The sequence below is a fragment of the Onychomys torridus genome, chromosome 16 (assembly GCF_903995425.1).
Source record: "Onychomys torridus chromosome 16, mOncTor1.1, whole genome shotgun sequence".
NCBI classification, from domain to species: Eukaryota; Metazoa; Chordata; class Mammalia; order Rodentia; family Cricetidae; genus Onychomys; species Onychomys torridus.
This window is the reverse complement of record NC_050458.1, coordinates 65,972,311-66,082,981: the sequence shown is the minus strand read 5'-3', so window position 1 is coordinate 66,082,981 and position 110,671 is coordinate 65,972,311. Positions and strand designations below refer to the sequence as shown.

The window sequence follows — 110,671 nt, the reverse complement described above, 5'->3', positions numbered from 1 at the left end:
AAAATGAGAAGTCCACCCTGTCCTGGGCAAGCCCCTCTCCCCAACAGATGCCCATTCTAACAAGCTACACAGGAAGCCTGTTGTGTGGCAAAACTTTTCCTGGGGACACACAACACACACATCTACTCACCACAGACAGGGAGCCCACCACAGACCAAAGTACAGATACAGCCACAGTCCAACCTGAACTATGTATGGGTTTCATTGGGGTTACTTGCAGGAATGTGAGTGAGGGGTTAGTCACAAGAGCAGAAATGACCCAAAGACAGCTGCATCACCAAAGCCTTCCCCCCCCCCACACACACAGCTGGGAACCTGGAGCACACTGCACAGTTAGAGAGCATCCTTTCCAGGTGCCCCAGTTGGTCTAAATCTTTTCCACAGCTGATCTGATATTAGCCTTCTTTGCTGTTCACCATCTGGTCTCAGCCTTCTTTGCCATTCACCTCGTGTGAGAGTTTTCTTGGGAGCTCAGGTTCACTTCCTCTGAGCTTTTATTGTTTCCTCGGGCAGGGAGAGGCCTAGTGAATCTGGTCTGTTTCAGGTACTTCCTGAAGCTATCTTGAGCTTCTCTGCAGGGTGGAATGTTTCTGTCTCAGAGGAAGCTGCTACACAACGCTCCCTCCCTTCCTACAGTTCCTACATTCTCTCTACCACCTCTTCTGCAATGGTCCCTGAGCCTTGGAGGGGGTGACTACAGATGTCCACCTACAGCTAAGAAATAGGCCACCATGCCTCAGTAGCAGTCCCTTGTTCTCAGGAGCTTCACCAGTGGTGAGACCGAGAACAAGGGATCTATGGGCATAACAGATACAGGCAGTTTGACAGGCACATCCCATCCATCTAGTGAAACCTTAGAAGCTGCTTCCCATTGGGACTGATGACCTCCCCACCCCCACCCAAGCCACAGCTTTTTGCCTAGATTTTGTACCAGATGTGAACTCTCTTGCAGAGAGGGCCCTAAATCCAATTGGAAGGCTGTTGGTCTTATTCATGACAACTGAGCCTCTATTGCATAAGCAGGCACGTCCCGCCTGGCATGTCAGTACTTCAGCATGCAGGGTTGATAGCTAAGCAGCAACGTTGGTGACAGTTCCCCACCAGCAGCCTGCATGGCCAGCTCTGGCCTTATGAAAGCCAGCCAACATGCTAGGGGTTGCCTGTTCAGTCCCAGCTTGATTTCTCCTTGTCCTGCAGTCAGAGCATGCACATGTGGTGTCTTCAGCAATGGGGTCTTACCATCTAGTTCTGGCATACAACCAAGAGCAGTAACAATAGTCTTTATAGTTTGTGGGGCCTTGGGGGCTTCCCTGGCCAACAACTCATAGGAAGGTAGCCTGCCCCTGGCACTGGGGTTTTCATTCAATAGCCAATGGCCTCTGGGATTTTTTTTTTCTTTCAAGTAACCCAGCCCCAGTAGGGGTGTAAGGTGAGCAGAAGTACCATCGTACCCAATTGCCTCTCTAGTGGCTTTCCAAATATGCAAAACACTCAGAGGTTAGCATTACGTCATCTATATAACAAAACATTTGCTAGAGGGTGGGCAGCCCAAGGCAACATCCCGAACCCCCATCCCATAACAGCGGGGTTACAAAGATCACCTTGGCGAAGCACTCTGGAAGTCTGTTGTCTCTTGTTCTCACTGTCAAGTGACCCCAGAGGTTCACAACTATATACTAAAGCAAACAGAAGCAAGTGTCTAACACGGCCTGGGGAGGTTCCATCCGTCTGTATCAGCTGCTTCCTCCACTGATCAAGGTTGCGTAGGAAGCATGGATAGGAGGCACTAACTTAGTTAGCTCCCTGTAATCCTTAATCATCCCCTCTGAGCCATTGCATTTCCATATCCTGGACCTCTTCCCCTGAGCCCCCTTCATTTCTCCACACCTGATCCACTTGGTGGGCCTGACTTGATTTTCTCATACCTACTCAGGCTCAAGCGGGGAGCAAGGCCATGCTCTCACAGCTGCACCTGCTGGCTCCCGAGGACACAGTCGCCCTGGGTTGGCACTATGGATGTAGCTGTAACTGTTGCCTCTCCAACCACCACACCTGGCTGTTGGTGGAATTCCTGACTGAGCAAACCATCTCTACCCCTAGTATAATCTTTGCTGGAGGAAATGCACACTCCTTGGTGTGTGGGGGATAATGACTCGGCCCTGGGTGGGACTCGATCATCTTCACCTGTATTGTTCCGTCTGTGAACTGCTCCTCAGGCTTCACAGCCACCCAGAAGCTCCTCAGCACACAACTTGGCTTCTGTCAATTTTTTCCCTTAGGAACCTCAGCTTGACACAAATCTTGCCACATTTACTGAGTAATGCAGCCAGACGTTTTCTTCCGTGTTACCTTTTTACTGCCTCCTCTAGGTTGCTCTCACTTTACAAACTCTCTTTACACGACAGTCTAAGCCACTGAGATCTGCCAAAGCCTTTCCTACTTTATAAAGATCTTGCCCCACCAAAGGGCTCAGCAAAATCACTAAGGCTTCACACCAGCCTCGAGGTCCCTGCTGGGTCAGCCTTTTCTTTACCTCCTCTGTGAACACAGCTCTACCTGGCCCAGGGAATGGGTTCCAACATGACTTCTGTACTTCCTAGTTCCCTCGGTAACCTCTGCCCCTCCGCTGTGGTCTTCCAGCTCCTGATATTCCAGAGACTTCAGACCAAGATAACCAAATGTCCCTAATGGCTCTGATCAGCCAGTCCATCGGGGGCTGATTTCCCTCACACGGAGGCAGGTCACGCAGCTTTGGCTTTAAGGAGGGATGGGAAGTTACATCACTCAGTTTTCCTGCAGCCACAGTCAGGCTGATCCCATCCACTCCCATGTCCCACAGCCTCACAAGCCAGCCTGAGACAGGATCCTCCATGGCTTGTTTAAAAGTCTTCCCTAATTCCAGCAGCTCACGGGCTGAGTATTTCTTGATCACACTAGGTTTTTGCATTGGATCATTAATGCCCTGCATGCTGGATTACACACAGATTTCCCCTCATTTTACAAAAGGCTGGGCTTGAGGGGCATCTTTTATTGTCTTTATCACCTCTATCTCATCCCTTTGTCTATCTAATTTAGTTGCCAAATCTGTGGCTGACTTGGAGGATGCTAGCCACACACCCCTTTCTTGTTGCTACTGCCCCTTTACACAAACAAGCTCCCGCTTGACCACCATCTCCGCCTCAGGTGCATTTCTAACACTGCTGCTGCACGGCCTCTGTCCCAACTCTTGTCCACTAATCTCAAAGACTACCTCATTTCCTCCTGCCCTGTAACTTTCTCAGAGCATCTCCATATCCATATGGTGGACCCCAATCTTCAAACAGGCATGCCACCCATACCACACAGACAAAGACTGCCATGCTGCAATTCTTCCCACGGACACTCGTGATTCTGAGGGCTCAGCCTCAGTTGCACTATCCAGAGCAGGAACCACGCAACCGTTGTCCTAGCACAAAGGCACACTAACACGTGCAGAGGAAAGGATGGCTCTATCAGAGTTCCCCCGGGGGGTGGGGGAGATGCTTCCCTCAGGCTTCTCAGCCTCAGGCCTTGCCAACCATAGCCAGAACCATGTGCCACCCCTCCCCAACTCATCTCTGGTTCTGTCGTGTCCCTGTTCAGGTGCCAATTATGTTGTGAGACAAAACGTTTCCTGGGGAGACACAACACACACATCTACTCACCCCAGACAGGGATCCCAAGACAGACCAAAGCGCAGAGACCACCAAAGCCCAACTTGGCAAACCAATGAGTTTTATTGGGGTTACTTACAGGAATGTGGGTGTGGGGTCACTTACAGGAGTAGAAATAATTCAAAGACAGCTCTGTCACTAAGGCCTACCCTAGCATGGATGCCAGCTCCCAAAGCTGGGAACCTGGAGCACACTGCACAGCCTGAAAATAGCTCCACAGGTGGACAGCGTCCTTTCCAAGGCCTCAGCTGCTCTAAACCTCTTCCAGGCAGCCTTGACTGGTCTCTGCTTCTTCCAGACACCTCCACTTGTGGGAGACTCATCTTGGGCGCTCAGCTTCACGTCCTCTGAGAGGGACTCTCAGCTTTTATTCTTTACTCTAGAAGGGAGGGGGCCTAGTGAATCTGGTCAGTTTCAGGGATTTCCTGAAGCTGTTTTGAGTTGGTTTCCTTCCTACTTAATGATCCGACTCTACAAGATGAACCGTTTCAATCCAAGGATAGCTGAGGGGTGGTTTTGTGTCTCTGCCCTACCCTGCTTGACGGGAAGGAGACAGGGAGTGAGAATCCATCCACAGGGACCCTGTTCTGTACCTGTTCCCCCAGCAGCTAGCTGGGACCCATGTGGCCAAGAAGCCCTTCTGCATTCAGGTTTCCTTGGGAGGCCTCAAACTCCAGAGGACTCACTCCGGGGTCACATTCTTCTCCCACCCCCCAGAAGTCCTTCTTTGGACCTGCCCTGCCTTCTGGTAACCCCAGAGCCCCTTCCTCTCCTGCCTCACAGCCAACCATGGAACCTCTGGTTTATCTCAAAATTCCAGAGTCAGCTCTGCTTTTCCCGTAGTCAACAGCAGATCCATTTGCAAAGGAACAAGAGACAACAGTGGCTGGAAGTGAGGGAGCCTCAGGCTGCCCCCCCTTACCCCCTGGCTGGAAGTGAGGGAGCCTCATGCTGCCCCCTTTGCCCCCCCTGGCTGGAAGTGAGGGAGCCTCAGGCTGTCCCCCTCCCCAACCCTCCCCCCCGCTGGAAGTGAGGGAGCCTCAGGCTGCCCCCTTGCCTTAGCTCCTTTCCAATGGACTTTGGAAAGAGAGCACTGCCCTGCTCCCTCTTTTTATTTTTCCACAAGTCTTTTTGAAAATACATTCTAAAATATTTGCCAGTGTAGGAGAAATACATTTATTTAGAGAGGAATGGAAAAAAAAAATGCTGTTAGCAGTTTTTCCATGGAGGCTTCCAGCCCACAGAGGTCTCTCTATAAATACTCTTACCCCAACCTGCCTCAATTATCTATTAAAATAAAGCAGACAGCAAAATGTGAGGTGCTAACACTCTTGGATGGCTTGAAGAGACTGGCTGAGACGGTAGAGGGGGGTTCAGGTCCAAGTGGTATGTGGTGAACATGGGTCACTGAGAGATCTGAGTAGCTGTGGAAGAACGGAGGACACCCCCTAGACCCAGAAAGCACCCCCTGGACACAGAGAGCACCTCTGGACACAGAGGGCACCCCATGGACACGGAGGGCACCCCCTAGACCCAGAGAACACACCCTCGACATGGAGATCACCTCTGGACACGGAGGGCACCCCTGGACATGGAGGACACCCCCTGGACATGGAGGGCACCCCCTGGGCACAGAGGGCACCCCCTAGACCCAGAGAGCACCCCCTGGACACGGAGAGCACCTCTGGACACGGAGGGCACCCCCTGGACACGGAGGACACCCCCTGGACACAGAGAGCACCTCTGGACACGGAGAGCACCCCTGGACATGGAAGACACTCCCTGGACATGGAGGGCACCCCAGGACACGGAGGGCACCCCCTGGACATGGAGGACACCACCTGGACATGGAGGGCACTCCCTGGACACGGAGGGCACCCCTGGACACGGAGAGCACCCCCTGGACACAGAGAACACCCCCTAGACACAGAGGGCAACCCCTGGACACGGAGGGCACCCCCTGGACACAGAGAGCACCCCCTGGACACGGAGAGCACCTCTGGACACGGAGAGCACCCCTGGACATGGAGGACACCCCCTGGACATGGAGGGCACCCCAGGACAGGGGTACCCCTGGACATGGAGGGCACCCCCTGGACACAGAGGACACCCCCTGGACATGGAGGGCACCCCCTGGACATGGAGGGCACCCCCTAGACCCAGAGAGCACCCCCTGGACACAGAGAGCACCTCTGGACACGGAGGGTACCCCCTGGACACGGAGGACACCCCTGGACACAGAGAACACCCCCTGGACACGGAGAACACCTCTGGACACGGAGAGCACCCCTGGACATGGAGGACACCCCCTGGACATGGAGGGCACCCCAGGACATGGAGGGTACCTCTGGACATGGAGGGCACCCCCTGGACATGGAGGGCACCCCCTGGACACAGAGAGCACCCCCTGGACACGGAGAACACCCCCTAGACACAGAGGGCAACCCCTGGACACAGAGGGCACCCCCTGGACACAGAGAGGCACCCCCTGGACACGGAAGGCACCCCTGGACACGGAGGGCACCCCCTGGACACAGAGGACACCCCCTGGACATGGAGGACACCCCCTGGACACGGAGGGCACACCCTGGGCACGGAGGGCACCTCTGGACACGGAGGGTACCCCCTGGACACGGAGGACACCCCCTGGACACAGAGAACACCCCCTGGACACGGAGAGCACCTCTGGACACGGAGAGCATCCCTGGACATGGAGGACACCCCCTGGACATGGAGGACATCCCCTGGACACGGAGGGCACCCCTGGACATGGAGGACACCCCCTGGACACAGAGAACACCCCCTGGACACGGAGGGCACCTCTGGACACGGAGGGCACCCCCTGGACACGGAGGGCACCCCCTGGACACGGAGGGCACCTCTGGACACGGAGGGCACCCCCTGGACATGGAGGGGAGCCCCTGGACATGGAGGGCAGCCCCTAGACACAAAGAGCACCCAGACTTAGCTCTCCTTGTTCTTCCCCAGGAGTCAGCCTCTCTGGCCTACCAGCTTCTAGCTTTCTCCAGATGTGGGACTTCAAAGGAGTGACTGGCCTGCTCTGAGCTCCTGTTTCCTCCCTGGAGACACAGCATGCTAACATACCTGTGTCATAGCACCATCATGAAGACAGTGCCTTTGATAGCAGACATAAAGCACACAGCAGGGGGGAGCAGGCAATGGCGGATCTGATCTGCCATTCCATTCAGGGAGACTTGAAGGAGTGCCAGGGCTAGGATTCTTGTCTTGGAGCTGTCCCTGCAAAGTGCTCGGCCTAGCTTTGCCCAGCTGGTGTTTATTTGGAGGTTTGGGGGAGAGGGGTACACAGATAGGGCAATGTGACCTCTTAGTGTGCTAACAAATACCTCACAAATAGCCCCACTGTAGTTCCCTTAACTGGCTTCCCCAGTTAGTCAGTGGCCAAGCAACCCCACAGCCTGGTTTTCTAACTCCCAGAAAGCACTGTCTACCCGCTATGGTGTCCCCTCACCCTCCTGCCCAAACCCAGAACCACTTCCCAGCTGCTCCTGTAGGCAGGAGAGCCAAGGGGGCAGGTGGACCACTCGCTCATTTGTAAGACTTCACCTCTAGGAGCAGGTAAGGACAAGTATAGTCCTCACCAGTACTGGCCCACATTCTGGAGAGTTCCTCAGACAGGAAGGCAAAGCCCTGAGGCAAAGAGCTTCTTCTGCCGTGATGGGTGTATCTGTATAGTACAGGCAGAGCTGCCAGAAGATGAAGAGGCCTCCAGCTGACATGCACTAAGGAGGGGTGTGTAGAGGGTCAATCCCAGGGCCACCCTGGAGGAAGAGAATGTGGGGTACATCATGAAAAAGACAGACCTAGAAATGGAGAAAGAACATCCCATGGAGGTTAGGCTGTCCCAGATTTCAAGGTATGAAGGTCACAATAAGCCATGGTGAGCCACAAGGCCCAAGGCCATTGACCACATTTGGTGTCCTGGATTCAGGCTCCCATAGCTGGGGAGTCATTGCCTCACTTCCTCCCTGCCTGGGTGAGAGAGGATGGGGAGGGTTTAACTAACCTGCTGGGCCCAGAAGGGACTCCCCTGCCCAGGTCTCACCCAGAATTCGCCCGGGACTGGAAAGGGGAATCCCCTTCATAGGTCCCTTCCTGGCTCTTAGGATCAAGAACCTTGGCTGGGGTGTCCCCACCTCTCCCTAGCTTTAAACATACAATCAAGGACAAAAAATAAAAAAATGGGGACACCTAGACAGGGTTTCCCCGGGGCTATCCCAGGGTTCAAGAAGGCCACTGGCAGAAGGATCTCTGTGAGTAAAAGGCCAGATTGGTCTACAGAGTAAGTTCCAGGGCACCCAGGGCCTCAGAGAGAAACCCTGTCTTGGAAAATAAAAAAATCCCAAACAAACAAAAAGCCACTGGAATAGGGTGGGAGCAAAGAGCATCTTCCTTTCCAGGCGCTTCACCAAGTGTTTCCACATTTGTTGTCCTTTTTTTTTTTTTTTTTTTTGGCCACTGAGGATCATCCGGGCTTCCGGGCCAACATGAGAAAGTGGCCCAGGTCACCAGGCCGGAAACGGAGGAAATTCATGCAAGATTTCCCACAAATCAAAGCCAGGAGGGCTCTTGATTAAAAACACATCAAAATTCTCTGCAACTTTAAGAGTTACAAAATCGAACTCCCTCCTGTCAACAAAAGCAAAGGTTGCCGGGCTGCGTCGTCGACAACGTGAGAAGTCCGTAATTGCACTACCAGAGGAGCCGGGGCTCCATCATCCTCCGGTGTCAGATTCCAGATTTCTGTCACCTCGCCCGAGACCGGATCTGGCCCGAGCCCTCCTCCCCGGGACCCGTCACCGGAACGTCGGGCCGGAAGGGACACGGCAGTCCCCGTTGCAGCGCCGAGCCCGGGGAGGGCCATGCCCCAGCTGCCCGCGCCAGGCCACGCTCGCCGGGTGCGGCCGGGGAAGCCGCTACGTCACCGCGCAGTCCGCTGGGAGCGCGCGGGGCCAGCCAGGATTCCATTACATCACCCGGGCCTCGCTGTAAACACCGCTGCAGGTCATTGGCTGCCGCGCCGCCCTCCCAGCCAATAGCACGAGATTATGCAAATCGTCGTTGAGCCAACGCTTCCTTTGGCTCCGGTGTATGCAAATAGACGTCATTGCCTGGGTGGGGGTGGCCTGGGCCTGGGACGGGGGCGTAGGGGGAAATGAGGGTGTGTGGAAATTTGCAGCAGGGCTGGTTTGGAGACTTGGCATCCCAGATCTGTTCCAGCCAGTCCCGAGGGGGCACGGAGTGCGATTAAAGGTGAATGCCCTCAATTCTTAGGCCCTTTTCCGTTAGGCCCATACAAGCAACGGTGCAAAAATGAAGTTAATTGCTGGGCGTGGTAGCACACGTCTGTAATAATCAGCATTTGAGAGCTGGCCTGCTTGAGTTACAAGAAACCCTGTCTCGAAGAAAGCAAAACAGCAGGGCTGGAGAAATGGCTCAGCTGTGGAGAGCGCTGGCTGCTCTGGAAGAGGACCCGGGTTTGGGTCCTCACAATCGTCCTGGACTCCAGGAGATCCAACGCCCTCTTGGACCTCAGTGGCCACCAGGCATGCACGTGGTGCACATACATACATGCAGGCAAAACTCTCACACATATCAAATAAGTAGATGTTTAAGGTTTGTTTGTTTTTTAAGGAAACAGCAAAATCAAAGACAGCTTGGAGGCAGGGAGGAGAAAGAAGGAGAGATGACGAGGTACAGAAAGTTGGAACATGCTTCCAAGAATGCTCTGGTCAAAGCTCTGTGAGAAGACACCGCAGAGAACAAAAGAGACCCCTCTCTGCCCAGGAGGTAGTCAGAGCTCAGCTAGGGAGCCTGGTGTCAGGAGTACCGTCTTATTGATTAGGCTTCTCCAGAAAACCAGCCACCATAGCACACAGTCAGATGTCCGGAGGAGCCTCACTTTCACAGCGGTAGGTTCCAATGTCTCGGGAAAACAAGACAAAACTACTAGACCTGTTATACAGAGGAATTTTTTTCTTGTCACTATTCCCTAAATAATTTAGCATTACAATAATTCACATAACATTTACCGCCCTAGACATTATTATCAGTAGGCAAAACTTTAAAGTCTAAAGAAGAACCAGGTGTGGTGCCTTGTGCTTGTAACCCCAGCACTCAGGAGGCTAGGGTAAGAGGATCTTGAATTTGAGGCCAACCTGGGCTATACAGTAAGACTATCCCCAAACCTAAATAATTATAGGGAAGAATGTGTATATGATGTACATGAATATTACACTGTTTTGCATAAGGAACTTGAACACCTCAGATTCTGGCCTCCTGGGGAGTCCTAGGATATCCCCAATGGATAGCAAGGATCTCTGGCTATAGAGACGTTGAGAGATATCTCTGGAAATGGGGGAACCAAGAATGCCCAAATCTACTGTATGCAAACGGGAGGCCCAGAGAAGCCAGGGGAACAGAAAACATCCCAATGTGATTCTGGAGAACCAGGAGTGCCGTGTGGAATGTGACTGCTTCGCTCACGATGAAGGTGAGCGCCTGTTCCCCCCCACACTTCTGCTCTGTTCAGGCCCTCTGTGGGTCAAGTAATTCATATCTGATTGCTGAATGCTATCTTTTAAAAATATTTTATTTATTGTTTACTCATTTTTATTTCATGTGCATTGGCGTTTTGCTTGCATGTATGTCTATGTGCAGGTCTCAGATTCCCTGGAACTGAAGTTACAGACAGCAGTGAGCTGCCATGTGGGTGCTGGGAATTGAACCCAGGTCCTCTGGTAGAGCAGTCAGTGCTCTTTACTTCTGAGCCATCTCTCCAGCCCCTTATTTAATGTTTTAAGTACATGTATATGATGTATGCAAAATAATTACGGGAGGGAGAGGAAAAGATAGAGAGGAAAAGAGGGAGGGAGGGGGAGGGAGAGCTAGGGTGTGTGCATGTCACAGAACCAGTGTGGAGGTAGGAAGACAATTCTTTTTTTTTTATTTTAATTTTAATTTTAATTTTTCAGAGCTGAGGACCGAACCCAGGGCCTAGCAAACGCTCTACCACTGAACTAAATCCCCAACCTTAGAAGACAACTCTTAAGAGTCAGTTCTCTCTCCATCCACCTGTGGAGACAGGCTCTCTCTCTCCCTTCTACCACTGTGCAGGGTCTTCCAGGCTCGCGGGCTGGAAGGCTTCTTCTGGATGCTGCTCCTGTTTCTGCCTCCCGCCTTGCTGTAGGAATGCTGGGCTTACAGATGTGTGTTCCCTCATCCATCTTTGTACATTGATTCCAGGGACTGAACTCAGGTTCCAGGCTTGTGTGGTGGGCGCTTTCACTGGCTGGGCCATCTCACCAGCCCACTGAAGGCCATTTTGACTCAGTCTAGCCATCAAATGTGGCTGCCTTTCAGAGTCACCCTCTTGTGCGCCCAGAAACAATGTTTCACTAGCTCTCCAGCTATGCCTTAGCCTCTGGTCAGGTTGGCACATTAAAACTAACTGTGGCAACAATAAGAAGAAAAGAGAATAGGGAAGGTCAATGAGACATTTCACTGGAAGTTGTTATTTAGAGAGGGATACAAAAGTGTTCCTCTGCTAAAGCTGTCTGTTGCTTGCTTCTACAGGATCTCTCTATGTAGCCCAGGCTGGCCTCGAACTTGAGGAGATACACCTGCTTCTGCCTCCCAAGTGCTGCTGGGATTAAAGGTATATGCCACCATGTCCAGCCTGAAGCAGTTTTTAAACAGAGGGGAATTTTTCCAATTCCAACCAGTGGAAACAGTACATGGGAAAGCCAGAGGTGGGACAGAGCCTAGTTCCTTGAAGCAGCTGAATAAGGCAAGTGGCTAGGGCATGGTGACAAGAGAGAGTGACGAGAGACCTACCCCAGGAGGGAACCCTGCTGGACGGTGCAGGGCCTTGTGCCCGTGCTGGGCTGGCACTTCCTTGCGTTGTTCTTCTTCCACTGGCCCTGTGAGGTGAGCACTGCTTTGGTGTTTAAGAAACTGTGGCCCCAAGAAGCTGTCACATCCTGAGAAGTAACGGGGCAGGGTTCACATACCGGCCCCTGTGGTCTCATGGGCACACTGTGGCTGCTGTTGCCTCCTGGAGAGGAAGCTGAATTGGTTACTTCTGACTTCCATGTCTCACTACAGAGCTGGGGCAAAAAAAAAAAAAAAAAAAAAAAAAAAAAAAAAAAAAAAAAAAAAAAAAAAAAAAATGTAATCTTTGCTCTCACCTGTTATTTATAAGACCTCTGGCTGACTGGAGAGGTGGCTCAGTCGTTAAGAGCACTGGCTGCTCTTCCGGAGGACCCGGGTTCAATTCCCAGCACCTGCATGGCAGCTCATAACTGTGAGTACATTCAATCCCAACGGATTCAATGGCCTCTGCATAAGTTGCGTGCACACACATTCAGGCTGTCTTAGTCAGGGTTTCTATTGCAGTGATAAAACACTGATCAAAAGCAACTTGGGGAGGAACTGGAGGCAGGAGCTGACGGAGAGGCCGTGGAGAAGTGCTGCTCACTGACTTGCTCCTCATGACTTGCTCAGCCTGCTTTTTTATGGCACCCAGAACTACCAGCCCAGGGGTGGCATCTCTCACAAAACAGTGTTCTCCCCCATCAGTCACTAATTAAGAAAATGTGCCACAGGGTCGCCTATAGACCAATCTGGTGGGAGTACTTTCTCAGTTGAGGATTCTTCTTCCCAAATGACTCGCCTGTGTCAAGTTGACATAAAAGCTAGCCACCACCTCAGGCAAAACACCCACACATAAAAAAAGTTAAAATTTGAAAGAAAAGAGAAATAAGAGGGTAGGTATGCAAAGTTCAGCACACACACACACACACACACACACACACACACACACACACACACACACACACACACACACACATTTCTTTTTTTATTTTAAGGAAACAGGAAAAAGAGAGAGGGAAGGGTAGACAAGTCTCTAGCTCAGACCAGGTATGCTGGGGTGGAAATGAGTCATGCCTCTGTCTCTGGCCAGCAGGGGGCACTCTGGAGGCTGTGGAGGACTGACGGGCTGGCAAAGGTGAGCTTGTGTGCTGTCCGGGGTTGCCAAGTGATGATGTTCTACTGCTCTCAGCCTCCCAGCCATGGAGCCAGCTCTGGTTACTGCTGACAGGCCCCACTGGAGACTGGCAGGGAGGAGAGTGCCAGAAGAGACAAGTCAAGTCCTTCCCGGTGCAACGCAGTGTGGTGTTCCTCTCAGGGAACCTGGGTTACCGTCGGGGCGTGTATCAGGACTCGGAAAATCCAGGATCCACAAACCCCCAGAGAAGGCACAGAGTACTGGGCAGTACCTGGGCAGGGACGGGTCTGGGAGTGAATGGGTACAGGAGTTGGGAGAGAGTCCTGCACTCAATCAACTGAGCTACTTCCCCAGTCTGGTTTGTTCATTTTCCATCATTCTGGGGATTACATCCAGGGCCACTCACGTTCTAGGCAAGTGCTCTACCTCTAAGCTATATCTCCAGTCTTTTTATTTTCCACTTTGAAACAGAGTCTATACAAGACTGGCATAGGAACTCACTCTGCAGCCCAGGCAAGCCTTAGATTTCCAATCCCCCTGCCTTAGCTTCATGAGTAACTAGGATAACAGGTGTATGTCACCGGGCCTGGCAGATATTAAAAGATATAGAAATAGGTGATCATAATCATGGTTTTTTTTTTGGTACTGGGAATGAAATCCAACTCACCTTGAACGTAAGACTGGATGATCTTTGAAAAGTTCAGCCATGGGTCTCTAAGGAATAAAGGTTAGCACCTGATCCCCAGAGGGTGTGTCTGGCTCCACGCTCTCCAGTGGGCATTCGAGTGTGCAGGTACTTCCTTGTGTCTGGTGGTGGTGGGGACTATATCAGCCAGGATCCCTTTGCCCGGTTTCTTAGGCTCCCCTTCCAAGAGGCCTGGCAGAGGACCCAGAAGAGCAGAGTGCCCAGATGTGCTAATGGCATCAAAGTGCTTGCTCTGGGGAAGACCTGGCTGTCAGCCTTCCAGGAAGCTGCCGGTGGGCTGAGCAAGGTGATCCACCAGGCACTCACACCATAAATGTCCAAACACAGAGACACTTTAGGACTGTTTCCCGTAGGCCAGGCAAGGCCACCCTCCCAGGAAGGGCTGGGGAACCTGAGCTATGGCAGGCCCTCAGGTCACTTCGGGGAGCGTCTGGTGGTCAGCTGATGGTCCTAGGGACCATTCATCATGCTCCCAGCCCATTCTGCTGAGCCATGGCTATTTCCAACTGTGGACAGAGAGCTGATTATATAACAGGCTAGAAGCTAGAAGATGAGTTGAGGGGTGTCGTGGCAGGGAGGGACTTTCCCCAGGCAGGGCGGCACCTCAAAGGTGTGGGAGGAGCTGAGGATCTAGAGGAACCACTGAGGACAGCCACACAGCCAATCAGCCCGCTTAGATGGCCCATCCTCCCCTTCATGAATTGGAGCCCTCAACTCCCTAAGCTCTGCCTTGCTCAAATCTGCCCTGGCTCTCTGGAAGAACCCGGTGCCAGCTCCCATAGCCTTCCTCCTCCTGTGGGTATGGGAGGTAGAGCTTCAGGGGCAGGGTGTGGGCAGTGGGTAGTCTGGACTCAGATATGCTGGTTCACAGTGTGTTTCCGATGAGCTTTACTATTTGAAGTGGAAGGATATCTCCTCTGAGGCATGGCTGTGAGTTAAGAGCATATTCCGGCCAGTCGCTCTGCTTGCCCGAGTGGTCTGCAGCCAGTTGCTTAAGCATTGCAAGCCTTACGAGCCCATGTAGAGACAGATCAGGGCTACTGCCTTTCTCCCTGAGTCATGAGGATCTGAGCAGTTTGTACGAATGAGGCAGTGAACCAGCTCCTGGCCCGAGGTCAGCCCCGTGTAAGTGTTGGCTATAATTAGACAATATTTGCGGATCACTTTCCTCAGCCTTGGCTCCTAATAAGCTCTTGGTGAAAGGCACTGGTTATTTTTAACTTCTTACTCCCGCACTCCCTTAATCCTTTCCATAAACCCACCTTCATTTAGCCTTGCCACGGTGAACGTGTGTGTATCTTACAGTTCTCTAATGTTTATACTTACAGAGCGTTTCTGTTCCGACCTCACAGCCAGCTCGTGAGCTAGCAGCTCACACTAAAGCCATTGCTGTCGTTCTGCAGAGCCAGGGACAGGGTGTGATCTGTCTAGAGGCATCAGCTGCTGAGGGGTGTGTCCAAGCCACCAGGCCTGGTACTCTGACCTGAGGCACCAGAGCTTGCTTCTGAGTGATATGGCCAGGGCATGCCAGCTCCAGGCTGCCAGGACAGATTAGTTGGGGGAGAGAGGGTTCCAGTGCTGGGAGCACTCAGAGTGGGGAGAAAGAAGTCTATATAATTTTATAATTATTATTCTTTCTAGTGCCCCGAGGCTTCCCAGGAGCTGTGTTATAGTGCCCTCTACTGGCCATGAGTGACAGTGTTAACTTTTAGATGAGAGAAAGTTTATGTGACTGTCTATTCATAGTCATATAAACTATCCAAGGCCTATGGGGTGCCAGATCGTCTCCTAGGGACCAGAGAGATTAAAAAAAAAAAAAAAAGCTCCCAAAAAGCCCTGCACATGGGGGAAATAATTGAGAAAGAGACTCAACATTGACCTCTGGTCTCCACATACACCCACAGGCATGTACACAATGAACACGCACACATACAAAGCACTGAGCATGGTGATATGTGTCTATAACCCTAGCACTCGAGAGGCATAAGAATCTCTGTGAGTTTAAGGCCAACGTGGTCTACATATCACATATTGATTTCTGGGCCAGCCAGAGTTACATAGTAAGACAGTCTCAAAAAAAGAAAGAAGGAAGGGCTGGAGAGATGACTCAGAGGTTAAGAGCACTGCCTGCTCTTCCAGAGATCCTGAGTTCGATTCCCAGCAACCACATGGTGGCTCACAACCATCTAAAATGAGATCTGGTGTCCTCTTCTGACATGCAGGTAGAACACTGTATTCATAATAAAAAATAAATCTTTAAAAATGAAAGAAAGAAAGAGAGAAAGGCCCTGGTCTTTTCATGGAGATACATTCACGTTCTGGGAAAGGAATCCAGACATAAATATCTATGCCAGAATGCCATTTAATTAAAAACAAAACAAACAAACAAACAAAAACGCAACAACCACAACAGGGGAATGGCAGAGAGTTGCAGAGACTTAATGACCTGACCGAGGACAACATGGCTTGCAGGAGGCAGCCGAGGATCAGGGTCTGGGTGATGTGCCACTCTCTGGACAAAGGCCATGGGGACAGAGTCAGAAGATACTGCTGGAAACCTGCGGCCAGGTGCGCTGGAGAAACAGTGCGTGTGCCGGGCTGGGAAGAGAGCCAGGTCAAAGAGGTGTGGCCTCCCGCCACTTCCTTCCCTGGACCACACAAGCGGAAGCGTACCACGTGGGCTCCGAGGGTCAGGTGGCTGCATGGAGACCAATCCAGCTCGGGACAATGACCGGGAACGGCACAGATGGCACCGTGTGCAGGGTTTCACCTCGGCCTGTGCTGTGTGCAATCCTTCACGGCCGTGCTGAGGAAGGTGCTCGGGGCAGACATACTGCTTTCAGGAGGACTCGAGCCCAAGTTGGCCTGGCTTCGGAGTACAGGCTTTAGGGGAATGAAAGAGAGGACACGAAATAGCATTTACTACAAATGGCCCCACTTAACCTTATCTATAGGCTTAGAAAACGGCTGCCAGGGCTGGTGAGATGACCCGGTGGGGAGGGGAGGGCACTTGCCACCATCATGGCAACCTGAAGTTGATCCCCAGGACCCACGTGGTGCAAGGAGAGAACTGACTCCCCACAGGTTGTCTTCTGACCTCGACACACATGGTAAATAAGTAAAACAATAAAAATTTTAAAAGGAAACAGATTGAAGTCGATATATTCTGTGGTGGTGTGGTGAGGCCCAGTCTCCAAAAAAAAAAAAAAAAGAAAAGAAAAAGAGAGAGAGGGAGGGAGGAGGGAGGGAGGGAGCCAGGGGCCCGGTGACAAAGGGAACATTGCCCGAGTGTGCCAGCAGAGGGCGACACGGCCCTGCCGCTCTGCTAGGCTTTCACCCATCATGGCCAGGGAGAGATGGGTGCCTCCAGGCTGGGGCTTGGAAGTGGGAGGGAGGTTATCCCCTCAGGGGAACGCGATGTTATGTGCGGCAGGAGGCCAAGCCGGAGGCATGGAGTGGGGTGGACGTGGCCAAGGAGGGCCCGAGTGTGCAAGAAGGGCCTGGGTGTGAAAGAAAAACCTGGGTGTGCAAGAAGGACCCGGGTGTGCAAGAAGGGCCTGCGTGTGCAAGAAAGACCCGGTGTACAAGAAAGACCTGGGTGTGCAAGAAGGACCCGCGTGTGCGAGGGCAAGAAGGGCGCAGCAGAGGCGGAGAGGGCCCTGTCGCATCTCTGGCCTGCCTGAGACGTGGAGATCGGCTGCTGCAGGGCGGTGGTTACTCACTTAGGCTCCGCCGCCACCTGCTTCCCTCCCAGCTCCCAGGGAAACACAAGGCAGAGTCCCCATGTCCACCCACACCCTGCTCGTGGCGGCTCCGCCTCCAGGAGAGAGCCTGCCTCTGCAATTCAGCCGTCAGCCTCTCAGCCCTAGGGTGGGCGAGGGTAGTGAGGGCGATGCCCAGCTGACTCTACTGGGGTGTCGCCTCTTTATTCCATCCCACTTTAACCAAGTCCAGAACTTGCATGTCAGCCCTGCAGTCTCTCCTGCAGCTGCTGGGGCGCAAACCTCGGGCGGCAGCCCGAGTCTGATTTCTTTCTCCCAACGTGCGTAATTGTTGATCTACAGATGAGCCCCGACTGGCTGCATCCAGTTCCCCTGGAGGTCCCGCAGATAGGTTGTGACCACCAAGCATCCAACTGGATGGAGATGCCAGTGTCTCCAAAGGCATTCTAGCCTCCCGAGAGCTTCATCCAATCTGTGAGAGAGGAAGGTTCTGGGCCAGTGGGAGGCATCGGTCCCCTGGTGCCCCACTTCCCAGGGCAGATGTACTACTAGTTCAGTATTTACAGTTCACAGTGTTGGTGGGAATGGGATCAGAGACCTAGTGTAATCTACATTTAACACCTATCAATACATTCTTACATAATAGCTGATGTTTTTCTTTCTTTCTTTCTTGTTTGATTTCTTTTTCCCTTGCTTTCTGAGACAGGGTCTCAACATGCAGCCCAGGCTGATCTCAAACTGAGATCCTCCAGCCCCAGCCTCTGGAGTGATGGATTACTGTAAGTGGCCCTGCTCTTTCTCCTTCTCCTCCAACCCCCATCATCAGGGATCTTAATACCTCGCCCAAGCTGACTGTAAACTCCCTGCTCCTGTGCCAGCCTCCCAAGTAGCTGGAATGGCAGGTGCCCACTGCTCTGCTCAGCTCTGGAGTACTTTGAAAAACACTAATGCCCTGGTTCTACCCAGAGCGCCTGAACCAGAATGGTAAAGCAGGGGAGGGGGAGGGGCCACAAGTGCTGTTAAAAGTCACCCGATGCGCTTTAACCACCAAGCTGGTGTTTGTTTGACCAGAGAAAGCAGGGTTGGAGTTGACCTTCCATAAAAGAGGAATCTGGAGAATTCCAGCCGGTACTGGGTTTGCTGTATAGGTAGGAGCTGTCCCCCTAAGAGCTTGCTGAGTGGACCTGAGAACTCTGTGAGACTCTGGGGAAGAGACTCAAAGGCAACATCTGGATCGCTTTTACTTTTTGTACAAATATGCATGTTCTGCCGGGGGTGGGGGGTGGCCCACGCCTTTAATCCCAGCACTACGGAGGCAGAGGCAGGCGGATCTCTGTGAGTTTAAGGCCAGCCTGGGCTACAGAGTGAGTTCCAGGACAGGCTCCAAAGCTACACAGAGAAAACCTGTCTCGAAAAAACAAAAACAAACAAACAAACAAAAACCAAAAACAAGACAAACAAACAAACAAATATGCATGTGTTCTCTCTTGAAGGGCCAACTTCCAGGAGGGGAAACTTTCTATAGAGGTGAGGTCTCCCTACGGTACGGTAGAAATCCAGTGTCTAGCTGCTCTTGCCTGGTGAAGTTTGGAAACTCTCAGCCCCCAATTCTGTTGGTGGAAATCAAGTATGTTCAGTGTCCTGGATTTATTATTATCAGTTCCTCCACAGGAACAGAGCTCCCTCCCACTCAGTGCCAGGTCCTGAGCGAGCAGGAAGCAGAGGTGGAGGGAGCAGGGGTCTCTCCTTTGATAGCCTGTGGGCTATGAGACACAAGGAGGGGCAATGGGAACCAGACAGGAGGTCATCAGAGTGACTCCCATCAAAGACCAGAGGACAAGGAAGGCTCCAGATTCTTGGAGTGTGGAGCAGGACAGTGTGGAGGGGCCCCAGGAGGGGACGCTGGGTGGGCAGGGCCCAGAGGTGCAGTACTCAGAGATCACCACCAGAGATCAGCACCCTGCCATGCCTGCAAGTGTCTCACCTCAGTCTCCTTGTTCAAGAACTCTGTCGCCTCTCCGAGGGCATCATTTCCTCTTTAAGGTCATTTCATCCACTCCTTCCTCTACGCAGGACCAGGCAGCCTCCAGCCAGACAAAACTTGACGTCTCTCTTGACCCTGGGGAATCCCGTACGTCTCTTATTTCTCTAGCTCCTCCCCCGTCGTCTGGTGAGCAGAAAGTACCTCCTAGGTCTCTGCCTCTGCCCTGACTGCCACCCTTCTTAAGTTCTCTGGTGCGGTTTTCTGGGGGAACCTGAAGCATTGAAAAATTCTTCTTCAGCAGAATTTTTCACAAGTGCCGACAAAGACCTTTTCCATACCCAAGGCGCTTTTATGTGTCCCAGAACCACGTTTTCAGAGGCCACCCTCTTCTCCACCTTAATAGGAATGTTCTCATTGACATGGAACTTGGGTCCCTCTTAACGGGGTCCTCTGTGACCTGGCCCATCTCAGACACCCCCCCCCCCCCCCCCCCACCCCGCTCTGTCAAGTCTCACCTTCTGTTTACCCCACTCCCACCTCCTCCTCCACCCATTTACAGGCTCAACCCAATCTCATCCTCGCCATCTCTTTGATGCTGACCTCAAAGTCCCTTCCTCCAGGAAGCGGACCCTCTCGGGCCCAAGGTGAAGTGGGCAGGACCAGGAGACACAGGGATGAATTATGCTGTGGAGATGAGGCAGGTGCCCGGCTCTGTGGGGACCTTGCACAGAATCTCATCTGAGAGGCTGTAACTTTTCCCACCGTGTGTGACACCTTCAGTGGAGTCACACACGGTGGGATGGGGGGGGGGCCGGGGGGGGGGATGGACTTTTGGCCTGGGGCAGAACAGAAGGCTGGTAGGAAGGGGAGGGAGGCAGGGCAGGGAATACCGACCACACAATATTGCAGTCCCTGCTCCTTCCCCACACACCCCCACCCCCTCCTCCAAACACGATCCCTAGGTTAATTTTTAGCAACACAGCTCACACATTAGTCACTCCCTGTCACCCACCTACACGGCAGGAGGCTGGTGCCGTCATCCATCAGCTGAGAGGTGGGATCTGGCCCCACCCTGGACCACTCTCCCCCTCTCCTGGGTGTTTAAGACCAGCTGGGTAGGAGTCCTTTCAGCCTGGGCGAGGGGCACCGACATCTCTCCCAGGACCAGCTGCACGGCAGGGCAGTAGGGACAGGCTTGTGAGAGTGGGGTTGGGAGCCTACCCAGGAGGAGGAAGTCAGGAGGCTCAGGAACCCCGTACACCCAGCAAGAGCTAACCTGTGCCAGGCAGCTGGTCTCCTGGCAGCCCTGGGCTCTGGAAACAAAGGTGTGAGGGCTCCTCCTCTAGACCTGAGCTCTAGGGATGGATGCTCAGCCTCACTGCAGAGCAGCTGTTCAAACCCAAGAGCTTGGAGAAACTGTCTTCCTCATCAAACGTCCTCCCTTCCCAAACCAGAAAAGCCACCGTGGCAAGGTGCAGGTGCCACCACAGCAGCCTCCGCCCGGCCCCAACGGGACATTGTAAGAGGAGCCCATGGGTGCCAGCTGCAGGTGGAGCAGAGGAGGGATCCTCTGTCCCCACCCCTGGGGCTGACAGGTGGAGAGGCAGTGTTTCCCCTGATCCAGCTGTGGTCCCAGAAGGCACGTGACCCTCTTGAGCTTTTATTGAGCATTTGCTGTGGGTGGGCCTTGGATGAGGCCCTCGGGGCAGCTTTAATAACTGACTCACAAGTTGGTTTTCATCTTTATTATTTATTGCCAAGATGGGGACTGAACCCAGGACCTCACACATGACGTCTCTGGCACTGAGCCACGCCACAGCCCTGAGGTGCAACTTTAAATAAGGTTTTGTACCTACCCCAACCATGGCAAAAGACAGCCACAAAGATATCAATACAAGAAGTCAATATGACTCCCAAGCTGGAGAAAGTGCCATAAAGAAAACAAATGCCTTGAGGTAAAGAATAACGGAGACAGAGATCGATACCAGTGAGCACAGAAAAAAGTCTTTGAGGGGGTGCTGTTATGTGGGGACCTCAGGACAAAGAATCAATCCAGAAAAGTATCCAGGCAGAGGGAACAGCATAGGCAGAGAAGCCAGGGGCCACAGAAAACGTGGCAGAGTCTGGGACAGGAGCAGAGAGTTGAGTTTAAATACCAGTGGCATGAAAGGGGAAAGAATTTGAGGTTGCAGAGAGAAGATTCCGTGAGGTCTAACGCAAGCCATCCCGAAGAAGTGTGGATGGGTTTGTGTACTACACAGGGGTTCCAATGGCTGAGGGACTGAGCCCATGCTTTTCTGTAATGTGACTGCTTAGAGTGAGGCAATGGCAGGCCATGGTAGAGCTCAAACTTCAAGCTTTTCTTCCAGGGGAAGCCGTGATGGGCTTGAAGCCGAGGGTTGAAATTAGATTTTTTTTTTTTTTTTGAGACAGGGTTCCTCTGCGTAGCTTTGGTGCCTTTCCTGGATCTTGCACTGTAAACTAGGCTGGCCTCGAACTCACAAAGATCCGCCTGGCTCTGCCTCCCGAGTGCTGGGATTAAAGGTGTGCGCCACCACCACCCGGCTTTGATTATTTTTTAAAAGAAAAAAATTTAAGTGTGGTGGCACATGCCTGTAATCTCAGCACTCAGGAGGCAGAGGCAGGAGGATTACTTGAGTTTCTACATAGCAAGTTCCAGGACAGCCAAGGCTATGTAGAAAGACCTTGTCTTAAAAGTTTCAAAAGAAACTTTTTAAAATTAAAAAAATGTGTACTTGTGTGTGTGTGTGTGTGTGTGTGTGTGTGTGTGTGACTTACGTGTTTAGTACAGTTGTACGTGTGCCACAGTATCCGCACGGTGCCAGAGAACAAGTTTCAGGGGCTGTTCTTTCTCCTTCACTGTGGTTCTGGGCATCAGGTCATTAGATGTATACAATGTGTTCACTGAGGCATTTTACTCAACCCTGATTTTCTTTCTTCCTTTTTGAAACGAGCCCGCTCCTAGGTCCACTCATGTAGCCCAGGCTGGCCTAACTTGCTGTGTAGCTAGCTGAAACTCATCTTGACCTCTCTGGTCCTCTACCCATCCCCCCAGGTGGTCAGGTGGCATCTCTGGGCTTGCTTTTGAAAGGGTCACCTGACTACTGGGTGAAGGGCGGTTGCCAGTAAGATGGGGAAAGAAGTGGGGTCCACACATGGAAGGGAAGTACAAGCTGTGGAGTGGGGTGTGCCCGGGAAGGGCCCACGTAGACTCCCTTCAAAGCCGCAACTGAATGCTGGCCACCTCCGTGAAGTAGGGGTCTTAGGTACCGCTAGCTTGCTGTGTGACTCCTGAGTCTGCCACCCTGCAGGTTGTTTCAAGGCAGGTGGGGATAGCCTGGAGTTAGTTTGGAACACACTGTATTGAGGGTCCTGTGTACTAGGATTGGTCAGGAATCGGGCAGTGAATCCACCAGCAAGTCCCTGAGCCCCGCGGTAAGAAGCGTGCACCCTCGTGAGTGGGGAGGAGAGGCCAAACATTAAGTGGAGACAGCTCCAGGTGGTGATTCACTGTGTCACAGAGGGCATGGCCACATGTGGGAGGTAAACAGTAAAGAAACCACTTGTGGAAAAGCCAATGACGAGACCTGGTTTGTAGCCTGCATCCAGAGCAGTAAGGGGCCCATGAGACGCTCAGGGCTCACGGGAGGGGACTCACATGGGAGGCCTGGGTTTGAGAAGAATGGAGTTGCCAGGAGACTGAACCTGTCACAGGTTGGGTGGACAGTGGCTTCTACTCAAGGCAGACCTCAGGCCGCTCTCCCCAGGGAGCCAGGCTTTCCCACAGGAACAGTAAGGGATTTTAGACAAGTGAGCCCTCTGTCTGTTGTATTTAGGGAGGAAAGCTTCGGAAATGCACCTGAACAGAGGGCCAGGTTCTGAAGAGGGTGTGGGGCCTCAGTGCAGGCCAGTACATGTTCATTAAAACCCCCTAGACAATTTCCCTGGCTTCTGGCTAAAGGAAAGATGCAACATGCAGTCTGTGTGTGTTTGGATGGGGGCTGCAGGGTGGAGTCAGAGCTTGCCTGAGCACAGTCCTCCCCCACAGGCAGTTACCAGGCGGACACAGATGCAAAAAACCATCAATTTTATACAGTTTGTGGTTCAGACGCAACATAGGCCAAAAAAAAAAAACAGTGGCACAGTCCAGGCTGCCCCACCCCACCTGAATGAACTCCTTCCTGCTCCCCAAGGAGCACAGAACCCAGGACCCCTGCCTGGCAAGACCCACTTAGTTACAGGCCCCTGGAGAGGGGCTAAGCCCTTAGGGGGTCAAGGCTGCAGGGGAGTAACCAGCACCTTGCCCCCTTGAGACCCACTGGTCCATTGGTGTGTGTGTGTGTGTGTGTGTGTGTGTGTGTGTGTGTGTGTGTGTGTGTGCAGGGGAGGGAATGACCCATTACGGATCTCCTCTCCCCAAGGCGAAGGGTTGGGGAGCAAGTAGAGCTGAGGAGAAGGCTTCTTGGGACAGGGCCCCCACAAGGCACAGCTGACCCAGACTGTAGGCTGGCACAGCCCTCTTTGGTCCCCCAGACCTCTCCCAACTCCCAGTGTCTATTCTCCCCCTGCGGAGATCCTGTTGTGGTGTAGGGGAAAGAAGAAAGCAACCAGGCTCCCTTTTTTCTCAGCAGAGACAAGCCGTGAACCGACCAGACCGGCCAGAGCTAGCCAAGGACCCTCTCCCGCAGCTTTGGGCTCCTGGGGTCCTTGGACCGACACTCCGGCCCCCTCTTTTTGCACTGGCTGTTAGGACGAATAAATAAATAAATACCTCCCGCCTGCCCACCCGCACCCCTACAGCTGGCTCTCCTCTTCCTCCAGGGAGCGGTTGAGTCCGGGGATGAACTTGAGCAGCCGCCGGCGGAAGCTGCGGTACTTGGTCTTGCGCAGGCCGGCGCCGCACAGGGCCTGCTCGCGGGCCTCAGTCCAGAGCGCGCCCGGCGCGCCCCCGCCGCCACCCCCGCCCGGGCCCGCGCACCGCACACTGGCGCTGCGGCTGAGCGCGGCGCGGGGTGCGGGACACAGCACCGATGCCGGGGCCTCGGCGGCGGTGCCCGGGCCGGGCGTGCGCGCGGGGGGCGGCGGGGGTGGCAGCGCCTGCGGTTCGGCGCCCCCGAAGAAGCAAGTGTGGTACACGGCGTCGTCGGTGTCCCCCTTGGCTCGCCGCGCGCTCCCGCGGGGACCCCCAGGCGCAGCGAGGAGAGGCCCAAAGGGCAGCGAGCCCGGGAGCAGGCCAGCGCCGTAGAGGCAGGAGCGCACGGACTCCAGTGTGTCATAGATGCTTGGGTCCTTAACCACCAGGCCTGTGGGGACAGAAGTCCAGGGAGCTTCCTGAATCCTGGGGACAGAGCGCCCTAGGCTAAGGGTCAGAGGGCATGGGCAGGATGCTTGGTTCTTTCCTGTTGGTCACCCACGTGGGCCCTGAGCCCAGCCTTCCTGGCTCCAAACCTGGAGTTAATAAACTCAAGAGTGCCACTTAAGACAGAAAGGACACACAGCCGCCTTCTTTTTCTTTTTTGGAGACAGTGTCTCTCCACATAGCCCTAGCTGTCCCGGGACTCAGTAATGCAGACCAGGCTGGCCTGGAACTTGCTAGACCCACCGCCTGCTCCTGCCTCAAAGTGTTGGGATTAAAGGCGTGTACCAAATGGCAGTGCTCAATCCTAACCTCCAGAGTACCACTGTGAAAACAAAACTGTGTGTCGGCTTAGGGCAATGTAGTGTCCAAAGCAGGAGCTCGGGCCTCTTCACTGTGGAGCGCAGCAGCCTGCTAGTTCTAAGAGGGGAGTACTGATGGGGGTGTCTGTGGGGACATCCGACCTACTCACCGTGCACTAGCCGCTGCTCCTGAACCATGAGCGATCGATATTCTCCCCACTTCTCATACAGGGTTTGCTGTAAGACACCAGGAGGATATGGGGACACATGGGTCAGGGGGAAGACACAGAAGCCTGAGGGCTAAGGGAGGTTGAAAAGATGAGGGAGTCCTTGAAGGAGCGGGCCTGAAGGCCAGGGGAGAGGAAGTGCAGGGGAGAACCTGGGCTTGCTTGGTCCCCACCTTCAGGTACTGCAGGCGAGCCTCTAGTTCTGCCTTCCGAATGGACGTCCCATACAGAGTTTCCAGCCTGAAGGATCGAGGGGACAAACACTGAGCAAGCCTGAAGGCTGAGGGGCGCCACAGGCTGAGCTCAGGAGAGCTTAGGTACTGCACCTAGACATAGGTACCTGAGAACGTTGCCGGATGCCTTGATGATGTCAACAATCTCTCGGTGCCTGATGCCTTCCACATTGAGACCGTTGACACTGGCGATGGTGTCCCCTGCCAGGAAGAGAAGGAGTCAGCACCCGTTTCCCAGGGCATGAAAGAAGGGCTCCAGCCAGAAAGGGCAGAATGGTAACCTGGAGAACTGCTCCTGAACTCCTTTCCACAGTGCTGGGGAGACCTGGACATCTTTTACCCCACTCAAAATACACAGAACCTAGCTGGGCTTGGTGGCACACACCTTTAATCCCAGCACTCGGGAGGCAGAGGCAGGCGGATCTCTGTGAGTTCGAGGCCAGCCTGGGCTAAAGAGTGAGTTCCAGGACAGCCAGGGCTACATAGAAAAACCCCATCTTCAAAAACAAACAAACACAGGGCTGGAGAGATGGCTCAGAGGTTAAGAGCACTGGCTGTTCTTCCAGACGTCCTGAGTTCAATTCCCAGCAACCACATGGTGGCTCACAACCATCTGCAATGAGATCTGGCGCCCTCTTCTGTACACATAATAAATAAATAAATTTTAAAACAACGACAACAACAAACACAAAACCACAGGCATTTCTCCCTGCACAGAGACCACCAACGTGTCTGGACAGAACAATCTAGGCTAGGTGTGGTGGGTGGGGAAGAGAAGAACTAAGTTACCAAGCACACCTTCAGGAAACTCTGTCCCCCAACACCGGACCCTCCCAGATTCCCATGCTCCTCCTGGAACTAGCTACTTCTCTTTATCCCACATCTGTCACAAGACTCAATCAACACAGGGAAGGCACAGGGTCAGTGCCCGGCTGGGAGCTGGCACTGGCTCCAAGATTTGAAGCTTCAGCTTTTGGAGGTCAGGCCCTGACCCTGGGCAGGGCATGCAGGAGACTTGAAGGGCTTGTTTGGGATCCTGGCTTTGGCTATATCAAGGACAACCAGGAACTACCCAGTAAAGTGCTGCTGGTATGTGGAAGGGCTTTGGCAACTGTGCTGACCGAATGGGTGTGGACTCACAGAGTCTCAGGCTGCCCCTGACTGGGACCCTAATTTCAGGGTCTCCCGCTCGAGGGGGGAAGACAGGTCCTCGTGGACCCTTTTGAGGCAGACCTGGAAGAGTCTCTCTACCAGATTCTGCCCAGCTGGACTGCCCAGCTGCCAGGAGGCAGAACAGTGGCCCAGCAGTCGCGTCTCCTTCTCTGGGATCCGCTCTGTGCTCAGGGAACCACCTCACCACACTGTGGTCTGTCTCGTTTTGCAAAAGAACTACACAGGGTCCCACACTAAATGGCCAGTGTGCCCAAATCCAGAGTCCAGATTCTGTTCATTCTTCTGGCTTTCTCCAAGTTGGAGAATGAAGAAGGAAAAAAAAAATATACGCTTCTGCTTAGGAGTAAAGTTATATACCCTGTCCCAGAGCCCTGTAGTCTGGGTTCAGGGTCTACCTGGTGTGAGCCCAGCCAGCTGGGCAGGGCTGGACTCGTGAACTCGGCAGACGAAGGTCACCATCTCTACACGCTGCTCTTCCCGGTGGTGAAGGCCATAAGTCTGGGAACAAGCAAGGGGACACTCAAAACAGAGACATGGAGCTCGGCCCACCCTCCAGACTGGCCTCCTGACCCCTCGCCCAGCCCCTCCGTGCCCAGCTTTTCCTACCTGGATTTCAAAGCCGAAGGTCTGGTTGTCCGTCTTCTCCAAAGTCAGCACCTTCCTGCAGAAGACACGGGGGTCGAGATAACAAGAATTCAATAAAGTATGGAAGAGCTGGCTATGGTGGTCCATATCTGTAACCCTGGCACTTGAGAGACAGAGGCAGGAGAATGTCCCATTTGAGTATTAGCTACACAGTGAGGCCCTGCCTAAAAATACAGTAACAAAAACAGGAGTGTGGCAGCCCCATGGCTTAGCTCTCAAGGATGTTGAAGTCTGATCTAGAACATTCCAGAAGGACCCAGAGTCTCCAGCGACAGCTCATTCTTTACAGATTTTTGGAATGCCCTTCCCAAACCCAAATGAAATTGGCCTCAGGGAGCTGCACAGAATTAAAACAGCCTCCTATAGGGGGAGGGAGGCATCAGGAAAGGCTGGACCTGAGAAAGGGCAGGCCTAGCAGCACCCTAGCCTTCGGGTGAGCCTGGCCATGGACTCACTCACTAACTGAGGCCCCAATTTGGCCCCAGGGTTGGAGCATCCTGGCTCCTCTGCTTTGGGGAGAAGACAGCCCCACCCCCAGGGGCCAGTCACGAGGCTGGGCGCAGACCACAGCCGCTCCTCCCAGCTGTGGTGTGGCCAGCCCACCAGATGTGAAGGCTGGGGGAGGGGAGCCTGGGGGCCACCCCTTCCCGAACTGAAGGCTGCCTGCAGGACGGACACAATGGTCTGGAACCGCTCCAGATCCTAGGCTGCTGGGGAGCCCAGAGTTTCCTCTGCCCACCCCCTCCCTTCCTTCCCGCCAGCCAGAGGCAGAATAAAGTGGCTCCTGAGGCCCCTTTGAGTCTGGCAGCCTAAAAAGGCCCTGGAGAGCAGGCCTCCATCCAGCTCCTAGCCTAAGTCACACCCCCTGCCACCTAGTGCTGTGAGGCACACTCCCCTTCTTTGAAAGGAGCTTTTAGCCCCGTATGTTCTGGGGCAGGAGCAGGGGCCTGGAAGCCCTGTGTTTGCCCCAGTGCTTTCTGGGTTCCTGGAAGGGTCTGCAAACTTTTACTGCACAGAGCCAGATGGTAAATATTTCAGGTTTTGTGGGCCCCATATGGCCTCTGTCATGTATTATTCTTTGTTTTTACAACCCTTTAAAATATTAAAATAAGCCGAGCATGGTGGTGTATGCCTTTAATCCCAGCACCTGGGAGGTGGAGGTAGGGGGATTTCTGTGAATTCAAAGACAGCCCAGTCTACATAGTAAGTTCCAGGACAGTTCCTGGCAGGGGGCTGTAAGAGACTCTGTCTCAAAAGAACAAGAAAAACAGAGGCTAATAATAATAATAATAATAATAATAATAATAATAATAATAATGTAAGTTTGTAAGTGTGTGCATATATATTTCCTTAGTTGAAGAGTCCAGCAGGCCACCGTTTGCTGGCCCATTTCAAAGGAAGCCAGGCCCAGATCAGGCATGAGATGTGGGCAAAAGGGGACCTGAGCTCCAGGTCTAGAGTGAGCACCTAGCCCTGTCCACATCTCAGATATAAGTGCAAATCACGGGATCGGACCCACACAGGACGAAAGGTTTGGGGTGTCAGACTCAAAATCTGGTCGTAGAGTGTCTGGGTCCACTGAGGTGGGCTGGGTTGGGCTCAGGGAAGCCAGAGAGGACATGAGGATGCTCCCATGTACCTCCTACACCCCACCCTCCACCTCTCACTAATCCAGCTCTTCCCAGAAGAGGCAACTGACAGAGATTGGGGGTGGTTAAGGAGCACCTAATGACTCAAAAGTGCCCCCCCTTATTCTCCGCCCCTTCATACAGCCCACACCCCCACCTGCCCCTCAATCCCAGCAGGGAAGTCATGCTCAAGGATGGGAGATGCCTCCCAGGGGGCTGGGCTGAGATGCTGTGTGGTGCCCCCCTCCCCCAGCACCTCACTTTTCTGGACCACAGCAGGGGCTTTGGGTGGGGGTGACTCACCGCTGCTGTTCAGGACTCTGGCTGAAATTCTTCCAACGGAATCCTGAGCCCTTGGTGGGAAAATGGCCAGAAGACAATGAGAAGGGGCTATCTTTGAACAGGTGCTGAGAAACTCTCTCTAAGGGGACTCTGACCTGAGCCCCAGCTATGGACGCAGTACCCCACTTCCTGCTGCCTGTCTTCCCTACCAGCTCCACCTCTGCTTTGCTGGTGTGACACCATCCCTGGGACCTCCAGGGCACATTTGCCCTGGGTTTGAGATGGGCAAACTCTTTAAAAAATAATAATAATTTATTTGTTTTTATTTTATGTGCATTGGTGTTTTGCCTGCATGCATGTCTGTGTGAGGGTGTCAAATCTTGGAGTTGCAGACAGTTATGAGCTGACATGTGGGTGCTGGGAATTGAACCCAGGTCCTCTGGAAGAGCAGTCAGTACTCTTAACTGCTGAGCCATCTCTCCAGCCCCTAGATGGGTGAACTCTTAGCCTCTACTGGTTAGCTTGGGGAAGATTGTGATCCTAGAATGATCTTCACCACTGGGATCATGTCTGACAGCCCAGGCCTTCCAGGCTCCAAAAGCTGAGGCAGGAGCTTTCCCCTAATTGAAAAGAAGGGTAGGAAGCCACTGGGCTTAAGGTACTAACTCCATCCAGGGTCTCTGCCAGCTGGGTCTGCCCATTAGCTCAGGCAGACAGCAGTTTGGGAGAGCAGAGAGTCAGGGGCCGTGCAGGAGGCTGACAACTAGCCAGATCATGGAAGAGGGGTCAAAGCTCCTAAAGGACAGGTTGCCTGGGGGCTGGCTGTGGACTCCAGCTGCAGCTAACTATGTCCTCCAGACCTGCGCCTCTTGATATTGCCGTGCAGTTTTTTTTCTGAGACAAAGTATATAACTAAATAAACAAAAAATCCTAGTCAAACCTGTCTTACACTATAGTTGAGAAACTGGGGGCTCTTTTTTGGAGGAGTAGGCCCCTAACTCTTCAGGGCTCTAGAGAGCCTAAAACAATTTCTGTCCCTCCTAAGATTTTAGCTCTTGGAGGAAGTCCCATCCGGGACCAGCCCTTTCCCAAAGTGCCAAAACAACTTGAGGCCTTCCTGGGTTGTGTTCTGGTTAATACTCCCTAACCGCCAAGCTGCCTCAAAGCAAGGAGGAGAAGGGGACCCTCTTCCTCCAGAACCAAAGATTAGCCTCAGGGTGGGGACAATACCCAAATAGGCCAAGGAGGAAGGACTGGGCAGCACAGAGAGACCCCTTTGTTTTTCAAACCGATTTTCATAAAATGCAAATTCTCAACAAGCTGTTCATTGTGTGTGGTGGGGAGCCGGGGACCAGGAGAGAAGGAGGGGGCCGCGTGGAAAGGCCACCCATCCCTTCTCCTTAACCTGGGTCTTGGGTCTCAGCATCTGAGCACCCAGGTCCTCCCAGGCCACAGGAACAGCCTCACACTAACGGGGACACGCTGAGAGCGGGTGCGGCCCGCATCCTTCCTGCCCTGTGACCTCTCCCACCGTGTCCGGTCCTGGCTGAAGTCTAGAGGGCCGTGCTCTCGCAGCCCGCATCTCGGATGCGGGACAAAGCGTGAGGCCCTGAGCCCTGGAAGCCCGGCGTCCTCGCGGAGGGGGTGTTCTCGGGAATTCGCGGCACTACTTCCACTGGGTCATTAGCTTCTCTCCCGCCCAGGGCTCCAGGACCCTCAACTTGTCTGAGGCAAGTTGGCAGAATTCCCTCCTTAGCCCTTCCTGCTCCAACTTCAGGAGGTGCTCGGGCGAGGGGGTCCTGAGAGTTCTAGATTTCTGGACACCGGCAGGCTGAGCGGGAGGCGGCAGAAAGCCAGATGGAGAGAGCCGGAGAAAGGGGGTGCTGGGGCGGAGTCAAGGCCGGGGAGTGGGAGGAGGTGGGGCGTCTGCGCGTGGGGAGTGGAGTGGAGTGGAGAGCCAGCCGAGCCGGGGGCGTCGCGGTGGCGGGGGCCACAGCTTTCCGAGCCGGGAGTGGGTAGGTTTGCGCCTCTGGGGGACAGGGCCGCGTGAGGCAGGGGGCCCAGGGTCGGGGGTGGGGGTGTGCTGAAATGTGGCAGTCCTTAGGCGCTGCTGCGGCTGGGTAGGTCCTGCCGAAGGAACACAGGGTACCGAGTCTGGGGACGCAGGTTAGGGAACGCACCTTGCGGCGGGGCAGGGTGCCCCCGGACACCGCGAGCGCACGGTACAGCTCCGCCGGGTGGTAGTCCTCCAGCGCCGCGTACAGCTCGTCTCCCGGGGCTCCAGGCGGAGCGGCGGCAGCTGGGGGGCCCGCGGGGGCCGGCGCCGGCGCGGCACGAGCCGCTTCCGAGTCGGGAGCCCGGCCAGCGGGGTCCGGCGCGGCCGCCGCCTCCTCCTTCTGCTGCAGCTTCCTGAGTCGGCGGAGGGTCATGGCTCCGGCGCCCGGCGCCCCTCGGAGGCTGCGCTCGCTCCGCTCGGCGGTGCTGGCGACGGCTGGGGGAGTCCAGCCGAGCGGGCCGCGTGTAGCCTGGCTTTATAGACTCCCGGGAGGCGTGGGGGAGCGGCCTCCCGTGGCCTCGCCCCCGACACGCTGGCACCGCCCCCCCGGGGAGGGGGACCCCGCGATGGCGAGCCCCGCCCACAGCGCGCCACGGACCGACCGCCGGGCTCGGGAAACTCTTGGGGGACTCGGGCGCTCCTTGGGGGAAACCTAGTCGCCCACGGCAGCAGAAGGGACGGGACAAATCTGGGGCGAGCAGGGGTGTGCGTGCTACCTGGAAGCAGTCTGTGCAAGCGCGTTGGTGGAGATTTGAAGTTTGGGAATGAACGACGGCTTTAGTGGTTCGTGGAGATGGGGAGGCCACAGTGAGGAGTCGTGGTAAATAAGCTGAGGGGAGCTTTGAGATCCGGGGAAGGTGGGAAGGTCAAAATCGGTGGGGAGAGACTGCAGGAGGTCCTGGACCGGGGATGGGGGGCGGGCACGCAGGAGTGGGGAGGGTTGTGGTTTCTGAGGAAGGATCAGGGAGAAATCTCTGAACAGACCTCGCAGAAGCCCCTGGGGACTGAGGGGCTGAGGGTTTCACGGTCCACCTGCATCCTAGAAGAGCTAACCAAGGCTACCTTCCTTTCCCAAAGCCACGGGAAAGGTAGACCGTGGAAACCTGCAAGGAGAAGATTTAATTTGGAGTCTCCCCACCCCCCATGCTGGAGTTCAGCCTCTCTTTCCTCACGTGGGGCTTGGAATACGCCCAGAGAAGGTGCTCAGTGTTGGGGCATGACGGTGCTGAGCCATTCTCTAATCCTGACTTAGACACCGTTCCTCGTACTCTTTGTTACCATGGCTGCCAGGCTGCAGGAGAGGCGGATGACCCAGCCCATGTCTGTCGTCAGTGATTCCCAAATAAGAAGTGAGAGAGGGAAGTGGTCAGTGTCTAGCCACCACAGAGAGAGCCTGGGGCTCCACATTTGGACACGCTCCATTACATGTGTGCTTTACATACATACATCACAACTGCCATATGAAGTAGGTGCCAGTGTTATCCCTTACAGAGGAGGGAATTGAGACCCAGGCAGAAAGCACCTTGCTGGGAGGATCACTCAGAGGCAAAGCTGAGGTCCCAAGCAAGGCAGCCTGGGCTCTGGCCTACCTACTCTGGTGACTTTTAGTTCTTCAACTTGAGTTTGAGCCCCATTCTGTTGCAGGAGCTGGCTAGACACTGGTGTCACGGAGGAGCTTGTACAGCATGCTGTACATGTGCTGTGTAAGACACATACCGTGCCGGTGTGACGGGGAAGCAAAGGCCAGAAGGCCCGGAAAGGCTTTCTTCTACCTGTTTTGGGTCACCACTCTGGCTATCTCCCTGCTTCTTGCCCACCCCCAGGCCCCTGCGCCCCCACCATACAAGAGGGAGGTGGGAGTGAGGGGTGCTCCTCCACACTCAGAAACTGCACAAGTCCAGATGACAGGATGCTTGTGGGGAGGGGGTGGGGGCGGCTTAGAGCCAAGGTCTAGCTACCTGAATGCTTTTTCCCCACCCACCCCCCTTAACCACTGAGCGGCCGTTAGTTGAGGGGCTGTTGGTGGAGAAACGTGATTCTATTGAGAGTATTAACACAGGGGGACCCTTGGACGGTCTGTGGCCTGCCCCTGACAGACTGAATCTGTGGAGGTTGGGGGGGGGGGCAGGGGAGGTTATAAAGGCAGAAGGTCCAAGAGTTTCTATTATATTCATTCCAGTGCTTATCCATGAAAGGACCCTCCCCAAGAGGACCCTGCACAACCTCCTCTATGAAGGAGCCACCTCCCTACTCCAGAGGATTACTTAGTCAATTGATGCCTAACAGCCCCATTGACATAGACCTCCTTCGGGCAGACAGAGGCAGATCTCCCTCCCCAAACTCCCAGTTTGTGCAAGTCCGGCAGCCTCTGGCCTCCCAGTGAGAAGCCAGCACAGGGAACTGAAGTTCTCACCTAAGAAGGAAGGTGCTGGAAAACCCAGAGCAAGTGTGAACCCAGAAAAGGCAATTTCTGTAAGTCATTAGCATGATTTCCTCAAATCCTAGGATTTCAGAGCTGGAAGGGGCCTCACGTTCTGGAAAAGATGTGTGTGGTCCAAGCCCTCCTGCTTGTAACAGCAGCCAGAGAGGAAAGACTACCGCAGAATGGGCTGGGGACCCGGGGACTCTTGATGAAGGCTGTAGCAGGCAGCTACAGGACACCGCCCATCCCGCCTGCTTCCCCGCCCCTCACGTCTCCAGGGAGCGATGGGTAGTCCTAGGTGCCTCCCTGTGGGATGGTGACACCCTCTGCTGGTCATGAGCCTTGTGGTGGAAAAATCTCTGGACTCAAAGGTGGCCTAGTGACTGCACCACCTCGACACCCAGCGGCCTGGATCCCACGCGGCCTTTGTCCCTCTCAGGAGGATCTGTGCTTGGCTGGTCACTGAGGTCACAGCGAGGGACTTGTGAGGAGGGAGATGATGCGGGTGAACTGCACTGCAGTCGGCAGGTGCTGGGTTTTCTGGGGACAGTAACCTCCCTTCACAGCACAGCTCCAGAGCTCAGCCTTCTGCTGCTCCCTGACCTCCTCAGAAGCCACACCCCTTGTCTAGCATTCTGTTCTCTTCCTCCAATCTGCTCCAGCCTTCAGCAGACCTTCTGGCACTCCAGAATGTCCCTTACCCCCTCGTGCCTCCCAGAAAATCCCCTGTGGATCTGCTCCTGGGAAATCTATACTCTGCCTGCAACTTCTGCAGAAGCAGGTGTCTTGTTCCCAGGGAGTTCAGGTTTCCCAGCTCGTTGGCTCCAGCTGCCCTGGCTGAGATGGGCTGGGTCTGAGGAGGGACCTGCATAGTGTGGGATTAGTAGGGGCTGTCTAATGAACAAAGCCCCTTCTCACTTCTTTAGGACAACTCTTTGCCAAGTCTCCCACCAACCCACAATAACCTCCTGTGACCTCACAGACCTGCTTAAACCCTGGGGTACCCTCAGGAAGTTGGAACACTAGGGCTGTGGAAATTCGGGCCTTCTAGAGCCTCAGTGAAGCAGAACTGGCAAGGATGAATAGCTCTGTGGATGCCGCCTCCGCTTCTGCGCCGGGGGGGGGGGTGGGGGTGAGTGTCAGCAGGACAAGGCCTGGGGTTCAGCTGGCCCGCTGGTCCATCAGGAATGAGGGGCTGGGCCTCGGCTGCATGACATCACTGCTTGCAGGAGGCCTAGAACAGCCGGTGGGCAGCTGGCTGGGCAGGGAACGCTTGTTTTCTTAATGGCTTCTATTGCCTAACAATGTTCATGGGTGAGTGTTGGTGCTGGGCCCCCGCTAGGGAGGGTTCTAGCAGCAAGCCTGCTACAGTACAGCTCAGCAACATGACTCCTAGGAGACAGGACAGTTCGTGTTGGATATGGGTGTCTCATGGTCTATTCCCATCCAGAGGCCAAGGGCCATCTGCCTCTTGATTGGTCGGTTGCAGCGACAGGAGGGTTTTCCTCAGAGCAGCAACACCTCACTCCTAAGACCTGGAGTAGGAATATCTTAGCCCTCACTTCAGCACAGGTACTCATGGGAAAGCAGGAGGTGACAACTCTCAGGGTCCAGCTCCACAGAGCGCTTCCCTGTGGGCAAGTGCACACCTGTGGGCAAGTGCACACCTATTCATAGTGTAATCCCTGGCTTCCTCTCGGGGACAGCATTGTGCATCAGGCTCCCAACCCCCAAAACACATATGCTAGACCTTCAGGCCAAGGCTGTGCCACTGACTCCTGACAGAAGCCAACTTCCCCTTCCTGCCGTGGCTTGTGTCTGATCGCATCCAAATCTGTGTCTCCTGCCCACTGGCTCCACCTCCCCTCCCAGTTCTGCCCCACTCCCCCTGCAGGTGCTGCCCAAGGTCAGTATAGACTTTCCCTACTGACAAGCAGGTCCTCTGCAGTGTCTGAATGCTGGTGTCCCACGGACTCAGCCCTTGCTGTGACGAGGTCTTTAGGGGGTGGTTTGGTCAGCAGGGCTCTGTCTTCACGAATGGAACTGGTGCTGGCTGGTTTTTATGTCAACTTGACATAGGCTGGAGTTATCTGGAAGGAGGAAGCCTCAGTTGAGAAAATGCCAACTGTCTCACTATGTAGCCCTCGCTCACCTGAAACTCACTATGTAAACCAGGCTTAAACTCAAGAGGTCTGCCTGTCTCTGCCTCCAAAAACGCTGAGATTAAAGGCTTGATCTGGCCCGGACTGATGAGCAACAGGAACAAACTAAGACACCCTTCAATGGCGTTATTCCTACATGAAGAGTGGGGAGTAAGGTTTGTTTGCTTGTTTGTTTTGGTGATTTTGGTTTTTAGAAGGGTCTCGTCACAGGGCCTTGAAATCGGTATAATAGCCAACAATAACCTTGAGCCTCTGTTTCCTGCCTCTCTGCCGAGACCTTGGCATCACCACACACCCAGTTTTAGACATCGCTGAGAATCAATGTGCACCACCAGCGCAACTATCTTCCCAGCTCTAGTGGGTTTTAACTTATGGTACAGTAGGCATGCTAGCTATTAAGGAAAGTTTGGGGGCTGGAGAGATGGCTCAGCTGTTAAGAGTATTGGCTGCTCTTCCAGAAGACCTGGGTTCAATTCCCAGCACCCACATAGTGGCTCACAGCTGTCTGTAACTCCAAGATCTGACACCCTCACACAGACACATAAAATAATAAAAATTAATTAATTAAAAAAAGAAAAGCTTGGAGACCAACCCAAGAGGGAAATTTACAGATTAGCAGAGGGAACTGTCCCAGCAGAGGTAATAGTGTTCTATAGGTGATGATTCTGCCGTCCCACCTCCCTTGTTGACACAGGAACAGCTTCAGTTGACTCCCCCTCCTCATATTCTTGGCTTCCTTGGTGTGACTAGAATGATCATCTCTGGATTTGTGTTGTTGTTGTTAGGATTTATCTTTATTCTGTGAGTGTTTTGCCTACACGTATGCAAGTGCATGCGTGTTGCCCACAAGGCCGGAAGAGGACGATGGATTCTCCCAGTCCTTTCCAAGAGCAACAAGTGCTTTTAACTGCTGACTCATCTCTCCAGCCTCCTGTTTATTTATTGTGTGTGTGGGTATGTCTTAGTGCCACAGTGTGGGTGTGGAGGTCAGAGGACAACCTTGTGGGAACTGATTCTCTCCCATTATGTGGGACTTGGGGACCAAACTCACATCATCAAGGCTGTTCTGTAATGGTCTCACCAGACCCCTGGTTTGTTTGTTTGCTTTGCTTTGCGTTGCTTTGTTTTGTTTTTAGACAGGGTCTCATTATATATCCCTGGCTGGCTTGGACTCATTATGTAGACCAGGCTAGCCCTCTGCCTCCCAGGTTCTGGGATTGAAGGCCATCTCCACCCTTCAGGACCCCCTTGTCTTTAGAGACAGGTGTTCTGTAGCTCAGGCTGGCCTCCACATTACCTCAGCCTCTTTCTTGTGCTGGAATTATAGGTGTACACTAGGCACATGCTGTGGGTATGCTCTGTATGCTGTGAATGTGTTGCTCTGATTGGTTGATAAATAAAATGCTGATTGGCCAGTAGCCAGGCAGGAAGTATAGGCGGGACAAGCAGAGAAGAGAATTCTGGGAACAGGAAGGCTGAGTCAGGAGTCGCCAGCCAGACACAGAGGAAGTGAGATGTAAAAGTACCAGTAAGCCACAAGCCACGTGACAATTTATAGATGAACAGAAATGGGTTAATTTAAGATATAAGAACAGATAGCATGCTGCAGAGATGGCTCAGAGGTTAAGAGCACTGGCTGCTCTTCCAAAGGTCCTGAGTTCAATTCCCAGGACCCATATGGTGGCTCACAGCCATCTGTAATGAAATCTGGTGCCCTCTTCTGGCCTTCATGCAGACAGAACACTGTATACATAATAAATAAATAAATCTTAAAAAAGAACAGATAGCAAGAAGCTTGCCACGGCCATACAGTCTATAAGTAATATAAGTCTCTGTGTGTTTACTTGGCTGTGGGACTGGCGGGTGAGAGAGATTTGTCCTGACCACAGGCCAGGCAGGATCAGGAAAACTTCGGCTACAGGCGCATAATATCGCTGCTTTTTTTTTTTTTTTAAGATTATTTATTTATTGTGTATGCAGTGTTCTGTTTGCATGTGTCCCTGCAGGCCAGAAGAAGGCACCAGATCTCAATACAGATGGTTGTGAGCCACCATGTGATTGCTGGAAACTGAACTCAGGACCTCTGGAAGAGCAGCCAGTGTTCTTAACCTCTGAGCCATCTCTCCAGCCCTCTGCTTGGTTTTTACATTTTTATTCTTTTACAGTTTCATACAGGCATATATTCCAGTCACATCCTCCCCTCTCCCCCATGACCTTCTTGTACACACTTGTGGATCTTGGACGGTAACATCCTTTGACCAGAGCCCCTCTCTTGCTCAGTCAGTAGGCCAGTGCCCATTTCAAAATATATGTCTCCTTTACCCCAACCTCCTCTCTGTTCCATGGTCTCCACTGTCCTGTCTGTTCTTACCATGGTACCCCGTCCCCCCCAACCCCTCTGCTCAGCAGCCATCTGTTCTCAAGGAGGGAAGGCCCTGGAGAGCTCTGTCCTTCTCTCCCTAGACATTTCACCTGTGGCTCTGGGATGTTCTGTAATGGGGCTTGCCCTAATCTGCCTTATATTTGTACAAATGTGACCTCTCTAGATCAAGCAGTCCTTGGAATCAGGGGCCTGGCTGACATGTTTGTGTTCTGCCTATAGTTTAAGTCCTAAGAATACTCAGGAAATAGCTAAATGCTCATCTGTTCCTGAGACCCCTAGAGCCCACACACCAATCTTTGGCTACCAAGGAGCATCCTCAAAAGGATCCGGTTTTGGCTGCCACCCTCCATGGTCCTGGGACCCATCAAATTAACAAGCTGCAGTGCCCAGTTGTTTGGTCAAGTATCAACACAGATGTTTCTGTAAAAGGATGTTTTAGATGTGATTAACATTGAAGTCAGTGGGCTTTTGTTTGTTTGCTATAGAGTCTTAACCTACAGCCCACACTGGTTTGGAACTCACTCTTGAGCCCAGAATGGTTTCCATTCTATGGCAATTCTCCTGCCACAGTTTCTTGAATGCCCGGATTACAGGTGTGAGCCACCATGCCTGACTAAATCAGTAGACTCTGAGTAAAGCAAAATGACCTCTATTATTGTGTGTGTGTGTGTGTGTTTTTTTTTTATTTTATTACTGTAACAAAGCTGGGTGGTGGTGACACATGCCTTTAATCCCAGCACTCTGGAGGCAAAGGTAGGTGGATCTCTGTGAGTTCAAGGCCAGCCTGGGCTACAGAATAGCCCAGGATAGTCAGGGCTACATAGAGAAACAGCCTAAAAAAAAAAAAAAAAAAAACGGCCAACAAAACAAGCTTGATATATGTGTGTTCACAGTTTTGATTCAGTCTGTGATTGACAGCCCTGCTACCTTGAGTCTGGGAGGCAGGACATCATGATGGGTCCATGAGGAGGAAAGCCCCTCAACTCAGTGACAGGATGGCCATTCCCAACCTAATTTCTATCAAGTCCTTCATCTCTTCACCTTCCAGCTTTCAAAGGTTGCAAAAGGATGGGTCCCACAATCTGTTATGGAGGCTGTGCAGTCTGATGCTGTAAACTTAACAGGAACTACAATCACCTAGGAAATAAGACCAAGCAGGCCTGTGAAGGATTGTCTAGATTAGGTTAGCCTCTAAAGCCTGTGAGGGATTATCTAGATTATATTGAAGTAGGAGTGTCCCCCCTCAAATGTGGGTGGCACCGTCCCATGCACTGGGGTCTTGGACTGCATTGAAAGGGGAACAAAGCTGAGCATGAACTGTTATTGTGGTTCCCGAGTAAGCAATGAGACCAGTTGCATCTCCAAGCTCCTGACATCAGGACAGACTGTACTCCCACACCGTGAACCCAGACAACCTTCCTTAAGGTTGCATCTGTCAGTATTTTGTAGCTAAGAAAACGCAGTTAATACAAGGACATATTCCCAATGACATAAAGTCCTCTTCTTCAGTCCCCGTCCCAGTGGTGCTGGGACTGGAAACCAAGCTTTGAATGTGGACCTTTAGGGGAAACTTACCTAAACAACAGCCTTCCTACAAATGTGCACACACACACACACACACATACACACACACACAGACCTCTAAAAACTTCCTGTTATCATATTGGTTGTTTTTCTACAGGACCCTCATTCCACCATTTCTGACTTAATTCAAGCCTTTCACTTCTGGCACACCCTCTCATATTCCCCCAGTCAGTGGCTTGAGCTGTAATTACTCCTAATTTTGCTTTGTGTTTAGCAAGCATATTCCCAGGACTGTAAAAATGTGAAACCAAACACCAAGGGACGCCCCCTCCAGATGAAGTTCGTGTCTTCAGTGTCACAGCCTTCCAGTGCCAACGCAGCGACTTCCGAGAGCACGGGAAGACGTGTCAGGATGTCTACCACTCTGATGATCAGGCTGGCAAAGCTGACCCTGCAAACCATGCCGAGGTCCGGGATGGGCATGGTGATCAGCCATGGGATGGACTACAAGGAACTTGCATGAGGTCAGGATTGAGTTCACATAAACCTCTGTCTTTCCTTCTAGAATAGGTCAGACCACATGAACCTCAGCAAGGGCCTTGGCTTCTGTCATGACTTTTGACAAGGGAAGTATAGCCAGGATATAAGGGCAAATGAATCTGGGTTATTGGGGCATGTGTCAAACTTAAAGCAATCTTCTAGAGATCTGTTGGTTGATTTTCAGCTTAGCAGTCACGGATGGGAGGACACCAGAAAACCATGGGAGAGAACCAGAACTCCATTACTGGGAGAGCTGGAGCAGTGGGTAAGCTCTACAGGACACTGTAGTGAAGATAGGGACAGGATGGGAAGAGGGCTGGTTTGTCAGGAGATGAGCTGGAGCTCCGCAATGACCTTGGGAATTGAGCAGTCTGTAGTGTCCTGCTTTCCTATCTGTCAGTGACTACTTGGGGCAGTTTCCACCCTGGCCAGCCTCTGGCTCTAGTGAGGCTCAGGAAAGCAGCCATCTTGGGTGAAGATGGCGGACGTGTGGAGGCAGGAGACAGTAGGTGCTACAGGGCCACAAACAACACTGTTAGATCCATGAGCTACATGGTCTTGGGTCAGTCTGTTTCACTTCTCTAGTAACTATCCACTTTATAATCCATAATGACAATAATACCTACTTCCAGTGGTGGGTTTTAGGATTAAATAGTTAGTACATAAAGCAGTATTTGGATTTGGCACAATGATTACCAACTTTTGTTTTGTTTGAGGCAGGCTCTAGAACTTGTTATAAAGACTAGGATGGCCTTGAACCCAGAGATTCTCCTGCCTCTGCCTCCTGAGTGCTGGGATTAAAGGCGTGCACCACCACACTCTGCTTTAGCAATGTTTTAAGTTTTTATAATTTTTTTATAAATTTAAATTATTTTATTATGTGTGTGGGGGTGTATGTGCGTGTGTGCCACAACCTGTAGGGGGTGGTTAGAGGATGGATTCTCCTGTTTCAATCTCCTACCTCACCATGGAAATGCTTTTACCAATGGAGCCACTTCCCTGCTACACAGTAAGTTTTCAATAGGTCTTTGCTAGTATTAATTGAATATTGTTCATATTTGACAGCCACCTTCAACCACTTTCTCCTCCTTCTCCTTCTTCTTTTTAACTTTATTTTTTTCCAAGATAAGGTTTCTCTGTGTAGCTTTGTGCCTTTCCTGGAACTTACTCTGTAGACCAGGCTTGGCCTCGAACTCACAGAGATCCTCCTGCCTCTGCCTCCCGAGTGCTGGGATTACAGGCTTGCGCCAGCACCGCCCGGCCCTTCTGACATTCTTATGGGCCTTTCCCTAGGTGGGAGGGAGAACGCATCTGCAGAAGACAGGAGCTGCAAGTCCTCTCCCTGACAGCAGTCTGCAGACGGAAGTCGTGGCCTGGATGTTAGGACACGATGCCACAGTCATCTGCAGGAGAGCTGGTGCCTGGTGGAAGGGATCCTGGGGACCCCCTCTAAACCTGAGACTATCCTTCTACCACTTGTTACCTGGGGTCCCCTTGGCTCAGAGGTACAGATGGGAACTGGGTCCAAGAATGGAGTTGCGTGAGGAGAATGCTTCTGAGTGCTTCTAAAAAAAACAAAACAAAAAAACAAGACTAGAGTCTATGACCTCAGTTTCTTCAGAAACCCAGAACTGTTCTTGGAATGAGTTTACATGCCCCTCCCAGGGTACATCGGAGAGATGTGAGCTTAACTCCGATTATCCATCATGACTGGCTATTGCTATTTGTTTATAGGCCTCTATAGAAAAACATGTTTTTGCTACATGTAGCATGTCCTTGTGATTGTACACAGCTTGCACTAATGAGAATTTTACTCAGGCGACCCTCAGGATATAAACTGTCTGATACTCTGAATAAAGTTGGCTTTTATTGCATGAGACTCTGCCCCATTTTTAGGCCCCACTTTCCCGGGTCCAACTACCAACCAGAGTGATGAATACCAGCTATACTCTGAAAACTCCAGCAAAACTATTGACTCAGACCTGAGTTTCCTAAGAACCCCAGGACTCAGTTACACGTCAGTCTAGGTGAGGGGATGGACGTAAAGCCGGGCAAGCTCTTATTGTGCATTGGAGAGTCAGCGGCCTGTGATTAACCAGAATCAATATCCTTTTCCTGTAAACAGACCAAAATGCTAAAGATAACACAAAGCAGCCTCTGCTACCTCAGGCAAGTCCTGGAAGACCTGACATGCAGGTTAGCACTTCTGAACATGTTCAAGTGCCACACACAGGGGACCCACCATCCATCCCCACCCTGGCCAAACCCTGGGCAGTCATTACATATGAGGCAGATGGCACCGGAGCAACTCTGTGAATAAAACTTTAATAATGTACAGCAGAAACTGGACAGGCGCGTTCTTATATTAAAACAAAAATTTCCTATATTACAATATATTTACATTTGCATACTGAAGAGGTAAAGTGTCTAAGTGGCTATTTTACAGTCCTTTCTAATAAATTGTACAAAAAACAAACAGAAGTACCGAGGACGCCGTTCAGGGGCCTCGACGGCGCCCTAAGAACGGGCTTGGACTTGGTCTGTGAATCCAGAATCCAGAGGTGCAGGTAGCCCTGTGGATCAAGGTAGAGCCTCAGGGAGCCAAAACACAGTTTCAGTTTCTCCCAATTCTCAGCTTAATGTAAAGAGTAGTGGGGTAGGGGTGGAGTTTCCCCAAACCTGCTCAAGTCTTCCTGAGAGGCAGATGAGCCCCTGGGAGTAGGGTAGTGTCGCAGGAGTCACTGTGGGTATATGCTGGCAGACAGCAGGACTCTACAGTTCCATCGTCACCTGTAATCACGAAGGTGCAGCTGCAAGGTGGGGGGGGGGCGTCAGCAGGGGGGGTTAAGAGGTTCCCCCAATGACACAATTGGGACTCAAGGGGAATAGTTCAATGGCCAGTAAATTGGCCCAAAGAATTAAGGGAAGATCCCTTTAATGCAAGGAAAGAAGTTATAAACAAGGAAATAAATAGAAAGGCTAAGAACATGGGAGACCAAGGCAGGAGAAGCTGGGCAGGAGGCAGTTCCCTGCATGTACTCATGCCTCCCCTGGGGCAGGAAGGGCACACAAGGAAGGCAGTGCTTTGGGGTCTCACCTGGGTTTCTAAACTCCAGGCCTCACTGTCCTCTGCCTGAGGGGATGTAGGCTCCTCTTCCCTCAGTGGTCTTAAGAACAGGAATCCTAGGCCCCTAAAGGCTCTTGGAACCAGCCATAGGCCCTTCCGGTCTCCAAGAGGGTGCTCACCCACTCACGTGATGCAGCTCCTCCTCCAGTGCCCCAGGAGCAGCCCCCAAGCCTGTCCCTTCCCAGAGGCCCAGCACTCAGCAGGCACTCAACTCAAACTGCTGAGCAAATGTGGGGAAGTGCAGCCAGGTGGACAATGCTCAGAAGGCTGAGGCTGCTCAAGGGGAGGGGTGTGCATGGGACACAAGACACCAGGTCCCCGGGGGGGGGGGGGAGCGCTCACTGCTGAGTGGGAACCGGCTCAGGCGCAAAGACAAACGTTTCCAGTGACTGAACTATGTGCGTTTGATTCTAGAGAATGTTTCTGTGGTGTTTTGTTTGTTTTCGGGATTTCTTTAAAAACAAACATACTAAGAGGTAATTGTCACATAGAGATGGTTTTCCTTTTACAAAAACTTAACAGTATTAAAGTTAAAATCCTGACCCTCCCAATAAAATAAGATAAAATAAAATAAAATAAAATAAAATGAATTAAAACAAACCACTCCAGTTACAAGTTATGGCTTCAAAGTTATGATATACCTAAGATATGCTGACCAAATCACCACCACAGCAGGCTTCTAGAACTCATTAAATACTACGCTTAGGTTAAACACCATATTCAACCCAGATTGCTCACTTCAGTAGGGAGCCTGAAGTGGATGCGAATCTCTCCTCTTCCCTCTACACTCCTCAGAGAATCCAATCCAGTACAAGAGGCTCATGCAGATGCCTCCCTCCCGCCCTTGCCTCCCTCCCCACCCCCTGCAGCCCATCCCTTCCCACCCCAAACCCACCACCACCACCACCACCACCACCACCAAAAATATACACTGCAGACTGCAGAATCTGGGGTGGGACAAACAGATGTTACATTCCAATCTGAGTCCCAAGATCTGGCTTCAGATTCCTTGGCCCTTCCTTACTGCTGCTGAGGAAGCTGCCCTTGGGCTGGCTCATTTCCCATGGCTGATGCTGAAATATAACACCCAAGACTTGCATGACATTCTTTCTCTGCTCATCCCCCCCCCCCTTTTTTGACCCAAAAGCCTCTCCTACCATGGACAAGCGGGCCAGCTTTGGTTCTGGTCTGAAATGGAAGAGGAGGGCCTGTGGCACAAGGTGGGCAAGCAGCCTGCTGAGAAAAGGCCCACCCGGACGGGCTGGGGACAGGAGAGACCTTCAGGAAGGAGGGCACCAGGTTAATAGATGCTGCTCACTGTGGCAGAGGTGCCAGCACTCGGAGACGGTATGGCCACCACACCCTGGCCTGCACATGCACAGAAAGCTCAAGCAGGTAAGTGTGCACCTACACACACACACACACACACACACACACACACACACACGTAAGGGCGTGGCACAGACCAGGCACAATGTGGGACACACCTCGGCACATGCACACTTGGCTGGACAGACAGGCAGCAGGTGGTATCTCTAATGGCAGTCCCTCCAGATGTCCACGAGGAGAAGGGGATGGTGTGGCTCAGGACTGCCTGTAAGAGCGGCTACACTTCCGGTTCCTCTGAATACCTTGGTGCCAGGTTGACTGGTCCCTGGAGGAAAACCTGCAGCCCAGCAGACCACAAGGTACAGGGGCTGCTCCGGGAAGAGCCCAGCACCCCTTCACCATTGGCGGCTACAGTCCGGATGCACCGGGTGCTCCAGGGAGAGCCCAGCACCCCTTCACCATTGCCGGCTACGCACCGGATGCACTGGGCTTTGTGTACTTCCCACTGCAAGCAGTTCGACTTTCGGCATCGAGTTCTCTACATAACTTGCTCTCAGAGTCTCCATGCCATCAGGAGGTAAATATAAAAAGTGTCTGTGTCTCAAACCCAATATGGGAGTGTCCGAGTCTCCCGGGCTCTGTCCCTCTGGCAGGCCAGGGCTCTGGCCAGAGGGCTGGGCAGAAACAAGAGGTAGGCCTCCAGTACACTGAGCTCGGCGGCTGCAGTCATCTTCACTGCCCAGGTTCTGTGTGTAGGCAGAGGAGCAGCTTAGATTTTCACGTCTTCCTGCACGCTCAGCTGGGACAGCGTCTTCTTGATGCGCAGCGCCGTCAGGCGGGCAGCGCCATTGGCGTACCAGCACTCCCGCATCATCTTCCCCATCACCCGCAACGCCTGCGCAGAGAAGCCCACAGTGACCCACAGAAACCTTGGCCATCGGCTCTGGCTCATGGCCGCCTCCCTGTCAGTCAGGTCGGATCCACCCACGATGTTTGCATGCCCTCTTCCACCCTTCTCCTTCCTTCCCTAGGTGTACAAGGGAAGGGAAAGGCAGCATCGGAAGGCTGGTTCTTTCAGCCTCACACTCAACCAAATCCACTTCAAGGCGCCCAGAGTACATTTTGGGAAATGCTGTACTACACAGCAGGAAGGCACTGGCTAAAATGTGAGCCGGGAACTGTGTTCCTAGGTGCGGAATCGCCCCCTAGCGGCCAGGCTCTTTAACAGTAGAGGCGAGCTCTCCCTACTCACTGTTGCCAGCATCAGGGGAGCTGTGCCTTACCCTGAAATCTGCCCAGGACGTACCTACTTCAGAGGTTATTAGCACAGCCGTAAAGGCAAGGGGGTACCTGACAGGTGTGTTAACTGGCTCGACTGTGGTACTGTTCACAATTACTCTGGGATGAGAAGTCAGCACAGTGAACCTCAATGTGAGTGTGTTTATTACAGTTAAGCTGCGGAAATAAAAACTGCACGGAGAAAAGCAGCCGCCGGTGCCGCGGGGCCTGCGTCCTCTGCTGGACAGACCACACTCCCTCAAGTCTCCACGTTAGTTAGGGTCTACCATAAAACTCCCCACACTTCAACTACCTCCCATTCCAAGTACCCGAGACTGGAATTCAGATTCTCCACCCGCTTCACACTCTTCCCTCAACCCCCTTTACCTGCAGTTTCTACAAAGGCCACTGTCTCAGGCCTGCCTCTTCCTGGTACCCAGCCGGAACCACGGCTGCGCCTCCCTGGCCTGAGGCTACAGGGCCACTTTTCTAGTGTGACAATTCCGAAAGAGCCATACTGAGGGTGGAACCCAGGCCTTGCACTGGCCACACCCGCAGGCGATTTGGATAGGCCAACCAGTTCTGTTCTTGTTTCTGTCTTTTCCTGCCTGCCTGCCTCATGGCAAGGACTTCCTTTTCTTGTACATTATCACTTCCAAAGGGGCAGCCTATAACACCGGGAAAATGACTATAGCCGTAAAGGACTTGTGTGTGGAAAGGCACAAACTGAGTGCCCCACATCTGAAATGCTATTTGGATCCTCGCCGTCTAGAATATCTGCATATACATTTACACAGAGAAGGGACGAGAGCCACCTGAACAAGAAACTCACTCACACTTCTTACCCACCTTAAACTCAGTCTCAAAGTGACTGTGTAATGTTTTCAGTGTGCCTGCATATGACTGCATATGAGGCCAGGTGTGAGATTTCCTAGTTGTAACACTACGTTAAAGATCAAAAAGTTTTATATTCTGGATTTCCAGACAAAAGATACACTCAAAAGGCAGACCTGGGAGTTGGCCCTTTTCCAGGAGAGACCCTCGGCAGACAAGGAAGTCTCAGGTGTCAAACAAGCTTCCCTACCTCGTAACTCTGCCACCAGTTGGGGATGTTGGGCCGTAACTTCTGGTCACAGACGACCTTTCGCATTTCCTCGATGGAAGGGTCGGAGGGTACTAAGTCATAATACGGTAGTTGATACTCTTCGTGGACTCCTAGGAAAAAAGAAAACCTAGTCATCAACAGAGGGAAGGGTGAGTTCCTTCAAACCCAATGACAGCCATGCTTTGAGCCATGATTTCTCACTACAACGAGCCCAGTTCCTCTGGACAAGGCTGCTGGTTCCAGGCATGGAGCCCCAGGAGCACAACCACACACAGTCTGGGCCTCTAGTCCCATCTCAAACAGAAACAAGGCAGAAACAAAGATTGACAAGCATAGCCAAAAAAAGTCTTTATTCGGGCTGGAGAGATAGCTCACAGGTTGGGAGCACTGCACTGACTGCTCTCCCAGAGGTCCTGAGTTCAATTCCCGGCACCCACATGGTGGCTCACAATCACCTATTACGAGATCTGGTGCCCTCTTCTGGCCTGCAGGGACACATGCAGGCAGATACTGTATACATAATAAATAAATTAATTTTAAAATAAAGTCTTTATTCATTAAAAAGGAAAAAAAGGGAAAAAGGCACAGAAAATGTTGGGTTACTAGGGTCACATGAGCATTTTCCAACGGGCCAAGTTGATACCATCTAAACAGACTATGGAGTCCGACAGGAGCAGAATTTTATTTCATTGGATGTGAGGGCGATCTGGCTGCAACATCTGTCACCCCTTCAACGCCAGGGTTAATTTGGGTGACAGGGCTGGCCAGGCAGAGGTGTCCCCTTCCATCCTCACCACTCTATGTGCGTCCCTCCTGAAGCTGTGCACCTTCCCCAAATGGAGGAGGACTGGTCTTCGGTCAAGGGTACACAAGTAGCTGTTCTCCCCTGCTGGGACCTCCAAACAGGCTCTCAAGGGCCTGCTCTTGTCTTTTGAGTCCTGGCATTCACTAAGGAGCCCAAGCTGGCCTTGAACTCACAGATACTCCTGCCTCAAGCATGCACCACCCGCCAGGAGAGAAGAGTAGTTTTGAACTAGGAAAAGAAAGCTCCCTCCTGTCGGGTGCTGAAAGTGAAGCGGTCTTCTGGAAGCCCGGGTGCTGGGAAGCACTGCATGGCTCCTGAACTTCCTACTACGAGCACACAGGTGGCAAGCCAAAAGGTAAGTGGGTGGGGACCTGGGCTTCATTCTTTTTCCCTGTTTTGGTTCAAGACAGAGTCTCATATGGCCAGCCTTGAAGCCATGGTCCTCAGCCTCAGTCTCTGAGGTGGGCTATGGGAACAGGCCAGCACACCCCCTGGAAGTCTTCCTTCACAAAAACAACAGCTGACTCACAGGAGGCAAAGACCTCGAATGAATGCTGGCAGGTCGGATTTTTAACCTCTGTACTTTGTATTAGAAGCCCAGACTAATGCCCATGTAATATTTTTGCTCCAAATAAACAAAAGAAATTCCCAGCCTGGATGTGATTCTAACACATAATAGTTTGGTAGATATACCAAACTACCAATTCACAGGAAATGTCAGGAACAGGAGGCCACATAGAGTGCACGAGAGGCCATCAGTGAGACTGGAGGGTACTTGGATTACCCAGTAAGGTGAAGAAGGGGGACAATGGGGAGTAGAGAGACTTCAGAGGTGTGTTCAGATCCGCAGAGACAGCATCTGCACTCCGATATGAACTCGTGTGAGTAGTCAAGACCCAAAGCCTCACACACACACTGGGCAAAGACTCTACTGTGGACATATGGCCTACCCCCTACTGCCCTCAAAATTTTAATCCTCCTGCCTCAGCTTCCTGGGTACTAGCATCATAGGCCTATGTCACTACCCCCAGGCCACAGGCAAGTGCTCTACCACTGACCTACATCCTAAACTGCCCCTGCCCCTCCTGACAGGGTCTCACTAATTTCACAGGGGCTTCAACTGGAGTCCTCTTGCTTCCACATCCCATGATTCACTTTTAAGAGTAAAGTAACTGTGGTATTTTAAATTCTTATCCTTTACGTTTACACATAAGAATCCATAGTAAGTGCAGGGCAGTGGTGGCGCACACCTTGAATCCCAGCACTTGGGAGGCAGAGGGTAGGCAGATCTCTGTGAGTTCAAGGCCAGCCTGATCTACAGAGCAAGATCTAGGACAGTCAGGGCTACACAGAGAAACCCTGTCGTGAAAAACTAAAAATGAAAAAAAGATTGATGTGTTTATGTATGTGCAGCACATATGTACCTGGTGCTAGCAGAGGTAGGAAGGAGGAGTCAGATGGAGCTTAAGTTAGGGATGGCTATAGGCTACTACAGGAATGCTGGGAACCCGGTCCTCTGTAAGAGCAGCAGGTGCTTTTTATCACTGAGCATCTCTCCAGCCTAGGAGGTAAGATTTGTGACAGAGAATTGGACCTGGTAATCATTATCTAAGTAGCAGTTGGGAGCTGAAGCTCATGTCTTGGCCTGCTAGTTTCAGCCATGTGACCTTGCACACATTACTTCACCTTTCTCTGACTCATTTTTTTCATCTACAAAATGAGGGAAAGACTAGTGTCTGCTGTCACAGGTCTGCAGTGAGAACACTGAGCACACACACGCAGCAAGCGCTAAGAGACGCGGCTGTTACAGATTCAGCCCTACTTCCTGGACGTCACTAGAAAGAAGATAGGAACTTCTTCACACTGAGCATTGTATGACAGGGCCAGGAAGGCAGCTCAGGAGGTAACACGCCTGTGTGTGAGCATGAACACCTGACTCAGGTAAAAGCTAGGACACATCTGTGACCCCAGGGCAGGAGAGAGACAGACAAGGGGATCCCAGGACACCCAGCCATCGTCTAACTCATGAGCTCCAGGTATGGTGAGACCCCAAAAACATGAAGTGAACCTCTGGCCTCTACATGCACACACATATGCACATACCTAAGGGAACATGTACATATATCAAACACACACAATGATTTTTAAGAAGACCCATGACAATTTTCTTTGTGCAAAGAGGGATACTGAGCTTACACGATACATACATAAACATACATATACACATATGTATACATACATACATACGTACGTACTTATACATGTGTGTGTATATATTATATTCTAGCACTACCACTGAATTACACTCTAGTGCCGTAATTTTCCTAATCAACTTTACTTAGTTATACTGATCAAGGCCCAAGCCCGGGGCTGGAGAGATGGCTCAGCAGTTAAGAGCACTGACTGCTCTTCCAGAGGACCTGGGTTCAATTCTCAGTACCTACATGGCAGCTCACAACTGTCTGTAACTCTAGTTCCAGGGTATCTGACACCTTCACACCAATGCACATAAAATATAGTTAAATAAATTATTTAAAAAAAAAAAAAAAAAAGAGGCCCAAGCCCATGAGTACCCGAGTATCTCCTCCATTACCCGTGTCTAACCACATACACGTCATGGCCAGAGAAGGGCTGGAACATCCACCAGCTATTCTAATTCAGTTCCTCCCACTGCCCGGGACCTTTCACCAGACCACAGGCTGAAGGGAGGGCTCTGGAGGCTCTGGAGCCTGAGCACATGCTGGAATATTGGAGGCCATCATAAAACACTCACACAAGCTGACAATAAAAAATGTTCCCGCTAATCTTCTCCAAGTTCTGACATGAACAAGCAACTGTAACTGTCAGGTTTTGGTTTTTCAATTATGAGAAGAAAAACCTTTTTAAGAAAGTCCTAAGCACTCTTATCAACTAGGAAAGTCCTGCTTGGTGCAAAAAGGAAACACAGGCTCCCCGAGGTGTGGCGAGGAGTGTGCCCAGGAGACCTCCAGGTCAGAACCAACTGCCTTCTTCTCCTTAGATCTCCGCCTTAACCCTGGCCCATGTGCATCCTAGGAATTCTCCTCCACTGTGGGTTAAAATAAAGGCAGTGGGGGGAGTAAGGGAAGGAGGGGAAAGACAGTGTGTGTGTCACATGTCTAATGAGCTATCAAAATGATTATCACAAAGAACAACCCTATTCAACAAACTGGTCCCAGGGCTTAGAGTATGGAGGAATCTTGTCTAGCATGAACTCATCCCTAGCCCTGAGCTCATCCCTAGCCCAGCAAACGAATATAACACCAAGCTGGCCTCTCAGCGCAGCGCCTCCAGGACTCTGGCACTGGACACCCCCACAGGCTGGGGAGAAGTGGGGCACCAGCACCGTTGGGAACAGGAGGAGAAGCTACCTCCAGAGTTGCATCTTCGAGCAATCTCCCAGTATACAAGCCCAAGAGCATAGATGTCGGCACACTTGAAGGAGTCAAAGTGCTTCATGTTGATGGTTTCATCCAGGACTTCGGGAGCCATGTATCTGGAATGTAAGAGAAACACGGTTATGCACACCACACGAAGTCAGGACGTGTAAGAACACTTCTCCATTGCAGCTCTCCGGGAGCAGGAGTGTGTGCTTATATCCTCTAGCACGCAGCCTGCTTTGAATTCAAAGCTTAAGGTCTCAGCGTTTGGATTTCTTGGCACAGTCTGTGTTGTGGGACTACACTGATAGTAATGGCGGATTGCTACTGGATTGTCACTTCACGGGGACACAGTGACGGAGTGAGCTTCAATCGATTTTGAATTTCCTTATCTTACCTGACTTCAGATAGGTGCAAACCATTCTAGAAGTGATCAAAACCACACTTAGTGACTCTGAGCAGTAATTGTATGTAATTATATGATGTAAGACGCCCCGCCCACACTTCGGAGCCTGGGTAGATGCACTCTCAGGTCAAAAGGACAAAAGGAACAGCATGATTAATTCACTCAGATCCAGCACAGACCCTCTCTTCCACCTCCATCTTATGATGTCAGCTATCTAGTTCCTTCACTTCTCAATGAAATGGAGAGCAGGCCATACCCCTTCAGGTAGCCAGACCCCAGCCTTCATTAGCTCTGCTCAGGCTGGCACCCCTGCTCTGTAGGTTCAGACAGGATCTATTCCCCAATCCTTCAAGGGGTTCTGCAAGCCACCTCAGCATGGCAGTGTCCCGCCTGCCCCTAGCTGCCTCCTACCCTCCCAAACTCTGCTCCAGAATGTTTTTTAATTTATTTTCTTAAGGCAGGGTTTCTCTGTGTACCTCTAGCTGTCCTGGATCTCGCTCTGTAGACCAGGCTGGCCTCAAACTCAGAGATCCACCTGCCTCTGCCTCCCAAGTGCTGGGATTAAAAGCATGTGCCACCACAGGCCAGTTTCTTTTTCATTTTAAAATAGTTATCTTCATTATTTTTTTAATTTGTGTGTGTGTGTGTGTGTGTGTGTGTGTGTGTGTGTGTACGCGCGCGCACGCGCACGCCAACAAGCTCAGAAGAGGACTTTGGATCTCCTGGAGCTGGGACTATAGGTGATTGCATGCCACCCAACTTGATACAGATGCTGGGAACTAAATTTGGGTCCTCTGCAAAAGCAGTATATGCTTTTAATCACTGAGTCATTTCTCCAGTAATCCTTATCCCATTTTTTGAGACAGGGTCTCACTGTGTACCAACTCACAGAGATCTGCCTGGATCTGCCTCCTGAGTGCTGGAACTAAATGTATGAGCCACCAAGCCAGGCCTCCTGCTCCAAACTCTTCCTCCACTGTCCTTTGCGAGGACCACAGCCTACACATTCTGTGGGGCAGGGCTCCTGGTACTGGCACTTGTTAGGCACTGCTGTGCAGTGTCCAGTATGAGGGGGGAAGACCAACATCTGCCATTCAAGAACAAGAGGACGTCTCCTCCCAGTTCCTGGGGGGAGGAGCTGAAGAGTGAGGCTGGAGCCCAGGGCCTTCCTACCGTTTGGTTCCCACCCTCTGATTTGGGGCAATGTCGATGGTGTCGGTAACGGCGTCATGACGGACAGCCAGGCCCAGGTCTGCGATGGCACACATGCCATTCTTCTTCACCAGGACGTTCTTGGACTTTAAGTCTCGATGAGCGATTCCAGGCTTCCCTGGCAGAGACAAAACCGGGCACACTTAAGGAAGACGTGTGCATGGAGCATGTACGGGTTCTGAGCCAGACTGCGGGCTGCGTCCTGGCTTTGCTCAGCCTTCTCTTCTGGACAATTAGAATAATGGCACTTCATGGGGATGTGGAGAGGATAAAAGCATTCCCAGAAGTACCTGACATGCCTCAGAGTGACATGATTATTGCTGAACATCAAAATACCACCACTCACCTGCCCTGAAGAGCCCAGGTGAGTCAGGTGGGCTGGGACTGCCATTAGTCCTGCAACACTGGAGCCTGACTATCACGCTGGTTTCCTACCACACGCAGTGAGAGCCACTGCCCAGGGCCAAGCAAGCCCGTGTTCACACCTGCTGCTGGGGCGAGCCCAGGCTTCGGAGCCAACGGGGCAGTCTAGCACAGTCTCAGCCCTCTTCCTGACAGCAGCAGACAGGTGGGCCCCACCTCAGCAGGAGATCACTACACTCCTCCTTCTGGGGTGCTGGCCTCTTCTTAGTTCCACTCTTCCACAGTGCACCCCAAAATGCTGCTCCTTAGCACACCACTGAGCTTGTGTTAACAGCAGCCAAGCCCCACCTCAGACCTTCCCTAGGGAAGGTCTAATGACAGAGGCAATGAAGAAGCCCTGCTCAGCTTTTGTTCTTGCTCCGACAGTCTGGTGCTCTGTTCCTCAGATGAAACTACCATTCCCAAAGTTCGGCCCCAGCTCCCCCAGTGAGGAGGACCAGGTGGCGATGGACAGGCCTTTTGTCTCAAGCTTCCTGCTCTTTAGCTGAGTTCACTACCCACCTTGAGTGCCCACAATCTCCATGTGCAGGTGTGCCAACCCACTGGCTGCAGACAGGGCCAGCTTAATCATCCCCTCGATGGTCACCGTGTATCGGTTCAGATAGTCAAATAGGGAACCGTGCTCGTGATAGTCAGAGACCAGCCACAGCTGGGTCCAGGTGCCGTTATCTGCAGAAAACAGAAAACTGAGCAGCAAGGAGGACAGCGTGTACTGCACTAACGCCAGGCTCAGGAGGACCGGCATTGACACTTCTTGCCTCTAATGCTGGCTGTCCCTTGACCCCACTTGCCTACAGCAACCTCCAGGAGTTTCCGAGTGAGTGTGGTGGATTGAACAAGATGTCCCCTAACAGTCTTGGGCGTCTGACTACTTGACCCCCAATCGGTGGCTGTTTGGGAAGCCTAGGAGGTGGGGCCTTGCTAGAGGAAGTGTGTTACTGGGGGCAGGCTTTGAGGTTTCAAAAGGCCCGAGCCATCCTTCTGCTTGTGGTTTAAGATGTGAGCTCTCAGCTGCTGTTCCTGCAGCCCGCTGCCTGCTGCCTCTGCGTCTCCATCATGGACTCAACCTCTGAACAGTGAGCACAAAGTCAATTCTTTTGTAAGTTGCTTTGGTTGTGGTGTTTTATCACAGCAACAGACACTTGAAAGGGACTGAGGACAATTCTAAACAATATCCATTTTACTGCCAAATCTGTAATGCGGGGTAGCCAGGGAAGAACAATGTGTGCTTAGGGAAAGCAACAGGTTCCATTTTGTTACAGCCCCGACATGAGACTCACAAGACTACACTCACCACTGCCAAGGAGGAATACCTCAAAGGCCTCTCCCCTCCCCAAATGCTGTGTGACCTTTTGATCGTAACCCAGCCTAGCACCCGTCTCACTGGAAATGTTTCTTTCCAGCCTGTGGCCATCCTCAGGCTAGGAGCTGAGATGGGAACATGACGACCTCCTTTGTGCATCACTGTTGCAGAACCAAAGATGCTTTTCCATGCATGAACAGCCCACTTTGAAGTATTCCCAGAAAGCTCATCTTGCCCCTCAGAGAAGCAATGGAAGGTGGGTAGCACGCACTGTATTTTCCCTCTTTTTCACATGGGGTAGCACCGGAAGGAGGACAGGAGAGGAAGGGAGAGAAGAAAAGGGCCAGGAATCTAATTAGGCTAAGCTGCTGTCACTGGGAAGATTAGAAATTGAATTGAGAGCTCCCGAAGTCTAGGCTGGTGCTAGTTCCACAGCATCGTACTGAATATACCACAGTAAAAAGGCAAGAGCAAAGAGCCTAACTTCCCTCCTCCCTGGCCCTATGTGGGTGTCCCCAGCCAGATCCCAACTCACTTAAGCTGCTAGAACCAACAGAGCAACTGCTGGAAAGGTCTGACTGTGGCACCTCTGATCCCAACAAGGGCCACACTCTAACCAGCAACTACTTGAGGGCCTGCTGATTCGTTGTAAGAAGATGGTTTGAGCCTTCCAATGATTCTAAGACGTTTGCAAGAGCAGCTGCTTCCCCAGATGGCTGAGACTCTCTTTTCCCCGATATTTGAACCCAGAACTCTTCAGCTTAGGGGCAGCTGGGCCACAACACTATGAGGAAGGGGCTCCTGTTGTTTCAGCATTTCCCACAGGCTCAGTGTAAGCTGTGTCACGACTGCCAGAGACTTCTAAAACACGGCCCCGCTACCTCACCAGTTCTGTGTTCCAGAGACATTCTCTGCCAGTTGTCTGTCCCCTCTTCCCCTGGGATCTCTGTGTAGTTTGTTTTTATATAAGATGATTTGAAAAACTGGTGGAGATCCTGGCCCATAGTGACCAGTAAATGCTATTAAATTAATGAACAGCATTCTAATTATTATCTCTGTGCTCAGTATCAAACACAGGCCTTGCAGTGTTTCCTTAAAATGTCTGCTGTGCAAGCATGAGGACCTGAGTTTGCATTCCCATCACTCGTATATAAAATCAGGCATGACACATGTTCCTATAACACTAGCATTGGACTGGGGTGGAGACAGGAGGATCACAAGGACTTGCTGGCAGTTAGGCCAGCCGAGGATCAGTGAGCTCTGGATTCTGTGAGAGACTATCTCAAAAAAATCGGGCAGAGAACAATACAGGAAGACAAAGACATTGACTTCACACACTCGGGAACACACACACACACACACACACACACACACACACACACACACACACACACACACAGCCCAGCATAACCTGGTCTCTGCCTACCCCTCCATTACTTCTCTCTTGCTATCTGCAGAACCAAACACACCTCACCTTTGCACATGCGCACACAGACTTTCCTCTGTCCGGTTCTGCCACTCTGTCAAGCTCATCTGTGACCTGCCTTCGCTGTCACTCAGCCCAGGCTGGCTCACGCTTGCCTCCTACCACCAGTTGTTAGTTTACCCATCAGTGAGGTCCTCAAATAGGGATGTGCCTGGACACAAGCAAAAGCCTCAGAACCGCAGCAAGACAGCTGGGTGTGTCCACACCCCTGCGAGGCGGAGATACAGAGACCACCGGTGAGGTCAGGCTGTGCTACACATCAGTCTCTGCCTCAAGTCCCACCCTCCCTAACAAAGAAGCAAGAGAAGGGTGGGGAGGAGAGGGAGGGAGCCACAGCAAGCAAATCAGGGGCCTTAGGACAGAACAGACCGAAGACTGAGCTTCACAGCTACAAGGTAACACTCCGGGGACAGCAGGTCTTTGTTCTTTGGTGGCTGCTGCCACAAGTATTGGTTGTGTTACAGAATGTGACTATACACATTTTTGTCCCTAGTCTTTCCTGGGAGGGTAAAACCATAATTCCTTATTGTAGTGATTTTCAGAATAAACAAAGAGGAGCCCAACAGGGACCACACTATGTGCAGGTCTGAGAGCATATCAAGGAGGAGGAAGAGCCTGCAGGGTGAGGACGAGTGCCTTTTTACCTGCCTAATAACCCAGGTTTCCATGTGGGCTTCTCTCGGCAAAAAGGCTCCACATTTTTAAAAGGGTTCAAAACTGTTCTTATCCAGATTTCCTGTGTGCTGCAGAGCAGCCAGGTCTCTCCAGTGCCCCCAGCCCCAGGGCCGCTGACTCTGGGGGGGTCTCTCCAGTGCCCCCAGCCCCAGGGCCGCTGACTCTGGGGGGGTCTCTCCAGTGCCCCCAGCCCCAGGGCCGCTGGCTCTGGGGGGGTCTCTCCAGTGCCCCCAGCCCCAGGGCCGCTGACTCTGGGGGGGTCTCTCCATACCTTTATTGTCAGCAGCAATGAATCCAAGGATGTTTTCATGGCGCAACATGACCGTTTGGTAGATCTCTGCTTCCCGGAACCAAGATCGTTCTTCACGAGAAGAGAAGATTTTCACAGCCACGTCACCACCTCTCCAGCGGCCACGCCACACTTCCCCAAATCGGCCCTTGCCGATAATCTCTTGTAAAACAATGGTCCGGGCCACTGTGCGCTGGACAAAAAGGGGTAAGCCTATGGGCCAAAGAGAGAAGAGAAGTCTGACATTGCAAATCCGCTAAACTCTAGGCCTGCCGCTCGATGTGTGTCTCCAGAAAGGCCCTCAACAAAATGTCTCTCCAACCTCACCTGGCCCAGGAACCAGAGTGTCACAGCAAAGCCTGAGCCATGCTAGGTTAACAACAGCGGGCTAAGAGCAAGTCATGTGATCAGCTGCCCCTCTGGTCTGTGTGAACGAGAAACCTGCATGCAAACCTTTGACCACGTTCACCCTCACCAGTGAATGCTTCATTCTGATGGTCACAGAAAAAAAGACAGCGGGGCTCCTGAGGTGGGCACTGCCTTCCTGGCCACCCTGCTCACTAACCACTAGAGGGCGGTGCTGTGTGGCCAACAGGACCTATGGTCTAAGCTCACAGGGTTCCCAGCTCTCTAGAGAGCTATTCACAGGAAGGCTCCAGGTGTAGACGGGAGACTACCCATACTAATTCATGACTCATTTTACCATCTTGTAGGGCTCATCATTGCTTCATTTGACTCACTCAGTGTCTGTCTGTCTGTCTATCCAATCACCCTTCTCATCATGACTGACTTTATCTTCTTCCATTCCCTCCCTGCACCAAATAACAGCTGTTAGTAATTCCCGGGTTTGGTGGATTTACTGTGTGCTTAATATGCATGAGGCTCTATGCTAGGGTTTTACATAAATTACCTCATTTCTTCATGTTCAGTAAGGCAGGCGTTGCTATTACCCCCACTGTAGAGACAAGAACACTAGGAAGGCTCAAAAGGGAATGTTCTATAACCCGCTCAAACGAGTGTAAACAGCAAAAAGCAAACAGGAATTAAACTCTGCCCCAAGTTTCCTAGGCAGGCCCATCCTTCCCCTCACGCTTGTGCCCTGTCCTATTCTGTCCCTTCCTAAAGACTTCCAACTGGTCCACCTCATCCCACCTGCCATTGTGCTACACACGCACACAGCCCTGCTTCACCCTGCCCTTTCTAACAGGAGACTGGCAAGTGAATGGATCCCTCCTCCACATCACTGCCAAAAATCTCATTTCATCCACAGGGGGGCGGGGGAAGCATTTATTTGTCCATGTGAAAACTTTCATCAGAAGCTCTGCCCTGCAGGACAAAGTGTGGCCCCATAGCCCTTTACGCCTGGCCAGCCTGCCTCTGCCTGCTCTAGGCACATCATGCCAGACTCATTACTGTGAGTCTTTAAACACACTGTGAGCCTTCATGGGTTTTTGCTCTTTGCATTCAGTCTGTTCCATGGCCTGGAATGTTCCCTGCCTGCTTACCTCACTTACAACCTCAACCTGTTCTTCAAGACTCCCTCAAATGTACATGCCTCTGTAAGATTCTTCAACAATCCCATCAGCCTATCCGATCACAGGGCAGCTTCTTTTCAATCTTTGTTTCCAGAGGGCATTCAGTATGCATTTATTAAAAAGACCCAGAAGTCATAGCCATAACATGAACTTAAAACTTTAAAGACAGCATTATTAAAAACTTAATACCCAGGCTAGAGAGATGGTTTAATGGTTAAGAGCACATACTGAGCCAGGCATGGTGGCACACACCTTTAATCACAGCACTCGGGAGGCCAAAGGCAGGTGGATCTCTGTGAGTCTGAGGTTAACCTGGTCTATGTAATGAGTTCCAGGCTTGCCAAAATTACATAGTGAGAGCTTGTCAAAAGAAAAGAAAGAGAAAAGGAAGGAAGGATGGAAGGAAGGACAACCATTCTTCCAGAGGATCAGAGTTCAGTGCCCAGCACTCTGTCAGATGGCTCACAAAGTACAGCTCTGATCCAATAAATCGCCTCTGGCCTCAAGGGCACCTACTCACCTGTACATACCCGCCCCTAACACACACATAATTTAAAAAACAAAACTAAAAACAAGACCAACACCTTGGAAGCCCTGCACACTCTGTACCAAAAATGGACTGAATTACCCAAGGAGGAATAGTCATTAACTGTTTTAGTCTAGACAAAATGTCTACCAAGACTCCCCAATCTCAGCTGGCTTAGATCTGAAAACCCTAGGACACTAAGACTCTCCCAGGCACTTCCAGCCTCTGCCCTGCCTTTGGTGGGAAAGCACATGCCAGATCATATTTTCTAGGTTTCTAAAAATATGCAGCTTTTAAATATATTCATGTTGGTGCTCTGCTGCTGAGCTTCCTAAGGCAAAGCCTCTGACATGGAGAAGATGTCAGCGCTCACAGGAAGGCATCTGGCTATGACTGATGGCACAACTCCCTTGCATAACCACAGTCTAACCCACGGCAGGGAAACAGAGTCACAGTGAGGCCTGTGCTCCAGCTCACGGCAGCACTGCCATCTGGATGCTCTTTCCACGGTCAGAAGAATGGACTAGTTCCGAAATGACCACTTATCTTCATTTACAATAGCAACAATATCTTCTCAGCCATATTTGCATCTAATAGTTAGCCGAGATGGATTTTTGAGACAGGGACTCACTATGTAGACCTGGTTGGCCTGATACTCGCTAGGCTGCCTGAACTTGAGGCAATTGTCCTGCCTCAGCTTCCCCAGTGCTAGTGATATATAAATAAAATAGATGATCTCAGCGATGCTCTAGCACACCCACATAGTTAATTTTTTCTGTTTTTGTTAGCTGAGCTCTCTCCATCCTGAGTTCTGGTTTCATGTCAAGGCCCAGTGCTGAGTTCAAGGCCTCATCTAAGAGAGTCTTGGACAACAACAGGCGCTCCAGGAAAGGGAGGCCAACTATGCTAGAAGCCCAGGCTGCCTTTCCCATAACTCTCACCAAAGCCCACAGGCTGTGGAACAAGTCAATGATTCACCAAGTCTCCAGTCTAAGCTTTGCTCAGTGTCCTCAGAGATCAGTGATTAGCTGTCAGCACCTCACAGGAATCCAGCACACTCTTGTTTCTCAAAAGGAGCCCTGAAACTGAGCATGTCGGACAGAACCAACTCAATTTTCAGACACACAGCTACAAAAGCTGGAGAGAGGCAGAGTTTCCACAAGAGAAAGTTTTGCACTTGACCTCTGGAATCTTGAGGAATGAAAGATTTTGGTGTAGCCATTATCATATCTTATTACATGTCAGACTCCAGATGAGGAGAATTATGAAACCAAATGACTCAACACAGCAGGGCCCCTGGCCTTCCTCATAAACACTCTCTCCTGCTGGGAACCAGTTGTGAGGGCCAACAAACACAGTGCCTGGAGAACCTATTACCTGAGCCAGACCCTGATGTGGAGAGATCGTAGACAAGATCCTGGAGTGTCTTGTCTTTGGAGAGACACATCTCGCAGGAGGGGTCCTCCATGTCCAGTCTCTGGCGGTTGTGGTAGACACGCTGGTGGTAATTGATGACAAGGAAAACGATGATGATGATGAGAAACAGGAGGAAGACCGGGCCGGCAATAATGCCCACCAGCTCCACAGGGCCCCACATGGAGGGGTGCTCAGGCTCCTTGAGGTGCCCTGGGAAAACGAGCAAAAGCAGGGAAGAAACAGTAAAAACAAGAGAACGCTGGGGTTCCACTGTTCCCTGAAACTGCACCTCATGTAAAGGCCTCAGTTGCGGGTTTCCCTGGTCTTCCTGGGCCAGCCTATCCTTGATGCTCTCAAATGCCTCCTTTCTCTCAGTCAACACCCTCCAACAGTGGAACCAAACCCACTCTGCAAGTTCAAGGCACGTCAGAACTGCAAGCTGCAGGCTGCTCCAGGCTCTGGCCAGTCCCTCCTCAGAAAGACCTGCTAAATGGCAGACCTACTCAAGGAGGTGTCTAAGACTGCCAGTGTGGTCACCACCTTTTTTAACTCTGGCCTTCTTCACACCTATTCATCCTGTCCCCAGAGCAGAGCCCTTCACATGGCTCTGCCGCTGATGTCCTGTATCCCACAAGTAGCTGGTAGCTCTGGGACTAAGTGGGAAATGTGCTCTTCTCACCTTCTGAGCAACAAGCCTGACTAGGAAAGAAGCCTAGCCTCTGCCATTGCCTCAGGGAGCATCTAGAAACCACCTCTGCCGTCACTGAGCAGAAGAACGAAGGACGAAGCGGTCTAGCTCCACAGGGAGACAGTCCAAGGGTCCACTCACCGCTGGGCACCCTGAGGTCAATCTTGTTGCAGAAGTCAGTATAGCAGCAGTGGGTGTTGCGCAGATCCTCAGAGCTCAGACAGTAGAAGGGCTTCCCAGCAGGGACCAGCTCCACCTTGGGGATGCAGGTGCGCACGTGGTGCTCCATGCCATCCAGGTTGAAGATGGAGACCATGCAGGCCCCATCGGTTTCACAGGTGTAGTTGGTCTGAAGGCAGCTGGTACATGCACACAGCAGAGCTATAGGAAACGGGGGAGCAGATATCAACAGTAATATAAGATCTTCCTTCAGGTCCTTTTCCAAACTCAGAATGACCCCCTGGCATACTTATATCCCCCAAATAAGCAGCTTTTATGGAACTGGGGCCAGAAAGATGCCTCAGCAGGCGCCTCTGCACCTCATTTAGCTCATAGGCAAGGCTCTGTAGATCCCGCCATTCCTAACTGCTCTGTTCTCTGCCAGTGAAAGAGAGATGAAGCGCCCACTCCTTCCAAATGATCCTGCAAGGTGGACGGAGTCTTCCCTTTGGAGAACACGTGCTCCCCACATTCCATACAAAGCTACCCAAGATTCTTTGGGGCCAGTCTCATTCCATCTCCTCTTGGGCACCAGGCACCCCAGTTTCCAGGAGATGGCATGCATGCTCTCATACAGAATTCACTGCAATGTTGTTGGCTTTTTTTTCCCTGCCTAAATCCTTCAAAATTCTGCTCAATTACCACTTCCATTAAGCAGCTTTCCCTGGTTCTCCATTATCACCTCCTCCCTTTAGTCCATATTTGGTACCCAGCTCATGAGGTCCAAGGAGGATGTTCTCCTTAGAGAATTTGAATGCCCACTTCATAAAGTTATTGTGAGGAGGAAATGAGGTCATGCATATAAAGTGTGTAATAAATTTAACCCATACCAAAAGGCCCCAGGCAGCACTTGGCATACATACATACACTCATGTACTCATGTGTGTGCAACACACACACACTCTCTTTCCCTTTCCCCTTTTTTCAACTATGCAGTGTACAAAATCCCCACTGGGATTAATGAGTTTTGTGGGTATATACCACACGCAAGTGTGTGCCACCAACAGGAAATCACCGTGAATGAATTTGGCGCCTCTGAAAGCTGCTGAGCAGCCCTGGAATCTGCAATCCTTTATTTATCTGACTAACAAGAATAGCACAGCCAGTTGGTACTCCTCTATGTCTCCCCCAAGCCTAACCTAGCCCTGACCTCCTGGGATGGGCCGGAATGTAGCCTTGGCTACAACACTGAAGCTGGTACTGGCTTCGGCAGTCACTCACCAGGGGATGGAGGGAAAGGGTGCAAGACCTCCATGGCACACTCTGTGGGAAGACCTGCACACTAAGCCTCTAGAGCAAAAAGGTTTGTGGCCAATCCAAAGGAAAGCCTAGGCTGCAAAGAGTTCCTCTTCCTCGCTTCATCCACTCTCTGAAAGTTATCCCTTAGCTTTACAGATCCAAAGACAACCCCACCTACCCAGACTGTAAATAAGGCAACCCTTTGCTGTTCCCACTCAAGGACACAAGGTACTGGGGAGGGGCATGGGCAGCAGGCAGGCAGACAAAGAGCCCTTCCATGCAGGGCCTGTGTATTTGTACAGTGTTTGATGAGATTTCTATCTTCTGAGAATCCCCACATGCAGCTACCTGGTCGGGCTGTACTATGTCTCACAGGCAGGGCGTTTGAAGCAGGGAGCTGTGAGTCAAGGACTCACCATCAAAGGAGCTTTGCCAGAAAGATCCCCTGGACCTCAGTGCTAACATTCTAGTCTCGAGACAAAGTTTCAAATTTTCCTCCCAAACTTGTGTTGCAAATGCTCTCATTTTGTTTCTGTTTGTTTGAGACTGGTTCACTCCATAGCCCAGCTGGCCTTGAACCCTCCACCCTCCTGTCTCTACAGTACTGGGATCACAGGCCTGGGCCTCCAAGCCAGGCTCTGTCTTACTCCTCTTAAGAACTTAAAATTTATTCAAGTCTCAGAAAACTTGGCAGGACCCCCTTTTCTTCCTCCAAGAGTCCTGCTAACCCAAGAAGGCGCCTTTGGCGATCCCCTTTTGTGTCCCTTAGGGGCTCCCTACAGGGAGCGCACCTCTCAGTACCCATGTTGTGACGCCCAGCAAAGAGAACAGCATTGGGTCTATTTGGGGAAATTAACGACTTCAAGAGGTAACTATTCTGAGCATGGTGAGACACAGCCAAGCCCACAGCCGCCTTCTAAAAAGCAGTCCCTTCAGAGTCCATCAATTAGTGGGGCCAAGCAGTCAGGAGCCCCTGCTTCCTAATAGTTATTCTTTTCTCATTGGTGCTGGCCTTGTTCACAGTGATTCATTCTGGAGAATGAACACACCCACATGTGGCTCATTATTTTTGGGAAGTACTTAGACGATCTTGGTGTAAGACAGAAAAGAGGAGAAGGGGAAATCTAGGCTAGAAGGGGCTGAGGATGAGCTAGGAAATGACCACGTGGGTCTGTGGGTCTGTGATAAGGAGCTGGGCAAGTCCCTGAGTCTGTCTGGGCCTCAACTATCCAACCAACAAACACCATTTATCTTACAGAGACAAGAGGGAAGTTGGCCAACTGCCTGCTAAGTGCTGGGGCTCCCCAAGCAAGGCTCCCTCCACCCACTGTGTACATCTTTGCCTTTTGCAGAGCAAGTGACAAGTCCAAACAGCCACACTTTGAAGATAACCATCGCCACTACCCACACTCTGAAAATATCTGACTTTCCATCACCAGGAGCGACAGAGGGTATCACGGAGTAACAGGTCACAGAGACCTGAAGCCTGAATGCCAGTTCTAATACTGGCCACATGACTGAACTCAGTTGGCCTCCTGCACTACCCTACTGTACTAGGCTGACACTGTGGAGGAGGACCTCAGGACTATATAAACTAATACACTGTAAAGAACTCGTAGTAGGATGTACTCAATCAACACCAACTCCCCTTTTAATGTAAAAACTGAAATAAAAAAAGACACAAACAAGGAAAATGCCTCTTACACTAACTGGCAAGTGTCGAGTCACAGTCTCAGGAGGAAACTGCTCTTTAGTCCTGTGGCTTACGTGGCTCTGGCTAAGTCACCTAACCTCTCTCAACCCCCCTTTCCTCATGATTAACCAGAAAAGGGAACTGGACAAGACGCCTTCTCAAGCCCTTTCCAGGGACAAGCTCTCCTCCAGGTCCACTCTTCACAGCACACTGTGTTTCCACCTGCTCCGCCCCATCCTAGTCCCAAATGCCTTTAAAGACACACGTCTTGGCTACGCGCCTGCTAATATTTTTCACTGAAACCAAAGAAACAATGATAAAATTATAAGCATGCTCTGAACTTACTATAAACTTAGTATCCTAAATTTAATTCTTTCTGAAAAGCTAAATCTGGGCTAATGACAACAGCCCCTTGTAACATTTCATGATGACTCATCAGGTCAAAGTCTGCACATGTGTATAAACAACATGGTGCACCTAAAACGCTCCTTATTCCACCACTAAGCATGATATATTAGGAGTGGCAACCACAGAGGAGGTACCAGCTCACTGTGTGTGTAAACAAGTCAGGGGCCAGGATTTTACTCAGCGGTAGAGGTTTGTCTACATGTGCAAGGCCCTGGGTTTGGTCCCCAGCACTGAAAATTTAAAAAGAAAAAGAAAAAGAAAATGAAAGAAAAGAAAGCGGTCAGAACACGAGCAGCCCTCCATGGACAGACTTTCTCTTATTGACGGGTCTAATTAGTCAAACCTGAACTAAAGACAAAGCTGCCACAGCAGGACTGGAGCATAGTTCAAAGTCTGTCTGACTGGAAGGTGGTTTGTGGTGGGATATCAATGCACATTTGATTCAGAAGAAAAGCTGTTTTGAGAAAAGCCAAGTCTCAGCTTGGGCAGACTGGCAGCTGGGTGTTCTGTAGAGCTCAGGAGGACAAAGATGCTCAAGGCTGTGCTCAGCCAGGAAGCCTCAGGAATCACCAGGAGCTTAGCCTCACAACCTCACAAGCCATCACTAGGGGATGCCCACAGCCTCGGCGTCAGAAGCATGCTGCATAGCAGCCTGTTCTGTCTAGGAATCAGCCATGAACACACGTAAACAGTTCCAGAGCTGGAGCAACAACGAGGGGCTGTGTCTGGTGGGAGCTCTTTTCTGATAGGCTGGTTCTTTATACTTTCAGAATCCAGGGCCTCAAGCATGCTGGGAAAGAACTTCACTATCGAGCCACGCAAGTCAGACAGACACCAGCTTCCAGTGTCACTAAGTCACACAACACAGACAGACTCCATTATCCCATGTTATCCTCATTCTCTTGCATGGTCCCCACAGAACTCAGGGCCAAGGCAGATGTAGCTGTTCCACTTTATGAGGAACAAGGCCTTGGAGAAAGTAAGGGGCTCAAAAACAGTATACAAGGAAGAAATAGTGCTACACCTCCAGTCTCCAGACTTTACAAACCAGGAGTTCCCCAGTATTCTCCAATGTCCCCCTGGCAATGACCAGGACTCCTAACTTTCAGGACCATGGGAAATACCTTCCCAGTTAAACTCACCATCCTGCAAGTGTATCATCACCCCACTAGGTCAAATCTGCTCTTGTTTTCCTGAACAGAGAACCTTACCAAGTCTTCCTGCAGCTTGCCTCCAGCCTGACCCTCCTGCCTTCCAAGTACATCACTGCAGCTGGCCACCCCTACTTTTCAAAGGCATGTCTATGACAGTTCCCATTCCGTCACCTCACTCCTTTTGTTCATAGACATCTTTACCTTTTTAAAAAGCTCCAAAGCAGTCAGGCAGTGGTGGTGCACACCTTTAATCCCAGCACTCGGGAGGCAGAGGCAGGAAGATCTCTAAGTTCAAGACCAGCTTGGTCTACAGAACAAGTTCCTGGGTAGCCAGGTTTATACAGAGAAACCCTGTCTCTGTCTCTATCTCTGTCTCTGTCTCTGTCTCTGTCTCTGTCTCTCTCTCTCTCTCACACACACACACACACACACACACACACACACACACACACACACACACGGCTCCAAACCTGTCGTGTCTTAGAGAAACCCCACAGACCACAGCTTAAACTTCACTACGGATCCAGTGAACAACTAGGACCTTCTGGAATCTCTTAAGAACAGGTGGACCAGGTCACTGCAGTGCTCTGGCTGAAGTGCCGTTAAAGAGCAGACTATGCTCCATTCACCTCTGTCTCCAGACTGAATATGAGTAGGCTTTCAGTAAATATTTGCTCAAACAATGGCCACTGGACTGGTGAGAAGCCTCAGCAGGTCAGGGTGCTTGCTGCCAGCTTGCTGACCCAAGTTTGATCCCTGGAACTTCTACATCTCAGGACAGGAATCCAGAAAGTTGTCCTCCGATCTAAACACTTGCTGTGGAACACCCTCCCCCAACACAAAATAGACGACCGTTTCTTACAACAATGCTAAAGTCCTTCAAGGCAGAAGGACAAACAGCTACTCCGGGAGTGCTAATGGACTTCTGTGTCTGGACTCGAACAGCCGAGGGTTTGGGCAGAGAAGGGCAGCTGGTCCCAGGGCAGCTCTGAGAATCTTGTACAAGTTACATCTTAAACTGCTCAGCTTTGTGGTCACTGCACCCAAACAACGACAGCACTCCTAACATCTCCCAGTGCCTCTCAGTGCTCAAGTCCACCATCTTAAAAGATACTTTCCAGAGTTGGTTTGTTCAAATCTGGACCACAAAAAAGTTTCACTGCACTTTGCCAAAAGCTCTTAAACCTGTTAGACCCCAATGTTATTACTTCTAGGAAAATCACTTGCTGGGGAGGCCGAGTGGTTTATCCTGGATTTTGCTGGCTCCTAGTGGTGTCCTTTTAGGATACACCACCTCTGCAGTTTCTATAAACTCAGTCGGATCTGAAGGTATAATTTGCATCCAATTCACTAATTTTTTTTTTTTGCGCCCATCTCTTTCTTTGAGATGGGGGTCTCACACAGCCAAGATTGGCCTTGAATTCCTGATCCTCCTGCTGAGCACTAGGGAGGTATGCATCTTCACCTGGGACTGCTCTTCTTTCAAGATTTATTACTTTTATTATTTTATGTGTGTGAGTGTTTGCCTCTGTGGATGTATATACACCATGTATGTGCCTGGTGCTTGTATAGGCCAGGTGTCAGATCCTTTGGAACTGGATTTATATATGGGTGTGAGCTACCATGTGAGTGCTGGGAACCAAATCTGGGTCCTCTGCAAGAGCAGCAAGTGCTCTTAACAGCGGAGCCCTCTCTCCAGGCTTGATCTTTTGTCTTTTCAAGACAGGGTCTTGCTATGTAGCACAGACATTCAACTCCTCTGCCTCAGCCTCTTGACTGATGGGGTTCCAGGTATATACCACCATGCCCAGGTACATACTACCATGCCCAGTGTGCACCGTGCCCAGGTGCGCACCGCCGTGCCCAGTGTCTGCCGAATCTTAACTGGAATACTAATGACACAGATATTTCTAGACGTCTCCTGCTCTGACAGGCCCTGTGCAAGCACTCCGTCCTCAGCGCTGTCTTCCTCTAGCTCAGCAGGCAGAGTTTTGACAAAGATGATCTGCTAGAGTCTATTCAAAACTCAAGGTTGGATTCAATGTATTTCCTTAGTAGCTCTAAGATTTAAGAGTGGGCTCTTTAAAATACCTGCTTGTTTGTGTGTGGATCTTCCTGCATGCATGTGAGTGTATGTGAGAGGGGAGAGAGAAAGTGCTTGCCCCCATGCTCGAATGAATTCATACCACAGTGTGCATGTGGAAGTGAGAGAACAAGCCGAGGGTGTCCATCAGCTCTCTTCCCCATGTGGACCTCAGGGGATCAAACTCAGCTTGTCATGCTCAGTGGCAAGAGACATCATGCCAGTCCCTACAAACAGGCTCCTCCTTTGATAGTGAAGGTCTATAATCATTCATGTATGATCTAATTCTGTGGCTTGTCCAGCCTCATCACACCGGTCAGGAGGTCAGCATCCCTCCCTCCCTCCCTCCTAGCCCAGTGGTTCCATGTAAGGACACGATCTTGTGAGCAGTCTTGGGTGTCCTTCCTGCTGTGCCTCAGTGTAGCCCACCTTCCCACAGGTCTGCAGCCTGACATCCCCACACTGAGTTGTCCCTTCCTGGCTGCTGAAACCCTGTGCTGTTAATCAAAGCCCTCACTTACTACTAAGCCTCCCCACCTAGTACTGCATACTGCAGAGTTACTTAGTAGAACATCCAATCACTGTAAAACTCACCAAAGCTATTGGAAACACTGTATGCTATGTTTTGGTCTTTTAAGCACTTTGTCTTTTGAAACATTTTATTACGTGTGTGTGGGGGAGTGGGGAATGTGTATGCCTAAGGGCAACCTTTGGTTTTCTTCCACTACAGGCTCGGGGACTCAACCCAGGGCACCAGGCTTGCTCGGCAAGTGCTTTTACCCTGGGCCTCTGGACCCAGAGCACATTTTCTTTTCTCTTTGAGACAGGCTGCACTCTGTGTAGCCTGGCTGTCCTTGAACTTGGATCCATTTGCTTCTGCCTCCTGGGCTCTGAGATTGAAGGTGTGTACAGCTGCCAGGCTAGCGAGCCTTTCCTTGAGTAGAACTGTCTTATTCTTTGCTGTACACGATCCCTTTTCCTTCTTTAAAATCGTCAAGGTGTAGGTAAACACCCAGAACAGGAGCCATAACACCCGAAGCACAGCAGAGGGAATGAAACCAATCTAAACATCACTGAGCATAGGGTGCACAACTGGAGGGCCCTTCAATCAGTGCTCTCTAGTTACTAAGGATTCGAGGTGTAGTTCTCCAGGGTTTCTTTAATGTAGTAATGCAGTAAGAGGAATCTTCAAAATAAATTCAGTAATACAAAAAAATTGGGAAATCTAATTTGTTCCTCCAATATATAAATTCTACATCATCATATACATATTTTATTTATTTGTCAAGACAGGGTCTCACTATGTAGCTCTGGCTGTCCTACAACTCACTATATAGATTAGGCTGGTCTCGAACTCACCTGCCTCTGCCTCCTGAGTGCTGGGATTAAAGGCATGAGCCTATGCCTAGCTATCATATATATATGATTTATTTATTTTTAATTATGTGTAGTTGTATCTGTGTGTTGGTATGTGCTCATGAGAGCAGGTGCCCTCAGAGGCCAGCAGAGAGCATCAGCTCTCCTGTACATGGAGTTACAGGCACTTGTAGGCTGCCTGAAGTGGGTGCCAGGAGCCAAATCCTCTGCAAGTGCAGTGCATATCCTCTTCACTACTGCTGCAGTCCCAATTACCCTGTTAGACAAATTTATGATATAGGAGGTGAGACAGTACAATTCAAAGTGGTAATGACTCCGAACCAGTGACAGAAAAGCTGATGGTAAAATTCATATAAATTACAAGGGATCCTGAAGAGTCAAGACAATCACAGAGGGCAGAAATAAAAGAACAAAGCTGAAGGACTCACATTTCCCAATCTCACACTCTCCACAAATCCATACTTATCCACCGCTGGCACAAGGACAGACATACAGATTTAAAAAGTTGAGGGTCCAGGAACAAAACCATATATCTATGACCAACTGCTTTTCAACAGTTGGGCCTAGAACATTCAAAAGAAAATGTCTCTTCAGTAAATTAACTAAAGGGGAGAGGGTAGGGAACAAAAACAAACAAAAGAACTAACTCCACTTATAACCCGGTGGACAGGAGGGTTGTAAATCCCAGGTCAGTGTGGGCTCCATAGCAAGACCTAGCTTAAAAACATAAAACAAAACAAAACCCTTGGGAGGCAGAGGCAGGTGATCTGTGAGTTTGAGACCAGCCTGGTCTACAGAGGGAGTTCCAGGACAGCCAGGGCTACACAGAGGAACCCTGTCTCAAAAACAAACAAGCAAACAAATCAAAACAAGCCAGCAAGATGGCTCAGTGAGAAAAGGAGCTAGCCACCTGAGTTTGGTTCCCGGGACCCTCAGAGTAGAACGCCACTGACTCCCAAAGATTGCCCAGACTTCCACATGTGCACTCCCACCACCACCCCCCAAAAAAATCAAAAAACAAATATTATTAAAGCACTACAGAAAAATATCTGATTGTTCCTTGGTAAGAGAAACAGAACCATCAGTAGAATTACCGCACAACCTAGCCAAGTCTACTCGCTATTCCCAAAAAGAAACTGAAAACAAAATAACGTATACAAATAGTCACAAAAATCCCAAATGCCCATCAAATGATGAGCAGATAAGCAAAATGCAGTGCATTCATCCAATGGAGTCATTACTCAGCCACAGGAAGGAAGCAATTCCACACACTACAATATGGACAAGTCCTGAAAACACTGGAGAGGAAAGAAACCATGTCATGTGGTTCCATTAGACGGCATGCCCAAACATGGACTTGGGGCGGGAAGATGTTAGTAAGGGTACGCAGCACTGATTAATGAGTTTTCTCATTAAAAGTTTTCTTCAGAGAAATGAAAAAACTTTTGAGAATTCCATAACGGTGATAGTTTGGATATTATAAAAGGCTTTAATGCCACCAAGTACACACTTTCAAGTGGTTAAAATAAGTGAATTCTGCTATATGTATTTGATAGCAATTTAAAACTATCATAAATCCACACACACAAAGCAAAATGTGCGATATAATCTCAGGTACAGAATGAAACAAAAATTCTTATGTGTGCATAGGAAAAAGATCTGAGGCACAGTGCTTTTCCAAGTTATCTAGTTCTTCTACCATGTCCCAAGAATAGGACCTCCACAAGGAGGGCAGCCAGGGTCCGGTCACCTTCGCTATCTATCTAGCACAGCATCTGGTGAACTCAGTAAAACCAAGTCAGACCAACACCATGTTTAATAAACTTCAGCCCAGTAAGTTACATGCATTTCTAGATTGTCATGTTATTTACATTAATTAATTTTATGTGTGTTTTGCTGACGCGCGCGCGCACGCGCGCACACACACACACACACACACACACACACACACACACACACACGGTTGTGTACCAAATATGTGCTTGATGGCCATGGAGGTCAGAAGACATCAGATCCACTATAACTGGAGTTACAGATGGTTGTGAACCATCACATGGGCACTGGGAATTGAACCCAGGACCTTTCCAAGGGCAACAAGTGAGAGAGGGTCTCACTGTGTAGCCCTGTCTGGTTTAGAACTTGCTATTTAGACCAAGATGGTCTCGAACTCACAGATCCATCTGACTTGATCCTGAGTGCAGGGTTAAGGACACGTGCTATCCCCTACCCAGGCTCTTTTTAGTTTTGAGAGGACCTCAGTCGTCCCAGGCCAGCCTTGAGTGCTGGGATTAGTCATGTGCCACCCACCACATGCAGTTTTATCAGGTGCTGGGCTTTCTCCATATTAGGTAAGGGCTCTACCAACTGACCTACACTCCCAGCCCCTATACTGTCATTTTACCCACTGCTTAAAATATGAAAAACAATAACTACAGATCTAAACAATCGCCGAAACAGTTATGAAAATCTTGAACTGGGGGCCGGTGGGATGACTCAGCTGATAAAAGCATTTCTTGTCCGGCCTGATGACCTGTGACCCTCACAGCAGAAGGGAGAACGGCCTCCTGAAGGTTGTTCCCTCATCTCCACATACAGACCTGGGAACAAGTGCCCCTCCTCCACAAATAAATAATTAAAAAGAAAACCATAAGGAAATCTGAACAGAGGTATCCAAGCCTGACCGGTCACAAACAGAGGTAATGTTTGGTTTGCTTAGGGGAGAAAAGGGTGAGAAGGCAGTAACTGGAGACAGACACTAAGCTCCAAAGCTCTACTACACTGAGTAGAAAAATCTTGCATCAGCAAAACAATTACACATTATTGGCTACCCCCTCCCAAATTTCATTTTCATCCTTCATGATCATCAAAAGTAAATTTTAAAACAAGACAAAAAGTTCTGAGCACCGAGACACAATACAGTCAAAGCCACAGCGCACTTGGTGGGATCTAGAAAACTGCTGGCAGAAAACCACTTATGAAAAAAATGTAACTGGCTTAATAAAGGGAGTTTTTGTATTGGGGGCAAAGCCCATCTGCTTAACAATAAAGACGTTTAATAAACTTGGCATTTGACTCCAGATCTCAGAAAAGATCTTGGAATGGAGTTCGCATAAGAGAAAGGTGTCTGGAAAGGCAGCCCCACACCACACAACACCACTCTGAGCTGCCCTTCCTGAGATCTGCTTGGAGACAGACCCAACCCCAGAGAGCTGTTTAAACAAGTTCAACTTTAAGCCTCGGGTGTAGAGAATGAAAGCTTTGTTCTCACTCAGAAGAGATGTTTGATGTTTATGCTAAGAAGACCTGTCACTGCAATTTAATTTATGACGAATGGTAAATACCCAAACTTCACACGAGGGCCCACCTGCTGCCCAGGAGAAGGCAGAGGAACTCAACAGGCCTGGCTAGGAGGGGCGTGTGTAAAGCTCCAGACCTAACACGCAGACTCAGCTCCTAGTTAAAACATTCAGCAACTCGGTTTTTCTCCTTAACTTAGTTTATAACAAACACAGAAAGCAAGTGGGGTTTTGTTTGTTTGTTTTGGATCCACTTATGTAGACACACTTCTGGCTCGTTAGAGCAGGGGGATATTTATCCCGGTGTTCCCTTCCTCACCCACTTACTTACCACAGTGTAAGCAGAGGCAGCATGAACCTCACCCTTGTGAGGGAAGGATGAGAGGCCAGCTGTTTCTGTCAATGAGGGTAATGCAGGAGAAATAACAAACAAACAAAATCAACCAAGAGGTAGAAACTGATGAGGCTGACATCAAGTTCATTTGGCTGCAGGAAAATGGATGTGTAACATCACACACAGGAATCAGAGGTGAGGTAGGAAGAGAGATGATTATGTCCAAGTAACTCACAAATATCCACAGCATTTTTGAATGACCTTTGAAAGAACAAAATAAAACAAAACACAATAGAACATGGGGCCAGAGAGATGGCTCAGAAGAGCACCCGCTGCCCTTGCAGGGGACCTGGATTTGGTTCCCAGCACCACGTGGAAGCTCACCACCATCTGTTACTCTAGTTCCAGCAGATCCAATACCTGCTTTTGGCCTCCAAAGATATCAGGTACACCTGAAGTACATATACAGACACGCAGACAAAACATCCACGCACGTTTAAAAAAATAATTAAAATCGAATAAATCACAGCAAGACAGAATTGGAATTATTTACGTAGGATTTTACTGAAAGGATGAAAAATGAATAAATTCAATTAAACAAATTTATTAACTACTTAAAATCCACCAGGTTCTATGCCCAGCCAAAGGGCCCACTGTTTGAAGTGGGTCAGAGAGCAGAACCCTGAGCAATGTGCCCCCAGCACTACCAGAAGGAAAGGTGCTGACCAGGACGGCACATGAGGATGGAATTCCCCGGAACGTTGTATTAGCTAGGAAGAGGAGAGGAGAGAAGGAACAGGAAAGGCTTGGGGCCACAGAAATACAAGGCATACTAGGCCCACACTGAATGACAATGCCCATAACGGTGTCAGAGTGCCAGCTAGAGACCAGGGCAGCAAAAAGACCAGGGCCGGATGACACTGATGATGCCAATCTAGGGGTCTGGGGTTGAGCCTCGAAACTCGGAAGCAGGGGGCCGTGGGTCAGAGCAGGTAAGACTCTGCAGCAGCAGAAGCTGGAGGACGCCCGAGGCGGGGCTGGGTTAGAGCACTTCAGCAGAGCACATGCTCCAGAGTCCACCACCCAGGTGCTGCCCACCTCTTAAGGTGCATGGAGTAGACACAACTCGGACGCAGCTCAGTGCCAGGAGCTGCGCGTCCAGCAGACAGATGCTTTAATTGCCACTGTCACCCAGCGAGTGAGGAGGCTCTGAACAGTAGTTCCACTGGAATTCCAACTAGCGAAGAAAACTGCTGAAGGGCAAGGATAGCCCTCTTAACTCAGCTCTGGGCCAGGCATGCCCAGGTTTTCAGGAACAAACACTGCTGCGCTGAAGTGTGGCACACAGACACATCCTAAGAGGGCCTGGGGATGGGGCAGAGGGGCTCCTCCACACAGACACATCCTAAGAGGGCCTGGGGATGGGGCAGAGGGGCTCCTCCACACAGACACATCCTAAGAGGGCCTGGGGATGGGACACAGGGGCTCCTCCACACAGACACACCCTAAGAAGGGCGGAGGGGCTCCTCCACACAGACACATCCTAAGAGGGCAGAGGGGCTCCTCCACACAGACACACCCTAAGAAGGGCAGAAGGGCTCCTCCACACAGACACACCCTAAGAAGGGCAGAGGGGCTCCTCCACACAGACACACCCTAAGAAGGGCGGAGGGGCTCCTCCACACAGACACATCCTAAGAGGGCAGAGGGGGTCCTCCACACAGACACACCCTAAGAGGGCCTGGGGACGGGACAGAGGGGCTCCTCCACATAGACACATCCTAAGAGGGCCTGGGGACGGGACATAGGGGCTCCTCCACACAGACACACCCTAAGAGGGCCTGGGGACGGGGGCAGAGGGGCTCCTCCACAAATTCTTAGAAACTCCTCAGCATTCAACCCAACCTACTCTGGAAAGCACACAAATCCCATTTTTGCTCCATATAGATTCTAGGCCAGGATCACTCAGGGTGATCCTCCGGCCTCAGCCTCCTGGCTGCTGGGAGTGCGACATATGCCAGCACGTCACTGAAAGGACTTTCACATTTAGCAATGGGATGCTGAGCTGTTGGGCCACATCCTCAACCCATCCTGGGCTAGTCTCATCACCCGACTGTCCCCCTTCCCCACTGCTGCATGACTCACCACACACATTTAAAAACAACCACAAGAAACACCTCCTTACTACTTCAGTTTCGGAGACTGTGTCGGCTGAGGCCGGTCGGATTCTCCTCTAAGCTGAGGTTCTCTTCCAACTTTAATGGTTGTTGTAAGATCCACTGCCCGGCAAATCCAGGACTCAAAGCCCTGTTTTCCTCCTCCTATCAGAAAAGGACCACTCTCAGCTCCTAGTCTGTCTGCCACGTGCTTGTTGGGATGGAAGTTCATAACATGGGTGCTGGCTTCCAAGCCAGCTGGAGTATCTCTGATGTCCTTTCTGCAACGGACTGAGCAATCATCAAGCCCACCTACCTGATCATCAACTGAGACCTATCTGTCAAATCCCTACGCAGTAGTACCAACACCACCAGTGTTAGAGAGTGACTGGGCACAGGTGGACAGACATCAAGTCCCAGGGCCCTGTGGGAAACAGGGTGGCTACAGGGCGCTCAATCCCCTTAGCTGTCCATTGTCCATCTCATGTGGCAGAAGTAGGTAGGCATGGTGAGGAAAGGCAGCCATGCTAATGCCTGGTACACTGAAGGTGTCACCCAGTGCTAAAGGCGTGTGTGTGTGTGTGTGTGTGTGTGTGTGTGTGTGTGTGTACACGTACATCAACAGGACACACTCAGTGTGCAGTTTATCTAGGTGTGCACCAGGAATGTAGCCCAGTGGTACAGTGCTTGACCAGTATCCATTAGACCCTGGGTTCCATCCCCAGCACTGCCAAAAACCAATATAGACTTCAGATGCAGTGACACCATCAGGGACCTGAGGGACTAGGGAGACGGTTCAGTGACAGCTGTTCCCTGCCAAAGCATAAGAACCTGAGTTCAGAAACCCGGCACCCACGTACATGCCATGTCTGTAACCTAAGGACTGGGAAGGATGTAGCAGAGAAACAGCCAGACCCTGTGGGCTTGTTGGCCAGCTAGTCTATCCGAGAGGCCCTGTCTCCAAAAATGAGGTGGACAATGATGGGGAAAACATCTGGCATCAATCTCTGGCCTCCATATATACATGCATGAACAAGTGTGCCTGCTCACACATATGTGTACACCATACACATACACACAAAAAGGTGTCCTTAAAATTTTACATGATGTAACTTATCTCTAGAACATTTAGCTAGTGAAATTCCATGCATAGAATTTGCCTACTTGCTAAAAGTTATCTGTGACCCCAAACACAATGCTTGCAGTACTTTCCTGCCATTTGAGGACACACACAGAGCAATAAGACCTGAGCAGCCCAACACAGGTGTTCCCACTGGAGGTCAAACAAGGCGACCCTCTGCTCTCTCCTGGCTCTCACACTGTAAACACATGGCCTCTTGGCAGATATTCCTGCCATACTTTTCATTGATGACTTTGCATGTGAAACGGTCCCCAAGCATGGTGCTGAAGGGGTGTCTGGTGTCCCCAAGCACAAGACAGTGACATATATGCCTTAGAGAGAATGATACGCACGTAATCTTGATTCAGGCAAGAGTTCCATGTTATACCCCAACAATATGCACTAAATGGGGTGTCTATACACAAGATAAGGTTATCTGTGGGCCACCTGATGATGAGGCTACAGAGGCTCCCAGGAACCTAACCCTGTACTTCCCCTGGCCACTTCATAGACCCTAACTCCCCAGCTACCTCAGCCCCGCTTTACAGAGCACGCAGTGAAGCAGAGGATGGAAGGACCACTCCGGGCACACTCTAGTACATCTTCCTCACAACACTCAGCTGGCAATTGTGTCTACTTAATTATTTTTAGTTTAAGCCACAGTGATTTTAAGTTCCACAACAGTAGGGATTTGAGAACTTTTGTTCATCTTATTCTGTGTTATTTCCTCATGCCAAAAGCAGTTCTAGGCACATACCCAACTGAATGAATAAAGAAATCTCCTATATGGAACTATGCAGATATTAGAGGTGATGTGATGTTACTTTTATTATGTTAAATCCAAAATATTCAGTAGGACAAATTCGAGCTTGAGACTGGACAGAAAGAAGAGGAGGAGGAGGAGGAAGAAGAAGAAGAGACCATTACAGACTCGGGAAGCAGAGGCAGGCAGATCCAGCCTGATCTATGGAGCGAGTTTCAGGACAGGCAGGGCTACCCAGAGAAACCCTGTCTTGAAGAGGAAAAAAAAAAGACAAGTCAGGATGACTACATGGCCTCAAGTGATACTACCTCTGTGATCTGGAGGGAGGGTAAGATCTGCTGGAATGGGAAGCACCACTGCTGAACCAAACTCTGGCAGGTGGAGAGAAGGGAAGGAAGTTGCTCCATGTCCCACTTATCCTGGATGGAAGCCGGCAGGGACACAGCAGACAAGAGTGGATGGAGATGGTGCCTCTGGAGTCCAGGCTCAGGGGAGCCATGCATGGGTGAGAACACGGACATGAGCAGAAACAGAGCGCAGGTACTCAAACCCAGTCACGGAGCAAACTGAGCAAGTCAAGTCAGACTGCAGAAGCCAAAGCGTCAGAGAGCAGATGCTCCAAAGCTGTGCACATCTCGAGTCTAGGTGGGGCTGATGGCTGAGGATACCTGCAACTCAGCCAGCACCGTAGGCCTGAGGAGGAGGATGGCCAGGACTTTGTGTAAATATGGAGAGGAAAAGGAAATAATGCCCCCATAACAGGCAACACAAGAACTCAGCACAAAGAGGCGGGATCTCAGAATTATTGTTGACTGCTGTTCCAAGGCAAACTTCAGAAACAGATTTTAAAATTAAAATACAATAATCATACCAGTATTCTAATTTAACCTTCAAAAATAAAGAGGATCTAAAGTGTCACGAGCTGAGGGAGAATGCCATTCCCCACGACACCCTGTACTCTTGGGTACTTAGAACAGGCTGCAATGCAATTCAACTCATGTTCCAAAATGCAACAGCAGCCTCAACAGGACACACAGGAAGCAGCAGCATGTCCCTCCTCTCCTGGCTCCTCTTTACTGAATCATATTTTGGTAGCAAGGTTACAATTAGCTCACCGGTGGAGAATAAACCTATTTATAACACAGCAGTCCCCCTGAAAGGCACAATCATCTCAAAGGAGTTTTGGAGGAAGATGAAGCACAGCTTCTTCCCCTGCTGCCTGCAGACTCCCAAGGTCCTTCGGGATGGAGTCCTCAGTCTAACCTTCCTGTGTTCACAGCCACCATCCTGGCCACCTCTCAGTCTCCATGTTCTTATGTAACATTTACATAGTACCATAAACACACCCAGAGTTGCATAACATTGCCAACCAATAAAGCCTACAGCAGGTCACTCCCCAGCCTGTCTTTGATTAGCCAGGTATGCTGGCTGCCTATGAGGAAAAGCCTGCCAAAGGCAGAAATCAACTGAGGAAACGTGAACCCTGGCTACCAAATAGCAAAAGAAGAAACGAGCCACACTGACATGTGGCATGCCTATCAATCAAAGTGTGTTATTCTGCCCCATAAGATAAAAAGTAACCCAACATCGCTTATTCACCCAAGTCAGAAACAGTGTCTAAAAATACCTCCCTGTCAACTGGCTATCAGTAAGTCAGCCTCACAAACGTCCCAATAAGAGTAACACACAGCGTTTTCTTATTTCCAGAGGGAAAGTGGAGGCCGTAACAGGTGAAGTTACTTGCTCAAGGACAACCTGTAAGGAAACAAAGTTCTCAGAGCACCAGCCTCCTCCCTCCATCTGGTTCTAACCTTTAACCAGAGTAACCATTTTAATGTGCTTTATCACATCTGCCCCAGGAGCTGTTTGAACAAGCTAATCAGAGGCTCCCTTTCCCTCCACAGGAGTTCTCTACCACTGCACTTCAAACCCATGCCCACTCAACAAAGTTACAAGGCTTGGATTGGGATTACATTTTTAGGCTGTTCGCAGAAATGCAAAATGTTCCTATCAGAACCTCAAATGCCTCTCTTGCTGCTTTTTGCCTTTAAAAAAAAAATGAATGTCATGTTCTGCTACTAACTTAATTTTACATTTTATAATACTAATGTTAAAATTCCTAAGATAGGTCTTAAAACACATACACCTAGCAAACGGATGCTGTTTCAGGGTGACGACATTCTCCTTATCGCTGGCTTTTTACAAAGCTGCAGTTTTCATTAATTAATAGAACACCTATCTCTTGTTGCCCTCACATGGTGTCCACACCCCAGGCATGAGAACTGCCTGGCTGTCACTTCCCCAGCCCACAGAGCAGCGCTGTATAGGAAATGCAGGGGAGGAAAAAAAATCAACTTCTTGTTATCCCAGCCTCTACTTTCCCAGAAGTGACGTTTTACTTGAAGCCTTTTGCAACAGTGGTCTCTGTAGCATGCACTATTGGCAACTCTATGTGTCCCGGAAAAAACTACAGTGTCTGGCCAAGAAGTTAAAGGGCCTTGAAGAATGTTTACTGGACACACAACTCAATTTCCCATTTACCAAAAAAAAAAAAAAAAAGAACCCAGTTCCCTGTCATACCCACCCACCCTCACCCCAACAAACATCCATTTTAGGGAGGGTACAAAACAAAAACAACCAACTGAATTCTACTGCATTCAGAACCAGTTGGATTACCAATTAAACATTCTTAACTATGTTAGCAACAAGAAAAACCCACAGACAGATACACCAAATCAGGAGGGAACCACTGCTTCAAAATCTTGGAGATGTCAGAGGCAGGGTATGAATTCCACTGGAGGGACTTAAAGATTTATTTATACACACATAACATGACAGACCTGAAGACGGAGACTCCTTGTTTTTACTATCCAACTAGAAAATCAGCACTGTACACATTCCAGAAGCATGGCCCATCAGGCCCAGCAAACGTTCTGATTTATGAAAACCATTCTCCCCCCACCAACGTTCATACCCTCCAACTTGTTTCTCAGGCTCCACCACACAGTTACCTATGACAGAGCAGCAACCCGGAGGACACAGCACAGCCTAACAGAAGCATTAGCCAGTGAACAAAGACCCGCTGCACAATCCCCACCACTGTGGGAGGGAATACATCCAAGCAGGAGATAATGAACTTGTTTTTGAGACTCCAAAGTAGCATGGTGTCTTCTCCTGAAAGTCTGGGTTACTAAACCAAGACCCACCTGAGAATCGTGTGTGTGTGTGTGTGTGTGTGTGTGTGTGTGTGTGTGTGTGTGTGTAGAACCCCAGACACACACACACTTGATCTCCCATGGATGGAAGGTTGGGGGGCGCTCAGAGGCTTTGTACAATGGGAGCAGTCCAATCCTAACTGCCTCACCATATCCATCTCTGGGTCAATAATCACTTCGATGGAACTGCCAAATATAACCTTCATCTGCAACCCCAATGCCAAGACACATTTGAGGATACTATCAAATTAAATATTTTAGGGTTTCATGTGCTCTTCCCAGCCCCAAATGCCTCATAAACAACACAGCCAGTGGAGTGACCCAGAGACTTGTCTCCACCTCAGTAGTGGGAAAGGTGGGGGTGGGCCTGTCCAGCACAAGTCCCCGAGGGTAGGAAGGTAAGGAAGGTGTGTGTGTGGGGGGGGGGGGTTGCTGGGAGGGACTGTGTGCCATGGCAAAAGTACTAACCAGGGGCGAGGGAGCAGGCCCAATGGTGGGGTCTTTAAATAACTGGGGTGGGGGGTTGGAAGATGTTCCAGGATTTCACCTGAAAAGCATTCTCAAAGTGATTAACTGAATGGGCCCCCTGGGGCGGGGTGGGGGAGGCCAGGAGCAAAGCAAATACAAATACACCTAGATTCAGATTAACAGCTGGGAAACTAGGTTTCCCAGGGTTGGCGTGGTTCTGAGGCCAAGCTCTAAAAAGGTTTAGGGGCCTGCTCGCCCCATTTCCTCCAAACAGCTTTACAGGCATGCATATCCGAGGTGTGTGTGTGGGGGGGGGGGTTGCCCTGCAGAACCAAGGGAGTGAGCGAAGGAAGGGGAACTGTGACTCCGGTGCCTAGAACATCAGGGTGGCAGGGGAGGGAGGGGAGAGGCGCCCCAGCTGATGGGAAGGTTAGAGACCCCCGACCCTTATAGCCTAGGGTACTGAAGAGCTCTCGGCATCAGGTCACCTCGGAGAAACAAGCTCCCCCTCTCGCCGAACCCCACAATCTTGGCGGGAGAAAAGGCGCCCCCAGGAGCATCTGCTGGCAGGGAATAACCCCCCTGCACCGACGTGCTGAAGGGCAGGAGCCAGGGACCTCCACATCTCGAGGGAGCCTGGGGCTGGGAGCCGAGGGAGCCGAGAGGGTGCTGGAAGCGCGACCCCCGGACCGCCCTGGTCGGGCTCCGCCTGGAAGAGCGCGCGGGTCCCCAAGGCTGACCCCCCGCCACCCCGGCCCTCCGCGCCCCCCGCCCGGCCATGTTGAGCGGCTGGGGAGGGGGCGCGCCCGAGCCCCACGGCGGGCGCGAGGCCTCGCCTGGCCCTCTGCATCCCGCGCCGCCCCCCTTCACCCCCAGCCAGGGACTCACCCTGGATCCCCCGGGGCCCAGACCCGCCGCTGCCGGCGAGCAGGAGGACAACAAGGGGGAAGAAGGAGGAGGCTCCGGCCGACTCCGCCATAGTAACCGCCGCTGCAGCCCAGCGCCCAGCGCGCGCGCGCGCCCCCGGCGCCTCCCTCCCTCCTCCCTCCCTCCTCCCGCCCGCACGCGCGCCCGCCCGCACGCGCGCCCCCGGCTCCCTCGCTCCGCGCCGGCACGTGAGCTCCCGGGAGCCGGTGCGGCGGCCGCCGCGCGCGCCCCCGAAGGGCGGGGCCGGGTGCGCGCGGGCGCCCGCCTTAAAGGGGAGTGTCCCTGTTAAAGGGGCGGAGGTTCTCGCCTCGGCCAACCTCGCGCGCCGGTGCGGAGCCCGAGCCAAGCGGAGAGCCGGGGAGGCGGGGTCCCGCGGCCTCCTCCCTCCCGCTGCCGCGCCGTGGCCCAGCCGGCGCTGGCCTCCGCCCTCCGGCCCAGCCCCGGCCCTCCGGCCCATTGAGTCCCGCAGGGTTCGTCGCCGGGGTCTCCGAACCGGCGCGCGCGCGAGACTCCCCGGTGCAGCTCTCCGGCCACAACAACCTCCCTGTGCGATCGATCGTCTTTTGGAAATGTGGCTAGCTAGGCTGGCACAGCTGAGAGCCTGGGCAGGGGGCTGTCGCAGGTCGAACCCCTCGGTAAACAGCGTGGCGGTACCTATCAAACGCCTCACCGTATGCATCGCATTTGCCCGGCATTTGCCCTGTCTTCAGGAAATAACGAGGCTAAATATTTACGCAGAATGTTCCTTTGCTTATTTATCGTTGGGAAAGCTGGAAACTAGAGAAGCAATAATAAAAGCTTAGATAAACTATGGTCACCCATGTGAGGGAACACTAGTAATTAAAAATCGGTTTACAAAACTCGAGGCATGAGAGAATGTTATTCCATGTTAAATGAACACGCGAAACACCAAACTTTACAAGATTAAAATTTTGTGGATGATATGTTTTCGTAGGATAAAAAGGAAAGATATTACTCAATATTACCACAAGGGGTTTTTGTTGTTCTTGTTATTGTTGTTATGTTTGTTTTGTGTTTGTTTGAGACAGGGTCTCACTATGTAGCCCTAGCTGCCCAAAGACTCACTATGTAGCACAGGCTGGCCTCAAGCTTACTAAGAACCGCTTCCTTCTGCCACCTAAGACTAAAGGTGTGTGCCACAGTGCCAGGCTGAAATAATTTTTTACTTTTCCTTTAAATATTCCAGTAACGTCTAAGTACTTTCCAGATAAACATTGCTTTCAAACACCTTTAATCCCAGCCCTCGAGAGGCAGAGCCAGGCACATCTCTGAGTTCGAGGCCAGCCTGGTCTACAGAGTGAGTTCCAGGACAGGCACCAAAACTACACAGAGAAACCCTGTCTCGAAAAACCAAAAAAATTAGGGGAAAGTGCTTATAAACAGTAAAGTAGATGATCCCATACCTTTCTGAAGACTTCACTTTGTCGTCATTAAGAGGGTAAGGCACGGAGAGTCGAGAGACTCTGGGGTCTGGATTCTGCTTCTACTAACCCGCTAGGGAAACAGGCCACCTTTTAGCCTTTCTAAGGCGTAGTCTCATGTGTGAGACCTCGGGGTAGAGAAGACGGTCATGAGGGAGGGAGCTGTTCTGATGTGTGATCTTCACCTTGCCTTATAAACCGTCTCCATGACAAAGGACCCGAGGAAAAACAGGACTACAGACCTCACTCCCTGGGTACAACACACACAAGTATAAGTAAATTCAAATGGGGCTGGTAAGTAGCAAACACCATTCCATCCTGTAGGTCCCCAGCCATAGTGGGCATGGTACTAAAGGCCACTAGACCGAAGTTGGCTTTAAATGACAAACATATCCTCTCCCTCCATTCTGAAGCCTAGCAATCTAAAACCATGGTGTTGACTGGGCCACCGCCACATCCATCAAACTCTTCAGAAATGACTCCTCCCCTACCTCCTTGAGCTCCTGGTAGTTCCCAGAATCCTTGGTGCTCTTCAGCCCCTGGCAGTGTGACTCCCTGCCTCCATCTTTACATGGAAGCCTTCTCTCCCAGTCTGGTTCTCTGCATCCAAATCTGGGGAGATGATTCAGATGGTAAAGCATTTACCGCGCTACCACGAGGACCTAAGTTCAGATCCCCAGCCCCCAGATAAAAGCCAAGTATACAGCTCAAGTCTGTAGCCCAGGCACTCGGAGGGCAGGGACAGGCAGACCCCCCCAGAGTCTTGCTAGCCAACCAGTCTAGCTGAACCAGCAGGACAGCTCCATGGGTCAAGGTGCTTATCACCAAGCCTGATGACCCAAGTTCCATCTGTGGAACCTGCATAGTTGAAGGAGGGAACAGACTCCCACAGTTGCTTTCTGACCTCTGTACATGCACTACCTCTACCCCCAAATAAATAAATAAATAAACAAATAAATAAATAAATAAATAAATAAATAATAAGGTGGAGATCAATAGAAGAAGATGTTGACCAGAGGTCAACACCTTCACACATGTGCATACAGCACACACAAGGTAAAGAAATAAATAAAAAAATATCTCTCATCAGACTAGCAATCATCATCAACTTAGGGCCCTCCCTGATCCAGTATGAACTCAAGTCCTTCCTTCCTTCCTTCCTACCTTCCTTCCTTCCTTCCTTCCTTCCTTCCTTCCTTTTATTTATTTTGAAACAGATTCTCCTGTAGCCCAGGCTGCCTGCGAGTTCACTATCTATAGGAATATGGCCTTGAACTCCTGATCCCCCTGCCTCTGCCTAGGTGTGTGGAGAGAACAGGTGTGCTCTGCCGTGCTGGCAGGCCAGGTAATCATAACTCCGTCACATTACAGCTGACTTCCTGGTAAACTCACAGTCACACATTGAGGGGGCAATCCTAGTTAATCCCGTGCAGTGAGCACTTCTGCAGTTGGGAAGGGGCACTCAGTCCTCAGGAATGCCACTCTGAGATCACCCTCCCTTACGCCTTGCAACCGTGGTGACCTCCAGTTGCTTTACTCCCAGACCGTAAAGTCAGCCTGAGCTTACAGAGCGATGACCTGAATCCTAGGTCAGTCCCCGGCCAGCCCACCCGTCATCTGCTTGTCTGATAACCCTTTGATTTCAACCAAGGGGTTTCACCTCCCTAGACCTCAGTTCACTCATCTGTATGCTGTGAGGATTGGTTAGGGTTCTGTAAGTAACACTGCCCCTGAAACACAGGAAATAGTGCAAGAGCCGATCAGATCCCAGCCTTCGCTACCCTCCCGTGGAGTGGTTGAGGCGTGTCTGTGTCTGAGTGTGCCCCATTTGCAGGTGAGACGACCGAACCTTACAGAAGAGGGTACAACTTGCCCGAGCTTGCGCGTAATTAGTTGTTAACGCCATGGCCCACTGCTCTTGCGCTTTGTCCAAAACCACAACATCTTATGCTTTCCCAGGGACTAACCCTCAGAACCAAGCTGCAGATGAAAATGAGATTTGCCGGGGTGGGGAGAAGGGATAATTCTGTTTCTCACACCCCTTTGTGAGGGTGTGGGACCTCTTGTCCAGTCAGCTTTCCTAGAGGACATCTACCTTCCCGCCAAGGGCCTGGGCTTCAGGGTGACAGAAGGTCCAGCTCGTACCCATGATCCTTTGCTTCTCCCTGTGGCTGGGTCTAAGGATGCCTCCTCCTCGGGCTCCTCACGTCACCATGCCTAAAGAAAAGTGAAGTGAAGCCGGGCGGCGGCGCACGCCTTTAATCCCAGCCGACGGGAGGCAGAGCCAGGCGGATCTCTGTGAGTTCGAGGCCAGCCTGGGCTACAGAGTGAGTTCCAGGAAAGGCGCAAAGCTACACAGAGAAAAAAAAAAAAGCGAAGTGTCCTTGCTTTCTTGTGATTTATGAAAAGTGCTTGTAGTTCTTGTAGTTCATGGTATCGTGACTTTCCTGTACGTGTACGTGTGTGTAATGGTTAAGTCAGGATAAACGGATCTTCTCAGATGTGGATCACATCTTTACAGTAGAAGCCTTCAAACACTTTTTCCTTGGCTTTCCTGAAATATGGAAATTCTCTGTATCTGTGGTCACTTTCTTGCGCAGCGGCACACAGGAACATCTCTTATCTCACTGTCACTTAGTACTGTTTATTGATCTTTCCCCGTCTTGTCCCCACAACCCACGTAGCCACACTGAAGTTCCTGAAACTGCAGGCTAGACCCTTCCATAGTCTAGGAACGTCTTGTCTCTACTGCTGTGTCTCTTTGCCAGCCAATCAATCCCTCAGAACTCCTAGAAGTCACTTTCCCAGAGGGAAAAAGAACCTTCTTCCCTCTGCTCCAGTGACTGGATCACCCAGTGTTACAGCTTCCACCTTGGTCACAATTCACCCAGACACCATTGAGAGGACTCATCCCAGTTCACCTTGATGAGCAGCGTGGGCATTTACAGAGCACCTACTGTACACCAGACACAACATCTGTGCGTGGTTAAGTCTTGGCTCCTTGTATCCACGGAACTTGTCCTCTTCTGCAGACAAGCTCTGCGGGGAGCAGCTGAGGAGCCGGGAATGACCAGGAAGAGGCCGCGCAACAGCTGGTTCTTGGATCGCCAATGCTTCCCAGACAGAAGGGTCTGTGTGGAACAGGGCTGGGGAGTGACTCAGAGGTTAAAAGCACCTGCTGTTCTTGCAGAGGACCTGGGTTCAGTTCCCAGCACCTGTATCAGGCATCTCACAACCACTTATAATGTAGTCATGGGGGCTCTGGTGCCCTCTTCCGGCTTTTGTAGGTACCAGGCACACGTGTGGTGCACATACATACCTGCAAGTACTCATACATGCACATAAAATACATGTCTTTTTTTTTTTTTTTAAGATTACTTTGCTAATCCAAATCAACTAAAACTCAGAACAGAAGAATATTGGAGCATGGCAAGATCGACAAGGAACCCAAAGAGGAGGATGTTTCAGCAGCCGAAACAGGAGAGGCAGGAGAGGGTCCCGGCAGCAACACTGGAAGAGGAAACATGAAATGCATTCGAGAGACTAATTTAGAGAGGCAGAGCAAGACTGACGGAAGGAGAGGATGTTCTGACAGAATTCCTGGTCGATTTGACACAGATAACTGGTACCTAGACTAGGGAGAGTGGGTATGGGAGGAGAGAAATGAAATCCCTATCGGGCATCCTGACTTTGATAGGCATCATGTACCTAGAGGCACAGAGAGGTGGATTCAGACGCCAGGAGCACAGCATCCAAGTCCAAACAGCTCAAGGGAGCACAGGAATGCCAGAAATACAGCAACATGGCAGAGAGAGAGAGAGAGAGAGAGAGAGAGAGAGAGAGAGAGAGAGACAGAGACAGAGAGAGACAGAGAGAGACAGAGAGAGACAGAGAGAGAGTCACAGGAGTGGAAAAATGGTCTGGAGAGAACAGAATCACAGACACAGGCCTCGAGGGTGTAGTACGGAATAATGTAAGAACAGAGTCTCTTCGGCTTGAGTGTGTAAGCCCACTGGTGACTTCTGCCTGAGCCAACTCAGCGGAGGATGGAGAGGAAGGGCATCCTGTGAATGGGTGGCAGAGGTTTGAGGAGTCTTCTGTGTCACTTTTCACTTTGAAAGGACTTGGCTATGAAAAACAATTACAAATACTCAATAAACTAGCAAGGAAGTGAAAAATACTGAACAGAAAACCCAAGAACAAGATGGGCTGTGGCTCAGTGGTAGAGCACTTACCCAGGATGTCCATCTCTAGCTGCTTCCACTGAATTGAAACAGTCCCTCCTGGAAGGAGGGAGCCTCCCAGGACCCAAGAAGTGAAATCTGTGAGAATCACAAGGCCCCTGCCTGAGGTCATATAGACTATAAACAATTTCTGGGTGAGAGGAGACTCTTTGGTGAAGTTGCTGCAAGTTGTGTAGGGACACTCACAGAAGTTGTGAGTTGTCTTCTAGGCCGGGGTGGAACTGTTCCATGCTGTATCTGCCTTTGAGTGACCTATGCTCCTTTAAGTAACCCCTGTTAAATCCATTAGCTCACCAAAGCTAGACTTGGCTGGAGTCTCTCCTCTAGCTTGTCATTGCTCTTTCTATGTGTGGTGAATAGAAATAAGCTTTGTAGGAAAAGTACAGCAACACCCGGCGGCATAAACAAACACCTAAGTAGACAGGAAGCCAGGTGACTGCCTTCCACCTTGGGAGAGTTTGCACACTGATAACTGGAAGTGTGGTTTTTGTAGGAGATAAAGCCTGGGTCCATCTGGATGAGCAACCCTCTGCACAAGCCCTGGCCCACAGAACGTAATACAGTTAGTGTAAGAACCAGCTATAAATAATTCATGCCTTTGTGACACCACAGAAAATTTGCCTGACTTGAACTTTGGTGTTGGATGAAAGTGGAACAAAAACCTTCCAGGAGAATTCATAGATGCAAACCGGCACCGTGGCATGCTTTCATTCAAAATCTACCCCACCTGGGCAGTTGGGGAAAACACTCACTATTTAAATTCAAGCAACCTAGACCATGCATGGTAGTACTGGAAAAGAGAGAGAGAGAGAGAGGGAAATAAATCATCTTTAGAGGAAATCAACCCTTAACTATGGGAGAGTCTGATAGTGAGGATTACAATGAATATAGAGTCAGAAAGACAACCAAATAGGACTTAGAGAAAGGTAAATCAACTTAGAACTATATATCCATAGAAAAATACCTTCTTAAAACGAGTCAGATGAAAAATGTAAGTCATTGCATACTTTCCACAGTTCGGTATTCACTAGCAGAGAAGATGGATTGAATAACTTCCAGGTTAAGAGAAGAGGAAATGGGAGGGGAAAAAACAAGAAGAAAGTAAGCAAGTCAATGAAAAGTACACCAGAAATTGCAACAAATAGAAAGAACATAATAAGTACAAATAAATCCAGATATAAGCATGATTATAATAAATATAAATGAACTAAATAATTCAATTTAGAAAGAATGACTTCCAGACTGGACAAGACGGTGTGTGTGTGTGTGTGTGTGTGTGTGTGTGTGTGTGTGTGTGTTACACAAAGTGAAAGGAGTGATCTTTCCTTTCCTCGGTTCTGTTGCTTTCCCAAGAGCAGAGAGGTTCGCGCTTACCTCTAGTGAAGGAGCCAAGGAGAGTTCAAACACACAGGAAGATGAAGGAGTAAAAGACAGAGCCAGAAGAGATGAAGAGCATCAGTCCCACATGCAAAGGGACAGAAGAAGGAGGTGAGCAAAGAGAGTGTGTAAGCACATGAGACTTTATGTTCTCCGTCAAGGCACCGCCATCTGGAGGTAATTTGCTCATAGAGATGAATGGCTTATGATAGAGAGTGTGCTTGGAGGAAGTGGTAGTGATATGTAAAAATTCACTCTCGTGGAAAAAAAAATTGAGAGGGATATCCAGGGATTCAGAAAACCAGAAAGAATGTCCAAATGGCACCTGGAGTCTAGCAAGAATCACAGAACATAAAGAGGAGCTTAGGGACCCTTTTGGATGGCACTATTTTTTTCTGGAAGTGTTCATCAGTCTAAGGTAGGGACAGATGAGTCCCTTAGAGCCAGAAAAGGTGGAGCTGGAGGATGAGGGCATGTGGGGTGGATGGAGAGGTGAGCAGAGGGAGGGCTCATCAGACAATATAGAGAACTTGCATGTGATATACCTGGTGGCTGAGGATGGGACGGCCAGAGGGACTGTTATTTGCCCCCAATGCCTAAAGACCCCATTGGCATCAGCAGCCTAAGTCTGTGCACAAGTGGTCCCATAGGAGGGAGCTGAGCTGTGGCATTCCTGAAGGATATGCCTTTCCAGGCCCCCTGCTCCCTCTCCACCCGGAGGCCTGCCACATGACTTTAGAGGCAGTCTTTCTGTCTTCAACTCTCACCCTGACCTTGTTCCACCCCAGTGCCTCTTTGGTAAACAGGCCCTGTGCCCTCAGCCGTGATGATTCATACTTGAGTTTCTACCTGAGCATGCCCAGTGGCCAAACAGGATTGCTCTCCTGGCCATTCCCCTGTTGTTGTGAACCTCACAGTTTCTTCCTGTCTCCCTGGTGCCCTTGTTCACATGCCCTCATGACATTCCAGGCCAGAGCCTCACAGCACTGTGGACCTGTTGCTACCACAACCTCTTTATTTCCTGGTCACCCTTCCTCAGTGCTCTGGCCACACTACCGAATACCCATGTCTCAAGAGACCATCATGCACTTTGCCAGCTCTCTTCTCCAGAACATACAGGCTTCTTTGTTGCTCAAAACCATGAAGCTCTAAATCTAGAAGGGAATTTTAAATCATTGTGTCTGATCTTGTTATTTTATTTTTTAGTTTTCCGGTGAGACAAGGTTTCTCTGTGTAGCTGGCTGTCCTAGAACTCCCTACGTAGACCAGGCTGACCTCAAACTCCGGGATCTTGACTGTCTCTGCCTCCCAAGTGCTGGGACTAAAGGCGTGCGCCACCATGCCTGGCTTTCCTTCTGTTATTTTAGGGTGGAGAAACTGAGTCCCAGCAGAGATACTGGGACAGTGCCCAAATTGGCAGTTAGTACCCCTCGCAAGGAGAACTTACTACTACTCATCTAGGCTGACCCCTTACACCGGCTCTGAACACCGGCTTGCCTAGGGAGATTTCCCAGATCATGTATCATTTTCACAACCACCGAGTAGTGATATCATTCAGCTCCCGGCAGAGAAGAGCAACTGAGCCCCCAGCCCAAGGTCACTCAGCGAATACTAGTCTAACAGTTTTCCTGTTGTCCTGGTTTCTCCTCCCTACTCTCCCACACCCTAAGATCCCTCACATGAAGGTTCCCTCTCACCTGTCGGTCTAGAGTCTATCGTGCTTGCCAGCAATTCCTGTTTCTCCAGGGGGCGTGCACACAGGGGTGGGGGGAGGGGGGTTATTGTATGGTCAGGCTTCGGACCACAGCTGATGGTACCAGGGCTGGTGATGGGGGGCCCAAGGGAAAGCAACGTTGAGACTGGCTGAGCTTGTGAGTATCTGAACTAAGAAGGCAAGAAGACTGAGTGACTTGGATGGTGGCAGGCGCCTGGAAGCCACGCTGGGCCAGGCTGAGCTGGGAAAGCAGTGTAGAGAGAGCAAAGGCTGAAGGTGGAGGGGACGAGAAAGGGAGGCTCACTGGGGCGTGCTCACGGGTGTGTCTGTGCGTACACCTCCTCCAACCACACCCTCCAGTCAGGTGGTATCTTTCCTAGTGAGGTCCTTTGGGATTTCCACGTCTCCTCATTTCAATGTCTTTGTCCTTGAAGCCTGTGACCCCAGCAAGCACACCAGCTCTCATAATCCTAGCAGCTCAGGACTGACTCCTCCTCTGTGTGTCTGTCTTCTCCAGGTCCCTCACACCCTGACAGCAGCCATTGCCTCCTCTCTCCCACGGTTCGGGTCTTGTTGGCTGATGCTCTCCGAGGTTTGTGGTGACATTTATTATCAGCTTTGTCACTTGAAGCCATTTCCTTTATCACTGCCATTTCGTGGTCTAGTAATCCACGTACAGGCTATCATTTTTTCTCCTTGCATACACATTGAAAGTCTGTGAGACGGGCCTTGGGCCTAGGTCCTGGGAATGAGTAGGCTTTTCAGCTCGTAACCCAGGTGGGAAAACTACCATTCACTAGCCAAACTTTGGTGTCATGATCCCAGCTAGTCTCTTGGATACATGACAGTTGGCCCTGTCACGGTGACACATATGCAGACACATGCTATTTCCTGTTTTCTCTTTCTCATGGTTCTTACCCCCACCTCCACCCCCCATCATCATCCTGGAGTCCTCTCTACTCCTCACTCTCCCTCTTTCTGATTGTCATTCTGTGGAGAGAGAGAGAGAGAGAGAGAGAGAGAGAGAGAGAGAGAGAGAGAGAGAGAGAGAGACTTTATACTATTTTAGGACCCCATCACTTTTCAAAAACCTGGTGGAGAACCCTGCCAAAGCTCCAGGGTTGGGGGAGGGGAGCCTGGGCAATCTGAGCCCGGGGCAGGCTGGGTGTCTGGGAAGCCAGGTTACAACTGCCAGCTGCAAAGTTCGGGCTCAAAACGCCTCGCACCCTTGACTTTGCCATCAGCCCACTCAGGCCCAACTGGACCGGGTCCGACCCGACAGGCCCACCTCCTCTTTGGCACGCCCAGCGGCCACTCCTCCCCACCAGTCACTTAGGACTCTTGCACACCAGGCACCATGTAAAATTGTTGTGTTTCTGGAAACACACCACACGCCGAGAAGCCTTGAAATTCTTCTTGGAACAGGTCCAGGGGTTTATTTATGAAATTCCCAGGGGGTGGGAGAGACAGAAGTCTGGACTTCGCAGACTGAGTGCTGCGCCGTCATCTCGCCCGCCCGCCCGCATGGATACCCGCCACTCCAGCCAGCTCTTACTACAGGCCCAGCTCCGGCTGTGCCGGCAGAAAGCTGGCTCAGAGGCACAGGACTCAGGAGAGCGAGGGCATTTGGCCTTAGTCCCGCACTCTGACCTCCCTACCTCCTCTCTTCCAGCCCCCACCTCCCTTCGCCTGCCCACTCCACTCTTCTGTAGAGGTCTCTTTAGATCACTGGGAACACAGCTCCGGAGAAAAGAGCTTGTCTAGTGTACAAGAGCCCTTGGTTTCTATCCTCAACCCGCCCCAGGAGGAAAACAAAACACAAGCGCTTGTCTTAATTTCCTGCTGTCTAGGGGGATGCCAAGAGGCTCAACCCCATAGAGTGACTGCCTTGCACAAATGTCACCATCCTACTTAAGGACAGAATTCTGCTAGAGATGCACTTGCCATAGGAGTCAGGGACTTTGAAAAGTCGCAGGACACCATCCCCAAACTAGTAAAATCAAAGTACAAGAAATAAAACACACTGAACACTGGCAGAATAGTGGGAAATGTCCTTTGAGGATGACAACCTTCCCTACCCCGAGTAACCTCGGCCTCTAACTCTGATACTTAGAATGCTCACTTTGTTTAGGAAGAAGAATCTAAAAAGTTCAGGTGGCTTCACACACCTCCGGAAGTTTCTCCTCCCCTGGGAAGTCCCAGCCTGATTACACAGAAGGAGTTGGGGTGGGGAGACAGGCCTGGGAATAGCCTCTCCCAGGTGGAGCAAGCGGGCAGGCGTGGGCAGGCACACCCGCCAGCCTATGTGAGGTAGGTAGATCCGCTCCTGGCTGGCTGGGATAGTGTCAGCCTGCCGGGGCCTGCATTTATGCCTGTGGGAACATGTGTGTACAAACGTGTGCGAACGCACTAGTGCATATGAGTTGGAAAGAATTGGCACAGAGATTGGGGTCCAGAACTACCTGCTCATGTTGTTTCTGCCCAGGCTTATGGGTTAATATATTCATGGGAAAGTGTAAAAGTGAAGAAATATTTTTAGGGAACATGGTAGAGGAGGATCATGGCCTCTGGATGTAGACAGACATGGTTCAAACTGCAGATCTGTAATTTGTGAGCTATGCAATGTGGGGCCCATCATTTAAGCTCCTAATCTGTAATATAGATATAATTTCTATATTTTTTTCTTTTGAGACAGGGTCTCACTGTAGCCATGGCTGGCCTTGAACTCAGAGATCTGCTGCCTCTGCCTTCCAAGTGCTGGGACTAAAGGAGTGCACCACCATGCTTGGTGAAATAATGATTTTCATTTTTGCAAAATGTATGTGAGAATAGAAGGAAATCGTCCTTTATCAGTTGCCAGAGACTGTAGAAATGACAGATGTGCCTTCTGAGAGGCCAAGAATGCTAGTCCTGAAGTCAGTCTGCCTGTTTTAAGCTACAATACCTCGGTCTTCCCACCCATCCACAGGACTGTCTGAGGCTCATGTAGGCAGCATCCACAGCATGTTTGGTGTTCTCTAGGGGGCCAGAGAGCCTTTGCACAGAGCAGGTGTTAACACTTCTCTGGTCCTTATCCCAGGCCCCAGGCCCGCTGCACAGCCCCGGTCCCAGCTTGCCCTGCCTGTGGCTTCTGGCCAGGTTTTTTCCTTACAGTAAAATCTGGTTTTTCCCCAAGCTGGTCCTTCCCAGGCGTGCTGTTGTCATGGGAACCTGCAGAGGCTGCCTCGCTTTGGGGGAGAAAGGGCTTGTTGATGAAAGCCAAAGAATCCCACCACTGCTGTTCCAGCCACTACAACAGGGGGCTAGCTCTCACAACTCCAGAATGCAGTCAGCCACTGGGGGCCGCCTGTCTGTGGAGGTTCCCACGCACCCCACCTGCTGCCCCGTGCTCAGTGGGCCCCTAAGTGAGGAGCCGTGACTAGGTGAGCAAAATCCCTTGATTCAAACTTCTCTGCCACCATTTCTTCCCTCCTCTCCCCCTCCTCCTCCCCCCCTCCTCCTTCTCCATTTTGCTTTTCTTGACATGGGGTCTCCTGTAGTCCAGGCTGACCTTACTATGTAGCTAAAGTAAGGCCTTGAACTCTTCCTCTTCAGTCTCCATCTCCTGAGTGCTGGGATTGCAGGTAAGTGCCCCACACCTGGCTTTCTCTGCCACCTTCTCTCCTCATTTCAAAGATAGGGCTAGTGCTGAACACCCTTGCCTCCTGGTGGGCTTGGAGTAGGGTTTCAGACTTAATCTGCCGCCCCTCTTCCCCTAGAAGACGATGACGTGTCTGCAGAGCATGTACACTTGGCTTTGTGGGACAGATGGGCAAACTGAGGCCTCAGACGCACAAGTGACTTCCGGAGTCATGCAGCCAGTAAAACAGAATCGTCATCCTTTGAAGTGTGCCATGGCCCAGAAACTCTGGGGACCGCATGGAAGCAAGGTGAAGCGGGGGAGGACCCAGGAGCTGGTCTCCAGAATAAGTGCATGCCATCTAATTCTCCATTCAGAGGACAGTCTAAGTCAGTGGTTCTCAACCTTCCTAATGCTGTGACCCATTAGTACATGTTGTAGTGACCCCCCAACCATAAAACGATTTTGTGCTACTTCCATAACTGCAATTTTGCTACTGTTATGACTTGTAATATAAATATCTGTTATGCAGGATATCTAATATGCAATCCCTGTAAAAGGGTTGTTTGAGCCCCAAGGGGGTCATGAACCACAGGTTGAGAACCACTTGTCTAAGAGGACAAAAAAAAAAAAAAAACAACGCCAGGCAGTGATGGCGCACGCCTTTAATCCCAGCACTTGGGAGGCAGAGCCAGGCGGATCTCTGTGAGTTCGAGGCCAGGCTGGTCTCCAAAGCGAGTTCCAGGAAAAGGCGCAAAGCTACACAGAGAAACCCTGTCTCGAAAAACCAACCAACCAAACCAAACCAAACAAAACAAAACAAAGAAACCCAACCCATCTTCTCCTGTTAAAATTCCGCTCCTGAAAGCAAGGCCGTCCCTCGACCCCTCTCTTCCTTCTTCCTTCCTCTCTCAGGAGGAGCAGAACAGCAACACAGCAGGAACCTCTACAAATGTCATAAAATTTGGACCTCTTAATTTCACACCTAACAATTGTTCCCAAGGCTCCCCACATGCTTTTTTTAATTTTTATTTATGATTTTAAATTGCATATAGGCGTGCATGCCTGCACATGGATATATGCACATGAGTGCAGGTGCCTGTGGAGACTGCCATCATCAGAACCCCTGGAGTAGGAGCTACAGACAACTGGGAGCCACCAGGTGGATGCTTGGCTTGAACCCAGGTCCTCTGGAAGAGCAGCCAGTGCTCCCAACCTCTGGGCCATCGCTCCAGCCCCTCCTCTTGCTTCTTGGCCCTGCAACTTTGGGGAATTCACCCTGAAGAAAGATTGTGAGCAGACGTGCTTCCGAAGCTGTAGACAAGTCAATGTTCACAGAGAGCGCTGTCCCGGTAAGGTATAGCCCCTCCCAACAAAGGTCTGCAGAAAAGTATTTGATAAGGACTGGGGTAGAGCTCCCTGGTAGAGTTCTCGCTTACCGCCGTAAGACGCAGGGTGCAACCTCAAGAGCACACACACTCAAAAGTAATGACATGAAAGTATGTTTGTGATATATAATTAGGGTTGGGAAAAACAGGTTATAAAGTATGTACAGTATAATCTAAAATTATACATAAAAGAGCTGTAAAGACATACAGCAAAAATGTTTACAAGCTCTCTCTGTTCAGTGAAATATTATAAATAATTTCTTCTTGACTATATCATCAACATTTTTTTCTTCCTTCCTTCCTTCCTTCCTTCCTTCCTTCCTTCCTTCCTTCCTTTTCTTTTTTTTTTTTTTGAAACAGGGCCTCACTACATAGACCAGGCTGGCCTGAAACTTGCTATGTAGACCACGACGAGCCTTGAACTCAAAGTAATTGACCTGCCTCTGCCTCCCCAGTACTAGGATCAAAGGTGTGTACCATCATGCCCAACAATATTGTCATTTCCAAAGACGAGTATATACTGTTTTTGTGATTTAAAAAGAAAGCTATCCAGGTGTGTTAGCACACATCTTTAATCCCAGCAGAGGAGGTGGATTACTGCATTCAAGGCCAGCCTGGTCTACAGAGCAAGTTCTAGAACAGTCAGAGATATCCAGAGATACCATGTCTCAGAAAAACAAATGAAAAAAAAAAAAAAAGACAACAAAAAACAAAAAAAAGCCCATCCAAAATCGAATTTAAAATAGCCTTACCCACAAAGCACAATTATGCCAGAAAAAAGAAATATGTGTGTACATAGACACACATATACATATATATATAAATGAATTTATAAACTACATAATAAAATGTTAAATATTATACTATCATTAAAATGATTACAAACACTTTAGAAATATTTAAATATTTATGAGATATTAACTGAGAAATACCAGACACAAAATGGAATGCGCACCACAGTGGTAAGTATGTGCAGTACATATACAATGACAGAAATGACTCCATTTAGTAGGATGGAGCACGCGCAATTTCCTCCCTCGTTTTCAAAATCCAATACTTCTTCTTTTCAATAAAAAGCAAACAGCTGGGGCAGAGCATGATGGCTCACTCCTGTAATCTCAGCACTTATAAAGTGGAGACAGTAGGATTAGGAGTTCAAAACCACCCTTGGCTACATAGGAAGTTCAAGGCCATCCTGGGCTATAGAAGACCTTGTCAGGTAAGACAGAATGGTAGACTAGTGCATACCTGTAGTTCTTTTTTTGTTGTTGTTTTTTTTGTTTTTTGTTTTTTGTTTTTTGAGACAGGGTTTCTCTGTGTAGCTTTGCGCCTTTCCTGGATCTCGCCCTGTAGACTAGGCTGGCCTCGAACTCACAGAGATCCACCTGCCTCTGCCTCCCAAGTGCTGGGATTAAAGGTGTGCGCCACCACCACCCGGCATACCTGTAGTTCTTGAGGCAAGAAGTATCACTCAGGTGCCTGCAGTGTGGAATGGTACAAATGTTAGGGGAGTAACCAACCACTTTTTGATTGTATTTGAGGCCCACCCCATGAGACTAGATAGGTCATAGGCCTGGGAGAAAAGCTGCTGCTATTGTTCTGATAAAGAAACACAGCAATACAATGACTCCTCATATGCTATCCTCATAGATCAGAGATTCACTCAGTCCTCATCAGAGAAGCTGCTTCTTGCAGTCACTGGTAATTAACATAGAGACCCATGTCTCAGTCACTTTTCTAATGCCGTGATGAAACACCATGATCAAAGCAATTTAGAAAAGAAAAACAGTGTTTAACTTGGGGGCTTATGGTCTTAGAGGGCTAAGTCTGTGACCATTGTGATGGGGAGTGTGGGGACAGGCAGGCATGCCTGGCACTGGAACAGGAAGTAGCTGAGCTTACATACTGACACACAAGCACGAGGCAGAGAGGAACAAACTGGGAATGACCGTCCATACCTCCAACAAGGCCCCTAATCCTTCCCAAGCACTTCCACCAGCTGGAGAACAAGTATTCCCACAAATGAACAATGTTCAGAGAATGACAGACTTTGGAGTACTCGATCCTGAGTGGGATGTCTCCATCAAACCCCTCCCCTCAAGGCTCAGGGATCCATTTGGAAAAAGAGGTGAAAAGATGGTAAGATCCAGAGGTGTTGGATGATTCCAAAGAAACAGTGTCTCCCAAATACAACAGGACTGATACACACATAAACTAAGAAACTGTGGCAGCATGTATAAGACCAGCACGTGTTCAAGCCAGACAGGGTCCCAGACCTGAGAGGGGAAAGTGACCCACCCTGAACCAAGAAGCTGTTTGCAACTGATACTCTCTGGCAGAGGAAAAACCAGTTTTCTCCAATGGAGTGTCACTGGGTACATCAAGCACACTCCAGGGCAGACCCTGTGCTCAGGAGTAGCCCAATGCAAACCCCATTATGTCTTTGTGTATGTGTGTGTGTGTGGGGGGGGTCTTTTTGCTTCATTTTGATTTGTTTGGGGCATTAAAAAAATCTCATGAGGTCTTTTGTTCTGATTTTCATTTTGTGGGGGGTTTTGTTTGTTTGTTGGGGGTTTTATTTTGGAGAGAGAAAGAATAAAATTGGGTGGGTAGGAGGTGGGGTGGACCTGAGCGGAGTCTCTCTTCCTGGGAGAAGAAAACGTAATCAAAACATAGTGTCTGAAAAGAATTGCAAAGGAAGTGGGAAAGAAAGGAATTTGACAGCAAGCCCAGAAGCAGAGGAAGATGAAAGAGAGGAACGAGGTGTGTGACCCGTGAACAAAGGGAGGAGAATAAAGGGAAGGAGAAAATGCACTCACAGTGTGCACTGGTGCTCCACACTGGGCCTTATTTCTAACACATTTGTACTTCTTCGCCTCAGCCCATGCTGCACGAGTCCATTCAGTACATAACGCCATTATTGCCACCTCTATGTATATGAACATCTCATTTCTAATTTTCTTTAAAAGAAAATTTTTTTTTTCCAAGACAGGGTTTCTCTGTGTAGCTTTGGTGCCTGTTCTGGATCTCGCTCTGTAGACCAGGCTGGCCTCGAACTCACAGAGATCTGCCTGGCTCTGCCTCCTGAGTGCTGGGATTAAAGGCACAGCCACCACCAACCGGTTTACTTTACATTTTTTAACTTTTATTTTCTTGTGACATGGTCTCATTCTGTATCCCAGGAGGGCCCGGTCCTCACTATGTAGACCGGGCTGCCTTCGACTCTGTAGCAATCGTCTCCCCTCTGCTTCTCAGACGCCATGGTCATAGGCATGAGTCACCATGCCAAGCTCATTTCATCTTGCTTGCTTGCTTGCTTTTGAGGCAAGGTCTCTTGAAGTCCAGGCTTGCCTCGGACTCACTCTATAGCCAAGGATGACCTAGAACTCCAGATCTCCCTGCCTCTACCTCCAAAGTGTTAGGATGGAAGGCATGTCCACCCACCACACCGGCTTTATGTGACCCTGGGGATTGAACCCAGGGCTTTGGGTGAGCTTTGCAGGCTACCAAATGAGCCACATCCCTAGCCTCAACCACGGTTGTTTTACAAGATATGTAAGTCACTTAGGACTTCACTGAATTCCAGGGAACCCCTCTCCTCCCCCTGTCTAGTCTAGAAATGCAGGACTTTCTCACAGCTCAGTGCAGCTGGCTTCAGTCAGTCATTGAACAAGGATGTCAAACGCTGAAGAGCCTCTCTCTCTTGGCAGTCTCTTCCTCTCTGGGCCTCACTTCCTGTATGCATCTGCTTCAGTCTCTACTCAGACCTACCCTCTCTGCTGTCCAGCACTCAGTCTCTCTGGACTCCAGAGCTTAGTTTAAGAGACAGGGACTGATGGTCCAGCCTGTGGGGGTGGGCTGTGTCATGCTATGCTGAGTGTGAGGTTTCTAGAGATCACTGCCATGTATGCATGCATAGGGAGGAAGGGATAGAATCCAGATGGGTAGAGGTAGGTTACATAGTTGAAAAAAAATCAATACCCATTAGGCATGGTAGGTTTTGTTATGTCCTTCTCTACGGAGGAAACCCTGAGAAGTTAGCGGGCAGACTTAAAAGTCACGTAGCTCAGAAACAGAGCCACCCTTCAAGGTCCGCTCCATCACGCCACCCACGTCTACTGATGAGTGCCAGTTAGCCAAGCTAAGCATGTCCCAGGCAGAGAGGACAGTGTGTACAGAGGCCTGGAGGCAAAATAAAGGTGGAAAAGAAGGGAGGGGGCCTGTGGAGGGAGCTGGGGCCCAAGCTGCTGCTCAGGGCCTGTTAGCAAGGTGTTCCTACATTTGCAGGTCTGAGTAGGACAGTGACGGGCATTTGTAGCCGAGGGGTCGTTTCCAGTTGGGTGGGCCAGGACAGGTGAGGTGAACAGGAACAGGGCCCAATGCCTAGGCAAGAGCACTGGGAACTGAGGAGAGGCGGAGAAGTCTTGGAAGGCAAGTGGATGAGCTTTTGTGTTCAGCTGACCGGCATGGGGAGCTGGTGGGAGGGAGCAGGAAATTATGAATGTAGGTTGTATGTTTGTTGAGCAGGCCACTCTTGGGTAGGGGCTACAACAGACTGGGGGAGATCTGTGTCAGGCATGATTGTGCCGAGGAACTATGTAGAAGGGGTGAAGTCTGGAAACCCCAAGCTCAGGAGAGAGGGCTCATGACACAGGTTTTGGGAGCTGAGGATGTAGCCCAGTTGCTATAGTGCTTACCTAGCACACACAAAGCACTCAATAGATGAGGCACAGTAGTGCATGCTTGTCTCTCAGCACTCCAGGGCTGGAGTGAGAACTTCTGGAGTTCAAGGTAATCCTCCGTTGTAGAGTGCATTTGAGGCCAACTTGAGCTACTTGAGACCCCCATCTTAACAAACAGAAACACAGATTTGGGGGCATTTCTATGCATTAACACCACGTCCCGTTGGGAGGTTGTGCAGAAGAGGTGAGAGGTGCTAGGAACCCCTGCACTGGGCCCAGGGGCACAGCAGAGAGTGGAGAGCTACCTGCAGCCAGGGGCGGGCGTGGTCAGTGGTGTTAAATAAGGAAGGAATAAGAAGGGTCCGCTAGATTTAGTAACAAGGAGGCCAGTGGTAACCTCCAAGAGATCAGTTTCCATGGCAAAATCAGAAGGCAGTAGGCTGAGGAGTGAGTGGGAGTGAGCAGGCAGACACTTTTCCAATAATGTGACCATAAAGGGGACAGGTGGGAGAAGGAGGGGTGGGGTGGGAGATAGGAGGGGTGGGGTGGGTGGGGTGGGAGAAGGAGGGGTGGGGTGGGGTGGGTGGGGTGGGAGAGGAGGGGTGGGGAGGGAGAAGGAGAGGTGGGGGTGGGGTGGGGTGAGAGATAGGAGGGGTGGGGATGGGGTGGGGTGGGAGATAGGAGGGGTGGGGATGGGGTGGGTGGGAGAAGGAGGGGTGGGGGTGGGGTGGGGTGGGAGATAGGAGGGGTGGGGGTGGGGAGGGAGAAGGAGGAGTGGGGTGGGGAGGGAGAAGGAGGGGTGGGGTGGGGTGGGGAGGGAGAAGGAGGGGTGAGGGCGTGAAGGCTTCTTCCTGGAGCGAGTTATCCATTGGTGGGAAAGAGCCAAGGGAAAAGTGTTGATTCGATTAGAAGGGTGACTGGCCACCAGGAGCGAGGAATTTAGCCTGGAATGGACCTGCCTCTAGTCCCGGGTCTCAGGAGGCTGAGGCAAAAGATCAGTGAGCTCACAGGTTCGAGGCCAGTGTAAACCAGATAGAGCTATGGTTACCGTCCTGTCTCAAAAGATGGAAAGTGAGGTGAGGCCAGGGAACGGAGCCTAAAAGGGAAGGGTGTGTTGGAGGACTGTCTGGGACTTCAAAGCCAGAAAGCCTGGGGGCTCCAGCTGTGAGAGTCTAAAATGTTCGAAAATGTGTTGAAGGTGCTGAGAGCTACAATCCCGTTTTCAAGATAACTGTATGAAATCTGTTTTTATGTCTCTTCCCTCAAACTCTCCAATTTACACCTGAAATTTTAAAAATAAATGTAAATCTGGAAGCATGGTGCAGTGTTTCCTTCTTTCTCTATTTCCTTCTTTCTTTCTTTCTTTCTTTCCTTCCTTCCTTCCTTCCTTCCTTCCTTCCTTCCTTTCTTCTTTCTTTTGTCTTGTTAGACTGGTCTTGAACTTACGATACAGACGAGGCTGGTCTTGAATTCTTGTTCTCCCTGCCTTCTCCTTCAGGCTGTGCACCACCAGGCCATGTTGAAGGAGTGAACATTGGTTAAAAAGAAAAGAAGAAAGAATTAATTGTATTCTCTTCAGGCATAAACAGAAACATAAACTATTACCTACTGGTTGGGAAAGAATACTTTGTAATTAGCATAGAAATTGTTTGCAATGTAAATTCGTGTTCTGAAGTACTTGACGATGCTTAAAAACAGTACTTTCATATTTTAAGAATCCCCTTGTGGGGTAAAACCACTTTGTGTCTATTTTAAGACCTTGTTAAGTCTGCTTAAATGTAGTTAAAAAAATTTTTTTTAAGATACTGGCTACATCAGAAATCAGCTTCTAGCAAGGTGAGGTCATTCTCTGCACCGGTGCTCCCAAAGGCCATTGCCACCTCAGGCAGATCTGATGGCGGGAGATTGTTACTAAGGGAACTGTGGGGGCGTGAATGTAAATTTTGTTTCTCGAAAGATCTAACTAGAGTATTGATCCAAAGGGAGCAGCCAGTAAATGCAGGATGGAGAGCTCTTTGCTAATCCAAATAAACTGGAGAATTATACAAATACACATATGCAACCCTGGGTTTTCCCTTTGAGCTGTGGCTCCTGGAGGAGGAGACCCAGGGGCTGGAGAGCCAGAGACACTGCGTAGAGCACTGTAAGCCTGAAGACAGAATCTTCTGCCACTGACACACTATCTATCTATCTATCCATCCATCCATCCATCCATCCATCCATCCATCCAATGTCTCAACTCTCCTATAGCCTAGCCTGGCTTCAAATTCTCCCCTAGGTAGCTGAGGATGATTTTGAACTCTTGATTCTCCAGCCTCGACCTTCCGAGTGCCAGGATCGCCAAGACTGTGGGCTTGTGTGCCACCTTACCCAGCTGCTGTGACTCTGTCTAACAGGAGCCCTGGCCAGGCCCTGGACCTGCATGATCCTGGTGGCTCACAAGCAACCACCTCAGCAAGGCAAGGACATGGCTTGTCTCCTTCTGTTCTGTTTCCTGCCAGATCATGATGAGCCCAAGAGTGACTGAGCCAAGACTCAAGCTCTGTGGTCTGGATTCCTCCCCATCCCCACCTCCACACCAGCGTCAGGTGAATCAGGAGGTCATACACTATCCTTCTATTACGTAAGGTGACAAGGCCTCTCTCAGATATTATTTTCCAGTTCCTTCCCCGGTTCCATTTCAGTCTACACATCTCCTATTTCCCCACACCCCACAACACTCTAATGAGCTGCTCCATGTCCTGAAATATATGCACATCCTTGTTAAGGATGTAACGTTGTTTTGAATATGTATGCATTCTAAACTTAAATAAAGGCATTGTGCTATCTACTTCAGTCTTTTCTTTTGCCAATCAATTATGTGTGTGCGTGTGTATACATGTATATATTCTTTGTGCTTGCTTGCTTGAGGTCTCACTGTGTGGCCCTGGGCCTGGCATTCACTGTAGAGACCAGTCTGGTTTGACATGGCAGCAATCCTGCCTTGGTCACAAGAGCTGGCACTGCACATAGGATCCTTCAGGTCCAGCTTCAACTGTGTATTTTAAAGATCTCACTATGCTGCTGTACACACATTAGCAAACACACACACACACACACACACACACACACACACACACACACACACGGAGACAGACATATCTGGTTCACTGCTTCCAATGCTCACACGCTGTACGATTGTTAATGTGACCGGTTCTAGAGTGCTTCTAGAGTTGCTTCTGTCCATCACCACCATAAATGCTTTTCGTTTTTTTGTTCAGACAGAAACTTCCTGTGTAGCCCAGGCTGGCTTCCACCTCAGGCTCAAGAGCTCTTACTTCATCTTTATATTGTTGTTATAGTTATTTATTTATTTATTTTTTTGAGACAGGGTTTCTCTGTGTAGCCCTGGCTGTCCTGGAACTCACTCTGTAGACCAGACTGGCCTTGAACTCAGAAACCTGCCTGCCTCTGCCTCCCGAGTGCTGGGATGGAAGGTGTGCACCACAACCAGCTTTTTGATTTTTGATGCCTCGAATATGTACAGCAGTTCACAGGTGTGCCTGGGTTGGCTTCTGAGTTCTTTGCTATTTCCACTTATCTGCTTGCCTGGTTGTATTCTCTTATCCTGTAAGCCATCTCATATCTTATTATCTGTGAGAGCAGATGCCCTTTGCCAAATTCATATTCCCAGGAATTCCACTTTTCAGAAGTTACATTATAGACTTACTTGAATGAGGCAAACTGATGTTTATACTGGTTTACTTGCTAAGAATGATGTAACACCCAAAATTTGGAAAAAAATCAAAACTCAAAAGAAACCAGACCAATAGTGGAATACTACATCATGCTAAAAATAAGGTGAAAGTTATCTATACTACTTAGAAAGTCCTTGAAGACCTGACTGAGAAAAGTAAGGTACAGAATATTGTATATACTATGCTTAATTTATATTAAGGGATTCAATATAAATTGGGCTCTTTGAGGGATGAGGAGGCAAAAATGCATATTCAAATCTACTTGTATAAATGTAAGGCCATTCTGGAAGGACAGAAACACAAGAAGCTGAGACCAGTGGTTTCTGTGGGGTTTTGAGAACCTAGACAGCAGAGCAGCAAGGACAGGGAGGCGGTGTCTTCCCACCCACATTTGTTTTAGAACTGCCTGAATCCATACATTTTCCAAAGCAGCCAAGGGGCTTGGGCCCCTTGTCCAGTGGCAGACATGCTGCTTAACATGCCTGAGGACTTGGGCTTCATTTCAGCACTGGGAAAAAAAAAAGTAGCCTACAGATAAGGAAAGCAATGACTTCATGAACATTCTCCTCCAGGTGGAAGTTAAATCTGTGGAAACAGTTGTTTTCTCTGCCTGTGTGTCTGTGCATGCATGCCTAGTGCCCAAGGAGGTCCAAAAAAGGGCCTCAGGTCCCCTACAACTGGAGTCACTCACAGATGGTCATGAGCCGCCATATGGGTGCTGGGAATCAATCTCCAGGGCCTCTGTGAGAGCAGCCAGTGCTCTTAACTGTGCATCAAGATGTCAATGAGAATAAAACTCTTTTCTCACCTTTGTCCATTCTATCAAGTGTCAAAAGTGCAATGGAGACCCACAGGGCAGGATGAGGGCTTTGCTGGGTGGTAACCAGGACTGGAGATAGTTAAGAATGAAGAGACAGTCTCCAAACTGTATGTAGCTACTTCTTTGCTCTTTTTTGGAAACTTTATTTATTTATTTATTTTAAATTATCACTTAATGTGTATGGATGTTTTGCCTCTACGTATGTCTGTGCACCACTTGTGTGCCTGGTGGCTACAGAGGCCAGAAGAGAGCATTGGATCCTCTGGAAATGGAGTCACAGACCATTATGAGCCGCCATGTGGGTGCTGGGCATTGAACCCAAGTCCTCTGGAAGAGCAGCCAGTGCTCTTAAACACCGAGCCATCTCTCCAGCCCTTTTTATTACGTTTTATTTGTGGTGCTGAGGATGGAGCCCAGGGCTCTGTGCATGCTAGACAAATGTTCAGCTACAGTGCTACATGCCCAGGCTAGTTAATTTTTAAACCTCGAGCACACAGAACTGCCTAGTTCACTTGTGTGTGTCTGCCAGCTTTAGTACGGAATTGCGTCTGTGGGGAGGAGGCGGGGGAAGAATTTCAAAACAGCAAACCGCGACAACTTCTGTCCCTGAGTGAGGACAACCTGAAGTCCAGAGGCAGGCTGAGCTTCCTCACCCACCTGGTGGCGTATCGGCCTAACTACAGGCAGGGTAGTTAGAAATCAGCTGCCACAAAGCCAAACCCTATGAGCCCAGTAGAGTACGCCTTAAAAACTTGTTTGCTTGACTTTGCTAAACATCTGCCACATGGTTTGTCCTGAAGGGATCATAGGTTCCAAATTAGGAGAGTCAAAATTAATGAGACTTTCCATCAATAAGCCTGAGCATAGAAAGATGGAAAATCTACTAATTATAGACCAGCCAGCCACCGAATCACAACTTGGATCCAGACAGGCCTCTGGGAAGAGGGAGAAGGTGGAAGCAGGGAAGAGCCCAGATGGACCGACCTGTGGGACCATTCTTTCTGTGCCTCTGCCTTGCCCCTGGACTTAGGGACTCAGCACCCAATGCTTCCTGCCCCCAAAGCTCCCTCCCAGGACAGGCTATGCCAGGGCTGGCTTCTGAGAACTATGCAAGTCTTCAGGCCAAATTCCTGGAATCTCCAGAATAAGGCCCCGTGTGGAGGTGGGGGCCTATTTTCTACTTAGTTCTGGGAAGCAGCTGGAGGGGGAGGGTGGCAGAGGGGTAGAAAAGGCAGACCGAATACCCGTTATACCCTAGCTTGTCGATTTCCTTTTTCATCTCTTTATCAGTGTTTGTAAGGGAGCTTCTTATCAACAGGAAACGCCTGCCTGAAGGGATGAGGCAGGTCCAGGGGGACTGGACGCCAAAGGCTAGGAATTCTGGGTAGTGCCTTGCTGCTGATCGGCCTGGCTGAGTTGCCTTGGGATTTCCAGGATCCAGACTCATAGGCCTGGTATCCAGTGAAGGCTGGAATGTACATTCCAACATTTCAGACTAGAGTGTCTACAGGAGGAAGCCCTGAGAGGAGCCCCAGCCCAGAGCCTCAGTGACCAAGGACAAGTCACTATAAAGTGAGAATTGTCTTTTCTTAAACTCAGCCAGTCTCCCTCCTTCCTGGAGGAAAGGGGCAAATACCAGCCAAGGTCACGAGTAGCTTGGTGACATTCGTCCCAAGGAGCCCTTTTGGGTGTTTGCCTCTGAGCTCTTAGGCTGGTGCTAGTGAAGGGTATAGCCACAGGACAGGCTCAGCCAGGGGACAGGCAGGCAGGTGCTCACTCAGCATAGACTTGCTGCTGGAGGGGAGGAGGGACTGACTTCTTTCTAGACATCAGATGCTTTAGAGATATCTGTCACCACCTGGGTATGGTGACATGCTGGTAACCTTAGTACTTGAAAAGCTGAGGCAGGATGGTGGGGAGTTTGAGGCCACCCTGGTCACTATAGAGAGGAAAGGTTAAGTTCTAAACTCGGTTTTGCAAAACAAAAATCATCAAATTAGGACTCTGGTGCCTCAGAGGGGTCTTCCAGGAAAGTGGCTGGCTGAAGGTTGTTAGGTTCGTTGCCCTAACATGATTATCTGGAGGCAAGCAAGGCTTTCTGGATAGCTGAAGCCCAGGTTAATCTATTTATCTATCTTGCTGTCTTTCTCCTCCTCCTCCTCCTCCTCTTTCTCAACTGTCAGAAGGCTGAACATTCAGACTGGCAGTTCTGGTAGCAGAGGCAGGAGAGGAGCCAGAGTACCTGAACCCTGTACTTCATCTGCTGCTGTTGGCTGCCCTTGAGCATCCAGGCGGGCTGTGGGTGATGGAGGTGGTAGGCGCTCCGGCTTCTCCCTGGACAGCCCTCCCCTGCCCCCGTGTGCTCCTGCAGTGAGATGTAGGTCAATACGAGTGGGTGGGTGAGAAAGAACAGAAAAGAAACTCATCTCGACATGACACCCCTCAGGGCAGCGGTGGCAGCACTTGAACCTGGAAACTGCCTGAAAATAGACAGTGTGTCTATGACATTATGCAAATTGTATGCAAAGTCAAGAAGCCCTCTGTCTCTATTTCTAGCAAACTGAATGCGGCCCTGGTGGAGGCAGCTTGTTTCAAAAGTCGCCCATCCGGAGCTACCATAGTCCCATCCCTGGGACACTCGACTGGGCACACACACACACCCACCCTACCTCAGGGTGGGCTTTCAAAGCATTGGGCTGCTAATCATTTCTTTGTTCGTTTGTTGCCCGGGCTGGTCTCTGAAATAATTTTGTAGCTGAGGATAATCTTGAAATCCTCATCTCCCTCCCTCCACCTCCTAGGTGCTGGACTTGCAGGAGTGCACCGCTAAGCCTGGCATTGGGCTGTTGATTTTAATGTGAGGGATAAGCCAGAGGAAGCAGGGCACCTTCCTCACAGGCTAGTGTGAGGCAGGACTGTGGAAGGGTGGAGTCTAGGAGGGAAAGAGCTGTCCATGAGGGCCTGGCTACCAAGGGTACCTTGGCAGAGGAAGAGCTGAGCCTCAAATATCAGGGCCACGCTGTAGGGCCCCACACCTTCACTCTGCTTGCCATCTGGAGCACCCTCACTTTTCATATGGAATAAGGAAGTTGGAGGCTGGGGTTCCCCCAAGGAAATCAGGGCAAAGAAACCAAGAGGACGTATGGGTTCTCTTCTTTCCAAGGCAGTAATGGGGATGTGTGTGTGGCCCAGAGCCTGGGCCACAGTGACCTCGCAAGGACTCTTCTAAGAGCATGGTGAAGGGTGGGTCCTGCCAGGTCCTGCCCAGCCTACATGGAAATCCCTCACTGCCCTCTTCCCACTACCCTTTTCCCAGTCCTCAACCACACTGTGTCCATCTGTGTGCCAGTGGGGCCGCCGAACCTTGTGGGCTCTGGAGGAAGGAAAAAGTGGAAGTCTAGGGACGCTTTTAGCATCCCCATCATCCGGGGGCTTCCTCCAGATTCCTCTGGGAAGGTCTTGCCTGGTGTGTGCCAGGGAGGAGGTCCATGACCTCAGTGCAGAGGGCTGCAGGTTTGGGCCCACGTGGAGGTACGGGAAGTACACCAAATTGTCAACCGCAGAAAGAATTAGGGCACCCTCTCGTTAGAAAGTTTGTATTTCTGGGCTGGACAAGAGGTTCCTTCAGTCTCTGTCCTCCGGTGGCATGCCGCTCACCATTTCCCGTGTAGGGCGGGAAGGAGCATGAGGTCCTATCTGAGCTGGGATAGGTTTCCAGGTAAGGGGGGCTTCTCATTCTGGGGGTGTGGGCTGATTCCAGGCAAGGAGTGGAGAGCATCTGAGCAGGGAATTAAGAAGGAACTGAGGAGGGAGGGGCGAAGCTGCCTCTGAGTAAGGACGCAAAAAGCTGCTTTGCTAGGTGTGGTTTCCAGGCGCAGTCCCTGCCGCCGAGAACAGCTGAGCGCATGCACGCACGCAAGCACGCACGCCGCGGTCGGCCTGCTGGGAGGAGCCAGCCGGGGAGCGGGGCGGCCTCGGGCAGCGCGGTGGCCAGCAGAGGGCGACGTGACCGGCGTGGCTCAGGCTGCTCCCTACCGGTGCTGGCATCTTAAGTTTGAGCCCCAGCGTGGTTCTAGGTAAGGGAGCCTTCTAGAGCGGTCTTATCCAAGGGCGATTTGGTGATGTGTGCGTTGGGATCCTCTACTTCCCGTCCCCTCGGGTTCTCTCTGGACCTCTGCAACTGGACCACTGCGGAGATACTAGCCTTAGAAGACGTAGCAGGAACTCAGGGGCCAACTACGATTTATTGAGGACCTAATACATACATGCGTGTCGCCGGCTAAGTGTGTCCCATAAACTGTATCTCTAAGTGCAGAAGGGTAGGTTCCACTCGCACACCTGCACTTAGAAGCATTTGGAAACAGTTGTCTCTGGAGAGCCCCTTTCCTTTCCACGTCCCGTCACTTAAACCCCTCCCTCAGATGCTCTCGTTCCACTTAGGATTTCCGAGCCCTGGAGGAGCTGGCTCTGGAGTCCAAAGATGAATTTGTTCCCAAGTCCAGTAGAAATAAAACCCTTCAGGCGATTCCCTGGCTCCGGTGACCAGAGAATCATCCGACTGTGCCCCGCTGGTCTGGGAAACGCTGGTCTACTTTGTTTTCAGTTCCTGGTTTCTCCTTGGTCCCTGTACGATGCCGAGATAGGCTTGAGAAACAGAAGTGTTGGGGAGACGCATAACAGAGGCACCCATGGTGTCACGGGGTGTGTGTGTGTGTGTGTGTGTGTGTGTGTGTGTGTGTGTAGCGAGGCGAGCCGTCGTTTCTCCCTGCGATGACGGCCAAGGGTTTCTAGGCCAGGTCTTCCTAAAATTGAGGATGGTCTTAGGCCTGAGCCCCCCACTCTCCTCCTTAAGCCCCGTCTCCCATCCACTTCTCTTCAGTCTCTAGGCTAGGCTTCAGTTTCACTTGCTCAGCACATGGGCATACACCCTTCACATTTCTCCATGCCAGACTTTTGATGTTTTCCTAAGCCAAGTTCTCCTGAGGTACACTTTCTGAAGCCTGGCCTAGGGTGTGGGCTTCGGCCAGAGTCAAGGCCAGGAGGGAGCACAACCCTGGTAGCTGGAGACTTCTGACAGGGGCCGAATTTCTTTTCAGTCCTGGAGAGCCCAGAGGAAGCCACCCTGAGCCCTGAGACAAAGAAGGCCAAGTCCCAGGGTGGCCACATGTATAGCTTCAGGAGAGAACTGGGGCTTGGGGAGTCGACCAGGAGTCTTTAGGCTGTCCTGGACTCAGTTATTCCAAACCCCAGCTTGAGGCAAATGACAGGGAAGGCCTGTCCTGGGCTGAGCTTTCACACAGGCCGAGCTTCCGTGAAAATTGGGGTCAGAGAAGCCTCGAAGGACACCAGGGCCAAGTCTAAGATCCTAAGACAGCCAAGTCCCTCTCCTGTCGAACGGGGCGACGCTGGCTCTCCTCTCCACACCTTCCTTCTCCTCAAAGGACCCTTGGGTTTCAACACCCTAACAAGACAGCTGGGATGGTAAAGGGACAGAGGGTAGCAGGGTCAGACGCCACCTCTCCTGAGAGACTGGCATTCTAGCCAGGACGACTGTAAGGCATCACTGAATTGATAAAAACCCACAGTGAGAAACTGAGGCTCTGTGCATCTTCCGCTGGGCCATGCCTGGCAGGATGGAGTGTCTGCCCAAGTTAGACGGGCCTCGTGCCATCCTGGCAGCTCGAGTGGGGCAGTAAGATTGACCAAGGGTAAGGGACAGTGCAAGCCCAGGATCTGGGCCCGGGATTCCCTGGCTTGGCTACCCTGCCCTGGGAATGGTAGGGGTGTACCCTGCTGGCCTTTGGGGCTGGGAAGCCCAGCCAGGCGTCAGAGAGCCGGCCACTTTGAGCAGGCCAGACGAAAGGCGATCGGATTTCAGCCCAGCTGTATTTTTGGCTGGATGGGCTGGGGGCCAAGCTGTGCAGGCCCACACAGGGCAGCGTGCACACTCACATTACCTCTACCCAGATAGGGTACATCTGCTGCCCCACCACACACTTCAGGCGGAGGAAGTCCAGTGAGCCTAGGCTAGTGAGTCACTTTGGGTTTCTCTGGATGGTGGCTAAGCTTCTGCAACGTCTTCTTGATG

At 50.7% G+C, this 110,671-nt stretch overlaps 3 protein-coding genes and 1 long non-coding RNA gene across 15 annotated transcripts in view; 1 reads left to right on the top strand and 3 right to left on the bottom strand.

Moving 5' to 3' along the window:
- Nucleotides 1–23,244: 23,244 nt before the first annotated feature.
- Tamalin (trafficking regulator and scaffold protein tamalin) lies at nucleotides 23,245–31,671 on the bottom strand. Its single transcript, XM_036208430.1, has 8 exons — nucleotides 31,201–31,671; nucleotides 29,042–29,091; nucleotides 27,072–27,126; nucleotides 26,861–26,963; nucleotides 25,400–25,493; nucleotides 25,233–25,299; nucleotides 25,003–25,069; nucleotides 23,245–24,477 (listed from the first exon to the last, which is right to left on the bottom strand). The coding sequence occupies exons 1-8, from the start codon at nucleotides 31,447–31,449 to the stop codon at nucleotides 23,969–23,971; spliced, it is 1,194 nt and encodes a 397-aa protein (XP_036064323.1). The 5' UTR covers nucleotides 31,450–31,671; the 3' UTR covers nucleotides 23,245–23,968.
- On the top strand, nucleotides 30,946–42,444 carry LOC118597144. The gene is made up of 3 exons (XR_004946781.1): nucleotides 30,946–31,035; nucleotides 39,842–40,091; nucleotides 41,401–42,444. It is a non-coding gene; the product is annotated as an uncharacterized LOC118597144 (long non-coding RNA).
- A 1,697-nt stretch (nucleotides 42,445–44,141) lies between these two features.
- Acvr1b (activin A receptor type 1B) lies at nucleotides 44,142–81,662 on the bottom strand. Its single transcript, XM_036208587.1, has 9 exons — nucleotides 81,522–81,662; nucleotides 61,250–61,489; nucleotides 60,382–60,630; nucleotides 56,926–57,156; nucleotides 53,692–53,859; nucleotides 52,729–52,885; nucleotides 51,141–51,265; nucleotides 46,926–47,056; nucleotides 44,142–45,458 (listed from the first exon to the last, which is right to left on the bottom strand). Exons 1-9 carry the CDS (start codon nucleotides 81,610–81,612, stop codon nucleotides 45,333–45,335), a joined length of 1,518 nt encoding a protein of 505 aa, XP_036064480.1. The 5' UTR covers nucleotides 81,613–81,662; the 3' UTR covers nucleotides 44,142–45,332.
- Nucleotides 81,663–108,808: 27,146 nt separating this feature from the next.
- The window catches only part of Acvrl1 (activin A receptor like type 1), a 16,373-nt gene continuing 14,510 nt past the window's right edge, over nucleotides 108,809–110,671 (bottom strand). For all 12 annotated transcript variants that reach the window (XM_036208448.1, XM_036208447.1, XM_036208457.1 and 9 more), the window contains one exon: nucleotides 108,809–110,671. This exon is cut by the window's right edge and continues 74 nt beyond it. In XM_036208448.1, coding sequence (XP_036064341.1) covers nucleotides 110,611–110,671 — 61 coding nt within the window. In that variant the 3' untranslated portion in view covers nucleotides 108,809–110,610.

Excerpts from the sequence above, each read along its gene's own strand:
- Acvr1b (XM_036208587.1), bottom strand. The coding sequence starts at position 81,612 with ATGGCGGAGTCGGCCGGAGCCTCCTCCTTCTTCCCCCTTGTTGTCCTC. Across the intron at positions 60,631-61,249 it reads TGACCTCAGGGTGCCCAGCG|GGCACCTCAAGGAGCCTGAG; the intron begins GTGAGTGGACCC and ends TCGTTTTCCCAG. Across the intron at positions 51,266-52,728 it reads CAGAGGGTGGGAACCAAACG|ATACATGGCTCCCGAAGTCC; the intron begins GTAGGAAGGCCC and ends CTTACATTCCAG.
- Tamalin (XM_036208430.1), bottom strand. The coding sequence starts at position 31,449 with ATGACCCTCCGCCGACTCAGGAAGCTGCAGCAGAAGGAGGAGGCGGCG. Across the intron at positions 26,964-27,071 it reads CCTTCGGCTTTGAAATCCAG|ACTTATGGCCTTCACCACCG; the intron begins GTAGGAAAAGCT and ends GCTTGTTCCCAG. Across the intron at positions 25,070-25,232 it reads CTCGCCTGCAGTACCTGAAG|CAAACCCTGTATGAGAAGTG; the intron begins GTGGGGACCAAG and ends GGTGTCTTACAG.